The sequence below is a fragment of the Alternaria infectoria genome, assembly GCF_024043175.1.
Source record: "Alternaria infectoria strain BMP 0036 chromosome Unknown scaffold_13, whole genome shotgun sequence".
Classification (NCBI taxonomy): domain Eukaryota; kingdom Fungi; phylum Ascomycota; class Dothideomycetes; order Pleosporales; family Pleosporaceae; genus Alternaria; species Alternaria infectoria.
The window spans coordinates 3,877-145,822 of record NW_026250702.1 but is presented as its reverse complement, the minus strand read 5'-3'; the positions used below and the strand labels follow the sequence as shown (position 1 = coordinate 145,822).

General features: G+C 41.0%; 33 protein-coding genes across 33 annotated transcripts; 17 read left to right on the top strand and 16 right to left on the bottom strand.

Annotated features, from left to right (window-relative positions):
- Window positions 1-40,461: 40,461 nt before the first annotated feature.
- J4E92_007577 (uncharacterized protein) lies at window positions 40,462-41,084 on the bottom strand (the record flags this gene model as incomplete). The annotated part of the gene is made up of 3 exons (XM_051498940.1): window positions 40,462-40,872; window positions 40,924-40,961; window positions 41,018-41,084. The coding sequence occupies 3 exons, from the start codon at window positions 41,082-41,084 to the stop codon at window positions 40,462-40,464; spliced, it is 516 nt and encodes a 171-aa protein (XP_051350675.1).
- A 664-nt stretch (window positions 41,085-41,748) lies between these two features.
- Window positions 41,749-42,975, top strand: J4E92_007576 (uncharacterized protein; the record flags this gene model as incomplete). Its single annotated transcript, XM_051498939.1, has 3 exons — window positions 41,749-42,210; window positions 42,265-42,810; window positions 42,859-42,975. 3 exons carry the CDS (start codon window positions 41,749-41,751, stop codon window positions 42,973-42,975), a joined length of 1,125 nt encoding a protein of 374 aa, XP_051350674.1.
- Window positions 42,976-43,337: 362 nt separating this feature from the next.
- Window positions 43,338-44,325, bottom strand: J4E92_007575 (uncharacterized protein; the record flags this gene model as incomplete). The annotated part of the gene is made up of 3 exons (XM_051498938.1): window positions 43,338-43,633; window positions 43,691-44,041; window positions 44,115-44,325. 3 exons carry the CDS (start codon window positions 44,323-44,325, stop codon window positions 43,338-43,340), a joined length of 858 nt encoding a protein of 285 aa, XP_051350673.1.
- Window positions 44,326-45,165: 840 nt separating this feature from the next.
- Window positions 45,166-45,987, bottom strand: J4E92_007574 (uncharacterized protein; the record flags this gene model as incomplete). The annotated part of the gene is made up of 4 exons (XM_051498937.1): window positions 45,166-45,312; window positions 45,364-45,588; window positions 45,633-45,737; window positions 45,793-45,987. The coding sequence occupies 4 exons, from the start codon at window positions 45,985-45,987 to the stop codon at window positions 45,166-45,168; spliced, it is 672 nt and encodes a 223-aa protein (XP_051350672.1).
- A 1,107-nt stretch (window positions 45,988-47,094) lies between these two features.
- J4E92_007573 (uncharacterized protein) lies at window positions 47,095-48,939 on the top strand (the record flags this gene model as incomplete). Its single annotated transcript, XM_051498936.1, has 6 exons — window positions 47,095-47,250; window positions 47,302-47,480; window positions 47,527-47,957; window positions 48,013-48,032; window positions 48,083-48,418; window positions 48,469-48,939. 6 exons carry the CDS (start codon window positions 47,095-47,097, stop codon window positions 48,937-48,939), a joined length of 1,593 nt encoding a protein of 530 aa, XP_051350671.1.
- A 2,387-nt stretch (window positions 48,940-51,326) lies between these two features.
- J4E92_007572 (uncharacterized protein) lies at window positions 51,327-52,496 on the top strand (the record flags this gene model as incomplete). Its single annotated transcript, XM_051498935.1, has 1 exon — window positions 51,327-52,496. One exon carries the CDS (start codon window positions 51,327-51,329, stop codon window positions 52,494-52,496), a length of 1,170 nt encoding a protein of 389 aa, XP_051350670.1.
- Window positions 52,497-53,945: 1,449 nt separating this feature from the next.
- J4E92_007571 (uncharacterized protein) lies at window positions 53,946-56,116 on the top strand (the record flags this gene model as incomplete). The annotated part of the gene is made up of 7 exons (XM_051498934.1): window positions 53,946-54,096; window positions 54,149-54,283; window positions 54,336-54,469; window positions 54,527-54,781; window positions 54,838-55,130; window positions 55,177-55,867; window positions 55,919-56,116. 7 exons carry the CDS (start codon window positions 53,946-53,948, stop codon window positions 56,114-56,116), a joined length of 1,857 nt encoding a protein of 618 aa, XP_051350669.1.
- Window positions 56,117-56,769: 653 nt separating this feature from the next.
- Window positions 56,770-57,627, top strand: J4E92_007570 (uncharacterized protein; the record flags this gene model as incomplete). Its single annotated transcript, XM_051498933.1, has 1 exon — window positions 56,770-57,627. The coding sequence occupies one exon, from the start codon at window positions 56,770-56,772 to the stop codon at window positions 57,625-57,627; it is 858 nt and encodes a 285-aa protein (XP_051350668.1).
- Window positions 57,628-58,400: 773 nt separating this feature from the next.
- On the bottom strand, window positions 58,401-59,737 carry J4E92_007569 (uncharacterized protein; the record flags this gene model as incomplete). The annotated part of the gene is made up of 2 exons (XM_051498932.1): window positions 58,401-59,437; window positions 59,491-59,737. The coding sequence occupies 2 exons, from the start codon at window positions 59,735-59,737 to the stop codon at window positions 58,401-58,403; spliced, it is 1,284 nt and encodes a 427-aa protein (XP_051350667.1).
- Window positions 59,738-60,658: 921 nt separating this feature from the next.
- Window positions 60,659-64,512, bottom strand: J4E92_007568 (uncharacterized protein; the record flags this gene model as incomplete). The annotated part of the gene is made up of 5 exons (XM_051498931.1): window positions 60,659-61,090; window positions 61,141-61,427; window positions 61,473-62,582; window positions 62,694-64,029; window positions 64,201-64,512. 5 exons carry the CDS (start codon window positions 64,510-64,512, stop codon window positions 60,659-60,661), a joined length of 3,477 nt encoding a protein of 1,158 aa, XP_051350666.1.
- A 1,263-nt stretch (window positions 64,513-65,775) lies between these two features.
- On the top strand, window positions 65,776-66,427 carry J4E92_007567 (uncharacterized protein; the record flags this gene model as incomplete). The annotated part of the gene is made up of 3 exons (XM_051498930.1): window positions 65,776-66,035; window positions 66,104-66,231; window positions 66,282-66,427. 3 exons carry the CDS (start codon window positions 65,776-65,778, stop codon window positions 66,425-66,427), a joined length of 534 nt encoding a protein of 177 aa, XP_051350665.1.
- A 1,702-nt stretch (window positions 66,428-68,129) lies between these two features.
- On the top strand, window positions 68,130-68,702 carry J4E92_007566 (uncharacterized protein; the record flags this gene model as incomplete). Its single annotated transcript, XM_051498929.1, has 1 exon — window positions 68,130-68,702. One exon carries the CDS (start codon window positions 68,130-68,132, stop codon window positions 68,700-68,702), a length of 573 nt encoding a protein of 190 aa, XP_051350664.1.
- Window positions 68,703-70,810: 2,108 nt separating this feature from the next.
- On the top strand, window positions 70,811-71,311 carry J4E92_007565 (uncharacterized protein; the record flags this gene model as incomplete). The annotated part of the gene is made up of 2 exons (XM_051498928.1): window positions 70,811-70,931; window positions 70,986-71,311. The coding sequence occupies 2 exons, from the start codon at window positions 70,811-70,813 to the stop codon at window positions 71,309-71,311; spliced, it is 447 nt and encodes a 148-aa protein (XP_051350663.1).
- Window positions 71,312-74,755: 3,444 nt separating this feature from the next.
- On the bottom strand, window positions 74,756-77,268 carry J4E92_007564 (uncharacterized protein; the record flags this gene model as incomplete). The annotated part of the gene is made up of 3 exons (XM_051498927.1): window positions 74,756-74,827; window positions 74,883-75,074; window positions 75,124-77,268. 3 exons carry the CDS (start codon window positions 77,266-77,268, stop codon window positions 74,756-74,758), a joined length of 2,409 nt encoding a protein of 802 aa, XP_051350662.1.
- Window positions 77,269-79,085: 1,817 nt separating this feature from the next.
- Window positions 79,086-80,090, bottom strand: J4E92_007563 (uncharacterized protein; the record flags this gene model as incomplete). Its single annotated transcript, XM_051498926.1, has 1 exon — window positions 79,086-80,090. The coding sequence occupies one exon, from the start codon at window positions 80,088-80,090 to the stop codon at window positions 79,086-79,088; it is 1,005 nt and encodes a 334-aa protein (XP_051350661.1).
- A 1,106-nt stretch (window positions 80,091-81,196) lies between these two features.
- J4E92_007562 (uncharacterized protein) lies at window positions 81,197-81,985 on the top strand (the record flags this gene model as incomplete). Its single annotated transcript, XM_051498925.1, has 1 exon — window positions 81,197-81,985. One exon carries the CDS (start codon window positions 81,197-81,199, stop codon window positions 81,983-81,985), a length of 789 nt encoding a protein of 262 aa, XP_051350660.1.
- A 988-nt stretch (window positions 81,986-82,973) lies between these two features.
- J4E92_007561 (uncharacterized protein) lies at window positions 82,974-84,542 on the top strand (the record flags this gene model as incomplete). The annotated part of the gene is made up of 1 exon (XM_051498924.1): window positions 82,974-84,542. The coding sequence occupies one exon, from the start codon at window positions 82,974-82,976 to the stop codon at window positions 84,540-84,542; it is 1,569 nt and encodes a 522-aa protein (XP_051350659.1).
- Window positions 84,543-85,127: 585 nt separating this feature from the next.
- J4E92_007560 (uncharacterized protein) lies at window positions 85,128-86,567 on the top strand (the record flags this gene model as incomplete). The annotated part of the gene is made up of 1 exon (XM_051498923.1): window positions 85,128-86,567. One exon carries the CDS (start codon window positions 85,128-85,130, stop codon window positions 86,565-86,567), a length of 1,440 nt encoding a protein of 479 aa, XP_051350658.1.
- A 159-nt stretch (window positions 86,568-86,726) lies between these two features.
- Window positions 86,727-88,270, bottom strand: J4E92_007559 (uncharacterized protein; the record flags this gene model as incomplete). The annotated part of the gene is made up of 2 exons (XM_051498922.1): window positions 86,727-87,602; window positions 87,662-88,270. 2 exons carry the CDS (start codon window positions 88,268-88,270, stop codon window positions 86,727-86,729), a joined length of 1,485 nt encoding a protein of 494 aa, XP_051350657.1.
- Window positions 88,271-90,332: 2,062 nt separating this feature from the next.
- Window positions 90,333-91,268, bottom strand: J4E92_007558 (uncharacterized protein; the record flags this gene model as incomplete). The annotated part of the gene is made up of 1 exon (XM_051498921.1): window positions 90,333-91,268. The coding sequence occupies one exon, from the start codon at window positions 91,266-91,268 to the stop codon at window positions 90,333-90,335; it is 936 nt and encodes a 311-aa protein (XP_051350656.1).
- A 1,744-nt stretch (window positions 91,269-93,012) lies between these two features.
- Window positions 93,013-94,195, bottom strand: J4E92_007557 (uncharacterized protein; the record flags this gene model as incomplete). Its single annotated transcript, XM_051498920.1, has 3 exons — window positions 93,013-93,845; window positions 93,912-94,097; window positions 94,153-94,195. The coding sequence occupies 3 exons, from the start codon at window positions 94,193-94,195 to the stop codon at window positions 93,013-93,015; spliced, it is 1,062 nt and encodes a 353-aa protein (XP_051350655.1).
- A 608-nt stretch (window positions 94,196-94,803) lies between these two features.
- Window positions 94,804-96,141, bottom strand: J4E92_007556 (uncharacterized protein; the record flags this gene model as incomplete). Its single annotated transcript, XM_051498919.1, has 1 exon — window positions 94,804-96,141. One exon carries the CDS (start codon window positions 96,139-96,141, stop codon window positions 94,804-94,806), a length of 1,338 nt encoding a protein of 445 aa, XP_051350654.1.
- A 781-nt stretch (window positions 96,142-96,922) lies between these two features.
- J4E92_007555 (uncharacterized protein) lies at window positions 96,923-98,092 on the top strand (the record flags this gene model as incomplete). The annotated part of the gene is made up of 2 exons (XM_051498918.1): window positions 96,923-97,304; window positions 97,362-98,092. 2 exons carry the CDS (start codon window positions 96,923-96,925, stop codon window positions 98,090-98,092), a joined length of 1,113 nt encoding a protein of 370 aa, XP_051350653.1.
- A 633-nt stretch (window positions 98,093-98,725) lies between these two features.
- On the top strand, window positions 98,726-99,646 carry J4E92_007554 (uncharacterized protein; the record flags this gene model as incomplete). The annotated part of the gene is made up of 1 exon (XM_051498917.1): window positions 98,726-99,646. One exon carries the CDS (start codon window positions 98,726-98,728, stop codon window positions 99,644-99,646), a length of 921 nt encoding a protein of 306 aa, XP_051350652.1.
- Window positions 99,647-100,082: 436 nt separating this feature from the next.
- Window positions 100,083-100,890, bottom strand: J4E92_007553 (uncharacterized protein; the record flags this gene model as incomplete). The annotated part of the gene is made up of 2 exons (XM_051498916.1): window positions 100,083-100,838; window positions 100,882-100,890. The coding sequence occupies 2 exons, from the start codon at window positions 100,888-100,890 to the stop codon at window positions 100,083-100,085; spliced, it is 765 nt and encodes a 254-aa protein (XP_051350651.1).
- Window positions 100,891-101,150: 260 nt separating this feature from the next.
- On the bottom strand, window positions 101,151-104,434 carry J4E92_007552 (uncharacterized protein; the record flags this gene model as incomplete). Its single annotated transcript, XM_051498915.1, has 4 exons — window positions 101,151-102,209; window positions 102,862-103,619; window positions 103,751-104,332; window positions 104,386-104,434. The coding sequence occupies 4 exons, from the start codon at window positions 104,432-104,434 to the stop codon at window positions 101,151-101,153; spliced, it is 2,448 nt and encodes an 815-aa protein (XP_051350650.1).
- Window positions 104,435-105,468: 1,034 nt separating this feature from the next.
- Window positions 105,469-107,292, top strand: J4E92_007551 (uncharacterized protein; the record flags this gene model as incomplete). Its single annotated transcript, XM_051498914.1, has 1 exon — window positions 105,469-107,292. The coding sequence occupies one exon, from the start codon at window positions 105,469-105,471 to the stop codon at window positions 107,290-107,292; it is 1,824 nt and encodes a 607-aa protein (XP_051350649.1).
- Window positions 107,293-113,309: 6,017 nt separating this feature from the next.
- J4E92_007550 (uncharacterized protein) lies at window positions 113,310-113,694 on the bottom strand (the record flags this gene model as incomplete). The annotated part of the gene is made up of 2 exons (XM_051498913.1): window positions 113,310-113,515; window positions 113,568-113,694. 2 exons carry the CDS (start codon window positions 113,692-113,694, stop codon window positions 113,310-113,312), a joined length of 333 nt encoding a protein of 110 aa, XP_051350648.1.
- A 713-nt stretch (window positions 113,695-114,407) lies between these two features.
- On the bottom strand, window positions 114,408-115,871 carry J4E92_007549 (uncharacterized protein; the record flags this gene model as incomplete). The annotated part of the gene is made up of 1 exon (XM_051498912.1): window positions 114,408-115,871. The coding sequence occupies one exon, from the start codon at window positions 115,869-115,871 to the stop codon at window positions 114,408-114,410; it is 1,464 nt and encodes a 487-aa protein (XP_051350647.1).
- A 2,239-nt stretch (window positions 115,872-118,110) lies between these two features.
- J4E92_007548 (uncharacterized protein) lies at window positions 118,111-120,470 on the bottom strand (the record flags this gene model as incomplete). The annotated part of the gene is made up of 2 exons (XM_051498911.1): window positions 118,111-120,291; window positions 120,357-120,470. 2 exons carry the CDS (start codon window positions 120,468-120,470, stop codon window positions 118,111-118,113), a joined length of 2,295 nt encoding a protein of 764 aa, XP_051350646.1.
- Window positions 120,471-121,336: 866 nt separating this feature from the next.
- J4E92_007547 (uncharacterized protein) lies at window positions 121,337-121,767 on the top strand (the record flags this gene model as incomplete). Its single annotated transcript, XM_051498910.1, has 2 exons — window positions 121,337-121,346; window positions 121,430-121,767. The coding sequence occupies 2 exons, from the start codon at window positions 121,337-121,339 to the stop codon at window positions 121,765-121,767; spliced, it is 348 nt and encodes a 115-aa protein (XP_051350645.1).
- Window positions 121,768-124,029: 2,262 nt separating this feature from the next.
- J4E92_007546 (uncharacterized protein) lies at window positions 124,030-125,438 on the top strand (the record flags this gene model as incomplete). The annotated part of the gene is made up of 2 exons (XM_051498909.1): window positions 124,030-124,106; window positions 124,196-125,438. The coding sequence occupies 2 exons, from the start codon at window positions 124,030-124,032 to the stop codon at window positions 125,436-125,438; spliced, it is 1,320 nt and encodes a 439-aa protein (XP_051350644.1).
- A 42-nt stretch (window positions 125,439-125,480) lies between these two features.
- On the top strand, window positions 125,481-125,701 carry J4E92_007545 (uncharacterized protein; the record flags this gene model as incomplete). The annotated part of the gene is made up of 1 exon (XM_051498908.1): window positions 125,481-125,701. A coding segment is annotated over one exon (221 nt), but the record flags the coding sequence as incomplete, so codon positions are not given.
- Between the last annotated feature and the right edge of the window lie 16,245 nt (window positions 125,702-141,946).

Sequence of the window (141,946 nt, the reverse complement as noted above, 5' to 3'; positions counted from 1 at the left end):
ATTTATAAACTTAATAATCTATTAAGTTATATAATAGAGTACGTTATATAGCTCTAGTAGATTCTAAAGTTAACTAGAAGTAAAAGAGTATAGTAAGTAGTAGTAAAGCGCACTAATATACCTCTAAAAAAGACTATATAACTAGGCTTTTATACTTCTTTTTATAAAGATATTAAATAGAATCTTCTTTATATACCTAATAAGTTTATATATATTAGCTATAGCTTTTAAAATACTATTAGATATACTAAAAAAGAAAAACTTATTATTAAAGATAATAAAGAAGTTCTAGTTATTATAGTAGACTCTAATCTTAATAATAAAGTTAATAAAATACTTTAAGACTTAGCTTACCTCTACTAGTCTAAAACGCACTAACTATAGAAGATAGACTATATATAGAAAGATATTAAAGCCTAAGCTACTATAGAAGTCTATTTTAAAGTTACTACTATATATAAGTCTAAGAATAAGAAGGTTTAACTAGTTTATAACTCTACTATTATACTTTATACTATAAAAGAATACTTAGATTAGTAGTAATATATAAAAGTCTAATAGCTTTCTAATTCTAATTAAAGCTAGAGATAGTTCTAACGCTTTATTAAGAACTATATAGCTACTTTTCTAAAAGAGTAACGCGTTATATCTAAACGCCTAGATAAAATAAAGATAGCCTCTTAGCTATTACTACGTAAGAAAGCTATACTTATTAAGATTTTTCTTTATTATAAAGCTACTCTTAGCTTTAATTTTTCTAAATCTAGCTATATCTACTTAGACGTTATACTACTAGTTTAGATTAACACTATTTTCTATAAAGTATAGAAAGAAAAGAACTTTTTTATTCTAAGAAAACTTAGAGCTAAAGTTAGTAAAATAATCTAAGAGTGTCTAAGCTATAGTACTCTTAAGTATAGTAAGAGCTTATATAGTAATCTCTAGTTCTTAGTTAAAAAAAAAGATTAGAGGTACTATCTAATTAATAATACTTAAAAGATTAATAGAGTTACTATTTATAATACTAATCTTCTTCTAAACTTAGATAAGTTTTCTAAAGAGTTTATAGGCTATTAAGTTATATTTTTAATTAACTTCTTCTTAGATTATAACTAAGCAGAGCTTTATAAGTTATTAAGACTACTTATAGCCTTTTTTATATCTAGTTATAGTTTTATATAGTAATATACTCTACTAATAGATATAACTAACTCTATTACTAAGTTTATAAGAGTAGTAATAAAGATCTTATAAAACTTAATTCTATATATCTATATACTTTATATAGATAATATTATAGTAAAAAGGCTAAAGACTAATTATAATAGAGAACTTCTTAAACTAGAGATTTAATAATTTATTAGAGAGTATATTATTAATATTAATAAAGTGCTAAGAAACTTTAAGATAGTTAGTGCTACTATATCTAGGTTTAAAAGTAATTAGTACTATAATAGTATAGAAGTTATAGAGTACGTTATTAATAAGTATAAATACTATCTAGCGTAGAAGAAAGTTTAAAAGATTACTAAATAGCTTATCTATATCTTTACTAAGAATATTTATATATTCTTAGGTATTTATATATACTACTATATCTAGATTAAAAGCTTTATAAAAAGAGTATTATCTCTCTTTAACTTACTTTATAAGAATAGTATCTTCTTTTAGATAAAGAAGATAGCTATAGCTATAGATAATCTTAAGTACTACGTTACCTACACTCTAGCACTAATATTAATTAATTATTATAAGCTTTTATAATCTATTATTATTACTATTAATAGTAGTAAGAAAAGCTAGAGCGTAGTATTATAGTAGAAGAACTTAATAGATTATTAATACTCTATATAATATAAGTTAGGTATTTAGATAGTTACTAAAAGAAACTAGAACTCTAGTAAGTATAAGTGTAAAGCTATACTTCTTACTCTAAAGAAGTTTTACTCTTAGATCTATAGTATATATTTTATTATTAAGACTAATATATAAACGCTAGTAGACTAGCTTAACTATAGTACTACTAATCTACCTAAAGCTCTAATTATAAGATAGCTTATATTACTTAATATATAGAAGTTTAAAGTTTACTATATTAAGAGTAAAAAGAATATAGTTATAGATACTCTTTTCTAAAAACTAAAACTAAAGAGTTAGACTCTACTTTAGAAGTCTAAGAATAACGTAGAGAAGTTTATTAATTACTAGCTTAGAGTAATAGCTCTATCTTTAGACTTTATATATTATTAGAATCTATAGTATATTTATTATATAATAGGCACTAATATAAATATACTTAATAATCTATATACTAAGTACTTTTATAATATTATAATATAGCTTTTAACTTTATAAAACTCTAGAAACTTATTATACTTAGAGATACGTAAGCTATAATAGTAAAGTAGAAAGTTTAAAGTTATTAAGAATATATTATAAGTTTATTTAGCTTTTTATAAGCTATTAAGATGTATAGTTAATAACTCTAAAGACTAGGCTACTATTATTACTATAATATATAATAAGTTAGACTACTAAAGGTATAAAAGCACCTAGTATAAAGTATAGTACTAATACTTCTAGCTCTATATATTTAATAATATTTATACTTTTATACGTAGCTACTTATAATACTAATTCTACTTAGTATAGTAATTTAATAAGAAAGTCTACTTTATATAAAAACTTAATAGACTATAGAAGTAGATTATAGTAGATATTATTTATATATTTATAGGCCTAGCTAGAAAGAAGTATTTTATTATAGCTAGAGATTATATATTAAGTTATCTAGAGGCTTACGCTCTTATAGAGAACTTAGTAGTAAAAGTAGCTAAGCTTTTAGAAAAGAACGTTTTTATAAAATAAAGTATACTTATTAAGATTTCTATAGATAGAAGTTTTAAGAATAAAAGATTTATTAAAGATATATATAAGCTATATAGTATTAACTAGATTATTATAAGCGCTTTTTATCTATAGGTCTAAGACCTTATTAAGTATAGCTATAAAAAACTTACTAGTACGCTTTATAAGATAAAGAGTAACTAGATATTAAACTTATATCTAGCTTTATAGGCTAACTAAGTTATAATAAAGTACTTAACTAGAGAAATATCTATCTACTTAATAACTAGCTATAAATATATCTTACTAGTAGAACTTTATATTTCTATATAGTAAACGCTTTCTTAGATAAGTATTAGAAATACTTCTAATCTAATTACTCTTTAGGCTAAGTAGTTTAAATACTATAATAACTAGCTTAGAGAGATAGTTAATAGAATAGTATATCTTTAAGAAGATAGTAAGAAGTAGTTTAATAACTAGGTAAATCTTTATTTAGTTTTAATAGAGTCTAGAGATCTAATCTTACTTTATAATACTCTCTCTAATATTAATATATCTAGGTTTTAGAAACTCTAACTCTACTAAAAGAGCTTTTTCTACGTTACTAGAATTACTAATAAAAGTACCTACTTTATTAAAAAACTTAATAGTACTCTACTTAAGAGTATTTTTACTAGTAACTATCTAAAGAAGTTTATTTAATAAGAATTTATTAACGTAAAAGTACTACTTAACTTTAATAATAACTTAAAGCTATCTACTAAGAGTAATCTAAAAGTACTATATAACTATATAGCTAATATAAGTAGCCTCTAGAAGCGCTAGATAATTAAAGTATATATTCTATATATAAACACTAACTATAATAGATTTATATAGTATAATAAGATTATAGAAAAGATAAGTAATAAAAAGTTTAGCTAAGAGGTAGCTAAAGAATATAAAGAAAGAGAAGTAGTTAGTAAGATAGATAAGTATAAAGTAGTAGGTAGTAGTAATAGGTTTTATAAGTTTTTTTAGAGTTATTAGAATTTTATAAGAAAAAGTAAAAGAAAAAGAAAAAATAAAAAGCTTTTATAGATACTACTAGTAGACTTAATAAGCTTTTAGACCTAAAACTAAAAAATAATCTAAAAGCTTATAACTATAAGCTTTTCTAATTTTAAAATAAGTATAAAATAAAAGTATAGTAATAGTAACTATACTAAGTATACTACTTTTTCTTTTTCTTTCTATTCTTATTATTAGTAGATAGAAATACTTTACCTATATTACTATACTTTAATAAACTTAGAAAGTACTCTTTTTATAAAAGTAGAGGCTTATAAAAGAAAAAAGACTAGAAATCTTACTAAAAGGTAGTACTAGATTTTCTAAAGTAAGTAGATAGAGACTAAAGTAAGCTATAAGATAGACTACTATAGAAGAAGTTAATTAGTTAGAAAGAAGAATAAGTACTATAAGAAGAACTACTAAAAAGACTACTAGAGCTAGAAGTATTAAAGCTAATAGAGATATTAGATAGAGTAAAATTAAAGTCTAAAATATTACTAAAAGTAGTAAGATTATAGCTTAGAAGGCTTACTAAAGTACACTTTAATAACTTAGAGAGACTAGTAGAAGTAGAAGTAAAATTAGTAGATAAAGGCCTAGAAAAGAATCTAGTCTAATAGATAGTCTATCTAGAAAAACTACTAAAGCTAGAAAAAAAAGTAGTCTAAGACTAAGCTAGAAAGCTAAAAGAAGTACTTATAGAAGAATTAGAATTATAAGCTAAGAGAGCTTAACTAGTAGAAGTATACTTAATAGAATTATTATAAAATAGATCTATATATAACTTATTATAATTACTATTATTCTTTTCTTTTAGAGAAGAAAAGTAATTCTAAATTATATAGAGACTAATAGCTTAAGCTACTAGTTTATCTAAAACCTTACTATTAGCTAGTAGAATTAAAGAGCTAGATATAAAGACTATAAGCTTAGAAAACTAATCTATACTACTATTAGTCTTAATATCTTAGTAGAAGTTAATACTAGGTACGTAAGTAACGTTAAGCTCTAAATACTCTATACTAAAGAATTTATACTAGCTAATCTTCTAAAAAGACTAAAGCCTACTAACTATATAATTAAAGTCTAAAGCTAATTAATAAAGGCTTTACTTCTCTAGTGTTACTAAAGTAATACTAGAAGAATTATTAGCGTATTATTAAAGATAGTTTATTATCTAAGTACGCGTATTCTAAGCTATATAAAAGCTAGTCTACTAGCTAGTATAATAGTTTACTTTTATAGTAGAAGTTTTTAATAAAGCTATAGCTTTAGCTCTAGAAGTCTAGTAAACCTAGTTAGTAAGATTATTAACTTTATTAGTGTATATTCTTCTCTTAAAAGTAAAAGAAGTAGTTATACTTTTAGAGAGTAGAAAGTTAGTATAGTACTTAATTTAGCCTTTATAGAAGTTATTACTTTTAGTTAGTTTACTAGAAAAAAGATTATAACTAGTAGCCTAGAAATCTATAGAAGCTATAATAGAATAGACTAGTTTTAAAAAAAAAATAATAAGTTAGCTTAAGCTTTAATAAGTTATAGAAAGAACTTACTAAAAGAATATTTATACTTACTTCTAATCTAGTATAAGATATAGTAGCTATCTAAGAGTGTCTTTCTATTATAATCTAGAACTAAAGTATAGATTTAACCTCTCTTAAGATAGTAGTTATAAACGTAGTTAGTATTATTATAGTTATCTAAAGCTATATAATAATAGGTGTTATTAATAAAGTATAGAAGAAAGGTAGTAAGATAGTTTTTATAAAGCCTAATAGTACTACTAGTATTAATACTACGCTTTATAGCCTAATTATAGAAGTTTTATATTTTAGCTAGTATAGTAAGCTTCTAAAAGTTTATTATAAAGCTATTATTATCTAAAATATACTAGTAATCTACGTAGTAAAAGAAGTTAAATAAACGCTTACTAAAGTTTATACTACTAATACTAAAAGAAATATAAAAGCTATTACTAGCTGCGCTAGTATTACTATTTAGAACTTTTAGATAGGTTTTAGTAATTTTATAAATATAGATAGAGAATTAAAAAGTAGAATTAGTATGTAAATAGTTAGTAAAGGCGTTAGCTATATTATAAGTAAGATTACTATTAGTAGTTATTATAAGAAAGATAGAAACTAAAAGTATATTAGCTAGATAGTACTTAATAGATTATAGAAGCACTTACTAAGCTTTATTATTATTATAACTAGAAACTTTCTCTTTAGAGTAGAAAGAGCTATAAAACTAATATTACTACTATAACTACTACTAGAAAGCTTCTTACTACTACTACTACTACTACTACTACTCTTACGTAAAGTATTAATATTAAGACTAGATATTATAGTAGTTACCTTACTAGGTAAAGCTATAGTATAGAGATTAGAAAGACGTATTTAATAAATAAGTAGTAGAGTAGAATAAGAAAGAGTTAAAAAGAGATAAAAAGATAAAGTAGAAAAGAGTATTAGATAGATAGTTTATATACCTCTATAGAGAAGATAAAAACTAAAATATAAAAGTATATAGCTTACTTAAAAGGTTTTTATAAATATAATATAAGTAGTAAGAAAGATTCTTACCTTATTTTATTATACTACTTTTCTAGCTTTAATAAATATATAAGATACTATATTATTAGGTATTTTATAGGTAGTAAAATAGAACGTAAGAAAAGAGTAGTATTAAGTAAAGCTTTAACTATTATATTATTAGGCGTATAAAACTAAGTAGTAGTAAATATTATATATAAAAGCCTTCTTAGAAGTATTTAGAAAGATAAAGCTATAGAGATAAGAGTATAAAACGCGCTATCTATCTTAGACTATAAGAATAGAGCTACTAAGCTATTAAGACTACTAGTAGTATAAGCTATCTAATAGTTTAGAGACTTATTTAAATAATAGCTTAAATATAATAGTAGCTTTTCTAATAAAGACGCTAGCCTCTTTAGTATTATAGCTACTTACCTAGAGACTTATTTAAATAATAGCTTAAATATAATAGTAGCGTCTTTAATAAAAACGCTAGCTTTTCTAGTATTATAGCTACTTATATAGAAACTTATTTAAATAGTAGCTTAAATATAATAGTAGCTTCTTTATTAAAAAAGTAGCTTCTTTAGTATTATAGTAGCTAGCTAGTAGATTATATAAATAATAGCTTAGATTATTAAAAGCTTTTTATACGTAGCGCTTCTAGCCTTACTACTATATACTTATTATAGTATATCTTATAAATAATCTAGTACTTTCTAGACCTTAATAAGCTATTAGCTCTTCTTTTATTCTTATTTTTTTTAGTAACTTTTTCTTTACTATCTACGTAGCGTTAGAGCTTTTAATAAAAGAACTAAGATTTAGCTATATAGTTAAAGCTAAGAAGCTAGAAAGTAGAGGCTAGTAGAAAAGAATAATAAGAACGCTTAGAGTTATCTCTAGTTATTTACTATTAAGTTAGACTAAGCTAAGATATAAAGTACTATAAAAAGTTTTCTATAGACCTTAATAAGTTAGTAGAGTAACTAAGACTTCTCTTTTAGTTTTAAAGTAGCTTACTACGCTAGTAAGTTATTAAAGTAAGTAGAGAGTAATTATATATAATAAGGTTTTATATATATTAGCGTAGTTACTTAATAGAGCTAAGCTCTTAGGTAGAGAAGATATATAGTAGAGTAGATTATACTTATTATATATTACGTAGAGCTAGCGCTTAATAGCTTATTAAGGCTATATAGCGTATAAAAAAAAAAAAACCTAATCTAACTAGAACGTATTAAGTATAACCTTCTCTTATACTATTATTATATTACTAGAGTTTAATCTAGTTATAGAAATTACTATTAGAGTTATAAAATAAAATATATATTTAGTAAGTATTATTCTATAAGCTCTTAATAGTAATATTACTAAATTTAAAATAGATATAAGTATTCTTAGTATAATTATCTAGAATTATAAGTTCTTAGTAACTACTATATAAATCTACTAGCTAGAAGAGTTATATATAAAACTAAAGACATAAGCTCTTATATTACTTATTACGTAATAGTAGAAAGTATATATTTTAAAAGTTATCTATAATAGTCTAAGACTATATATTTAAAAAAATATTACTAAAGATACTACTTTTAGAAAAGACGCTAGATATATTAAAGCTACTAGTAAACGCTATAGTAATAATAGGTATACATATAAAATATAGATATAATAGTATTATAAAGTTATGTTATTAATAGTGTATACTATATCTACTTACTTAATATTTACTATCTTCTATTTACTAGTAGAATAGGCTAGTTCTTTACTAACTTTATAATTTAATATTATTTATATAACTAAGTCTAATACTCTTTATAATAATATTCTTTATTAATAAATACTAACTATTATAGTAGTAGACTTCTAGTAGACTCTAATCTAAGCTTTTTTTATATTATTATAGCTCTATAACTTTAGTATACTCTTAGTAGTATCTAACTAACTAGCTTATAAGTTCTACTTTATAGTTATATAGTAGAGCTTTATAAGCTTATTATTACTAGTACTATACTCTATAGTATTATTTCTAAAAAAGTATATATATCTAATTTATATACTAAGCGTAATAGTAATTACTATAGTATTAGAGCTTCTTTAGCTAGTATAAATTATACATAGTTATTATTATTATAACTAATTATAATATAACTTAATAGAGTAGAGTATAGAGACTAGATATAGATAGACTTTAAATATAGTATAGTATAATAGATATATTAAGTTAAAATTATATTACTAGTAAGATACTATATTATAGAAAAGAGAAAGCTATATAAGTAGTGTTTTAAAGTTTCTTACCTAATATAGAGCTAGACCTAATTAGATAGAGATTATAAGTTTAATCTATAATATAAGTCTACTTCTAAGTTTACTAGAAATACTCTCTATTACTATTACTCTCTATAAGTATATTATTACTATCTATATCTATAGTAAATATTAGAAAGAAGGTTTTATTAATACTTATAGCTATATATAGTAAGTATAAGATATTTAGAAAATATATCTATATTAAGATTTATTATAGTATATATATACTCTAGCTATAGTAGCTAGAGATTAGTCTTTTACTCTATAATAGTTATAAGCTCTTTAGCTACTTTAATTATCTAAGCTAAATTTCTTAGGTTACTTACTTAGGTAGATAACCTTAAGTAAGATAGTAAAAAGAAGAAAAATTTTAAGTCTAGGTATATATAGTACTTATAGAGATTTAAATCTACCTATTACTATTAGATTTTCTATTATAGTATAAAGCTTAGAAAAAGACTTAGTATTACTAAAGATAAATATATACTCTCTAGGTAGATTAGACTAGTACTACTAGCTAATCTAAAGAGTATATTATAGTATATATATACTCTAGCTATAGTAGCTAGAGATTAGTCTTTTACTCTATAATAAGATTACTATATAAAGTTACTAACTACGTTTTATTACTCTACTTTATATTAATACTCTATCTAAATAATATACTTAAATATATTTAATTATTTATTATCTCTAGCTCTAATACTATTTTTTTTAAAACTTCTACTATAATAAAGCTTATAGATTCTATACTAAATATACTTAAATAACTAGATATTAATACTCTAAAGCTATAAGCTATTAAGACTATTAAGATTCTATATATATATATATAGCTATACTTAATATTTAGATAGCTACTTTTAAAGCTACTAAATATAACTTTAAAGTTTAAAACGTTAATAGTAAAGCTATAGTAGTAGTAATAAAAGTAAAGAACTATATACTTATAATAAAAAAATAAATATATATTTAAAAAACTATATAGATTAGTATAAAAGTTAATACTATAATAGTAGTATACTACTTTAGATAGTAGTTAGAAGAAATAGTAAAGCTAATAGTTAAGATTATTTAGTCTATTATTATAAATAAAAATAAAGTAGTATTTATAAAGTATTTACTTAGTAATAAAAATATTATATAAGTAGCCTTAGTATAGTACTATCTTAACTAATACTAAGAATAAGAAACTATAGAAGCGTATAGTATATAGAAGTATTACTACTAGAATAGATATAACTATTAAATTTAGTAATATTAGAATAAGTAGTTAGTTATTAAATCTAGTACTAAAGTACTAGCTAAGACGTAATAAAATAAATACTAATATAGTTAGTCTTTTTATATTACTTAATAAAATTTAGTATTTTTAGTATAATACTATAATACTTTACTATATAGTAGTATTATAGTATTATAGTAAAAGACTACTAAAGTAGATTCTTAATTATTTTAATAAGAAAGCTAGTACTAGTATAATATATATAGAACTTTTTACCTACTATTAGCTTAAGTAAATAGTAAAATAGATATTTAGATCTACTACTTATAACTTAGTTCTCTATACTACTTTATCTAATATAGCTACTAATACTTTTAAGACTTATATATTTTATACTTTATTTTATCTACTATATAATATATTTTAAAAATATTAGTACTTAGCTCTAAGTTTTAAAAGTATACTATAGTAGTTATTTACTTATATTTACTATATTATTATTAATAAAAAGTTTATAATAAATATATTAATACTAGTATAGATATATAATTACTATTAAAAGATTTTTTCTAAGTATACTAAAAAGCCTTTTAGTAGTCTAAATATTACTCTTACTAGTAACTTCTTTTAATTACTACTTTCTTTTAGTATACTATTATTTAGTATATATTTACTATAAAATAGTAATATAAGCTAAGATTAGTGTTTATATTTACTTTTTAATAAAACTATTAAGCTAGTAAAAATAATAAAGTAAATTAAACTAAGTAAGTAGTTTTTTTATAATATACTATAGAGGTTATATTATAGAAAAGTATTCTAAAAAACTTAAAAGCTATTATTAAGTTATATTTAAAGTATAATAATATATAAAGTATAAACTCTTTTTAATAATATAGTATAGCTTATACTAATATATAAAAAGTTTTTAAAAAGAAACTAGAAGTTACTTTATAACTAGTATAAGTCTATTATTAACTATATTACTATATACTAAGAAGTAAATATATATAAAGAAAAGAATAATAATACTAGTAATCTTATAGTTACGCTACTACTATAATATAGTTAAAATAGAGTTTTAAAATTTAAAGTAACTCTAGAGTTAGTAACTAGATTTTTTAAGGTGCGAGGCTAGGCAGGCCTTTAGGCCTACGCTAGCCGCCTCTTGCAGAGCTATCTAAGTCGCACCTTATACTATGCGCAATTTCTTTACTTCTATCTAATTTTTTTACTCTAGTCTAGAGTATTAACGCAACGCGTTGCGTTGCTTAATAAGGCAGCTATCTAACAGAGCAGCTATCTTCTAATAGAGCAGCTATCTTCTAATAAGGTAGCTATCTTCTAATAGAGTAGCTATCTTCTAATAAGGCAGCTATTATCTAATAGAGTAGCTATCTAACAAGGCAGCTATTATCTAATAAGGCAGCTATTCTCTAATAGAGCAGCTATCTTCTAATAGAGTAGCTATCTTCTAATAAGGCAGCTATTATCTAATAGAGTAGCTATCTAATAAGGCAGCTATTATCTAATAAGGCAGCTATTCTCTAATAGAGTAGCTATCTTCTAATAGAGTAGCTATCTTCTAATAAGGCAGCTATTATCTAATAGAGCGGCTATCTAATAGAGCAGCTATTATCTACTAAGGCAGCTATTATCTACTAAGGCGGCTATTATCTACTAAGGCAGCTATTATCTACTAAGGCAGCTATTATCTACTAAGGCAGCTATTATCTACTAAGGTAGCTATTATCTACTAAGGCAGCTATTATCTACTAATACAGCTATTATCTACTAAGGCAGCTATTATCTACTAAGGCAGCCTATATATATACTAGAGCAGCCTTTTTTATTAGAACACACTAATTTCTATAATTGCAATTATCTTCTTCTAGGCAGCCTGTATATATACTAGAGCAGCCTTTTTTATTAGAATACACTAATTTCTATAATCGCGATTATCTTCTTCTAGGTAGCCTATGTATCTACTAGAGCAGCCTTTTTTATTAGAACACACTAATTTCTATAATTAAAATTATCTTCTTCTAGGTAGCCTATGTGTATACTAGAGTAGCTAAGCTAAGTCTAACTAGAAGCTTAGCTAGGTTTACGTTCTAATTTATTTAAATTCTATATAGTTAGAATACTACTTCTAATATAGAGAAAAGATATATAGTACTAGAATTAATAAGTGTAGTATTAGAAGTTATAGTAAGTAAAGTAAGCTATTTCTATTTAGAGTAATACTATAAGGTTTAGCTTCTCTAAGTAATTAAAACATTATACCTACCTCTAAGTAAGTGCTTAGCGTTTCTACGCTTTACTACTTACCTACTACTAACTACTACGCGCACTATATACTTGCAATCTAGCGCTTAATAATAGAGTACTCTAGTTAGATAAGAAGAAATAAGCTTTAGGTTATTAATGCTATTATTACTAATCTATAATAAACTCTAAGTTTATAATATAACGCTATCTCTACTATAGTATTTAAGGCTATAATAAGGTATAGAGTGTTGCTTACCTAGCTAGAGAAGACAGAAGCAATAAAAATTATAACTTTAGCTTAGCGTCTAGTAGCTATTAATAGTAGTACTTCTATAAACTTATTATCTCTCTCTCTTACTTAGCTGCGTAATACTAACACTATATATATTAGTATATCTTAGCGTCTAGTAGCTATTAATAGTAGTACTTCTATAGACTTATTATCTCTCTCTCTTACTTAGCTACATAATACTAACGCTATATATATTAGTATACTTTAGCGTCTAGTAGCTATTAATAGTAGTGCTTCTATAAACTTATTATCTCTCTCTCTTACTTAGCTGCGTAATATTAACGCTATATATATTAGTATACCTTAGCGTCTCTAGAGCCTACTAACGCTCTTACTATTAGGTAAATATAACTTACTATTATCTACTTTTCTATTAGTTAATCTATATTGTAATAAGCTTAAGTTCTCTACGTATACTACGTTCTTTATGTCTAATATACTTAGAAGTCTAGAAATATATCTTCTATATATACTCTTACTAATACTAGCTATAGGTATAGAAACTAGAGAATAGATAATTATAATAGCAACAGCGTTTAAATTGCTATCTTATATCTTTACCTTAGGCCTACTTAATAAGAATAGATTTAAAGTAGATAAAGACTACTAAGATTAGCTCTATATAATATGCAATAGTAGGTATAAAAGTAAGAATAGATATAGGTATACTAATAAGTAGTCTAGTAATTACACTATTAAGCACGCTAGCCTATTATTTAGTAGACGTTATAGTAAGCACACTAGTAAGTATATTATTAGTCTACCTACCTATATTATTAAATATAGTAGCTAAAGTCTAATACTAGCATTAGCTAATAATAAGAGTAATATTAGATTCTAGCTAGCGTCTTCTAATAGAGAAGAAAAGTCTATTAAGAGAGATGCTAGAACTTAAAAAGTTATTAACCTTATAGGTACTTTAATAGAGATAGAAACTAAAGAGCTTACAACTAGTAGAGACACTATTATTCTATCTACTTATATTATTAAATATAGTAGCTAAAGTCTAATACTAGTATTAGCTAATAATAAAAGTAATATTAGATTCTAGCTAGCGTTTTCTAATAGAGAAGAGAAATCTACTTAGAGAGATACTAGAACTTAAGAAGTTATTAACTTTATAGGTACTTTAATAGAGGCAGAGACTAAAAAGCTTACAAATTCTTAGGCTAAATATATAAAGGTATATATTAATAATATAAGCTTCTACGCAGCGCACTAGTCTACTACTAACCTAACTAATATATACTTAAGTAGTATATTAAGTATTATTCTTATATAGTACGCTACGTCTAACGCTAGGTTTCTATTACCTCTAATACTACTTCTCTATTTACAAGTTCTTCTTTATTAAGTAAGTATATAAGAGTTAAGCACTACTAGTAAGTAGGTAGATAGTAATATTATTAACTAGATTGTTACTAGCTTCTTTTATAATAATTAGACAGCATTAACTACAGCCTTTATTCTAACACATAATCTAATCTATACTACTATACTTACTAGATAGCGCAACGTGTTAGACAAAGCTCTATCTATAATAGTATAAGGTTACTAGATTTCTAGTATAACTAAGTTAACAAATTACATTATATAGGCCTAGAACCTAACTAGATTATACTAAGTACTAGTAGACGTAAAAGTAGTAGATAGTTAGAGCTAAGTGTATATATATAATACTACTAATATAGTTAAATACAATAGTCTAAAATTTTAAGGCAAAATCTACTAGTTTCTTAGAGCTATTAGCGCTACTAGTTCTAATAGATTACTACTATATACTATTAACTAGACACTTGTTAATATATATAAAGTACTAACTATAAGATAGGTTAACGCTAATTATAGTATCTTTACTACCTAGTTTATATAACTAGTACTTTATAGTATCTTACTACTAGCTACTATAATACGTAGTAAAGTAATAGTACTTAGAATATTATTACGCACTACGTTTATAGAAGAGATTTATATAGCGTTAGTAAATAGATAAGAGAATAATTCTATAAATTACTATATTATAATAAGATACTCTATAATTTAGAATAGTAAGAATATTAAGAATAATAAGAAGAGTAAGAATAAGATAGAGAGTAAAGATAAGGTAGAGAGTAAAGATAATAAGAAGAGTAATAATAACAAGAAGAGTAAAAATAATAAGAAAGGTAAAGATAATAATTAAAACACTCTAATTAGGTTAAAAGTAAGTATAGTATAGAATACTAGATTAGTATAAGTAATTCTTAAGAGTAAGCTAAATAGCTTATATATATAAGTATTAAAGAATAAGATAAGAAGATAGTGCAGAGCTATATACAACCTAAGTTAGCTAATTATATAAACTTCTATATATAATAAATATTTCTAGATTGTTAATAGTGTTCTAACTCTACTAAACTACTCTAAGTACTCTAACCTATCTATGTTTAACAACCCTACTCTCTATTTACTAAGTATATCTAAGAAACTTGCTCTCTTTAGTAGTAATATACACGTTACAAACAACTTAGACAACGTTAATAAACTCTATAATATTATACTAGTAGCTTACAGAAAGAGTAATAATTATAAAGAGTATAGTAGGTTTAGTAATACTATAATAGAGTAGTATAATAAAGCACAAGCCCTCTATTAATACTAGAAGCATTTATATAACTATCTACCTAAGCTATATACTATAAAGAACGTTAAAATAGTTCTCTATAAGAATATATACACACTAATCTAGATTTCTTATAACTTAGAATACGTAACCTCTACTCTTACTATATTTAGTTAACTTAGTAAGTGTTAAGAGTATTATTAGATATATATAGATGCTATTAATTATATCTAGAAACTTATAGATTAGGCTATATAAGTTCTAATTCTATTTATAGAGATAGATAGCGCAATATCTGCGAATAGCTCTTAGAATAAGCTACTTTAAGAGTTCTGCCTAGTAACCTTTTACCTAATAAGTATTAATACTACTAATTTTACTTTACTCTATCTATCTATATATATATTATAAGAGAGCTATAGCTAGGCCTATCTAAATGTTGTAGACCTAGCAGTAGAATAGAGCGCCTATTTCTCTAGTATTAACGTTACTCTCTAAGTTCTTTAGCACCTAAAGTAATATAAGTAGCTATATTAGGTAAATATTATATACAAATAGAAGATAGTTACTAAAGATATTACTACTTGCTAATAGGCGCGTATACTATTATATACTATACTATACATTAGACAAGAACTACTACTAGATAATATTATAGCCTATTTATATAATAAAAAGGTCTATAAAGTTTATAGTAGAAAGCTAAAGAAGTGTTAGAGCTAAGAAGAAGAACGTAGAACTCTTTGCTGTAACTATTATCTACTACTATAGCTAATATTATAAGTAGTCTAGCTTAATACTATACTAATAGATATACTATAAAATAAGACTCTAAAGAGAAAGCGCTTAATATTAATAGAATTACTACTCTAGAATAATAAAGACTCTACTAGGCTCTAGCTAAGAAAGAAACCTTTCTCTAAGTTATCTATAAACTCTAGCTATTATAATAAATAGTGCTAGTATAGACTATATCTATTTTATTCTACTACACTTTAATATAGAATTCTAGTCTATAAGAATTACGTAAGACACTTTTACGTCTATTCTAGTTATAAATTATCTACATTCTATACTAAATCTAATTTGTAAGTTAGTATACTATATAAGAATTACTCTAGTTATTCTATATAATTTCTAAAAGCTAGGTACCTTATTCTAATATATTCTAAGAAACCTATACGTTAATTTAAATAATAGTTTATCTATAGTAATTACGTTTTCTTTATATATCTATATAAACTTTATATCTATAACTAGTGCTTAAGAGACTAATATAAGAGTTATAACGTAGCGCACTTAAAGGTATATTAAGTAAAGAAGCGTATAGTATAAGAAGTAGAAGAGAAGGCTATTAATAGGCTATAATAGTAGTAACTATATAGTATTATTTTTAAATATAGCGTTTTCTCTATACTTCTAGAGAGCGTATCTATAATATTTTACGTTTACCTAGAATATTTTATATTTAGTATTATAGTAGGTATAGTTCTACTAATAATAGTATATATAAAAATTATACTATAGTTTCTTAAGTCTCTTTTCTATCTCGCACAGCTCTACACTAGTAGACTTACTATACCTAGCTATTACTCTATTACTATAATAGTAGTTATTAGCACTACACTAAGCGCTACGCACTAGCTTTTTACTAGCTCTAGAGCCTATTCTATATTTATAATAATTATAGACTTTCTCTTACCTATAGATCTTGCTACTCTATAATATACATTATAGAATATATATAGCTACTTCTATTTACCTACGTTAGTATAGCTATTTAGCATACATAAAGTCTTTATAAACTTAAGCTTAGTAGATACTCTATTAGTAATACTACGCTAGAGTCTAACTATTATATTAAGCATATATACACTAGACTTCTAAGAGCCTAAAATTAATATTAATTAGGTAGTTATCTCTTAGATAATAAGAAACTATACTACGCCTATAGCTACACGTACACTAGTAGACTACTAGAGCGCAGAGAACTAGTAAGATATTAAAGAATTTAAAAAGAAAGAAAAGAAGCTACGCCTCTTCTTCTAGAGTACGCGTAGTATAGCTAAGGCTACTTCTTTACTTAAGGTAATTAAAAGGCTAGTAACTATTATAGTTACTCTAATACTATATTAGCGCTATTAGCTATATAGCAAAAGCTAGATATATATTAATTACTACTAAAGGTATATTAAAACTATATTTATCTAAGCGTTATTATTAAGTAGATATTATCTTAGAGGTTTAGATATGCGTGCGCTAGGCACTACGTAGTTCTACTTATATAAATAAGCTCTTCTAATCTTACTACTAGTAAGTATAGTTAAGATAAAAGCAATCTTAGAAAGTTGCACGTTACTTATACTAAGTATCTAGGCCTATTTACGTAGTTTATATGTACTTCTTTCTAGTAAATAGTATATTATTTCTAACTTATTACTAGATTAGTACTCTAACTAGCTCTAACGCTACGCTCTTAACCTTAACTTGCTACTAGAGCCTATTCTATTACTAAAGCATCTAGACCTAATATATTTAGATATAGTAAATTATAGTACTCTACCTATATAAATTAGATATATATAGTCTCTAGTAATAATACGCCTATATAATATAAATATATAAGAGAGTAGAGTTAAGAACTTTATAGTAGTAGCACTAAACCTATAATAGTTTAAGCTATATAATTTAGAGTTTAGTAGATAGAGCTAGGTTTACCTATTTATCTTAAGTCTACTCTTATATCTATAGCTAAAGCGCTTTTTACTTAAGAATATTACTATTATAATAGAAGAAGAGAGGCTTTAGTTTACGCATAGAGATACTCTAGTACTACTAATAGTAGAGAGTTAATATATCTATATATACCTACTATATTATATAAGTATAATAGTTTCTTAAGTAACTCTATTAGCGCCTTTACGCATTTACGTAAAAGTAGATATAGTATAGCTTTAAGAAAAGTGTATATAGTTAGAGAAGATAGAAGATTAAGAGAGTTTCTAGAAAAGTAGATAATAAAAGTTATTAGAAGGTTTCTGCGTATATACTAAAGTCTAATTTTCTTTAATATAATACGTTATATCTCTCTATCTTCTTTTCTACTATATTCTAGTCTACAATAGTTGCGTTAGTATTACCTAGATAGGTTACTACTATATTATATAACATTACTTAGTATTTGCTAATATACTATAAGGCTTTACTAACTAACTTACTTTCTTCTACGTTAATTATTACACTACGCACTATACTAGAAAAGAGAATAGCTAATTACTTTAGGCCTTACTAGTGTAAGAGTATAGATTCTAAGTATTATAAAGCTAACGTTGCTATAGCTATATCTAATAAATAGTCTAATAGTTATAATAAGAATGCTACTAAAATAAAAAGTAACCTATTTCTAATCTAATTCTCTTTATTAGGTAATTAAATCTACATATATATAGGTATACTATTATTACTATACTAATATACTACGTAGTTACTCTTTTAGTTATTCTTCTATTAACGCTGCTATATTACGCAGATTTAATTCTCTCTCTATTTCTAGATCTATAATTTACTTATATAAGAATTCTATCTACTTATATATATCTATTTATAATAAAGTGCATTACGCGTATATATTCTACTATTATTTAGCTAACATACTCTAAGTTACGCTATTATCTAACTATAGCTTCTTTCTATATAACACTAAATTAAGTAACTATAGCTTCTTTCTTAATAATATTAAATTATTCTAGTATAAGTTCTTCTATAGTCTTCTCTTTCTTAATATATAGGCTAGTTATAGTAGAAGTAGCTATAACAACTTATCTCTAAGGCTATTAGAAGAAGTTAAGAATAAAAGTAACCTAGATACTACGTATATTCTAGACGCACCTAGTATATTATCTATCTCTACTACTACTATAGGCACCTTATTATTATAGAATCTAGATATATCTATACTCTGTAAGAGAGAATAGATAGAGAGTAATATAGTAAGTTTAAGTTCTAATAATAACAAAGATATATAGTAGATAGAATAATTACTAGTAGTAATTTACTAATATTATAGTACGCTCTTATGTTAATAACTATATTTCTTTTGTAAAGATCTAATAAAATAGGTATATATAGAGTTCGCAGGTTGTAAACTACTTATTAAAATAGGTTATTAGTAAAATAGGTTATTAGTAGTGCTATAGAGTTATTATAGTAAGCGTAGATTTATACTATAGAGTCTTAATTATAGTTATAGAAATAAAAAGTGTTATAAGTACATAGACTTTTAGAATAGAGGCACCTAGGTAATCTATATATCTACTACTATTGCGTAGATAGTAATATTAGCTAATAGTGCTGCTCTATTTTCTTTACTTCTTCTAACGCCTACGTTTAGCTAGACTAGAGAGTCTACTACTTTCTTCTCTATCTTTATTAATACTACCTACTCTATCTAGCCTAGCTCTACGTTTAAGTTTATCTAGTAGTTTCTACGTATCTAATACCTTAGATACTTTTAATAAGTTAGTAAATATAGTAAGAGTCTAGATAGTTAATATACCTAAGTACTATCTAATACTATAATCTTAATAATATATAATTCTTTCTATCTACCTTTTTTAAGTGTTGTATAAAGCCTTCTGTCTATATAGATATATATCTAATTATCTAGTGCACTCTTCTATCTAATTAATAAGTTCTATACATTTATTATCTACTCTACTTCTATCTAACCTAGTAATAATAGAAGCTTATATAACTGCGCTTAGAAGAGCGTAAAGATAATCTATATTAGGTTAATATTCTTGTAAGTTATCTTAGTTAGTTTATCTAGTAGAATATTAAGGTAGCTAAAATAGTATTTCTCTCTATTATTATTTAGTCTGTAATAGTATGTTATTAAGAGAACGCAGTGCTATATCTAATACAGACTACTAAACTTCTTAAATCTAATATTAGAATTTAGCCTCTACTTTTCTATATTATTAAGACTGCTAATACTACTATTATGTTTAACTATTAAATTTAGTATCTTTTTCTATAACTATATATACGTACATACAAACTTCTTTATTATATAATCTTTCTAAGCAAATAGCGCATCTAGAGCTCTATTAACAAGAAGCTTATAGCGCTAAATTAACTCTAGTAACTAATTACTATAATAATAAGAGAAATTGTAACTAGATATATCTATTATAGAAGAAGATCTATTATCTTGTAATAGTCTCTAGTAGTATAGATCTATAATAACTTAATTTTATAGAATATACTAATATCTAATCTTAATATTAAATCTATGTATAAACGTTACGTTTAAGTATATTAAGGCTATAGTTATACTATTAAGCGTGTTGTTATAGAAGTTAGTATCTAGAATAGAGAAACTAGCGCGTAAGATGTAGAAGGCTAGGTTATAATAGTCTAATATTTATAGGTTAATAAAGCTTACACTATAGATACTAAGATAATATATTATAATCTATTCTCTAAGAGTAAAGAAGGCTTACTACCTATATAAATAATATACTTGTCTTTATTAGATATATTTAGGTAATTAGAGAGATAATAATATTAGCTAATATACGCTCTAGTAATTTAGATATAGACGTTAATAGAGCTAATAATAAGATACAAGAGCTAGCGTGCTAATAGGCTCTAATAGAATCTAAATTTAATTAGATAGAAGCGTAGAGAAGGTAGAGGTTAATAGTGTAGATTAGAGTGCCTAGATAAGATAGAAAAAGAAGTAGCTATTATCTTATTAGTAGTAGAGAATTACGTTTTTTCTTTAAGTAGTGTAGTAATAGTTATTATAGTAAATAGATATTTTTATAGAATAATAGTAATAGATAAGTTAAAAGAGGCTCTAGCTTAGTAATATTAGATTAAGCAACAAAAAGTGTATAGGCTAGAAGTAAAGGTAATAATAGATATAGTTAAGGTAGATTATAATAATATTATCTATAGATACTTAGCAAACAGTAACACTATAACTATATTGCCTCTTCTACTTCTATAGCGCTACATACACACCTAAACACTACTTTACTAATACTATAGTAGTATTAATAATAGCAGCTCTAGGTAATATAGATCTATAACTTTAAGACTAGCGTAAGAATTTCTAGTAGAAATAGATAGATATGTAGAAAGCGCGTGTAAACTAATATATAATAGTTAACTAGTAACTCTATTTTATACACGTAGATAATATAGTATTTATTACCTAGTAGAAAGTATATAATATTATATAATAAGAGTATATGTTCTCTAACTACCTACTTTAGAGCTATACTATAGTAAGTAAGATACTAAAGAACTACTAGGTCTTAGAGAATATAAAGTTATAATAGGTAGGTAAGAATAATATAACTATTAGTTAGCTTATTTTAGAAACGCTACTTATATAGCTTCTAAAGAACTCTATAAAGCTAGCTGTAGTATTAGAGTACTTTATAATATTAGCTCTTATACAACCTAGATATAAGAAGCTTACTATCTATTTAGAATATACTAAAGCTAATAAGTAATATTTATAGATACTTATAAGTTATAACTAGATTACTATGCTAAAGAAGTAGAGAAAGTTCTAACTATGTATAGAGTACGTTCTGCGTAGAAAGTAGTATAGTCTAACTATTAAGAGTACGTTGTACTCTATACCTATAGACCTATCTATATTATATAATAGATTACTAATTAAACCTTATAGTCTAGGCTCTAGACTCTAAGCCTAAGTTATAGTATATAGAAGACAACGCACTTATCTAGAACGTAGATATTAATACTACTAGTATAGTAAATAATAGTAATTATGTTAGAGTAGACAATATTAGTGTAGAGATATTATTCTTCTAGGTATATTAGCACGCGTTATATAAGCTTCTATTCTACTATATAGTAGCTTTACTAACTTATATAGCGTATTAGTAGTAGCGTTATTAGCCTCTATTATACGCTATCTACTCTAGACTAGATTTAGATATTCTCTATCTATCTATAAAAGCAAATCTAATCTCTCTTAGATACTAATTAACTAAGAAGTATCTTCTACAGTGTTAATAATAAGATATTAGACGTAGATACTATATAAAAGAGTATATATAGTATATATATAGATAGTACTCTAGATAAATAGAAAAGATAATATATATTAATTAGCGAGAGTAAAGAGAGTAAAGAAGAGAGCTAATTTAGTAGTCTATAGACCTATCTCTAGACTACTCTACTAATCTATCTATAGACTAGCCTGTAGACTACGCTAGAACTAGAAACTCTAAGACTAGATATAGGCTAACTAGATAGTCTGTCTACCTTGCTAAGCGTAGTTTATTACTTTAGCTCTATAACTAATTTTAAAAACTATTCTAGTGTAAAGAAGATAAAGTAATACGTTCTCTAGAGTAGCGCTTTTATAGAATAGAACTCTAAAACCTAGATATTATATTATACGCAGACTTGCGTTATCTAGAAGAAGAATAGTATAAATTAGCTATATTACTATATCTTTATTACTTATATAATATACACATATAATAATAATAGAGTTACTATCTATACTATTTTCTTCTAGCTACGTTCTAAATATTTAATATAGCTACTATAGCTATATAAGTAATAAAGTAATACTCTTATAACCTTTACACTTCTTAGCTAATACTTCTAAAGTTAGGTATAGATAGATAGAGATAGATATAGTAACGCTTAAGAGGTGTTATTATATAATAGTAATAATATAGAAATATATAGCTATACGTACGTAGCTTAAGTAGTTCTATAGTAGTATTATACTTATTTCTTAGTTAGAAGATTCTAGTTCTTCTATAGTACTTTAGGTATTAGTATTCTAGCGTTAATACTACTAGAGGCAAAGTATATAGATTTATATATTTATATTAGCGAATAAATTAAGCGTTAAGGTAGTATTATTATTTATCTCTTCTAGCTACCTACTACCTCTCTCTCTTTAAGTAGATAGTAAATCTATTTTAAGTAAAGTACACTAGTACTATTTCTTACAGAGTAGAGCTACCTAGGTACTATCTACATACTTTTCTCTACTAGGCGCTTAAGCTTAGCGTAGATCTTATAGTATATAAGTCTAAAGTAGGCTGTGCTATCTTTATAAAATAATAGTAGAAAGTTAATCTTACGCTAGTCTAAGATATAGATACTATAGAACTATTTACCTAGCTTAAAGTATACATTATAAGTATTAGCTAAGTAGCTCTTACTTAATATAATAGTATAGAGAGAGATAACTAGTACTTTACTCTTAGTAACTCTAATAGATATTAGCTAGTTATTCTTAAACGTAAAGCGCGTAAACACTTACTATCTCTTTTCTTATCTAGTATCTATATTAATAACTATAGGCTAGATAGAGTAGATAATATAGTAGGCCTTAATAGTAGTAATAGATAGATTACTACTATAGTAACTAGCTTTATAAAAGAACAACGTGTCTATATAGATTATATACTTATTTATAGAGTACTTTTCTTCTTTTGTATCTTCTCTCTCTTAGTACTAGTTATTAATAGAAGTATATATTAGAGGTAGTATAAGAATATAGAAGTTTCTACTATACTCTAGATCTAGAATGTTCTTACTATTCTGTAGATAGTATTAGCGTACGTAGAGAAAAAGAATAGATATTACTTATAGAGAGCTAAAGTTCTATAATAGAAGTCTATTTAAAGACGCTAAGATTATAACTATATACTACTTATTAGGTTATAGCTATATTTACTATATTATCTTTAAAGAGATTGTCTTTAAAAAGATTAATAACGTAAACTTTATTCTTATTCTTATTTAATTAGCTAGATTAGGCATTCTCTAACTCTAGAAATCTACTATCTTTGTCTACGTTCTATACCTTATTAAAGTATATTATTCTTATATTCTTACGTACTTTAGCTAGTTCTTAATTAATATATACTTACTTATGTATAGCAACATCTAATAATAATATACTAATATACTTAATATTTAAGTATGTATAAGAAACTTAAATGCTATAGAATTCTACGTAAGTAGGTAAACTCTATACTTAATATAGAAGTTAACTTATTATATATAGCTAATAAGTTTAATAGCGTACAACTAATTAAAGCACTCTATAAGCGCCTTAGTACTTTTAACTTTAAGCTATAACTACTATAGTATAGTAGACTATAGCTTACTATAGATATACTTACTAATAAAAGTTTAGTTAAATGTATCTCTATAACTAGTAGTGCGCTTTCTAAATCTTTACTATATCTTAAAACTTTTTACGTTATATATAAAGATAGTTTTAGTGCTAAACTTATAATTAATAAGTACTTAGTTATAGATTTAGTTATATATCTCTCTTAGTAAGAGCGCAAGTTAGCTTAGCCTATATATCTTATACTATATAAGCTCTAGCTTTCTACCTATAGTGCGTAAAGATCTAGACTCTTTCTAGTGTAATGTATAAAAGAACTACTACTATTTAATAGGTATATTAAGGCTATAGTACCTATATAGCTCTAGTAATAGTAATATACAAAAGCTATAGTAGAGAAAACTATAGGCTTTACACGTAAATAAAACTATATATATTAATAGAGTATTATTTATAAAAAGTAATATAGAAGATAATAGTAGTAGTATAGAATAGTATTATTAGTGTTAGTCTATTTAAGTAGTAGTGTAAGACGCTTAGCCTTAAAAGGCTTATTTCTTCTTTATATATTCTTTTAATCTAGTAGCTTTCTCTAATATATTTTATTTTATTAATATATTTTAGCTATCTTTTATATCTTTTAAAAATTTATATTAAACTTATATTATTTTTAATATTTACTAGTTTTATAAAGTAGTTTATGTACTTAGATTAATATAAACTATAACTAGATAAAGAAGTATAATTATTCTATATAATTATTAGGTTTCGGCTCTAAAGAGCTTAGGCTAACTTAGCACTAGCTATAAATACCTTAGAATTGCTATTATAGCTTAGTAGTAATTTATTACTAGTCTTTTTAGAATAATATACCTAATTATAGTCTAATATTATATACCTAGTATTTAACTAACTCTATTATTTAATAATAATTATTTCTATTTTATCTTATATTCTAATCTATACTTTAATAAATCTATATAGTAAGATAATAACTTTTATATTATATTCTTTAGACTAAAGTATATATTAATAGTATTAGTTTATATATATATAACTTACTTAATATAAATTATATATATATCTATACTATTATAAACTATAGAGTAGAAATATACTAGCTTATATTATCTAGATAATACTTTAGTTAAATCTATACTATATATAAATAAAAAGATATATATATTTAAAATATAGATATTATACTTTTCTAAACGTTCTCTAGATATAAAGTAGAATTATACTAGCTTATTAAATCTAGAATTAAAGTTACTTATATTTATACTCTATCTAGATTATAATATAAGTATTTTAAAGCTAATATTTTTATATTTAGTATTAATTATCTATTATATATATTATATATACACTATTATTTAGAATTTAGAATTATATATTCTATAATACGTACTAAAGGTAAATCTAACTAAATTTATAATTCTTTAGAATAGAGAAGTTATCTTAGAATATAAATTAAAAGTATAAAATAGATATATATTACTATATAGAATTTAAAAATACTTTTAACTAGATATATAGTAGAGATATTTTTAGAAATAGATATTCTTAGAGTATTAATACTATATTTTATAATAATAATTATAGATATAGAATAGAGATATAATACTCTATAGATATTAAGAAAAGATCTACTCGAATTTATACTAAGCGTAAATTCGAGAATATATATTTTTAATCTATAGGTATTTTGTTTCGCGATAGTTTTACTTAGTATAAAGTAGAGATATTATACTCTATAGATATTAAGAAAAGATCTACTCGAATTTATACTAAGCGTAAATTCGAGAATATATATTTTCGATCTATAGGTATTTCGTTTTGTGATAGCTTTACTTAGTATAAAGTAGAGATATTATACTTTATATATATTAAGAAAAGCTTTACTTAAATTTATACTAAGCGTAAATTTAAGAATATATATTTTTAATCTATAGATATTTTGTTTTACTATACTTTTACTTAGTATAAAGTAGAGATATTATACTTTATATATATTAAAAGAAGCTTTACTCGAATTTATACTAAGCGTAAATTTAAGAATATATATTTTTAATCTATAGGTATTTTGTTTTACTATACTTTTACTTAGTATAAAGTAGAGATATTATACTTTATAAATATTATAAAATATATTAGTTAGATTTATACTAAGTATAAAGTTAAGAATATTTATATTTAATCTATTAGTATTTTACTTTATAATAGTTTTACTTAGTATAAGATAGAGATATTATAATCTATTAATATTAAGAAATATTTTACTTAAATCTATACTAAGTGTAAATTTAAGAATATATATTTCTATACTATAGAAACTTTTTCTTATAATAGTCTTACTTAGTATAAAGTAGAAATATACTACTATATAAATATAAAGTATATTTCTACTTAAATCTATTTCTAGTAAAAATCTTATAGTATATATATTTAAACTATCTAGATTTTATTTACTAATAATCTATTCTAGTAAAAAGTAAATATATATTACTATTAAACTATCTACTATATCTTTATATTTATCTTTATATCTAGTATAATCTAGAAAGTATATAGTTTATAAATATAGCTAATATATAAAACTATATTTCTATAATTTATAATATAGAAATATAATAGCTTATAGAGTTTACTACGTTTTTTACTTAGATATATTCTAATTATAATTTTAAAGATATATATACTTTTATAAGCTTTATACTATATAAAAAGTATAGTTTTTATACTATAAAGTAAAATCTATTAACTAATAGAGTTTAGTATTTCTTATATCTAATAGTATATAAAGTATTAATCTAACTATATATACTTCTAGAATATAAAGATTAGAGCCTGTGTGTATACTAGAGCAGCTAAGCTAAGTCTAACTAGTAGCTTAGTTAGGTTTACGTTCTAATTTATTTAGATTCTATATAGTTAGAATACTACTTCTAATATAAAGAAAAGGCATATAGTACTAGAATTAATAAGTGTAGTATTAGAGGTTATAGTAAGTAAAGCAAGCTATTTCTATTTAGAGTAATGCTATAAGGTTTAGCTTCTCTAAGTAATTAAGACGTTATACCTACCTCTAAGCAAGTGCTTAGCGTTTCTACGCTTTACTACCTACCTACTACTAACTACTACGCGCACTATATACTCGCAACCTAGCGCTTAATAATAAAGTACTCTAGTTAGATAAGAAGAAATAAGCTTTAGATTATTAATGCTATTATTACTAATCTACAATAAACTCTAAGTCTATAATATAACACTACTTCTACTATAGCATTTAAGGCTATAACAAAGTATAGAGTATTACTTACCTAGCTAGAAAAAGTAGAAGTAATAGAAATTATAACTTTAGCTTAGCGTCTAGTAGCTGTTAATAGTAGTGCTTCTATAGACTTATTATCTTTTCTTCTTACTTAGCTACGTAATACTAATACTATATATATTAGTATATCTTAGCGTCTAGTAGCTGTTAATAGTAGTGCTTCTATAGACTTATTATCTCTCTCTCTTACTTAGCTGCGCAATACTAACACTATATATATTAGTATACCTTAGCGTCTAGTAGCTATTAATAGTAGTGCTTTTATAGACTTATTATCTCTCTCTCTTACTTAGCTACGTAATATTAACGCTATATATGTTAGTATACCTTAGCGCCTCTAGAGCCTACTAACGCTCTTACTATTAGGTAAATATAACCTACTATTACCTACTTTTTTATTAGTTAATCTATATTATAATAAGCTTAAGTTCTCTATGTATACTACGTTCTTTATGTCTAATACACTTAGAGGTCTAGAAATATATCTTCTATATATACTCTTACTAATACTAGCTATAGGTATAGAAACTAGAGAATAGATAATTATAATAGCAACAGCGTTTAAATTACTACCTTACATCTTTATCTTAGGCCTACCTAATAAGAACAGATTTAAAGTAGGTAAAAACTACTAAGATTAGCTTTATGTAATATGCAATAGTAGGCATAAAAGTAAGAATAGATATAAATATACTAATAAGTAGTCTAGTAATTACACTATTAAGCACGCTAGCTTATTATTTAGTAGACGTTACAGTAAGTACACTAGTAAGTATATTATTAGTCTACCTACTTATATTATTAAATGTAGTAGCTAAAGTCTAATACTAGCATTAGCTAATAACAAGAGTAATATTAGATTCTAGCTAGCGTCTTCTAATAGAGAAGAGAAGTCTATTAAGAGAGATGCTAGAACTTAAGAAGTTATTAACCTTACAGGTACTTTAATAAAGGTAGAAACTAAAGAGCTTATAACTAGCAGAAATACTATTATTCTACCTACCTATATTATTAAATATAGTAGCTAAAGTCTAATACTAGTATTAGCTAATAATAAGAGTAATATTAAATTCTAGCTAGCGTCTTCTAATAGAGAAGAGAAATCTACCTAGAGAGATACTAGAACTTAAGAAGTTATTAACCTTATAGGTGCTTTAATAGAGGTAGAGACTAAAGAGCTTATAAATTCTTAGGCTAAATATATAAAGGTATATATTAACAATATAAGATATTACGTAGCGCACTAGTCTACTACTAACTTAACTAATACATACTTAAGTAGTATATTAAGTATTATTTTTATATAGTACGCTACGTCTAACGCTAGGTTTCTCTTACTACTAATACTACTTTTCTATTTATAAGTCCCCCTTTATTAGGTAAGTATATAAGAGTTAAGTACTACTAGTAAGTAGGTAGATAGTAATATTATTAACTAGATTATTACTAGCTTCTCTTATAACAATTAGATAGCGTTAACTATAGCCTTTATTCTAACGTATAATCTAATCTACGCTACTATACTTACTAGGTAGCGTAACACGTTAGACAAAGCTCTATCTATAATAGTATAAAGTTACTAGATTTCTAGCATAACTAAGTTAATAAATTATATTATATAGGCCTAGAACCTAACTAGATTATACTAGATACTAGTAGACGTAAAAGTAGTAGATAGTTAGAGCTAAGTATATATATATAACACTACTAATATAGTTAAATATAATAGTTTATAATTTTAATATAAAATTAAATAGTTTCTTAGAGCTATTAGCACTACTAGTTCTAATAGATTACTACTATATACTATTAACTAGGCACTTATTAATGTACATAAAGCGCTAACTATAAGACAGATTAACGCTAATTATAGTATCTTTACTACCTAGTTTACATAACTAGTACTTTATAGTACTTTACTACTAGCTACTATAATACGTAGTAAAGTAATAGTACTTAGAATATTATTACGCACTACGTTTATAGAAGAGATCTATATAGCGTTAGTAAATAGATAAAGAGATAATTCTATAAATTACTATATTATAATAAGATACTCTATAATTTAGAATAGTAAGAATATTAAGAATAAGGTAGAGAGTAAAGATAAGATAGAAGGTAAAGATAAGGTAGAGAGTAAAGATAATAAGAAGAGTAAAGATAATAAGAAGAGTAAAAATAATAAGAAGAGTAAGAATAATAAGAACTATAAAGATAATAATTAAAATACTCTAATTAGGTTAAAAGCAAGCGTAGTACTAAACACTAGATTAGTGTAAGTAATTCTTAAAAGTAAGCTAAATAGCTTACTTATATAAGTATTAGAGTATTAGATAAGAAGACGCTGTAAAGCTATATACAACCTAAGTTAGTAGATTATATAAACTTCTACGTATAATAAGTATTTCTAGATTATTAATAGTGTTCTAACTCTACTAAACTACTCTAAGTACTCTAACCTACTTATATTTAACAACTCTACTCTCTATTTGCTAAGTATACCTAAGAAGCTTACTCTCTTTAGTAGCAATATACACGTTATAGATAACTTAGATAATATTAATAAACTCTATAATATTATACTAGTAGCTTATAGAAGAAGTAAATATTATAGAGAGTATAGTAGGTTTAGTAATACTATAATAGAGTAGTATAAAAGAGCACAAGCCCTTTATTAATACTAGAAGTATTTATATAACTATTTACCTAAGCTATATACTATAAAGAATATTAAAATAGTTCTCTATAAGAATATACACACACTAATCTAGATTTCTTATAACTTAGAATACGTAACCTCTACTCTTACTATTTTTAGTTAACTTAGTAACTATTAAGAGTATTATTAGATATATATAGATACTATTAATTACGTCTAGAAACTTATAGGTTAGACTATATAAGTTCTAATTCTATTTGCAGAAATAGATAGCGTAATATCTATAAATAGCTCTTAGAATAAGCTGCTTTAAGAGTTCTGCCTAGTAACTTTCTACCTAATAAGTGTTAATACTACTAATTTTACTTTACTCTATCTATCTATATATACATTATAAGAGAACTATAGCTAGGCCTATCTAGACGTTGCAGACCTAGCAGCAGAATAGAGCACCTATCTCTCTAGTATTAATATTACTCTCTAAGTTCTTTAGCACCTAAAGCAATATAGATAGCTATATTAGGCAAATATTATATACAAATAGAAGATAGTTACTAAAGATATTACTACTTACTATTCGCGTAGGCTATTATATAATGTAGTATACGTTTAACAAGAAACACTACTAGATATTATTATAGCCTATTTATATAATAAAAAGGTCTATAAAGTTTATAGTAGAAAGCTAGAGAAGTATTAGAGCTAAGAAGAAGAACGTAGAACTCTTTACTGCGACTATTATCTACTACTATAGCTAACGTTGTAGGTAGTCTAGCTTAACACTATACTAATAGACGTACTACAAAATAAGACTCTAAAGAGAAAGTGCTTAATATTAATAGAATTACTACTCTAGAATAATAGAGACTCTACTAGGCTCTAGCTAAGAAAGAAACCTTCCTCTAAGTTATCTGTAAAGCCTACTAAGAAACCTTTATCTAAGTTGTCTACAAAGCCTGCTAAGAAACCTTTCTCTAAGTTATCTATAAACTCTAGCTATTATAATAAATAATACTAGTATAAACTATATCTATTCTATTCTACTACACTTTAATATAGAATTCTAGTTTATAAGAATTACGTAAAACACTTTTATGTCTATTCTAGTTATAAATTATCTATATTCTATACTAAATCTAATTTATAAGTTAGTATACTATATAAGAATTGCTCTAGTTATTCTATATAATTTTTAAAAGCTAAGTACTTTATTTCTATATATTCTAAGAAATCTATATATTAATTTAGATAATAGTTTACTTATAGTAATTACGTTCTCTTTATATATCTATGTAAATTTTATACTTATAACTAGACTTTAAAAAACTAATATAAGAGTTGTAACGTAGTATTAGGTAGAGTATATTAAGTAAAGAAGCGCGTAGAAAAAGAGGTAGAAGAGAAGGCTATTAATAGGCTATAATAGTAGTAACTATATAGTATTATTTTTAAATATAGCATTTTCTCTATACTTCTAGAGAGCGTATCTATAATATTTTACGTTTACCTAGAATATTTTATATTTAGTATTATAGTAGGTATAGTTCTACTAATAATAGTATATATAAAAATTACACTATAGTTTCTTAAGTCTCTTTTCTATCTTGCACAGCTCTATACTAGCAGACTTACTATATCTAGCTATTACTCTATTACTATAATAGTAGTTATTAGCACTACACTAAGCGCTGCGCACTAGCTTTTTACTAGCTCTAGAGCCTATTCTATATTTATAATAATTATAGACCTTCTCTTATCTATAGACTTTACTACTCTATAACGTATATTATAGAATATATATAGCTACTTCTATTTACCTATATTAGTATAGCTATTTAGTACACGTAAAGTCTTTATAAACTTAAGCTTAGTAGATGCTCTATTAGTAATACTGCGCTAGAGTCTAACTATTATATTAAGTATATATACACTAGACTTCTAAGAGCCTAGAATTAATATTAATTAGGTAGTTATCTCTTAGATAATAAGAAACTATGCTACGTCTACAGCTATATATATACTAGCAGACTACTAGAGCGCAGAGAACTAGTAAGATATTAGAGAATTTAAAAAAAAAGAAAAGAAGCTGCGCCTCTTCTTCTAGAGTACGCGTAGTATAGCTAAGGCTACTTCTTTACTTAAAGTAATTAAGAGGCTAGTAACTATTATAGTTACTCTAATACTACGTTAGCGCTATTAGCTATATAGTAAGAGCTAGATATATATTAATTACTACTAAAAGTATATTAAAACTATATTTATCTAAGTGTTATTATTAAGTAGACGTTATCTTAAAGATTTAGATATACATACGCTAGGCACTACGCAGTTCTACTTATATAAATAAGCTCTTCTAATCTTACTACTAGTAAGCATAGTTAGAATAAAAGTAATCTTAGAAAGTTATACGTTACTTATACTAAGTGTCTAGGCCTATTTGTATAGTTTGTGTACACTTCTTTCTAGTAAATAGTATATTATTTCTAACTTATTACTAGATTAGTACTCTAACTAGCTCTAACACTACACTCTTAACCTTAACTTGCTACTAGAGCCTATTCTATTACTAAAGTACCTAGACCTAATATATTTAGATATAGCAAATTATAGTACTCTACCTATATAGATTAAACGTATATAGTCTCTAGCAATAATACGCCTACGTAATATAAACATACAAGAGAGTAGAGTTAAGAATCTTATAGTAGTAGCACTAAACCTATAATAGTTTAAGCTATATAATTTAGAGTTTAGTAGATAGAGCTAGGTTTACCTATTTATCTTAAGTCTACTCTTACATCTATAGCTAAAGCGCTTTTTACTTAAGAATATTACTATTATAATAGAAGAAAAAAGGCTTTAGTTTACGTATAGAGATGCTCTAGTGCTACTAATAGTAGAGAGTTAACATATCTATATATACCTACTACATTATATAAGTGTAATAGTTTCTTAAGTAACTCTATTAGCGCCTTTACGCATTTATATAGAAGTAGATATAGTATAGCTTTAAGAAAAGTATATATAGTTAGAGAAGATAGAAGATTAAGAGAGTTTCTAGAGAAGTAGATAATAAAGGTTATTAGAAGGTTTCTACGTATATACTAAAGTCTAATTTTCTTTAACATAATATATTATATCTCTCTATCTTCTTTTCTACTATATTCTAGTCTATAATAGTTATATTAGTATTACCTAGGTAGGTTACTACTATATTATATAACGTTACTTAGCATTTACTAATATACTATAAGGCTCTACTAACTAACTTACTTTCTTCTACGTTAATTATTACACTACGTACTATGCTAAAAAAAAGAATAGCTAATTACCTTAGGCCTTACTAGTGTAAGAGTATAGATTCTAAGCGTTATAAAGCTAATATTGCTATAGCTATATCTAATAAATAGTCTAATAGTTATAATAAGAATGCTACTAAAATAAGAAGTAACCTATTTCTAATCTAATTCTCTTTATTAGGTAATTAAATCTATATATATATAGATATACTATTATTACTATACTAATATACTGTATAGTTACTCTTTTAGTTATTCTTCTATTAACGCTACTATATTGCGTAGATTTAATTCTCTCTCTATTTCTAAATCTATAATTTGCTTATATAAGAATTCTATCTACTTATATATACCTATTTATAACAAAGTGCATTACGCGTGTATATTCTACTATTATTTAGCTAATACACTCTAAGTTACGCTGTTATCTAACTATAGCTTCTTTCTATATAACACTAAATTAAGTAACTATAGCTTCTTCTCTAATAACGTTAAATTATTCTAGTACAGGTTCTTCTATAGTCTTTCTTTTCTTAATACGTAGACTAGTTATAGTAGAAGTAGCTATAATAACTTATCTCTAAGGCTATTAGAAAAAGTTAAGAATAAAAGTAACCTAGATACTACGTACGTTCTAAACGTACCTAGTACATTATCTATCTCTACTACTACTATAGGTACCTTATTATTATAGAATCTAGATATATCTATACTCTATAAGAGAGAATAGATAGAGAGTAATATAGTAGGTTTAAGTTCTAATAATAATAAAGATATATAGTAGGTAGAATAATTACTAGTAGTAATTTACTAATATTATAGTACGCTCTTATATTAACAACTATATTTCTTTTGTAAAGACCTAATAAAATAGGTATATATAGAGTTTACAGGTTATAAAACGCTTATTAGAATAGGTTATTAGTAGTACTATAGAGTTATTATAGTAAGCGTAGATTTATACTATAGAGTCTTAATTATAGTTATAGAAATAGAAAGTGTTATAAGTATATAGACTTTTAGAATAAAGGTAACCTATATATCTACTACTATTACGTAGATAGTAATATTAGCTAATAGTACTACTCTATTTTCTATTACTTCTTCTAATACCTGCGTTTAGCTAGACTAGAGAGTCTACTACTTTCTTCTCTATCTTTATTAATACTATCTACTCTACTTAGCCTAGCTCTATAAGAGTATAGTGTTAAACTAATAAGATTACTTCTTACTCTTACTCTTACTCTTACTAATACTAATAATATTCTTCTTCTTAGTATCTATATTCTTCTCTATAAAAGTAATAATCTATAAAATATTAGTTAAACTTATAAGATCTAATATATTAAGAGCTAGTTAAATATACTCTAAGCTATATTACTTAAGATCTACGTATTCTTAGATTATTTACTATAACCTAGAGCTATTAGTTATTTTAAATAGAGAGCGTTTTATTACTCTAGAATAGATTTATGTAAGTAAGTTACTATAAACTAACTAGTAAGATCTCTAAGTTCTACTCTTTAGTAATTAAGGCTATTAATTTTGTAAACAAAAGATAGATAAAGTCTTTTAGTATAAGGCTACGTTCTAATAGCGTATTTTTGTCTAATAGTTTAGCAACTATATTAGTAGTATCTAGGTACATATTATAACGCTTCTCTCTTTTATTATTATAGTATACTCTAATATTTAACTCTAATTACTTTACTAGCTATATCTTACTCTTCTCTTTTAATATACTCTATTTATACTCTATCTTTACTTTAATAGCGTTGTAAGAAAAAGAGTATTTACTAACCTAGAAGATATTCTTATTTCTAATAATATTCTTAGATTTTAATCTATAAATGTAATCTTCTATCTATTACTCTATAGTAGAGACCTAATAGTATAGTATCTTATTAGCCTACTAAGGCGTAACTACGTTAGCACCTTCTTTTTACAGAAGCGTATAGTTCTTTAGTTTCTCTACTATAGGTTAATACACAAACTCTATATTCTTAGTTAATATATTCTTCTCTTTATATAGATTAGTAGCTAGCACTATTATAATAATTAGTTATAAGAGAATATAGTAGTTACTATACGTAAAGTTAAATTCTACTACTATATTCTTAGGTAAGAACTTAGAGGCTATAATGTTGTCGCTAGAGCTAATGTAGAAAGCTTAATCTAGTTACGTAAATCTACTACGTAGTAGCTTAAGAATAGAGTTATTAAAGGCTTAGCGCTAGAATGTAAGGCTTATTTTATAGATGCGCTAGTTAGCGTTCTAGGTAAACTAAGAGTGTTAGTAAATTAGTTCTATAATTAAAAGAATTTATAGCATCTATATATCTAGAACTTTAATAAGTAGTTTACTTATAATAATATTAAGAGTAGGTACTCTAGTAATTCGCGTGTAGACGTTAATAGAGCTAATAACAAAACATAAGAGCGTGCTAACAGGCCTTAACAAAGTCTAAATATAATTAGATAAGAGCGTAGAGAAGAAAAAAGTTAATAGTGTAGATTAGAGTAAGGTAGAAAGAGAAGTAGCTATCTTATTAGTAGTAGAGAATTCTGTTTTTTCTTTAAGTAGTGTAGTAATAGTTGCTATAGCAAATAAATATTTATAAAAAGTATACTAATATAATAACGTAGAGGTTTGTTAGAAGAATAGTTAGCGTAATTATAGAAAATTAGGTAATAAGAAATATATAGGCTAAGATAGATAAAGGTAAAAATAAAATATAGTAATAAGATAACTAATATTATACTCTATAAACAGCGACACTATAACTATATTACCTTCTCTACCTCTGTAACGTCTGCGTACACACCTAAACACTACTCTACTAACACTATAGTAGTATTAATAATAGTAGCTCTAGGTAATATAGATCTATAACTTTAAGACTAGCGTAAGAATTTCTAGTAGAAATAGATAGATATGTAGAAAGCGCGCGTAAACTAATATATAATAGTTAACTAGTAACTCTATTTTATACGCGTAGATAACGCAGTATTTATTACCTAGTAGAAAGTATATAATATTATATAATAAGAGTATACATTCTCTAACTATCTACTTTAGAGCTATACTATAGTAAGTAAGATACTAAAGAACTACTAGGTCTTAGAGAATGCAAAGTTATAATAAGTAGGTAAGAATAATATAACTATTAGTTAGCTTATTTTAAAGACGCTACTTATATAGCTTCTAAGAGACTCTATAAAGCTAGCTATAGTATTAGAGCACTTTATAATGTTAGCTCTTACGTAATCTAAATATAAAAAGCTTACTATCTATTTAGAATATACTAAAGCTAATAAGTAATATTTATAGATGCTTATAAGTTATAACTAGGTTACTACGCTAAAGAAGTAGAAAAAGTTCTAACTATGTATAGAGTGCGTTCTGCGTAGAAAGTAGTGTAGTCTAACTATTAAGAGTATGTTATGCTCTGCACTTATAGACCTATCTATATTATATAATAGATTACTAATTAAACCTTATAGTCTAGACTCTAGACTCTAAGTCTAAGTTATAGCACGTAGAAGACAACGCACTTATCTAGAATATAGATATTAATACTACTAGTATAGTAAATAATAGTAATTACGTTAGAGTAGATAATATTAGTGTAGAGATATTATTCTTCTAGGTATATTAGTATGTATTATATAAGCTTCTATTCTACTATATAGTAGCTTTACTAACTTATACAGCATATTAGTAGCAGCGTTATTAGCCTCTATTATACACTATCTACTCTAGACTAGATTTAGATATTCTCTATCTATCTATAAAAGCAAACCTAATCTCTCTTAGATACTAATTAACTAAAAAGTATCTTCTATAGTATTAATAATAAGATATTAAGCGTAGATACTATATAGAAGAGTATATATAGTATATATATAGATAGTACTCTAGATAAATAGAAAAGGCAACGTATATTAATTAGCGAGAGTAAAAAGAGTAAAGAAAAGAGCTAATTTAGTAGTCTATAGATCTATCTCTAGACTACTTTACTAATCTATCTATAGACTAGCCTACAGGCTACGCTAGAACTAGAAACTCTAAGACTAGATATAGGCTAACTAGATAGTCTGTCTACTCTACTAAGCGTAGTTTATTACTTTAGCTCTATAACTAATTTTAAAAACTATTCTAGTATAAAGAAGACAAAGTAATATATTCTCTAGAGTAGCGCTTTTATAGAATAGAACTCTAAAACCTAGATATTATATTACACGCAGACTTGCGTTATCTAGAAGAAGAATAGTATAAATTAGCTATATTACTATATCTTTGTTACTTATATAATATATATATATAATAATAATAGAGTTACTATCTATACTATTTTCTTCTAGCTACGTTCTAAATGTTTAATATAGCTGCTATAGCTATATAAGTAATAAAGTAATACTCTTGTAACCTTTACACTTCTTAGCTAATACTTCTAGAGTTAGGTATAGATAGATAGAGATAGATGTAGTAACACTTAAGAGGTGTTATTACATAATAGCAATAATATAGAAATATATAGCTATATATACGTAGCTTAAGTAGTTCTATAGTAGTATTATACTTATTTTCTAGTTAGAAGATTCTAGTTCTTCTATAGTGCTTTAGGTATTAGTATTCTAGCGTTAATACTACTAGAGGCAAAGTGTATAGATTTACACATTTATATTAGCAAATAAATTAAGCGTTAAGGTAGCATTATTATTTATCTCTTCTAGCTACTTACTACCTCTCTCTCTTTAAGTAGATAGTAAATCTATTTTAAGTAGAGTACACTAGTACTATTTCTTATAGAGTAGAGCTATCTAGGCACTATCTACATACTTTTCTTTACTAGGCGCTTAAGCTTAGCGTAGATCTTATAGTATACAGGTCTAAGGTAAGCTGTACTATCTTTATAGAATAATAGTAGAAAGTTAACCTTACGCTAGTCTAAGATATAAATACTATAGAACTATTTGCCTAGCTTAAAGTATATATTATAGATATTAGCTAAGTAGCTCTTACTTAATATAATAGTGTAGAGAAAGATAACTAGCGCTTTGCTCTTAGTAATTCTAATAGATATTAGCTAGTTATTCTTAAACGTAAAGCGCGCAAATACTTACTATCTCTTCTCTTATCTAGTGTTTATATTAATAACTATAGACTAGATAGAGTAAGTAATATAGTAGGCCTTAATAGTAGTAATAAATAGATTACTACTATAGTAACTAGCTTTATAAAAGAATAACGTGTCTATATAGATTATATACTTATTCTTAGAGTACTTTTCTTCTTTTATATCTTTTCTTTCTTAGTACTAGTTATTAATAAAGGCGTATATTAGAGGTAGCGTAAGAATATAGAGGTTTCTACTATACTCTAGATCTAGAATATTCTTACTATTCTACAGGTAGTGTTAGCGTACGCAGAGAAAAAAAATAAATATTACCTATAGAGGGCTAAAGTTCTGTAATAGAAGTCTATTTAAAGACGCTAAAGTTATAACTATATACTACTTATTAGGTTATAGCTATATTTACTACGTTGTCTTTAAAGAGATTGTCTTTAAAGAGGTTATTAATATAAACTTTATTCTTATTCTTATTTAATTAGCTAGATTAGGTATTCTCTAACTCTAGAAACCTACTATCTTTATCTACGTTCTATACCTTATTAAAGTATATTATTCTTATATTCTTGCGCACTTTAGCTAGCTCTTAATTAATATATACTTACTTATGTATAGTAATATCTAATAATAATACACTAATATACTTAATATTTAGGTATATATAAAGAAACTTAAATACTATAGAATTCTACGTAAGTAGATAAACTCTCTATATAATATAGAAGTTAACCTATTATATATAGCTAATAAGTTTAATAGCGCACAACTAATTAAAGCACTCTATAAGCGCTTTAGTACTTTTAACTTTAAGCTATAACTACTATAGTATAGTAGGCTATAGCTTACTATAGATATACTTACTAATAAGAGTTTAGTTAAATGTATCTCTATAACTAGTAGTACGCTTTCTAAACCTTTACTATATTTTAAAACTCTTTGCGTTATATACAAAGATAGTTTTAGTGCTAAACTTATAATTAATAAGTATCTAGTTATAGATTTAGTTGCGTATCTTTCTTAGTAAGAGCGCAAGTTAGCTTAGCCTACATGTCTTACACTATATAAGCTCTAGCTTTCTACTTATAGTGCGCAAAGATCTAGACTCTTTCTAGTATAATATATAGAAGAATTACTACTATTTAATAAGTATATTAAGGCTATAGTACCTATATAGCTCTAGTAATAGTAATACGCAAGAGCTGTAGTAGAGAAAGCTATAGGCTTTACACGTAAATAAATCTATATACTATAATAGAGTATTATTTATAAGAAGTAATATAGAAGGTAATAGTAGTAGTGTAGAGTAGCGTTGTTAGCGTTAGCCTAGTTAAGTAGCGGCGTAAGGCGCTTAGTCTTTAAGTGCTTATACATTCTTTGTACTATCTTCTAATATAGTAGCTCTCTTTGATATTTTTCTTCTTTTTATTACGTTCTGTCTCTTTCTTATAACCTTTATGCTCTAGGCTGTTGTCTTTTGTTCTTTCGCTATGTTGTAGAGTTAGAATAGCTGTGCTTGCAGAGCTTTAGAATTTGAACAGGTATAAAGAAAAAAAGCAGGAAATCTTATTAGTTAATTAAAGCTTTAATTCTATTGGCTGCAGGTTAATAAACACAAGTACAGAGTGTCGGCGTTCTGCAGGCTGTGCGGCTAGTCAACCCGTCCCGTCCCGTCGGCTTGCTGCTACACAATTGCAGGAATAGCGCGCAGGTAGAAATATTTAGAAACAATGTATATTAACACGCGAAGGCTATAATGTAACTAGACCCTAGAATGTAGTAATACTTTTTCCTTATTACAGTGGACAACTGGAATAAAGGTGAGTATGAGACGTCGTGTAAGCGCTTGTCGAAGTGTATGTCAAGGCCTTGCATTAACAAGTCGCGCAACTTGCTCCTCCGTAAGCGGTAGAAAGGGCCGAAGGTGATGGCTGCAACCAGCGCTCCGGTATCGCCTCGCAGCCACTTCAACGTGTCCTGCTCTTTCGTGGGGACATTCGGGTCGACCTGGACGCTCTGGATGCGGTCCCACCAGCCATCTGGCATGAGGCTTTTCAGGACTGGCGCGCCCCAGTGAAGGCCCATGTTCCAGTCGCGCTCGCCATGCGTGGCAGCGTTCTTCTCGAATACGACGCACGGGATGTTCGCCTAGTTGTTCGAATGAGGCTACTCTTTGCATTACACAGACGATGTACATACTTTGCGGAGCCCCTGTGCGAGTGCAAGTCCAGCGGTTCCTGCGAGCTGGTCAGACCGTGTGGTGCAGCATGTATGCGGCGTCACCGTCGCTTACCAGAGCCAATAATAATGTAAGGGAGCTGCGCCGCATGCGCTTCGCCGTCGGCAGTTGGTTTTTCCATGTCAAGTCGCCTGAGATCATCGATGGACTTTGGTCATACTCTCAACCTGTTCTTCGTCTTCTACAACAAAGTTCGAGTATCCACTGTAGAGGTGCTCTTGGCCCACCCTCTCCAACCCGTCCCGCCTGCCAAAAGGGCCGATTAGACAGCGGCGATGAAGCGAATGACGCCGTTTGCGGCCCGCAAATGAGCCAGGCCATCAATCACGAGATGCATTCATCGACACCCTCCTTTTTGACGTTGTTGGCAGGCTCGCCAATGGCCTGACTGCCTCGGACACCCAGAGTCTTCGTACAACGTCGGTAGAGTGCCGCCAGCACGCGCTTACCCCGACGCCTCTAACAGCCATGCAGGCGATGCAGCACCGTTCCTTTTGCGCGTGCATTACACGCGCATCAACGAATGGCAGCGACCGGAGCAGACGACCGATCCGCTGGATCTACTCGGGGATGCTGCGCGAACGCGGCGCCATCGGTGCAATGCTCCACTTTGCCAGAGACCCCTCGCCCATTGACAGACGCCTCCAAACGAGAGTCAGCGGCCGGCCAGCGTCCAGCAACTTCCCAGTGCATCGGCTCCAACTCTCCAATATGTAACCCGTCGTTTCCGGGCGTCGCGTCGAGATCTCCCACTCCTCCCCGCCGCGCACTCTCACGACAGCACCATGGCGTCTTCATCTTCCCCGAAGCCTTTCGAGGGCATCGGCTTGCACCAGCAGGATAGCGCCGTGCATCTAGGAGACGACGCGCCTTCCTCTTCCTCGTACCCACAACAACACGCCCCCGTACACCACGCAGCGCCACAAGACTCGGAAGCTTCCCCCGTAGACGACGACGATGGCCTTGGCTTCTCGTCCGACTCAGCCTTCGACAGCGGCAGCCTCCTTGGCGACGAGACCGATTCGCTAGCCTCGTCCATCCTCCACCACCGCATGGAGAATGGACGCCAGTACCACGCATACCGCGACGGCGCATACTGGGGACCGAATGATGAGCTGGCGAAAGAGATACTGGATTTCGCGCACCACATGTACCTCCTGACGCTCGACCAGAAGCTGCATCTTGCGCCGCTGGTTAATCCACAGACGATATTAGATTGCGGCACAGGAACCGGCATATGGGCAATTGTATGCTGCCCAGACATTTCCTCTTCCGAAGTAGGCTAATGTAGATACGTATAGGATATGGCAGACCAATACCCCTCAGCAACAGTAACAGGAACCGACCTCTCCCCCATCCAACCCGAATGGGTCCCGCCAAACTGCCACTTCGAAATCGACGACGTCTCGCTCGAATGGACCTTCCCGCCCAACCACTTCGACTTCATCCACATCCGCGAGCTCTTCGGCTGCATCCCAGATTGGGACTTCTTCTTCCAGCAAGCCTACAAGCACACCAAACCAGGCGGCTGGATAGAAATAGTAGAGCACTCCGTGTGTCCTACATCCGATGATGGGTCAATGGGGCCAGACCACTTCTACCATACCTGGGGGAAAGTAGTCGTGGAGATGGGTGATCGGTTCGGCAAGACGTTTACGATTTGGGAGGAGAGTGCTGAGAGGATACGGCGAGCGGGGTTTGTGGATGTGACGGTTATGGAGTATAAGTGGCCGATGAATGGGTGGCCGACGGATAAGAAGCTGAAGAATATTGGGCGGTGGAATCAGCTGAGGTTGATGGATGGGGTCGAGGGGTTTATGCTGAGGTTGTTGACGCAGGTTGGCGGTGTGAGTATTGCTGAGATTGGTGTCGTGGATTAAGCTGACATGATGCAGTGGTCTGTTGCACGTGCTCAACTGCATCTAGCGCAGATGCGCAAGGAGTTGAAGAGCTATCGGACGCACGCGTACTTGCCTGGGACTGTCGTGTACGCTCGGAAACCCATCAAGTGAAAGATCGGCACGTTGCATCGACCTCACACATCGAGATGCGACTCCAGACTCGGGCTCAGCTCTTCTAACTACCCCAAGAAGGATTAGCTTGACTGCGATCACAACGACTAATACGGGTAGTTCTGGATCGAGCGCGCAGTTTTACCCATCACGCATGTGAAACAAGATAATGGCCAAGAAGGAAGCGTGTCATTAGATATCAGATCTACGAAGATCGTGATCCTTTTTGGGGGAGGAAGGAAGACCAGGAACCGCCTCCAGTTTCGGACGTGAACCCGAAAACCCGCAGTCTCATCCAGCTTCCAGCATCTCGGTCAGAATTACCATCATCGCTCACATCGACACTCGACGACCCCTCACTCCTAAGTGCGTGGGCAGTCGACGGACTTGCACTTGCCGCAATTGTCTTCCGTAGTACTCGCGCACAGACACAGAGCCTTGCATATCATATCGTCGGCGCCGCACTTCTTGCTACATTCGTACCCCGCATCGCGGCAAGCTTTGCAGTGTTCGCTGTTGACGTCGTCGTCGTCGCTTCCCTCCCGAGCGTTGGCAGCGGCAGCGACTTGCTCATAGTCGGCAGTCTCCGGGCCAGCAAGAGCAATGTCGTGGTCGGTGAACTCCCATTGATCGCAGTCTTGAGGAGCCTCGACGCAGCCTGTGGTAGGGTTAGTATAGATAGAAGCTCTCGCTGAGCTAGAGTGTTATCACGTACCTTTTTGACGACAGATCGACTTCGGGTTCGAGTGCAACATGCAGGCGCAGTAACCCTCGCAATGGGGACCATAGCCGCACGCCTTGAGGCAATACGGCAAGGCCTCGGAGCAGCCCTGTGTTGCGCAGGTGTTGTCGTCGCCGTTGACATCAGCAGTCTGAACAAAGTCCTCGGGGGCGTCTTGGTTGTAATTGATGGTTCCAGGGTTGACCTGAGCAGCAGTCTCGGACGAAGCCTCCTCAACAGTCGCGGACACAGCTTGGTCAACAGCCGCAGAAGTATCTTCGTCTCGACGAACTTTGCCACTGAGCTCGTACTTCTCGCAACCTTTAGGCCCTGGCTTCTTGCACGCTGTAATCTGTGTTAGCGAAATATCCAAACTCCCACTCCACGGCTGCCGCAGGGTATCAGCTGTTTCACCTACTCGGATCATTGTTGCACTTGATGTTCTTGCCTAGAAGCTTGTACACCTTGCACTCGCAATAGTGCGCGCAGTGAGGACCGTAGTTGCACGCGACAACGCAATCTTTCACGACATCCCTGAAGTTCCTCACGTCGCTCTTTTTATCGTTGTTCGCGCTTGCGAGAGCGGCGAGGCTGACGAGTACGAGGAAGATGGTGGTGAGGAAGCGCATGGTGGTGGGTTAACTGTTCGTGGGTCGAGTTGCGTTGGGGAAGGGAAGGGAGGTGTGAGGCAGGCGGAGGCGCGGTGGAAAGAGCTTTTTGACGGAGGAGGTGAGAGCGCGGTGGTGATACTACGTCACCGCTTGGACAAGCGTTTGCGCGTGGGGAAAGCGCTGCCTAGGTGGGTGGATCTTGTGGAACGGTCGTGCGTCGCGTGCGAGTGAAGGTGAATGGAAGGTGCGCCCTGCGCCCAATGGAGAGTGGGCCGGGGCGACACATGTTCTGTCGTAATCGAGAGAGAACAAGGCTCTGGAAGTGCTCGCAGCGGAACATCTAGTGCAATGCGGAAGCTGAAGATGGGTACGACATATTTATCTTCTTTACCGATCCTGTGTTATCTACTCTTCCCCATCTCACGTAACTCAATACTAGGCTCCCTTTTCACTACAACCTCCTTCTGCACCCAGATATCGGCATCTTTATCTCCTCTCGCAGAAGATGGGTTGCGACTTCGCTGACTAGAGATCTCTATATAACTTGACAAATGCCCTGTAACACCCGCGGATGTGTAACCTGACATCGTAGCAACACCCGCATGCTGTGCGCTCCACAGGCCTGAGTCGAGACTCATCATAAAAGGTTTCAGGAATGGGATGGTCGAAGTCATTATACTGGCCACTTGTACTATTTGCCCGCAGACTACGATGTGCCATATTGAGTGGAGAAGATCGTCGTGTTGGGGTAAGGTGCGGATGTATGCGATTTGGGCGGCTGAGGCAAAGACGACGCTGTGATCATTTTTGTTAGTGCAAGCGGAGTGGTAAGGCAGTCTTGACAAAGCGTAACACGACTTACACTATGCGTGACCAGAAGCCTGTGATGAGCGTGAAACGTTTTTCCGGCGTAATCTGCAGCGGTAGTACCATCAGTGTCGGTACACCGGCGAGCGCAAGATCAGTCACGATGTTCATGACAGCGTTGTAGGTGCGTACGGCGCGCTGAATGGTATTAGCTACTGATTCATACCAGGAGATGCAGATCAAACTTACGAGGTCCATACACGTCGGGTTCGTGATATTCCATCTTTGCGGAGACGGGCATTGGAAGGCGATGAGGAACACAGCGCTCAATCCCCATAGCACCGTCAAAACACCTGTAGCGCGCATCATCCTCCTGTGTGTGTCGACAGGCGTTACTGACGCCAGCGAGACGAGCAAAGAGCCTTTGGCGGCAACGATCGCAAGCACGCTCAGAATCTCGCTGCTGAACAAAGCCTAACGCTGTCAGCGTTGCATTCCAAAGCTTCCGTACTCTATACCTTCCAGGCCCCATCAATTTGATCCGGTTCGAGGCCAGACTGTAGATTTCCAATCGGCTGGCCCGCTGAACTGAGGAGAGTCGCTGCCTGTCCTGCTGCGAAAACCTGCAATGCTGTTTGTCAGTACACATAGTCATGCTGCTCTTCCTCAAGGACCTACCAAGGCCACTAGGAGCACAAAGTCGGCTTTGACGAAACGCTTGGACATGGCTTTCTTGGTCGCAAATTGCGCTACGACTGCTAGTATCGCGAAGGCAAGGAACAGCCATGCGAGAATCTGAATCAATGGTGCTGCATAGCCTTCGTGGAATGCAGGACGCTTGCCAGCATCCATAGCCTTGCGTCTGAAGAACATGATGGTTAACGTTTCGGAGTGTAGGGCTGAGATGTCGTGATGGTCGTTCCCGAGATTAAAGCATTAGGGATATAATCCAACGCGAAGAACTCAGCTTCTCCTGTTGCTATCTTTGCGCCGCCATCCAACACGCTGTAATCGCATGGTGCCCACGGACGTCTCAGGGCGAAAGAAATGATGTCGTCCTGCTCCCATCTCACCTTGAAGCTCTTTCATCGAGGATTCCTGAACCCGCTTGGCTGGTATCACACCCACGTAGGCATGTGAATATGCTCCTTTCGAGAGCTAGCATACGCAAGGGTATTCAGGAAGCTTACCTCTATAGTACTATCACCCCAAAAGGCTTGCGTATGCTTCGCAAGCATGTTATGATGTTCCAACGGTGTGATAGGTCGCTTAGAAGATCTGCGCCACATGCGTGCAGACATCCATATCAGACCACCAATCAGCCGGAGAGCAGACCATGTGCACATGTCGACAAGACGCAAAGAGGAAGGCAGCGGTAAATGAGCCTTGCGGGACATGCCGTGGGTGTTTGTGCGACCATGGCGGCTGCTTCAGACGTCAATGCTTAGCCAATGCTAAGCCTCGCTCGGGACGGTAGCGTCCGCGGCACCTAATCCAGCTTCCACCCGGATCCTGCAGGATGCGGATTCAACAGGGCTCCTTTCATTGAGGTAAGGGTTCGACTGTTGAGCTGGGAAGAGCTGGGGACTCAAAGCCAGTTCAAGCTGTGTAGAGCGCGTATGTAGTACTGAACTAAAAGTCTACTTCGTGTGTATGCGAAATCGCGAATCTGGCTCTCCTGTTCGAATGTGAACAAAGTTGCGCACAGAAGAGCAGCTTCGAACCATCGTCGGAACGCCGTTATCAAGACCCCCGCGCGGCATGCAGTGCGGCAGAGAATGCGGCACAGCATGTAACCTGCTGAATGTGTTTAGCGAGACAATCTGGATGAATCCTCGCGTAACCGACGTTTGAACGCGAAGACGTGCATCATAGCTAGTTTAAGTGCCTGCATTTACTTTTTGTTCGTCTCGCACCCGTTGCAGTGTTCGTTCCTATCTCTTCTGTTTGATTGCCTCTTTACATATCTCATCCGAAGCCATGGAACTTGGCAACCGAACGAAAGCTGAAGCTGTCACTTCGGCCATTGAGGACGCCGAGCATGATGGTTATACTCGAGATGACAGGGATCTCATGCGGCTGGGCAAGAAGCCTGTGCTGAAACGTAACTTTGGCTTCATGCAGATCTTGGGTTTTGTAAGTTTGAGTGTATGGGACGCGTGAAATACACTGACTTTGTCTCCGTAGTCATGTACTGTGCTGGTGACTTGGGAAGGTATTCTCCAAGTTTCGACTCCCAGTCTTCTCAATGGTGGTCCTGCAGGTGTCTTCTGGGGCTATATACTTATATGGATTGGTTCGTTATCCATCTATACGGTTCTGTCGGAGTTGTCGTCGATGGCGCCCACGGCGGGTGGGCAGTACCAGTAAGAAACCCGATCATGACAATTCTCGTAGCTGACATGCTCCTAGCTGGGTAGCAATGCTAGCCCCGCCGTCGTACAGGAGATTCCTGAGCTACATCACCGGATGGGTGACACTCATTGGCTGGCAGGCCACTACCGCTTCTTCTGCATACCTTGCCGGAACCATTCTGCAGAGCACAATTCTCATGTGCGACGAAAGCTACTCGCCAAAGCCGTACCAGGCGATGCTGCTCGGCTGGGCTGTGCTCGCCTTTGCGGTCATCATCAACACGGTCGGAAGCAAAACACTCGCACACTTCGAAGGATTGATCTTGATACTCCACATCCTGGGCTTCTTTGCAATCCTGATCCCGCTTGTGTATCTCGCTCCTCATAGCAATGCCTCAATCTTCACCACATTCGTCAACACCGGGGGCTGGTCGACGCAGGCGCTTTCGTTCATGGTCGGGCTTCCATCATCCGTGTTCGCCCTGGTTGGTGAGTGTTTGTCCTGATGTAGTGACGGGGCCAAGATCGATGCTAATTCAGATAGGTGTTGATTCATGTGTGCACGTAAGTTGCTCTTCCGCCGATCGGTTGCGGTCGTGCTAATCCAAATTTAGATGGCCGAAGAAGTCAAGAACGCGTCTAAAGTCGTTCCACGAGCTATCCAGATCAGCGTCTTGCTGAATGGCACACTTGGTCTTGCGATGTTGATCGCGTATCTGTTCTGTCTTGGGGACCTGGACGATGTTCTGGCGTCTTCAGCAACACTCGGATACCCCTACCTATACGTGTTCTTGAAAGGTACCGGCTCAGCTGCTGGGGCTGCGACGATGGCTATGATCATGTGGACCCTCGGCGTCTGCTGTCTGGTGGGCCTCATGGCTGCGACTTCACGACAGATGTGGTCTTTCGCGAGAGACAACGCTATGCCGTTTTCTGCTCAAGTCACCAAGGTGAGTAGCTCTCCCAGTTCACGCAGCCGTCTTGATGCTGACCCTCACAGCTCAATCCTCGAACGCTCATTCCCGTCAACACGATCCTCATCACTGCTGTCATCAGTGTGCTTCTGTCGTTCATCGCACTCGGCTCGTTTGTCGCCTTCAGTAACATCGTCAACCTCAGTATCGGCGGCCTCTACGCTTCATACTTCATCGTCTGCGCCCTGCTTCTGTGGCGACGTCTCAAGGGCATCAGTCCCTACAACGCGCGAGCTGCGATGGTAGGACCAGAGTCGCTGCAATGGGGCCCTTGGAAAGTTCCGGGTGCGTTTGGCGTCGCCAACAACATCTTCGCCTGCGTCTATCTGTTCGTACTGTGGTTCTTCTCGTTCTGGCCGGGCTCGGTCAAGGTTGATGCACAATCAATGAACTTCAGCTCAGTCACGTTTGGAGGGACCGTACTATTCGCCATCGTCTGGTATTTTGTAAGAGGCAAGAAAACATATGTCGGGCCTATCGTTGAGGTAGCCTTGTAGTACTTCGGCGGAACGGCGACTCTTGGTAAAGACAAAGCACAGTAGCTTGAGCTGGCTTTCGTTTTCCCTTTTAGCATGCGGAAGGCGCAACAGAGCCCGGAGTGCCGGTGCGACGAGAAAGAGAGGTGGTGCTATCGCGATAGATACATTGATATCGATAGAATAAAAGCGAACTAGCAAGCCTTGCGCAGGCAGACCCGTGCCTAGGTCGATAGCGATGTTTGTGATGCATGGCTCAACGGTTGTATGGGTTCCGCGTTGAGTCCAGCTCCGATCAGATTGATGCTGGGTGGTCTAGAAAGTGTGGTTCAGGATGGCTTCCAGCTACTTGGTGCGGGTGGTATGGAGGAAAAACGTGGCATCCGCACTGTATCGTGGATGCGGCCTGTCAGCGCTGAGAAGCTTGTCTACGGTATCTAAAGGTCTGTCAATATTTGTCGAAGTGTTGCATCTTGCCGCGTAGTAGATTCCTCTCGACAATTATGGCCCACACAGCCGGGCCGAGATGGCGTCGCGTGCTGCTGTTGCGAATCGGTACGCGTAGCCGCGTGACATGACCTGGTCAGACCACCGAGATGTGTGCAATTACGCGTGCACGAATCTTCCCGGATGCATCATGTGAGAAGTGTCAATAATCCATGTGGAATGCGATGGCTGGGCGACGTTCGCAATATTTGTGGCGTTGTTGGTATGGTGTCATTAGTTCTTACGCGAGAAGGGGAAGTCGGGGCCGCCGGGGGGCTAGCTACTTCTGCATCCGAGGTCATCCCACGATTCCATCAACACATCGACACACGCGGCCCCTGAGGATGAGTTGAGCTTCCGAACGACGTTTATAGGCACACAAAGAGCAGCGTCAATAGTTCTTTGACCTCATGGCTGCATCGGGCAGAGCGTTTCGCGTGGAAGCGCAGTAAGGAGCACCCTTGCGATGCACCGCTTTGTTTGCGTCGCCTCGGCGGCCCACGACAGCACTGCCTTTGCGTCTGATGATGGTTTGATGCAAACATGCTAATGAGGCTTGATCATGGTCGTGGTCGCACCTTCATATCTGGTCGCTCTCGTCCTATCGTTATCATCCATCGATCAAGAAATTTAACCTCACACAATGATACCCGCACTTCGAGGAAGAGACGATGGCTCATGCCCGGAGGGAGGCGTGTTCTACAAGTGCAACGACTTCCGTGGCTGCTGCACGATAGACCCATGCATGCCAGGTAGTACCTGTCCTGCCGACAAGGACCGGACTCCAGGGCGATGTAAGTACACCCAGTATGTTGAGCGTTTGTAAGAGCTGACCGTGAGTAGCCTCACATACATTATCGCCTTCACCAATTACATCGGTCTTGATGATATCCATCACCGCGACGACTTCTTCAATAGCTTCTCCAACGGCCTCTGGGTCGTCCCTTGATACTGGGTCTACATTCAGCCTAGAAGAGTCCTCGTTGGAGACTGTTACACTGAGCTCATCAGCCACAGCGACACCGTCTATCAACGCAACAGTATCAGCTGGTCACGCTCAGTCGTCGATCGTAGCGCCCGTGGTCGGCGCAGTGCTAGGCACAGTCATCTTGTGCGCATTGATCGCCTCTATACTGCTATACCTAAAAAAGAGACGGCGGGCGAAAGTATACAAAGCAGCCACATACCCTTCTCCTTTAGTCGGTGACGATATGACATCGCAGTTATCAAGTAAGCCCACGCGTTATGCCTCGATCTTCGGTACACAGTGCTGACTCCATCCAGGGAAAGCATCCACCCAATTCCAGCAGAAAATAGCAGCACTTTACAGAGCAGACTCGATCACGGAACCAGAAGATCCACCCCAGCTAGACAGTCGAGAGATAGGTCAGCATGAACTACATCGCAACGACTCGCTGGCACGTCTCTCTGAACTTCCCGCTGAGCCCATACCATGGCCAGGCCATGCTGCCCATGGCTAGTCCTTTCTTCGATCATGGTCATGTTACAACAGAAGTCGCTGGGACATATCAAATCAGCGAGATGTGATGAATACTGTAACTGTACGAGACGCAGGCGTCGAAATTAGACGGAAGAATGTTATGAGTCAATGTAGTAATACTGATCACAGCATCAGACGAGAAGGAGATTCAGATACCCCATAGCTCCGGTAGCTTAGAAACTTCGAGATTGCACCAGCGCAGCACATGGAGTTCCTGGTGTGATGTTTGCCAATTTTCGTTCTAGCCTGCGACTGCCGCAGCTGACCAATCACCGACGACTAGCCCCGCTGACGTCACAGCCGGGCAGCTACGATCTCACACCCTTCCGTCACTCGCGCATGCCTAAATCTGCGCCAACTTTACCCGTTCGCTTTTCAACGAGAGATTTGAATCAACTCGACTCAATATACTCTTATCATCATGTCCGAAGACGGCGCGCCGCCTGCAGATTCGGCAACACAAGCAGCGCCGCCTCCCTCGATACCCCGCTATTTTCGAAATGATGCGCCGTTGGCACGACGAGATCCTCACAAGCAACTGCTAGCGTCATTGGATCGATTGATTACCGACTATCCTCCGCATCATGTACCCCCAGGCGGTGGTCTATACTACGGACCGATTTCAGTAGCCTACCTCTTCTATGCCCTGCACAACATCTACCCGGATCTTAAGCTGGATGACTACCCCTTGAACACATGGTCTGCGGCTTACATCGAACAAGCTCAGGCTCATATCAAGGAGTTTCCGCCGCCATCTCCCAAGAAATGCGGTATCTCCAACGACATCATGTCTCTGCTTGCCCTTTACGCCGTGACTGCACAAGACCCAGACACTGTAAAGGAGCTCTGCGATCATGCTGCAGTCATGCTTGAGGATGAGACCTCCAACGAATGGCTATACGGTCGCGCTGGCTATCTGTACCTCCTCCGCTTGGTCCGCGGGGCGTTCGCTCACAACAAGGACGTGACCGAGCTCATCGAAGACACGGCCGATGAGGTCATCGAAAACATCATGCAAAGTCCGCGTCCCTGGAAGTGGCATGGGAAGGCATACGTGGGTGCCGTTCATGGCGCAATCGGTATCATTACACAGATCGTGCTCACCGACCCTTCCTGGGCATCTAAGCTGGAGGCCGAGCTAGGCGCCCTGCTCAGCTATCAATACGAGAGCGGCAACTTTCCTTCATCTCTCCCACCAGGTCGTGACAAGCTTGTTGAAGTCTGTCACGGCGCACCGGGTGTAGTCAACTCCATTCTCTCAATCCGAAAATATTTCCCAGAACTTCAAGACCGCATTGATCGTGTTGTCGCAAAAGCTAGAGAATGCATCTGGGAAAGAGGCCTGCTCACCAAGGAGCCATGTCTCTGTCATGGTATCACTGGAAACGCTCTCGCTCTGGATGGAAAGCAATTCGAACACTTCTTGACGTACACCACAGGCCATGAGATCAAGTCGATGGCCAAAGACGGAATGCTTGAGAAATCGGAAGATCCATCTTCCCTATGGTGTGGCGAGGCAGGTCGTGCCTGGGCCTGGGCGGTCGCGGATAAAGATCTGCCAAAGATGCTTCTCGGATATAACGACATCTAAGCACTCGAACGGAAACTTCCAGCATTTCGACTGGCAATTTGACGATACACACGATGTAATGAACGAGATGACCGCCTGGCGGTTTGCGCATGTGGCCCCATGCGGAATACTTGTATGAGGATACACAACGCAGTCAGCTACGGCTAGCGGCACGAATGACCTGTATTAGCGTCTCAATTAGGAACCATTTAAATCAGCAATCAACTATTTCCGGAGTCTTGCAACGTTCCACTATCATGTATGCGAATCAGTTTACCTTATTCCCCGCCGTCGGTCGCCGTAAGCATCCGCTAGGCGCGTCGGTGCTTTGTCGAGCCTCAAACGGCACGAAAGATTAACGGAAAAGCTAGGATTGTGGAGACTTTACTCGCGACATCTCCTTCGGTGGATTCATGTTGGGCAATCTCCGTAAGCCAGACACGTAGCCGCGCGGGGTACACAGCATGTTGCGCATTGCTCCACGCGCCGTGCAACATTGAATGCAGAGATCCGCGGGTGTTACCGAACGCCGACAAATGGCCCTACCATCTTCTCGTCTGTATATTGAGTCGTGAATTAGGCTGAAAAGCTTATGCGTCGTGCGAACCATATTTGGCGTTGACAGACAGCATGCATTCCGAAACCGCGGTCGAAACTATGTAAGATTGCTTGCGGTAATGTATCCGGCTGATGTTTCACACAACGGCTATTCGCGAAAACCTTGGAGCGATGTTATTCTGTGCTCCTACGACTTGATAACTACCGGTGCGGGAGAGACGAGGTCGTGATCAGAAAAGCACATTTCTGGCACGTCAACAAACCCCTTGACGATGCTTCTTTCGTCGATGCACCTTCGACTCAAACATCCCACGCTCTCTCTCTATCTCAATCGCTAGCTTTCGCCCTGTAATTAAAGTCACCAACTGTCATCGTCGCATCTCTCTTTTCCGCTTCTAGAGGAACGCCAGCAGGAGGGTAAATTCACAACGCATCCGCCACGCCTGCTCTCATACTGCGTTGCTGCATTAGCGGTATATCCTCCCACAACAGCGGGCAACTCACACTTCTCGTGCTGTATTTCTCGTGTTCATCGCGTCACAAGGTGAGTGCGTCACATTTCGCCCAGCAAATTCCTTGGTTCAGGGCACGTTTTCGCTACCACATCTCTTGTCATCACAACAACAACACAGGTCTGGAAGACCGACAACTCTGGTCCGCAATACGCTCTGCTGTCGTATCGCGTCCCTATGCAACATCCAGTTGCTTTCATTTTGGGCTCCTAAACCTAGTATTTCGACTGTGGATGACAGGCGCGATCGTCACTCACTCTCACCGCATATGACCTCAATGTGGCTAGTCTGTTTTACACGCAGGGACTGCAGGCTCTGATGTACAAATATATGTCTCTTTGCTCCCCTCTGACCGGCTCTCCGCAGATATACCTTTCATTTGCTGCCACAGTCGCTCACCATGCTCATCCCGTGGCTCGCTCGATACTTAATACCGTGGCTTTTGATATCATACGTCACGTGTAAGCCTGTATCGGAAAGAAAGAGCTCTCATACCGTCCGTCAGTCCGCAGTGGGCGTAGTTACCGGAGTGAAGTCGCGAGATGAAAACGGTAAGTACTCAGCTAGACCACATGTCTATGGATCGCCACTAACATTTCACAGGGAATGTGTACGTGCGCCGGGAAGTGAGGGAATTGAAGAACAACGCGCCAGACCAATGGACTCTGTACATCTTGGCGCTGCGACAACTCCATACAACTTCCCAGAACAATCCCACCTCGTTCTACGGTATTGCATGTGAGTACATCCGCTATCAGCATGGCTCAACACTTACTAACATACACCCCAGCGATACATGGAAGGCCTTACGATGTCTGGGGTGATGCACCAGGAAAGAAAAACAAGATTGGCAAGGCTGGCTACTGCCCACATGGCAATGAGTTGTTCCTGGGTTGGCATCGCCCATACCTGGCGCTATTCGAGGTGAGCGCCTTCACCTTCCTATAAAAGGATGACGACAATGATACTGACTCATTGTAGCAATCACTGTCAAGCCATGTCTACGATATCGCTAAAAAGGCACCCGCCGATCAGATCGAACGGTATCTCAAGGCAGCAAATGAATTCCGCATACCTTATTGGGACTGGGCCCAAGGTACCACCATTGGCCCTGTTCCCGACTTCTTTACAGCCCCCAATATAGCGGTGACGGATACGGACGGCAGTCTAACAGTGGTGTCAAATCCGCTGTATTCCTACAAGTTCAACCCCATACCCGCTGGCTTTGATCAAAAGGTAAGCGATCTCAATCTTGGAACATCGAGGTACAAAGTTTCTAATTTATCATGCAGTGGGCCTCTATGAGTTCGACGATACGATGGCCGAGTGACGCGACCGCCAATGCGACATCACGACAATCGATGTTTGTCAGTGCCTTCAATGCCCAGTCCACCAATCTGATATCTCAGGTTGGTGTTGCTTTCCGAGCGAGCACTTTCTCGCGATTCTCTAGTATACTAGAAGACCCGCATGGCTGGATACACGGCGTTATCGGCGGTGGCTACGATCCCACCACCTCTTCACCTGGTCATATGTGGCCGCTGGAGTATTCGTCATACGAACCCCTCTTCATGTTACATCATGCGTAAGTGCGCGTAATCACTAGGATCACATAAGCTAACAGCCGTCAGCAACGTCGACCGCCTACTCGCATTATACCAGGGAGCGCACCCCGATCTCTGGATGGAGAAGTCAAGCATAGGACCGCACGGCAACGTCTATCTTGACGACTACCAAGACGTTGACGCAAACACTGAACTCCTCCCATTCAGAAAGGATCCCGGCAAATTCATGACCTTCAACGACTGTCGCAACACCACTGTCCTAGGCTATGCCTACCCGGAAACACGGCGTTGGAAGTTCGCATCAGACCAAGCCTACCAGGCAGATGTCACAGCGAGCATTGCAAGGATGTACAGTGGACGCGCCCGCGCACAGAGCAAAGTTACAGTCATGAGTACCAAGCCAACGCCATTCGGAGAAACACTCGAGAACAGCAACGGCACCTACACCGATTGGACTATCGAGACACAAGCGATCGCTTCCAGGCTCCCACCGTCATTCATCGTGAAGTATTCACTAGGCGGCATGTTCAACTCCGATCCAGTCGTCGACGTAGGAAGCTGGATGATGTTGATGCCGGAGCGACTCGACGATGTGCACACCGAGAAAGATTCCTCGATACCGGAGAAGTTGATGAACGGTACAACAAGTATCACACCTTATCTCATCGAGCAGATTGAGAACAAGAGCTTGAAGAGCCTGGAGCCCAGCGACGTGGTGCCTTTCTTGACTGAGAAGTTGACCTGGAATGTTTACGATGTAAGTTCACCCAACCTCATGGCTGATATCAAAACTGACTTATGCTTCTAGCAAAATGGTGAACGTGTAAAGTTCCCAGACCAAAAGACTCTTTCAGTCAAGGTCTTCAGCACCAGCGCGCGCGTGCCAGACAACGACGAAGAGCCGATCGAATACGACGATGGAAGCACAGCTTATCCCGAGATCACGGCAGGCAAGTCTGGTGGTGACAAGATGAGTCGTCCGGGAATGATGCCTCCACGATTCTAGTGCCTTTGCGCCTTCAGCAAGTTCGTTTTCAGAGTCGTTAGCTTTCCTTGTGTCCTCTCCCGTAGGAGGTAATGTGCGGTAGCAAGACATATCGTGACCAACATTGAGCCTTCTTTGATAGAACGGAAGTAAAATTGACCCACTACGAAAATGCGTCTTCTGAAATTGCAAAAGTATCTTTTCCGGCTACATATAATAAGCTGAAGGCCTCTTCGGTGATGCGTCACCCCGGACATACGCCGATCTTAACCCCATCCGCTAGCCTCGTACCCCACACATGCCATCTGATTCGCTGAGCTGAGCTTCCAGACCTCAGCACGGCGCTTTTCCGAAGAGCTTGTCACTCCTTGTACATACTTAACCACCTCAAGCATTACTCAAGCATCATTAGCCGTTTCCCCAGCTGATGCAAATATTCTGCGCAGATGGCCTACCCACTCCTCCGTAGTTCGCGAACCCTTCAATCGGCCCGCCTAGCCGCACTACACCCGCGGATACATATCCGCAGTCTATCAACCATCGTCACAACATCGTATCCATTTAACCAACGGCACACACCCCACGACACTCAATCACAAAAAGCACTCCAACCACAGCCAAGGCTCTACAGCCATCACCAACAACACCAGCCCTTCAGCACCTCCACCCCCACCATGTCAACAGAACCCCTACCAAAAAAAGACTGGTCAGCAACCCAATACCTCAAATTCAACAACGAGCGCCTCCGCGCCGTCTACGACCTCGTCTCGCAAATCCAACCAAACATCACCAATAAGCCCAACCCGCGTATCTACGACCTCGGCTGCGGACCAGGGAACAGCACAAAAGTCCTCCTCGATGCATTTCCCTCTGCGCGCATCACGGGTATGGACAGCAGCCCCGACATGCTGAAAAAGGCAAACGCGGAGTTCGAAGGCAAAAACAGCGTGGATTTCGTGCGAGGGAATCTAGCGACGTTCAAAGCAGATGGAGACGTGGATGTGCTATTCAGCAACGCGGTATTCCACTGGCTCCGGTCTTCCGAACGCATACCCACGCTCGCGCGCCTCTTCTCCTCGCTGAAAAGCGGGAGCGTGCTGGCTATCCAGGTCCCGGATAACTACCACGAGCCCTCGCACCGGATGATGCGTGAGACGGCGTTGCAATCAGGGAAAGCGTGGTCGGACTCCTTCGCGGATACGCAGATTGGAGGTTTGAAGGATACGACAAGACCGGATTTGGATCCTATTGAGGAGCCGAGTGCGTTTTATAATGCGTTGGTGGGAGAGGCGAGTTTGGTTAATGTGTGGAGGACGAGATATATGCATGTGCTCAAGGATGCTGGCGCGATTGTGGAGTGGGTCAAGGGAACGGGGTTGCAGCCTTATCTGAATAGAATTGAAGGAGAAGAGGTAAAGAAGGCGTTTTTGGAGGAGTATGAGAGGGGACTGAAGGGCGAGTATCTAGAGTTGGCGGATGGGAAGGTGCTTTTGGGATACCCGAGGTTGTTCGTTGTTGCGGTCAAGAAATAGAGCTTTGTGAAGTGAGAGTTGCATTAGGGGAATTTAGATCCGATGTCAACTAACTACTATGCTATGCTGTATTTATATACATGCTTTCTGGAGAGTGCCATGCATGTGCGTTCAAACAGCTAGCTATCTATACAGGTAGTATACGACCTATCTTTGAGCAACATGTTAACTAAGATTCTCGGCCTGACATGTGTTGGGCTCGAGATGTATACGGAGCCGTTCAGGTAGTAGTGGAGTTGGGATAGTGACGCTTCGTGCATCGCCGACAAACCCGCACATCACATCCTCTATAATTACAGCCATGGACCCAGCTGTCCTGTTGCCTGCAGTTATCGCATGTGGTGTCGACGCCCTTGCTCCAATATAATCGCCTAAACTCGTGGTCATCGGCTCGAGGATGGTATTGCTGCAGATGCTGACCGAAGGGTTGAAACTGTACTGGAACATGCAGTTGAGGCTGAAAGATGGGAGCGTTCGGTACGGGGGCATACACAGCTGGTGCAAAGCCAAACGGTGGGACAGGAGGTACGACGTGAGCAGGGTTTGTAACGTAGAAGGGAGCATTGTTGGCGGCCACTGGTGCAGCAAAGAACGCTGGTACGGTTGGTGCCATATTCGCAGGATCGACGACGTTTGGGGCGGCAATGTTGGTGGGTACTGGTACATCAGCAATGCGGCGCGCATTCTTTCCGCAATTGCATGTACGCCATGGCGCCTGACACCGGTAGCAGAAGTGGTGTTGGCAGCGGCATCTAGAAAGTCAGTCAAACGTATCAGACGCGCATGGAAGTAGGTACGTACGTGATGTGAAGACAGCCACCCTTGAGCTCTACCATCTCGTTGCAATTGGGGCAAGTCTGCCATTGCTTCTCCTTAGCCACATCCATGAGTTTCTTCACATCTGTATCGTCTTGACAGAGACCTTCATGTTGCCCACGTTTGCAAGTCTCGCAGGTTGTCTGGATGCATGTTGGGCATGTCGCGACGTTTGCTACGATGTTGACAGGTCTGATCCATTTCGAGCAGAGAGCATTACTGCAATACGTTCGGTTTGGTGTCTCCAGTTCTTCTCTCTTGGCCACAAATCGAGCGAAGAGACCAGGCGGCAAGTAAGGGATGCAGGCAAAGACCGGTAAGATCTGATTACAGCATCGTGGTGGGAATTGCGAAGAATCCGTGATGCAAGTTTCGAAGAGGTGGATGAGACAGTCGCGGCAGTATGCATGAGCCTCAGCGTCACCAGTGTTTTTGCATTGGAGCTGGATTGTGTCTCGGATGGGGTGCATGTCCAAGCACGCAGAGCATTTGCGGGACATGATAGTGCCGGATCCCGCTGCAGGGAGACCATGATCTTCATTGCCGATTGTGCTGGACGAGGCGGCATTGGCGGTAGCATGGATTAGAGTAGTGCTGGCCTCTGATCCAAGCTTGGTTCGCTTGGTTCGCCCGTCATCTTCCTCTCTAAGTGTTGTCGGCTCAACGCAGGCGGTCCGTTTCTTGAGTGTAGACTCATGCGTGTATGGTGTGAATGAGTTCTTGTCTTCATCATCCGCATCTTCAACGCGCGAACGCTTGAAACTATTCAGTGACAAGGCTGGCCACCAGCTGTTTCCGACAGGAGGCTTGGTCTTGGTACGTGCCGTTTGCGTCCCAACGGAGCTGAAGCGGGGAGCTTCTTGAGCGAGCGTCCCGCCGTTCACGCCTTCGGACTGCTGATCTGCCGCGATTCTATGTGTTCCGTGATCGTTCGTTACCGCAGGGCGTTGAGGCACCGGCAGACCTGCAAAGCTGCAAGCCATCTCGTAGTTGCCTTCATAGTGTCAGCATTGACTCATGTGCCATAATCAAAACGCTTGTACTCACGATCAACCTGCTGCGCTTCACCCGAGTACCGCGTAAAGGCCTCTCGGACAGCGTTGTCTTCCCGAACGATGATGAGTGTAAAGACTGCATCGTGTAACTTGTTCCAGCCCTTCATGAGCTCATCGCGAAACGCGGCGAAAGCGGCCCCTTCGCGGTCGTCAGGGCTGGTTTTGGACAGGCTCTGAAGGGCGGCGTTCAGGTCCTCGCGATGGAGCCCAAGTATGACCTTGGTAGTGGCGGGATCCATCGTGCGCGCGACGCGTGATACAAGTACAAGCACAGGCTGATGCGGGCGAAGAGAGCTACCGTCTGAAGCCTCCCATAAGGCAGGTAGTGCTGCGAAGCGATGACCTTGGGCAGCACGCAGCGAATGCGGCGCCTGCGTGAGAAGATTGAGGGAAGGAAGAAAACACGCAGTAAAGTGATGTTTCGCTGCAGAGGACGTGAGGGAAGCTTCATGAAGGTGAGTGCTAGCGAGCGGCAAGTGCCAAGCACGGTGAAGATGAGGAGGAAAGCGCGTCCCTCGCACCGTAAACAACAAGAACAAAAGATGACGTAGAGAGTGGGAGAATGATCAGATACCTACACCAGCTTCTAAAGCCATCTACCAACAGTAGGCAACATAAGTCCTTGAAGACTACACCGCGCGACTTCGTACATTATCTCCACCTTCGGCTCGACTTCTACTGCAGCAGCCTATGCAGCTCCCATGCAGCTTCGGCCATGCAAGTCCACCCATCCCCCAAATCCGTAGTACTCTTCACACTCTCAAACACCACCTCTACAAAGCACTCCGCACTCGCACGCGCATAATCGCGCTCACCAGTAAACAATGCCAAGATCGTATATGGCACAAATGTGATTACCCAGAAAAACGCCCATTACCAATGCTGCCAGCAAAAAAATGTTGTTCCTTCCAGTAACGCATCGCGCAAAGCGCAGGATGCCCTACAATGCAATCAAACAGGTTTCGTCAAACTTATGCCAAGCCGATGCGTGAGAAGATGGACTGGGCCAGTCTAGATGTCATAACGTAGACTCTGGCCAGGGGTATAGAATAGAATTCGCCGCTCATTGAATGCTTTTCGCTCCAAGCCATGCATAGATGGTTGCATGCAATCAACGCCTTGTACTCCGGGTAGGGTTCCAAAAAGAGAGTGGTCGTGTCTCATCCAGCGCCCGCGGTGCCAATCTGTGTGTGTTTTTGGAAGCCGGGCGAGCGGTAGCTGTGCCGATGAGGCGATGCAGTGCGGTGGCCGTCGGAAGAAGCTTGGGAGTTCTGGGCGAATGCAGGGTTGGGTGTATTCCGGTCGTACCCTGGTGTGGGGCTGTGCTGATTGCTGCCCATAGGCTGAGCACCCCCGCCGGGGATCTGGCGAACGGACGCTTCGCCAGCTTGAGCCGAGGGGTTGTTGTCCGCCGTCGTAACTTGAGGCGAATTGCGCTGGTCTTTCCTGGAAGCTGTGCCGGTTTGGTCTCTGGGTGACGGCGTAGGAGCTGACAGAGGGTTCTTCCCCCGCTGCTCCCATTGGCGCATGATTTCCTTCGCGCTCATGTCGGACACTTCATCGCTGAGTAGTTCCATGATCTCGGGAGGTACCTGTTGACGTTAGTATGAAAGTGGATTGGTAGTATGGCGGAGCAACATACCTCCGAGAACTCATCGTTGTTTTCGATGAGATCAAACACGACCTTGACCGCGCCTTGATCCACGCTCTTGACTTCTTTGTCATTGCTCTCTCGCAGAATGTTGGGAGCCATTACGGTGGCGATATTCCAAGTGTCCATCTTGTTGCCTGTCTCTTCGTCCACAGTGTGGAACGATGAAACCCAGTTCAGGAAGCAGAATAGGACTTCCATTGTGTCGCGGTGGGCCTTGGGCAGCAGGCAAAGCACGAGATGCAAGACCTTCTTTCTTTGTGCCTCATCCTCAATGTCTGCTACTGTTAGTCAAGCACGACGGGTAAAATGAAGCGACTCACCATTAGCCACCATGAACAGCCTATATAGCTTCAATGTCAATACCGGCTCAGGCATCAACCTGAGGAAGCGCTTTAGGAGATTGGCGAGTATGACCGGGTTCTTGGTATTCAGGTCGACCTTCTGAACACCGTGAGCGTCAATCTCTTCCTCAAGTTCGCGTAGAGCTTTGAGGTTGCCGTTCTTCCTGAACACACCCTCGATGGACATGTCCATACTTCTCATCGCAGTGATACAATCCTGAAGCAGAGCTGGAACTTTGAGAGCGCCCGGTCCTACACCTTCCGTGCACTCATCACCATACTTTTCCACGAGGTACTCAAGCGATTGTCGGAAAGTTGCTTTGTCGGAAACTGGCTTCTCGACTCCTGTAACACCCTTCTTCGGCTTGCTTTTGTCGGCCTTGAACGCTTTGCCGAACCCGATCTTGCCCCAGAAGTTGTTTTTCTTCGACTCGATGAGATCGAGCAGATCGCCTTGGTTGTACTGGTTGTCGTCGAGCAAGAGGCCAAGCTGGAGTACTGCAAGGCCCTTCAGCTTGAAGTACTCAAGAGGCGAGAGCTCCGAAAAGTAGGTTCGCGAGCGACCTTCGGTCATCTGTTGTAGATCCTGGGCGCCAGAGAAGTCGCGACGATGGCCATTCTGCAGCTTCGGTTGATCTTCTCGTCCCAGTAGTGCGCTTCCACCAGCGCGGAATGCATTTGGACGTTGCTCTCGTTGCTGCTCCAACGCAGCCATGCGAGCAATGTCGTCTAAAGCGAGAGAGTTCACAGCGAGTGTTACAGCGTCGGCGTCGCCTCCTAGCTCGCGTTCCTGGACGATTTGCATTCCTCCTCGCATTTGTCCTTCTCCTTCGAGACCCTCTGGACCGTCAATTATTCGTGATGCGCGCGCACGTTTCATCGTGTTGGATAGGTGCTTGTCAAGTCGAGTCGATCGTAGGCGCTTGATGTCGGACATGGATTGCTCGTAGGCGGCGTTATTGCTGTTTTGACTGTCTGTTGCTGATGTCCCTCCATACGACTTTGATCGTGTGTCCGGTCGCAAATGCGGCGGGTCATCCCCAAGGCGATGTCCCTGTGTGGAATCATAGCCTGCCAGGTTGGGATCATCTACAAGTCATTAGTGGGACGAATGTAATCTCGGAAGCGGCTCCAGAAATCTGAGTCGGAGTGTCAAGATGAGTGGTGACGAGGTGATCTGTTACGGAGAGTTATTCTTACCTGAAGTGTGTGGCAATGCGCCACTGGATCGCAGGGTCGCCATGAGACGCGCATGCGCCACGTTTAGTAGGTGCACGTATTGACGCAGCTTGGTGACCTGCTCGAAACCGTTCTCAGCGTCTGGCTGCGCTGCTGCACATGCCGGACAGAAGATGCTTCGCTTCGATTTACTCCAATAAGCGCTCTGAGGGCTATGGCGCAAGTCGGCATTGCAACCCCGGCAGACCATGCAGCTGTAATTGTACGACATGTTGTTCAGGTGTAAACACTTGTCTTCGACCTGGGCATCGCATATTGGACATGCGTCGGCCCATCTTGGGACGAGCCGCGCGGACTCAGCCGCCTGGTCTCTTTGGGCCTCGTCCTCCAACCGCGCATCGAGTGAGTTTACTTGGGTAAGGAAGTTGGTCAACCCGGTGGAGCTCCGGGTCTCGCGCTCTAATTTTAGAGAACCCTGCAGACATATGCGGATGAGGAGCTTCAGGTAGTGGGCTAGGCCAGTAACCAGGGACAGCAATTCTTGGGTCACGCCCAGTCGTCGCACGCCAGTACCCTGGGACTGGGTAAGAAGCGCGAAGAAGGCTACCACTTTCTTACAAAGTAGCTTTGATTCGCGCGAATAGGTCAATCCCTTGGGTGTCCTGACGATCAATTGCGCATCGAGCGCGTCGGCGGCCGCGAAAAGCAGTTCGACGTGCACAATGAACTTTTTGGCTGCCATGACACCGTCGACGTAAGCACCGTTACTGACGTGCAGGAGCATGTCGGAGATGCAGGTCGCGGACTTTTCCTCGAAAGCCGAAAGAGTCTTCCAGATCCAGTTGACCTTGGCTTCGATCTCTTCCTCCTGTTGGCGGACGCTCTCGCGCACCTCATCTGTCGCGTCGCCATCGGCATCCTGCAGACGCTCGATGACAGGCTGGCCTGTGGAATGAAGCCTGACATTCCAGTACTTGTGGATCATGTAGCATTCCGGATGCCAGTGCTGGTTTTGTCCATTTCGGAAGATCTCGACGAACTGCTTCAGAATCGATGTCTGACAGCCGTTACACCGCTGGGCGAATTTAGTGGAGTAGTGGTAGTGACAGTAGACGCTGCCCTCGTGCTCGTAGTAGCTGTCCGAGGCGCCGAAAACGGTCGGACACACGGAACAGGTAAAGTGCTCAATGTGGTATTTCCGGTCTAGCGCTGTGATGTAGGAGCCGCGCAAGGCTTGCCCGCACTCGAAGCAGAGCAGATCGAGACGTCGGAAATAATCGGTTTCGCAGAGGGGGTACTGGCCGGGTGGCTTGTCGGGTACGGGGAAAAACTTGGAGGCAACGATTTTACCGCAGTCCTAGAAGGCAGGTCAGCACTGTGATCAGACATGCTATGTAGAGAATTATGGCGCTCGAGACAATTGGAGCAGTCCATCCAGAACAGCGATGCGCGCGATCCTGTCGCTGAAGAGCGACGGACGTGCGAACGCCCAACTCCTCCAATCCAGAAAACAACATGGGTGTCTTACGTGACAAGTAAAGCATTCCAAATGGTAGGTGTCGCCCAAGGCTCGCACGAATTGTCCAGTCAGTCCTTCCCCACACTTTCCACATATCTTCCCGCTTCGCTTGGGTTTGGCGACGGGCTGGTTCTGGTCCCCTGGATCGGTCGACGATCGCGGGGGGTAGTTGGTGCGGTCGTAGGGCGCAAGACTGGTTGACGAGGATGCGGCCTCGTCGGTGGCGCGTCTGGAGAGGCCATTGTTGCGCGGGTCGTAGTTGTACTGTGACTGGGCGCCCTGGTGATCCATCGGAGGCGGTCCCTCCGCCGGTGTTCCCATGTCCAGTTACGCCAGCTTCGACAATCCTCCACTTCGATGCAGGGTCCGGAACGGGTGCGTGGCGTAGCCGAGGTGGGAGGGGCGCGCGACAGGGAGGCGAGAGGTGGCAGGGACGGGTTTGTCAGAGTACGTTTGTCGGATGAGCTGCGGCGTTGGTAGGAGGTGCCGCGGACGAGGGGTGTCGAGTCGCGGTGGATCTACCCGGGGAGGTGGCCAAGGGTAGAAGGGCGGCGATGCGTTGGCGAGCGCGCTCTGTCTAGCAATGCGCGGCGTCTGGCAGGGCGGGCTGGACTGGGTGTAAGGGATGCTATGTACAATGGGCGCAAAAGCAACTCGGACGGCATGCGGTCGCCGCGGAGGAGCAGGCGTGTGGTGAATTAGGCCCGGCGTGCTATGGGGGGCATAGGACGAGGACCCTGAGCGGTGGATGAAACGCGGTCAGGGCGGGCAAGGCAAGTAGCAAGAGGGAGCAGCACCGGACATGCAACTCGCAAAAGCGCAATCAGAGGTCGCTTGGCGGAAAATTCGCAGGAGGCGGCTTGGGGTGTGAGGCTGGTGGTTGTTCCTGTGTCACTGCGGCTGTGGTCAATGTTCGAGGAGTGGACTGCATGGTGCAGACGGCGCTAGCCGCTTTGGTGCACGCTGATTGCGATGTACAGGCAGATGGCCGGCAGCAGCATCGGCGCCTTGGGACCCCTTGAGCTTATTTTAGCCCTCTAAGAGAGCCGGCATTAGTATGCCATTATGCACTTGTTCTGCGCTGCCGGTGCGCATGCGGCTAGCTGGTGGGTTGTGAAGACGTTACACAAGATATTATACGTCCAGCGCACACACGAGATATTTCCCTCAGCATCCTCGGTACATGGCAGGCTATTCCTGGAGCATAACGCACTGCAGGCCGTCTGCAGGCCGACGAAAGTCAGCGCGCCGGGCGGGGAAGGCTGTTCGTTTCAAGGTTCATGGGTGTCGCTAGCGCTTTCGGAGAGTCTTGGCATTTGAGATCTCGACAGTCGCGACTTCCATGAGGTGAGGCTGCTGTTCGCGTTTGGAAGGCACGTCCGTCGTCACTGCCATTTTACAAGTCTCACTCGCTCTCACCCGCTCTGACTCTAGCTCCGCCGCTTTTACTAGCAGGACCGAGCTCGCGCGCCGCCCGAAGAACCTGCGCATATCCAACAAAGACCATCACAACTCACTGACCGCGTCTATACCTTTGCCTACCGTCGTTTACCAGCCTACCACATACCCTTACACCCCTTCGCCATGGAAGGAGAGGGAGAACACGCGCCGCCCCAGAGGCAGGAGCCACCCGTCTTCAAGGCCCCAAGGCTAGTTTCGCGCCCGAAGCCCCCGGTGCAGCAAGAGGAGGAGATGGGCTCTGAGATCAAGCTGGGCGACTTTGAAGACGTCCACGCCCTCTCCGTCTCCGAAGCGCGCGCCGTCGTCACAGCTGTCCACGAGGCCCGGAAGAAGAAGGACCCCGAGAACAACCCTCTGCGCGATAGGATATACAACGACAGCATGTGAGTCGCCTCGAGAAGACACGACACAAGGGGAGCGTCAAGGAAAGAGCCAGGACTGACTGTAGCAGAACCATCACACAGTTCCTCGACTACCTAGACAACTTCGCTCGCTACAAGGAGGAAGACAGTCTGCACTCGATCGCTGCCCTCTTCGATGCGCACCCTGAGATCTCCGTCGTCGAGAAGGCACTGCTTGGTAATACACGAATCGGAAGGGAATGGACGTGGTGCTGACAAGGTTGCTAGGAACGCTTACCCCGGACACCGCAGAAGAGGCCACCACCCTCATTCCCTCGCTGAACATGGACGAGGACGAGCTCCAGTTGATCCTGGACGAGCTGAACAAAATGCGTGAGTTGGAAAAGTTGAACAAGATGGTCACGGGCCCATAAAGCTGACTTCTCGGACAGAGGATCGGCTTCGATAGTACACTCCTGGATTTCTGTACCGTTGCATGCACCTTTTGGATGACGCCATGAGAGAACTGGATAACATGTCGAAAGCGGCCCGTCAACACATCGGGATTGTTCCATGTTCGCCCCCAGGCGGTTCTTGAACCGTTTCAGTTAATTTCACCACGTATGACAATCCCATTGGTCTGGAGAGTATCGGTACTTCCAAGGTTGACTCGAGATTGCATCCCCCATGCTTCGACAGCGACAGCACAAGGTTGGTAATAAGGGCAAGTATGGGGGGACGTGACTTGGCATTTTGAGCCTCACCGGGGACGAAGAGCAATCGTTTGCGACACTTATCCCGGCATTGTTTTGCTGCTTGGGGCTTCTCATCAATACATTCAACTTTCATTCGATCCAGAATGACAAGATGCGCCACTCTTTCACTTTGTACATTGTGACGTCGAAACATCATCCTTCCACGCCCCAAGTCGACCTGCTAACAACGATACCAAGCGGGAGTACAGGTATCACGGCCTGGTACGTCTTTCCAACCACTATCAAACATTGTGTATCACCCCTCATCGGCGTTGAGTTACACCATACTGCGAAGTTGCACTGTGAACAGCCTGCAACATTAACATTTGCTTCTTTTGTCTAGTCTTTCATACCGTCCACAACATTTGATTCGGATTTCAAGCACCCACAACGACAACTCCAAAACTTCTCAACTTCACTATGAGAACAGCCCACTTCTCTACAGCCGCCTGTAAATGCAGCACCCTGCGCGCGTCCAGGCGCAGACTGGAAAGACTTCATGCATTGAGTCTAGCCTACCCCCGCCACCAAATTGTCCCATCCCTTACAGCCGACTGGACAGTAGGCAGCGTTACTACAAACTGTTATACACGTGGATGTCCTTACGCAGCTTCTGACCCTGTCATAAAGTATAGCCTGGCAGTGAGCGTCCTTGCAATCGGCATTATCGCCGCCATTGAACCGGCAACCGGCGTCGGTATAGCTGCGGTTCTTGCGGTCATCATCCTCATCGTGGGATAAGACTGTTCTCTCTGCGGCTGCAAGGCTGGAGTTGTACGTGCTGGTGTTGTAGACAACGTCGAGAGGACACAATGAGTATGTAAACTCAATGTATTATGATGATATCCTAGGTGTACATTGCTCTTTAACTTTGACTACTATCGTAAGCGTTGACTCTTTGCAGTTCCATGTAGCCTCATCAACCTAGATCTCCTTGGCTACCATGGTTGAGCATGGAGACGACCATTCCGACGAACAGCCCTGACAAACCACCGTTATCGACTTGCCAACCAACTAATTTACAGACCTAAAGTATCCCGCGAAGACTTGAAGCTCGAGCGCGAAGCCCGGAAGATCAACCTAGATCTTCGCGTTCATTCCCCATCTCATGACTTTCACTCCTTGTGAAGTGGAAACCACTGTGACCTCGAAGTACGCGGTCGTTCATGCACAGCGCAAACTCACTGCTGCATGCAAGCAACAAGCAGGAACCAGCACCTCGATACTTGCCACTAACGCTCCCTTCCATCTATATAACGACTCGGTCTCTGAGCCTCACCAAGTGTTCACCCCATTTGCTCTCCTCAACCACTAAACCACCAAACGACTTTCATCCATCAACCATCATACCACCCAAACCTCAATCCATATTCCACCCACAATGCCAGGCTTCACATCCTTCTACATAAAAGGCCGCATGGCCAACGCCACCGCACCCCAAACCGACTTCGCCTACGACTCCGACCCCGATTTCGAAACTCTAGCATCAAAGAAACACCATCTCCAGCTACAGAAACGACTTGCCCGCCAAGTAAAAAGCATCTACGGCACCGTCATGACACGCTCTGACGCCAACCAAACTTTGACGCTGCTAAAAACCGTGAAGTCGCATATCGACGCACAAGTGGAGGTATTCCACGACTTGGGGTTGATGTCGCTGATCGAGCGGGGAAAGGCTATCGAGTTGTTTGTAAAGAAGAGCCAGGGTGTTTATCAAGATGGGTCGCGCGCAGTGCAGAAGTTTAGGTCGGCGCAGGGGCCTGTTGGGGATGTTGCGGAGGGGCTTGGGCTGTTGGGCAAATACAAGGGGGCTAAGAACGGGGAGTTGGAGATGTGGGATGTGGAGTGCATTGTGGTGATTTATCAGAGGAGGATTTTGAAGCCGTTGAAGGAGGTGGTTAAGGAGGTTGAGAAGGTGGTCGGGAGGGAGGACGGGTGGACGGACCCGCAGTAGTTGAGCAGCTCCCAGGCTGATTCAAACGCGTTTTGTATCTTTGGATGGTAGTATAGGTGAAGCGTTGGTGTAAATTGGAAGCGGCGTCTCTGGTAGTTTTGGCTAAAACTGCAATTCTCGCTGTGCTGGAACCAACTGTGCTTTTGAAGCAAGCTGTCTCACATAAATGGAACATCTGATCCATGTATCATCAGCGAACTACTATGTATTGCGCAAACCTTTTGCCTGCTTGCTGGGACAAACCGAAGACCGCGGACTCAACCAATGATGACGCGGGTGTGGGGCACACGGCGAATCCGGTTAGCGGCATGGGGAGAACCGCTGCGCCAGCATCTGCGCAGCTGTCGTGCAACCTTCAACATCACATCACATCACATCGTGCCGCTCGCTACGCCTTCATCGACTGACGTCTACGCCGTATCTCGGTTCCCGGAAGCTGCATCGGCCTGGACCATCCTTCCCGGTCGCAGAGCCGCGCCGTACCGACTTACCCATCCCACGATGTCCTATTGGTACGGCGCCACAACGTCCTCATCTGGAAGACTGCTCGGGTCTTTCCAATGCCGTCTCCGATTGACTGATCGGCTTGGTGAAGGGTCTACCATACAGATCTCTCTGACGCGATTGTGACGAGCCTGTCGCTCAGTGCTGCTGATGTCAGAAGCCACCATACTGTTGGTGGAGTCGACTTCAGCAATCACGGTTCCATTACAAGAGCAAGGGATGCGCCACTTATCTCGTCGATACGTTGACTTTTACGCCTGGAATCTTAAGAGGCGTAACTTGGTGTAGTGAATAGGTCCAGGTCAGGACGATGCGAACTCCCAGCCTGTGGGATTGCTCCACTGCCCTGCACAGTAGCGGTTTTCATCTCGCTATACGACGGATGCGATTGTGATTGTGAAACGATTTGCAGCAAGCGACGTTGTTGATGTGCTGGAGCGGCGTAGAAGCGCGAATGCCACCGCAGTGTTGGTCTCAGCCCCGGTGTCGGTTAAGAAACATATTGCTGTGTACACACGTGTTTGTCTACAGGTTCTAAGCCAGCTTGCGATAATTATATCCTAGGAGCCTACAGAATAAAGCGCTAGAGGACGCACCACCTGCTTTTCAGAGTTACTTAGACTTGATCATGTCGTTCCTATTTCGAGGCTTTTCTAACATGTTTTTAGAGCTGCTGCTCTTTTTCCCAGTCAATGCCCAACCTGCTTCGACTACGATTCCAGCGAAGTCGCTTCCAACGGTGCGCCTGGAGCTGCCCGGTGGATGCGCAACGTATAGTGAGTCAACAGGATTGAGCGCTATGGCTCTTACCCGGATAAGCAACTCAGTTGGTGAAGGTACCGGCTGCAGTATATCGCGAACATACGCCGTTTGAGCTTCGGCTGCGAGCCCGAGGGCTTTCATACTTGTTGGCGCTAGCTCGTTTGAGTATGGGTAGGCTATACGAAATCGAGGCAGGTTGGGAGACTGAATTTCCTCGCGTGTCTTTGGGCTAATGCCTCCTGCGACGGCCTCGATCAAGGCCTTTTTGTAAGAAGAGAGAAGTGTGCATGTAATGCTGAAGGGCGCATATTACTAATGCCGTGCAGGATAAGCGATGTTCAACTGGGAGCAACCCATCATAGGCAACGCGATGTGATAGTACCCTCAAGTCGAACGCCGGTCATGGTTCCGAGTTTAGAGACGACGTTGACGCCGCGAGTTTGACGCACAAGACCTATGGCCACCTGAACGTCTCCACGCTGCAGCATGTCGCAGCACCGACACCAGTATGTGGGAATTGAAGATTAGTAGGCTCGGCCCGTTGGCGGCACGAAACATCCGATGCACCTCCACTCTACATGAAGAAGTAATGTGGCTTTGCGCACCCACAACCCCTGTCTAGTCCGTTTCAAGACCATCCAGACCGCAAATCCCATAAGACTGCGTAATTGGGTGGTACGTGTTTGTGGATCACCTACTCCTTCTCATGTAAATGGAAAAACACATTACCGTGATGGAAGGGGTTGGTGTTGTATAAGATACTCGGCCGCTGTAGCCAAGCAAACCCGCTTCAACTCCATACTCACAACACCACACGCTCGTTACCCAGCATCCACATCAAAATGATGTTTACCAAATCCTCCATCGCAGCAGCCTTCATGCTAGCCACAGGCGTCACCGCAACCCTCGACCCCGCAACCTCCAACACAAACGGCAGCTACCCGTCAGCCCCATCCTGCTCCCGTAAGCTCTCACGCCTCCGCACCCTTAACTTCCCATAAACTAACCCCCTCATAGCCATCAAAACAAGCAAAGCCATCCAAGCCGCAGAATGCAGCCACAACACCCGCACGTCCGGCCAGACCTTTGCCGTCTTCACCCAAGACCACCAGTACGACGGTAACCACGGGTGGCCGTACGGCACGTGTGAAGCGTACAACTGCGCGCCGGGGCAGAAGATGGGTAAGAAAGCGGGGACTTGGACGTTCTTCTGGGCGAAGGCGGGGGTTGAGGGAGAGGAGGAGGGAGATGGCGCGGGGTGCATTAAGAGTCCGAAGGATGGGAGTTGTGGGTGTGAGAACTCGGATGGTACGTTCGTTTACAAGGGGACGAACTGCAAGTAGGGTGTTGGCGAGTATCAGGCAGGGAGACCTTCTATCTTCGTTTCGTTATATGTATTGAGCTCAGCCTTCACAAGAAATTCTCTCTTGACTTCAATATGGACTGCGGGCCCGGAAAGACTCTTGGGTGGAAATTCTTCAGCTACGGACTGCTATGAGCCAGCGCTCATGCTCTGATGAACACATCCAAATCGAGTGTGTGGCTTTTGGTATTCTTCGTCCGCATGGAACAGCTGCATCGGCATTTCCATGAATTGAGAACGCCATAAATCGAGCCTGTAAAGGCTGACCAGACACATGGGTATGCAGTGGTAAATTTCGGAGTCTTTTCGCTGCTTTCATATCTTCTCAACAGTACTTTGGTGAATCTTCACGTTTGTGATTTGATGAGACAAGTTCATACGACTTGTCAGAACATTATTCTGGAGTTGCAAAGATCCCGACAAACATACGGACTTTTTTCGCTGGCTTAGGATTGCAGATGCGAAATTTTGGTAGAGTAAGAAGGATGAACTGCGGTGCCTGCAAGACTTTTGTACGTGCGCGCAAAGGTAGAACTGATCGCGCAGCCCTCATACGTATCCGGCTTCAAGTGCAAATAATCGAGTATCGATAACTACGACACACCAAGCTCATGAGACGTCTAGGTTTGCTTCTTGAGTACCTGGCTTTTAGTAGAGCGCAATGACAACGAGGAAACAATCTTCTGGAACATGGCATGGACACAAATGCTTTTGACGACCGAAGTGAGCCAGGATTTCGGGCATATCTTGTCCTTTTGGTGAAATCAAAGTGTCGGCATCCCCTTTTGGATTTGGGCTGCCTCGACGTTATGCAATTCTGCTAGCGTTTTTTGGCACGCAGGGAAAGGACATGCCGAAGCCGATGATGAATTTTGAGCGAAGCGAGCGAACAACATGAGAATTACCACCTTCATTTTTGATATCGAACAATGTGGAAGAGGTTGAACAACGGAAGTCTGGGAGCATAGAGAAGAAGTTTACGTAGTGGTCTTTGGGCGCAGGCTTAGATCATCTTATCCTTCTCCGAGTCTCGGTACCCAGACATTACTAAGTGAAGGTAAAGTTTTGTGACTTATTTACGCTCGGCGTCAAGATAGGTCATGCGCAGAGTGACATCAACTTTGAAGTAAATACTCTCCGACGCGGGAAGATTCCACATGACAGGTGCAGAGACCATTTTCTGGTAAGATCGGGTGGTCTTCTTGCCAACATCACAACAACCGTCCTTTGGTTTGATCGAACTCGAACAACCATGACCTTTTTGGACTTCGTATTTTCGTGCCGTCCGCGAAGACACGACAGCGCAGCCGAAACATCCAAGCCCGAACTGTGCTTTTTTGGTGCCAGAGGAGATAGCAGACATGTCTTGTTCGACTTTCAACTTTGATGAATTGAGAATAGTTTTGGAGGGTAGTGGAAAGTAAAGATCCTGCTGTGCAGAAGGTGGCTTTAAAAGGCGGAAGCATCAGGTGGTCTGGGTGCTTCAGCGCCGGCTGAACACCATATATCGATGGTCGTTGCTATTTTGGAAGCAGCACATTTGCATAGGGTCTCCGAGTTTTGGAATTTCGTTTAAGATAGTCGCAGTCGCATAGAGCAGACGTTCCGATGTCTCTTTGCCGTCTGCTGGCCAAGTCATCACAGGCTCCAGATTCTTTTTTGAGGTTTGTAGAAAAGATGGAGAAGAAGGCGGGACATGGGAGGATTGGCAGGCCGTTTTGAGAAGGGCGGGCCGAGCGGCGGACATGGGGGTTTTCCAAGACCTTTTGATGGTGAGGATGTAGGAAGTAGTGTTGGAAGAATAAAAGAGTGAGGATTTGGAGCGGTTTATATAGACACTTCGGAGAAGGTGTACACGTGCAAAGGTGCGCCGGGCAAATTGTTCAAAAAGGTATCGATGTGAAGACGTGGTGTTCGTGACCAAATAAGAAAAGAACTAGCGGCAATATGTCATGTATCGATAACAAGTAGCCCAATCCAAGTGCTATCATGTTCATATAAGTTCCGGTCCGTCACCACTCATGTTCTTAACCCGTCGCTATATCTTCCCCTCAGATCGTATGCGAGCATCCATCATCATGCCTCAGGTATCTTCCCCCTCATCCCGGGCGGCAACAGCGCATCCGCCTTCCTCGCAGCATCCACCTCCTCAGCGGTCGGTTCCTGCGGTACGTCGACGATAACGCTGGGATCTTTCGAGCGGGAGGCCAGCATCGCGGCGCGTTTCTGTATTATGTCAGCCAAGTGCTCTAACCCTCCCACATATCATTCACCAGCCACGATCACGTAGCTACGCCTCATGCCCAAGAAACCCCAAGCTGAGTGGACTAATATAGACATACCTCCCTAACCCCCCTCCCCGCCCCCATCCCGTCACCCAAAAACTCCGCATCAATCCCCTCCGCATCATCCGGCGACCGCATCGAGCCTCTCACGCCCCCCAACCCATCTCCCATACCACCTACCTCTCCCGTTGTACTCATACGCCTCCTCAGCTCCTCAGGCGTTATCGCGCCGCCGTCCAACTCGACCGGCGCATCGTTTATCGCAGGTGTATTCGTGTCGATCAACGGAGTTTGGCTAGACACTGCTGGACTAGTCTTGTGCGGGAAGGTAGAGGTGCGGGAGACGGGGGAGATGGGGTCGCTTGGTGGTGGTGGGGAGATGGTTGAAGTTGAGGTGGGAGGGGGAGGGGAGATGGTGGGCGGGTTTGACATTGTGAGGACGGTGGAGGGAGTTGCGATGGCGGTATCTGATGCACAGAGACTGCTTCGTAGGAATGCTGCAGTAGTGGTCGTATGCGCAGTTCTCAGCCTCGTCGCGTCGCTTTCACGGCTGTATGTCGAAAGGTAAGGTGCGTGACGAGCAGACGTGCGCAGACCTACGTAGGCGGCACAGCTGCCTCGTGTGCAACCCAAGCCTCAGGTAGCCCGCCTTTCGCAGCCTCACGGCCAAACAAAAGCCCGCGAGCGCGTAAGCAAGTCGTGACCGCGATGACGTTTGACGCCCACGCGCCGGCAATTCAGGGTCCAGCGGTTCAAGTGGGGCAGCGACGCGGGTCGACGTCTTGGTATGGACCTTGATCGTCGCGTGCTATATCGGGATACGAGTTGGGTGGAAAACGACACGACAACACTAAGGGTCAAGTTGGCGAAGAAGGCATGGAAACACTGGGTATGTGGGGATTTGAAACGAGCGCAAAGGCTGAGCTGAGTTCATTCATGTTTTCCATCGCAGCGCGGGGCACATGGCTTGCTGCGCCTCCTTCCTCCCGCCCTTTTGTACATCCAATAGCTAACGGGTATCTAGTAACACCACCAAGCTTCGGCCTCCGAAAGTACAAGTCATGCAAATACAAACGGCGCTCAAGTTACATAATCATAGGTTCATTACCCGCTCGCAAACAACGTAAGAGCGCGAAGTACTAGTTAGACTGCTTCGGCATCAGGAACCCCATGGTGTACGCTTCACCAGAGTTCGTCTTTGTGGAATCAGCCTTGTTGCTGTCAGCTATCAATAAAATGCAATGAATCATGATCATCAGTACTTACGCCCATGTAGACATCCTGCCCGAACATGTTTGCTCGGTTGCCTTGGATAGGTTGCTGGCTCGGTGTCTGTCCTGTGGCTGGCATCCCGTTTTGCTCTGTTTGCATAGGCATGCTACCAAGATCCATGGGGAAGAAGTTGTTGGTCGCTTCCATACCAGGATTGGGACCTTGGATGTACGAGTCCCATGCGTCCTAGTCATGTTAGCCGAGTGATAATCGCGGGATTGTGATGACGACGAACCCAGTTGATATTGTCTGTCGGCGGGAGATCTAGATTTTGGAACAGATTCGCTCCGAACAGGTTTGAGAACGGACTTGGTGCATTCTCTGGGCCTGTTGGTCCGCTTGTCGGCTGGTTGTATTGTGGTGTCAAGCCCGTCGACGGCTGAGGCATAGGGTCGTTTAGTAGATTGGCCATACCGGCAGGGTATCGCTGATCGAACATGTTGGCATTGGGCGTCATGCCGCCTGTGCTGAGTAGGCCCAGTGTCATCGCTGCCGAATGTTCAGGTGCTACATTGGCGTCTTCCATTGGCGCCATTGTCGGGTATGCGGATGTAGCTGCTTGGAAGCCATTGGGCGTCTGTTTGGCTACCCGGTTCTTCTTGAGTTGATCCAGCATGACACTGAGCGTGGTGTGCGCTTTGTACGCTTCCATGGAGTGATCTTTCAGACCATCCCAGATGCCCACCGCTATCTCTATAGCTTCGAGCATCTCCTCGCAACGATCTGAACTCCACACGAGTGTGTCTCCAGACGGCGGAGATCGAGATGGCGCTTCCCTGGCAGTGTGGTAGAGATCAGAAGAGATGATCATCGCTGCAAGAAGGAAGTCGACAGTGGTCAGCGATGAGATGAACCATTTGACGTTGCGCAACCGACCGCCGGCCTGGCATTCCCGGTGCAAGGTCGCTTGGTGCTTGAGAAGCATCATCGAGGCTTCGATAACCGCTTTCCTGGAGTAGGCAAAACGTGATTGTACTCTCGCATAAGACAGATACTTTCGATGCAGTACGCATATGATCTTGAGGAAGAGGAGATCCAATGTGAAGCGTTGCATGATCAAGGTAGAAGGGTCGCGCGCCGCTTCATCCATCCCTCGCATCTTGAGATGCGGCGAGATGTTGTCGTGTAGCTCTCGAGCTTCCGCGTCTAGCTTCATGACCTCTTCGTACGAAGAACATGTCAGAGTATCGGTGCACTCGACCGCTTCTCCGAGCTTATAGATCAATCTTGTCCGATTGATGAGGAAGAGTGTAGGTGTAGCTTCGGTTTCCGGTCTCGAAGGAGGCAGTATCTTCATGTCTTTGTGCAGTTCATCGTCGTATATATTCCGCGGTATCTCAGTGTTGGTATCCCGCGGTCGGACGATGGGCGGCAACCCAGCCTGTGCGGAGAAGAGCAGATCAAACGAGCGGACCGCAGCCCAGACACGTCTTCGCATCTCCGCCTGGAAAACGGGTATGCCGGCATATGGCGCCGCGTCCCGATGCAAACCCATGCGCATCGCTAGCCGCACAATGATACCCGTGCTTATCAAGATGCCAACTTCTGCATCTCTACTACGAGCATACTCTGCATGAACGTGCAAGATCAAGGTCTCCATCATTCCTGTGATGGGCTGCGTAATATCTGACATGATCAAACATTGCGCCGTCAAGTCTCCATATTCTCTTGACATCTCCCAAGACTTGTTGTGGTATTCCGGAGGCTCATCGCCAGCTCGTGTGTACGACTGTAACGCGATACACATCATCGCAAACACAGTACCAAGCCAGATAATAGGCGTCTCTTCTGGTTGTGCCCAGTGCCTGTCGTATTCCTCCTGAAACGAGGGCCCGTGTATGATGTGAATGCCGGGATCGTATGTGTTGAAGAAGCGCGAGACGAGGAGATCGGCTGTGGGCTTTGGAGGAAAGCGCGATAGGACCTCGGTTTTGGAGCTTGGTTTTTGTCCGCCCATCAGGAAAGATGTACCCGGCGGTCGATCTTCGACGTGAGTTGCCTTGAATCGCTTGAGCTGATCCTCGTACTGTTTCTTGTGCTCGGCGAAGTAGTTCTTGACTTCCGACAATTCGCCCAAGATTGCGTACCAGTGTGCTTCCGATGCGAATATGGTGTGGTTGTTGTGCACCTTCATTACTCCAATAGACTTTGTAACGGTCTCCATCTCGCTTTCATCGTTCACGTCCTCCTCGGGTATCGACTCGGGAGCGCCGGTGCTCATGCTCGTGATCATTTGGCTTGGATCGAATTGCTGGTCCGGGCCAGCATTGGCCATGCTGTTCGCGATAGCTGCTTGAGCAGCGGCAGGCCCTGCGCTCTGCGCGCCATTGGTCATCAGCGAGAGAACCAGCCCCTCGAGACGGTCAATGCGATTCTGCATATCATCGGGCGTCGTGGCGGAACCGGTGCTGGCTGAGCTCTTCTTGCGGTTGCCTGGAGCAGCGTACGTACATGATGCCGTATCTCCGCGTTTGGTGCAATTGTCGCAGGGATGACCTCGATTGCATTTCAGCCTACGATGGTCAGCATGTGGCGATGATTGCTTCGTTGTCGAGATGTGTGCCTACTTTCGATGCCTGCATGCTCCACATGATAAGGGAACTCGATTCCGTTTACGTACAACTCTGAACTGCGGATCTGGCGGCGACTGTCCTGCGCTCGACGAAGTCGTTGAAGGCGGAGTGGGCGGCATGGTCGCGATCGCGTCGTCCGCAGGTGTGATATGGGACGACGGAGAATGCGGACTTAAGCGCTAAAGTCCGTTCGAGATATATGATGGAATCTCACGCCTTGGTGGTCGCCTAAGCTGCAGGACTAGGGTGTTGACTGGTCCAGACTCGTGTCGTGCAGAGGTTGGTGGTCGCTAGTATGCGCTTTGCAGAGGAGAGTGTAGCGAAAGGTCGTAAGGTGTGCGATTCTGCGATTGCGGCCCGGTGCGGTCTTAAATCTTCCGGAGCTGAGCTATCTCCATGCGCCAAGTGCTATGACTCTGAGGCGTGGACTTGAAATGGCGATACTGCCCTGGTGTTGACTTGTATGCGACTTGCTTCCGCCCTTCCCTCCAGTGAATGTCGTCCAATACGGCACACTTTTCGCTCTTCTTCTCCCGATACTGCCTCTTGTATTGCGCAGACGTACGCTTCAATCGATGCGTAGGGAATCCGTCGTTGGGTGCTTCGTCTAGATTCGGCTTACGCAGCGCTTCTTATGAGGGGAAGGTGCAGCTCATGCAATGGGCAGTCGACCTCGCGGTGAGAGGAATGTGGTCTAGCGGTATATCGAAGGCTTGTTGACACCTGCTAGCCTCTGTCAGCAGCTGCACATTCACAGAGCCATGCGCCGATTCGTACTTACTCTCAAACAGGCTTGCACGCACTGCCAGCTTTCCGTCTAACGCGCCCGACCCACGATAGCAACCTTTGATGGCGCAGACTCCTCAATTAGATCTTTGGTGATATGCGCTAGCTTTGGCGACTCGGATAACCCAAGATGAGGAGATCGGAAGAGGTTGTTGTGGTGTTGCAGTCAAAGGCTGGTACGGCCATGGGCAGAATTAGGCGGCCTTTAACTCCGACCACCCTCATCCGTCGCCGCCAAGATGTCCTGCGACATGCGACTCTTCATCATGTCGCCATCACGCATGTCCATATGACTGACTGTACAGACTCGGTCAGCTCCTTCGGTGGCGAGCTCATCTTCACCACTACCACTATCCTACTTCCGTATGGCCCCTCATCGCACACAGCTCTTTCCACATGTCAAGATTGCCCGTGGTCGCGCTTGCCCCAGGCGGGGTCGAACTAGCCCACGCTCAAGCCACCTGCTCGCTGGCGGCAACTCAGGCCCGCTACTTCGCACAGCGACAAGCTTTTGACAAGTCTGGGGCCTGCTCACAGTTTTCTGTATCACACATCACTGTGCATATGGTAATTTGATGCGAAAAACGTTCCCAACGAAACTTTGTTTGAAGAGAAACAGAACTATCTGACGAAATACAGAATCTAGGTCCGAACGCAAATATCGATTTCGTCGCAATCACCTTATACGGAAAAAACCGAACTGGTCTGCAGGCAACATTAAGCTAAAACCTTGCAAAGTAGGTGAGCTAACGTTAAAGTAGGCTCTAGGCTGTTCAGCCTTTTCCTAGGTTGGCGTGCAATTATCAATATCATCAAATTCGCCATATCGTCTGATCCATCAGGCTCCGTTATTTGGCCCCGCGCTATTGCCATCGCCGTTCGCAGACGCTTGAGGCTCCGCAGTCGCCGTCCAAGGCACCATCTTCTCGGCCTTCGCATCCCATTTATGCACACCTCCCGTGCCAACATTGTACTGGTAGTAATTCTCAGTACCGCCCTTGATCATCGCCTTCCTGAAAGTGATATTGATCCTTCCCTTGCCTGCCTCAGGGCCAGCGCGCTTTGGAATACTATGTAGCCAGTTCGCCTGCGTCTTGCCACGCATCAAGACCATATCTCCCGAGCCGAGAGGCAGCTTGATGCCCGTTGGCTCCTTCACCACAACGCCTGCCTTGGGTGGAATAGGCTTGTGCTTCATCAAGAAGTCGCGCTTTGCACCGAGACTGAACGATGCGATTGCTGGATTAGGACCGAGGAACCTCTCATCGTCGGAGTGGTACGATATGCTGTCCTTGCCATCGGCGTAGTAATTGACGAGGCAAAAGTTGAAGGTCTCGCCAGTGGTGCCCTCTGTCACTTTCTTCAGTTCCTCCAGACACTGTGGGATAGGACGAGGTGCGCACTTGTAGCGGCTCTTCTCAACCGGCTTTCCAGTCTTTGCATCTACGATGCTTCCATCAGCTGCGAAGCGCGATGTGTCATCAACACCGAATACGGTCGTAAACCGCGGCGTGTTGATCTGTGTTTGGGCTCCCCCGCGGGTGATGTTGTACTGCACGCGGTAGAAGGGAAGTTCCCGTCGAAGGAACTCGAAAAGCCCTGGCGCAATACCGGAAGGTACGTATGGCTGATAGTATACAAGATCTAGATCCAGCTGGTCGTTTATGAGCTTGCCCTCCTTAGCAGGTGCGAATCCTAACTGCTCCGTGAACGGGGCAGGCAGATGTGGGATGGCGAAGGGATAAGACGCATGACTTGACTTGTGAAGACTTGCTTCATATCTGGGCTTCTTGGGCTCAGGGCGCTTGAAGAACGAGTCAATGGCACCTCGCTTCAGCGACATGGTTCTTGAAGCTGTGTTGGTCCACACCTGTCCAAGCCTTCCACCAACTATCACGGGCTGGAGGACCTTCACTGTCACTATCTGGAAGCAGTACAGATCAGTTTGCCGAGGCGCTCAGCGTGAATTGCGTGATGCGCGCGGAGCCTGTGAATTTGTTGCGCTCCAGGGCTCTCTCCGAAACTTGAGAGTGAGGAATGGACCGACGCGACTGTTGTACGCGACGATTGTGAACTTCACGGGCTCTTGCCGAAACTTGAGAGCGAGGAACAGAGCGACGGGGTCTACCGGGAGCAGAATTGAAGGATGCAGAACGTGTAGTGACCATTGTCGCGGCGCGTCTCTGCGATGATACTGTTCTAAACGTCGATGACGTATGTGATTGGTTTGCACAGACGTCGATGTGATTGGCTGACGGCTGGTAGCGGGCCTTAACACCTGGGCAGGTGCGCGATCCTGTCAACCTCGGAAAGACCGCCCCACATCATCCCTTTTCGTCGAATCTTTGAAATTCCAGCACTCGTCTCGATTTTGCACACCAGCGCGCAGACATCGGTCGTGTCCCGCGATTTATATGCGATGTATTCCTATGCTCATTTCTGAGGGCGCGCGCGATGTGACACGAAATTAAGCCCACACGCGTTGACGCTCGGGGGTAGCGAACATTATGACGACGCGACCCGCCAGCAGATCTCGCGACCCTCAACCAGAGTAGAACAGCCGTGCAACGGTATCGCACAATGGAGTAATTGCTAGCTCATCACAAGAGCTATGTGTACGTTCTCAAGATTCCCGGGCGATGCGAGGACGACTCCACGGGCCGGCCACCGACGCATTCCAAAGAGCCGGTGAACGCGACTCTCAGTCATCACAACAACAATTCAGTCGATGTCAACCCTATCACAGATCACTGAATAGCATCTTCGATGCGGTACCACACAGCTGAAGTCGATGCCTTAAAGCCTGAGTACTTGTGCCCCACCGGGGTTAGCGCATTGTGCCTGAATGGTATCGCAGGGTAGTAATCATCTCAGCAACGCTTCCCCCAAGTACCACTTCTGCCTGATACATAACAGTCCTTACTAGCCAAAGCTTTTGAGAGAACAGCAATGGCTTCGAAGGATGCCAGTCTAGCGGTGTTGATAGACGGTGACAACGTCTCACCCAGGGTCATTGTCGGCTTGATGGCTGAGATAGCCAACTACGGCACGGCCAGCGTAAAGCGAATCTATGGCGACTGGACTTCTCCGTCGCTCAAAGGATGGAAAGAGTGCTTACTCAATCATTCAATAACACCCATCCAGCAATTTGCGTACACCACGGGCAAGAACGCAACTGATGGCGCCATGATTATCGACGCAATGGACCTGCTATACACTGGCCGCTTCTCCAGCTTTTGTATCGTCTCGAGCGATAGCGACTTCACCCGGCTCGCATCCCGCATCCGGGAGCAGGGCGTCACCGTTTTCGGGTTTGGCGAACGCAAGACAAACAACGCGTTCATTGCCGCTTGCGATAAGTTTACCTACTTCGATGTACTTAACCTGCCGCCCGAGGAAACCACCCTTACAGACCGCCCATTCGGCTTCGTCGATTCCCACCCTGTCGTCAACACAACTCCCAGGCTGGGCAAAAGGCCTCTTGATCAGTCAGCAGTCGAGGGCTTGTCCAGGGCCGTGAATAGTTGCAGGAGCGACATTGACAATTGGGTTCATCTAGCCGACGTCGGCGTCTACCTCAGCAAGATCTCGCCCGACCTCAACGCACGCAACTACGGTTACGAACGCCTGCGTGATTTCGTGGAGGCGTCTGGGATCGTGGACGTCAAGAAGAGAGATATGGGTGATCACCCTCCCGTTGTTCTGGTCCGTCTTAGAGAGCATCGGGATCGAGCCTAGTCAGTAGCGGAAGAGGCCTCTACGGGGCCAAATGCAAGTTGTGTCACTCGTACAGGTGTCATGATGAGATGTTCAGCAAGTGGGGAGATTCCTTAGCTCCGCGATCATTTCATAACGAACAGATCATTTCACATCAGAAGTCATACTGGGGAGAGTGCGAAGTGTAAGGTATCATGGTATACCTTGGATGTACCCGACACTTCAACGTTGCCTCCGATATACTCCGAACCGTGAACTATCCATCCATACGTCTACTCCATCTTAATGGCAGGTACCTCTTTCCATCGTTTACTTCTTTTCCTTCTTTCTTGTTCTACCTGGGTTCATGAATTCTTCAAATTGTTTATCTTTTTCGTTCACCTTCACGTTTTCCTTTGCCTCCCGTTCCGCCTTAGCTTCACGCGCCCATTTGCCCTTACATGATTGACAGCCAGGCTGATTCTTCATGTGAGACTGGTTGACGCAGCCTTGACGACACGGCATTTGGTGCTTCTTGCAGTAGATGCCCCCTAGGTCCCCGTGATACTTTGTGTTGCAGCCACTAGGGCTCCATTCGCCTACCCAGCCGTTTTCGCCAGGACAGTGATGTATAGTTTTCTTAGTGTGCTTCGTACATCTGGGTTGATCCGATTCGCCAAAATTTCCCATGGTGATAGTGTTACAGTGGTCACTCTAGTGTAGTCTTTGGTTGTTTGTGGATTGTATTACTGTCGGGTTGCTTACAAGTGTTGCGCTGCACGTATGGAGCATTATATACGCAGACTCCAAGAAACCCACTGCGACAATACGGGACTTGACTCGGAGAAAGTGAATCACATTGAGCATTCACACCGCTCCTGCAGTGATGGTTCAGAAGGAAACGACCTTGTGCACCGACAAGGCTTGGCGTCCAGCAAACAAAGAGCTACGGCACAACAATGCGCCCTGACACCTTTTAAAGATCCTTCCGCCTACACTGCAACGTTCCTCCGTATTCAGAAGTCGCATCATGTCGACTTGCTCCCCCAACCCGGCGGCTCCGCCGACACGCATTTCGGATGCGCCAGACTCTGTCAACGCCCCCGCCGAGGACACTTGCATGCAAGACCAAGACAAACCAAAAGACATTGATGATGAACAGCATCACGATGTAGCAGACGATGCAGTCTCAGAAACAAACACGATGATTTATGGCCAGGAGCCATTCGAGACGATCCAACACAAAGTCGCCGCACTAGCCGCGAAGATATTCGGGCGAGACCCGCGAGACATCACAGTCTACGAGATGAAGGGCGGGTCTTACAACCGAGTCATCGGCGTCTCAATCGCGCAAAAGCCCAAAAGGTTCACCTTGGCCTGGTTTCTGTTTCCCTGCTTGCGCGCGCGCAAGAAGAAGGCGGCTACGAAGTCAGAGTCGTACGTCGTGCGCGTCCCGAGAATGGAATACAACAATGACGAATCCATGGCCCAAGCCATGGAAAGGGAGGTGTCAATCCTGAAGGCAGCGGGCTCTCGGCTGCCTCTGCCCATTCCCAAGGTTGCGAGCTATGATCTTACCACTGCAAATATTTTCGAACGTCCATACATGATCCAAACCCATCTCCCTGGTCGCACTCTCGCGACGAACCTTTGGAACAATCTCAATATGGAGCAGAAGAAGCACCTCGCCAAGGAGATCATCGCTCTCGCTCCCACCATCGCCTCAGTAGAAGGATCAATTGGCGACATATCTTCTCAGAACCTGAACAAACCTCCGACTTCTCCGATCTTAACCCAGACGTTTTATATAACAAGTCGTGAGGGGTTTAAGCCTGAGCCGGCTTTGAACGATGACCCTTTCGACTACATGCTTGGGCGATGCAAGCAGTGGAGCGAATACCACAACTCCGAGGACGCTCCTTTCGACGACATCTGGATAAGCTTCGCGAGGATCACGAAGGCTCTAGAGGCTCGTGGCTTTCTCGAAGGGCCATGTGTACTCGTTCATGGTGATCTCAAATGTTACAACATCCTAGCCGAAGTACGTAGTGACACCGAGGCTGTCGTCACAGGCGTTATCGACTGGGATACGGCCATTATCGCGCCAGAGTTCATGGCCTATAGAGCACCATTTTCCCTTTGGACCCCTGAAGACATGCCTAGCGCTAAGGAAGATGACGAAAGCGTGGCCAACGTGGAGCCCGTTACTGAGGAGGACAAGATCTTGAAGCAAGTTTTCCTTGACAATGCGTCGGAGAAGTACAAGTTCTTTGCCTTTGCACCAGAGGCAATGCTTGCTAGACGTATGTTCTATATCATGCAGAAGGGGGCGAACAGTCCTTGGTACAATGATGAGGCAATAAGCGTTGTCAAGGCGTGGGATAAGCTCCACCCTGAGGATAATGTTCGGTTCCGTTATGATTGGCAATCCGACTCTGAGGCTGAGTCTGACTCTGATGATGAGCCTACAAAGGATGATGAACCTGCAAAGGACGATAAGACTACGGAGAACGACGAGAGTACAAAGGACGATGAGCCTGGCAAAGACATTGAGCCTACAACGGATACAGAAGAAGACGAGCTCATTGTCACGGAGTAGCAGTTACATGTTTTCGGTATGTGAAGGAAATGCCAATACTCAATCGCTTAGTCCGATCCTCGTATTGAAACCTTTGCCTTCTCTCTAGCTTGACATGTGAGATGATCAGTGTTTTGAGATAAGTATCTTCGTTGGTTCGTTAAGCTCTCTAGAATACGCACATCTACTTTTAGTTATCTATGCGATTACGGTACCATCAAGACCTATTTCTTGAGGATTCAGAGCTGCAAAATTCTACGTTAAGTCCTCGAAGTGATGATTGGCTTGAACCTATGAGTGATTGTAATACTAAACTGAAGCTATTAACGGCATGTGTCGTAGGACACCTTAGCGTGAATTGTGCTGGCTATCCTTCCAGAAGCTGTATCGCTTACACAGCGCAAAGTCTTTTCACTCTCATCAAACTGTTGGAAAGACGTTGTACACCTACAGCGACCGTCGTATCCGAGCGATCGCTGTGACTCAGTTCACAGTGCACACATTAGTTCAATATCGACAAAACCATCCGCACAATCTTCCTTTATGGGCTCATCAATAGCAGGAGTAAGAACGGTGAAGTTCATATAACCATCAAAGCTGCACTTGATGGCGCATCTCAGTATGCCCCTTCAAGGACTGAACAAAGTCGACATCGCCTGCATTGAAGCGGCTAGAGAATACCTCCCAGATCGCGTCCCGAGCAACGATGAACTGACAACTTCTGGATATGAGAGCGAGAACCCCTTACGGCGCTTGTTCGATGACGAAAACATCTTCACTGAGGGTGGCGTAGGCTTTCGGGAAGGGAGAGAAACAGTCTTGAGACTGAAGTTTCGAATTCTGCAACTCATTGCCGATCTGTTCCCTGAGAGCGAGATCGAAGAGTCTTCACTCCGAGTGCTTGGTATGGGCTCTTTCAATATCGTCGTAGCTGTCACATTACAACACGGGGCGGAGCGACGTGACTCCGGGGTCGACTTTAGCGCTAGAGTGTCAAGATTCCTTGGCATACCTCCACGAGTCCGTAAGTTTGCTTTGAGAATCCCAAGGGACAAGAAGGGAGACATGGATGGTCCTCCTGTGAGCGACGTTGCTGGCGACATTGTTACTCAACGCGTTATCAGCTCCTGCCTAGGGCTACCCATACCCAAGATTGAGAAGTACGATCTTGGTCCGACAAATGCCTTGGGACGGCCATATACCCTGCAGACCTTACTACCTGGCAAGAACTTACATGCATTGTGGCTAGAGCTAAATTCGCAACAGAAAGCGTCGGCCATCCAGCAGATTACGCAAACAGTGGAAAAGATTTCAGCCGTCACGACGCCCGCGGCTGGGTTCATCTCGCTGAGTAACTTGACCTCAGGAAGCTCAGCTATAGCATTAGATCAATTCCCCGTTCCCACGGACAAAGAAGCGAAGTTACGACCACACTTCACTCAGCCCAGCCAGAGTCCAGCGCCATCTCAAACACCTTTTGGGTATCTGATTGATCATTGCCAGCGCTGGCAGAAGTACGAAGAAGAGATTGGACGTGCGAGTCGAAACAAGAACATGTGGCAAATCATGATCGCCGTTGCGAAAGCTCTAGATCGGCGCGGATGGCTGGGGCAGCGCTTTCATCTTACGCATGGCGACTTGTTTCCCCGCAATATACTCGCTAAGATCACAGGGCCAGAGACTGTGGAGATCACAGGTATCGTAGACTGGGATATGGCTTGCTTCGCACCCAAATTTGTGGCCCTTCGACCCCCGTTCTGGGCGTGGGCAGGTCACTCGATGGATGAGAGAGACGAAGATTTGGCAACGTACGAGCCGCCTGAAGGAAAGTTCAAGACGTTGAAGCAGGCTTTTAGGAGCGCAGCGTCAGAAGATTTCATCATATTCGGTCTTTCGCGCGAGAGTGCCATCGCGAGAAAGCTGTTTAGGGTGGTCAACAGTGGATTGCTGGGCGACCGTCGGTATCTGGCGCTTCAGCTGGCAGAAGAGTGGAATGCCTTGTATCCAGAGGATAAGATTGGTGATCTTGAAGCAGAGTGGAATTGAGGAACGTTCACTTTATCGTGCATATAATTCCCCTCATAGAGCAAATAACCGTATAATTCTCTTACTTCCTACCTACACGCGTGCAACATTCGATGCAAAGGCTAATGGATGATGTCGAAGAACTTCGCAACTACCAGAAGTTATTGAAGTTGAGATTCCTCATCTCAGGGTGATGTAGCAGTGATGACCCTTGGGAGCAATCAAGAAGTTGTTGTCCATCTCCATCATCTCATCGTTCATGGAGTCGGATATTCTGGCGCCGCGACAATGTCGGAAGAAGAGGGCAGCTCCTAAGCGGAGCTCCATGTACGCCAGATGTATGCCGATACACACCCTCGAGCCAGCTCCAAAGGGCATGTATGACGCCTTCTGATGTGCTGACATCATGCTCTTGTCCAAAAAGCGAAGACCGTCAAACTCGTGGGGATTGGGAAAGGCGCAGGGATCGCGATGGTTTGTGTAAGCCTGAGTGCTGACCACAGTATCCGCGGGGATGTGATGGCCGCCTATGACAGTGCCCTGTTTCGGTACAACCCGAGGTAACGCACCAGGAGCAGCGCCATAAAGCCTCAAAGTCTCTGCGATGACGCTGTTCAGTAGAGGTGCAGTCTCGAGCTCTTCCTTCGTAAGCTCCTCGCTGAGTTCTGCAATCTCGTTCTCGAGTCGAGACTGCAGATCAGGCTGCTTGAGAACCGCCCAGACGAGATACGTGAGCGTCACCGCGGTAGTGTCCGATCCCGCCACAATGAAGCCGGCCGCTTCCTCCCTTATGTGTTTATTCGAAAGCGCAGCAGTCTTATTGTCTTCCCCGGCAGCCAACATTTGATTGAAGAGATTTTTGGTATTGCCACCCTCACTGCGCATCTTCTGTATCGCCCGCTCGCCGTGTTCGTTCAGGACATCATCGATCGAGTAGAGAAACTTTATCCGTTCGATGGGGAGGTAACTGAGAAGTTTCCAGATGGTAGTTCCAATTTCAGACCGAATGATACCGCAAATAAGCGCAGCCTGAATAGCATCGATGTATGATGTTTGCTACCTCTGTTATTAGAAATTGCATACATAGCAAGACTGAAGAAGGCTGAGTTGCATACCTTACCCATCTCAAGCATTTCGGAGCTCTCTCCAAAGCTGAGGTGAGCGATTACATCATTCGCCATGAGCGTCCACCATTTGAGGACATCGGCACCTTGCGATGAACCCATTGCGTCGTGTCGAATTCTCTGGACAGCTAGATTTGCTTTCGTCCTGATCTCCACGTCCCAGTTGCTGCTCAAGCTGGTGTTGCTGAAGGGTCGGGCAAACAGCCTTCTTCTTGCGGCATGTGCATGTGGATCGCGCATCGGGAATATACCGGGTGTATCAGTTGGGAGGAGAGACGAGTAGAAGTCCGACTTCAGGTACCCAGCACCGATCTTGTGTATCTGACTGACACCGGCTATATCCGATACGGCTGTCTCGTTTGGCGAGATTCGCACGACGCCGCCATAGCGCTGATGAAGATTGTCCACGTAGAAAATTCGTTTGCCTGAAACTGTCTGGTAACGAAGGACGAGGTTGGTGTATTTAGTGTACCATGGCCCGGGCAGCTTCGACAATGGACCTGTGAGCCCTGTCCACACAATCTTCGCATTGTTAGCTTGAAGAAAAGGAGCTTGGTATGAGTCTTGTACCTTGATGATGTAGGCCAGTACCACCAACATAGCGGCTAAGACGCCCCGCTGAAGTGGCATGTTGATGGACTTCGAGTGATATTGCAGTTCGCGCTGGTATAGATCTTGGTCGAGTGGAGGACTGGTTTTGTGATCCCACTTGCAATATGTTCCCTCGAATCTCTAGCTGCGTGGGCCCTTTACATATTGCCAGCACTTGCGGAATGTGGAGGCTAAAGCCGTGAACGGCCCTTCATTTTTCGCGGTGGTTGCTAGATTCAATGGTGACGCGCATCCTGGAGGGTACTTCGTGGGCCGCCTTGGAAGTAGCACAACTGGCAGACGCTCGCATCCGCACCATGAGAGACTTGATGCATTCGCTCAAAGCTGCCGGTCAAAAGCATGGATGATAGCGACCGAGCAGTGGGTCTGAACGCATTTGGGGACACACCATCAGACGCGACCAGTCAGGAGGCTTGGGGGGCATACGAGTACAAAAACACGCAATTGGTCAGTCGAAGCCGATTGATGAGGGGGTATTGCATAGGAGTGGGCGGAGCGGTGTATTTGATTCTCCGCCTCCACCTACGAATGGGTCGGATGTGTTGTTGCCCCGAATGAGGCCTTGTGCACCCTAGAACGAGCCTCGTTTCGAGTCGGCCGAACTGCGCTGGGTAACGGTGTTACTCTAGAGATTGATCACGGGGCCTACGGACGCCACGGCCGCCGCCGTAGCTCGCAAGTCGCTCGTACATTCCAGGATTAGCTCCCAGACTAGACTTTATGTAGATTAGCGTGCGGGCCGCGAGCGGGGAAGGTGATGACGTAAGGAGGCTCAACAATTGTCGCCAAAATCTATTCTCGCCATCTCCAGCTTGCACATAACTACTCAATATCGCTAGCGAACTAATGGAACAGGCTGACTTCCCGAAGAATATATCGCGAGGGTTCGCCAGCTTGCCATTAGAGCTGTTCCTCAACGTTCTCGATCAACTTGTGGGTACCCACAACGGCCAGCATCCTGTAGCGTATGCACCGTCAAACATCGTCACCAAGACGTTGCGCGCACTCACTCTGGTGTCGCGCAACACTTATCTTATAGCAACACAGTATCTTTACTCGCATTGTCTGTATCTGGACAGTTGCACGACCTATGCGCGATTTCGCAGAACACTCGGACTAAACCTGGGGCATCACCCACAAGCTCTCAACTATGGAGAAGCCGGGCGAAACGAAGAACTTTTCGCGGAAGCCCAGGCACTCCGCCATATAACATCCATATTCATCTCACCAACCGAGGTGCGCAGGCTGATCGAAGGGAACTACACGCCTTTGGTTCGACTACCACAAATAATTGACCTCTTTTCCCTGACAGGGAATTCACTCAAGAGACTGGCTCTAGATCTCTCTCCGATTTATGCACCACCAAGTGAGGTTGAGCAAATCAGGCCGCATATCACCGAGAACAGGGTCTTTTCACACATGCTGCACCTTGAAGAGCTCATTGTCAGCTACGATGTGGTCAACTACTTTCGACACCCACCACCCAATCTCAAACGGCTTGCCATCACTACCCAAGAGATGTCGGATCTAGAAATAGCATTCTGTCTCAAGACCCCATCCTTGCAAACGCTTGTGATGATGCGACCCGTCAATCTAGCAGCGAAAACCATCGACTCAATATTCAGATCATACGACGGGAAAAGCCTGGACGTTGTTCTGGTCGATGTGAACTCGAACCATCGGACACCAAACAAGACCCGGAACTGGACACATCAAGATACAGTACGTATCTGGGAAGCTGACGTACCGGTCAGCTTTTACGGCGATGAGGACGACATCATTTTATGCGATGCCTGGATATGGAATCACGGAGTAGGTGGTACCCTATGGAGTCAAGATAAGAGGCGGATGGCATCATGGGAAGAGGTTGAGAAGCGGCTGGCCGGCCCAGTACACACGATTGTTGAAATGTAGCTTCGGGGTTGTTGCACACATCAGGACATCACGGCTTCAGCAGCATCAAGGTGGCATCAACATCGGTTTCGCATTCGTTGTGCGAGGCACCTCTCGGATCGTTTATACACATGCTCAATCTCCTCGCAATCAGAAGTTACAGATGTCGTTCCGGTGCATGAATCTGGTTTCCCCAGGTTACACCCTCTTGTACCAGCAAGCTCCCTGGAAACTTATCTTTCAGTGTACCTCGCCCGACTATATCGTCTGCTTCTCTTTCCAACTCTTCTATATCCCATGTAGCATGCACATAGCTGCCCTTCAGCTTATCTGCTCTTCCTCCGCCTAGCCAGACCGAGAACATGCCCGCTAGCTCCGAGTTATCAAACGCAAAGGGCTTGAACATATCGCTTGTCCTCTCCGTCCTCACAACCCCAGGATCTAGCGAGAAAGCCTTCATATCTGGATATTCGACGTTGAGGAACTCGATGAGCCGGCGGTCGGTTTGTTTCGCAATGCCATAGGAAGAGAGACCGGGTGTCACAACGGTCCCCGCGCCGGATGTGATGGAGATGAATGTTCCGGTCGGTGCCGGGCCAAATGTGCGGATGTATTGGTGGGCGGGAAGATGTGTGCTGCGGAAGTTCGTCGTCATATCGGCCCACCACTCGTCATTGTCGTCGGTCTCACCTATCCTGCTGAGATGTGCCGTACCGACGTTTGCGACGACTACGTTGAGTTGGCCAAACCCCTCTCTTATCGCATCAAACAGTCTGGCGACTTCGGCCGATTTTGTGGTGTCGCAAGCCATAGCCAGGACCTGTGTTGTGGGGTTGAGTCGCTTCAGTCTGACGATGACGGGCTCGAGATCGTCTGCATCGCGACTACTGATGGCGATGCCGGCAGCTCCTGCCTTGGCCCACGAGGAAGCGATTGCCCGACCGATTTCTTCCGAAGCTTCGGTAACAAGGACGTATTTGCCAGCGCCTGTATATTGTACTTCTTCAAGAGCGGGATATGGTCGGCGATAGTATGTGCTTGTGAATTGGCACATCTTTGTGAGCATATCTGGGTCAACATGTTGGGCAACCATGGCGACGGTGGACAAAAGTGTAGTATGTTTCGGCGGATGTGGTGGACGACTTCTTGAATATCACCATCACATACCCCAGAGACGGCTTCTCGCGCGACTAGCATGCTATCAGCATCCGCCCGACGCGATACCACTTCAGAGCTATTCTACTCTCCTTATGGTGTTGAAGCCACAGCGACCAGTCACTAGCACCTCGGTATCATCCTTCGCGTGCTTAACCCGCGGCTAAGTATACTCAAAAGATAATGTCGATGATGATAGTATGCAATCTAAAGCTCTTTCACATTTCTAGTATCTCTTTCGCTGCAGCATTACACATGTTCTGCTTTAACTCTTGTGTTTTATATGCAGCTATTATTACCTATACAATTATATATTCTATAATATATTTTATTTACTCTAGCTAGCTATCTATAACTCTTTAAACTTTAAAGTTAGTAAGCTTTATACTATAGCCTACTAGTATAGTATTAAATTATTTTTTTTATAGCTTATTTATAAAGTTAATAGTTATACTAAGAAATTTCTATTTTACTAGTAATAGCGTAAAGCTAAGTATCTAAAGTTATTAAAGAAAGCTATCTATAGTAGCCTTCTTAGTAGCTAAAAAAGTCTTTTTAGTAATTATTAATTTTAAAATAGATATTAGCTATATTTTTAATACTAATACTATAATATACTATAAAGTTAGCTAAGAATAAAGTAATACTTTTTTATATTTTACGTAAATATATTAAAAAGAGAAATAATAATAAGAAAAAAAAAACTTTTTACTAGTAATATAAACTTACTTATAGTAGTTTTTATAAAGTAGAAGCTTTTATAAAAGATATCTTTAAGTACTATAAAGCTATAGTAAGTAATTTAAATATTTAAGTTTAAAAAAGTAGTAGTAATAATAAAGTTTACTATAATTATATATACGTTATATAAGTAATAAAGATATAGTAGTAGTAACTATTTTATATATTACTTTCTTTTAACTTAGAGTATAATATATACTTTAGTTCTTTTATTTTATCTTATAGTACTATAGTAGTAATATAAATAAGTAACTTATAACTTCTAAATTCTATATAAACTTATCTAATTAGATTCTCTTAAAAAAAGAGAAGTATTATTAATATAAGAGCTTGTCCTGCTTTAATAAAGGTGTAAGGCTATACGACCAAGCCAGTCACAAACTACCCACTACCTACTACGGCATGAACAGGCAGGTCCAGGGCTACCTAGCAGATGACGTGCCGAAGCTAGACACCAGTCTTTGCGCATCTGGAGAAGCACATATCTAAGTATAGAGCGCTTCTAGGGAGAAAGTGTACAAGACCTTCTCGCTACTATCCGCGGCGGCCTATAAATAGGCCGCTAACATGCAAGCTGGAGGGTCCACAGCACGGCTAAGAAACCGATAACAGGGTAATTGGAGGCAGATCTCTCACAGCTGTTGTCCAGACTTCGCCTGGTGTTGTTGCGAGCCAATGCGAAGCTATCAGAGACATTGGCGTTCTCGCATGTAAGCGTTTGGGGGCCAAAAGTGCGGCCAGATTTTACCGAACCCTTGTCGTCGGACGGTTAGGTTCTGCCGGCAACTTCTTAACACGGAATGCAGCGCGAACACCGGGCCAACACATGGAACTTCACGTCAAGTGCGATACCGAGATATCAAGCATCATTTCACAGGACATTACGCGGTGGTAGAGTAGACAGCCCATCTAGAACTCATTCCCTGGAAATCGCGACAGCTCTACGCAACGACCACCTCCTGCCTAACAACCGCATCCTCCCCTTTCCTCGTCTCCTCCTGACCCCTCTTCCACTCCTCCGCCCTCCCATAACTCTCCCTATACCCCCCCAAAATCGCCTCTTCAACCGTAATCTCCTTCCACCTCACCCCCTCCCCCTCCCCCCTACAATTCGGCAAACAACCCACCACATACTCCGGATTCCCGCTAAAAAACACCGGAATACTATATCTCTCCTGCCCACTCACATTGATAACACGATGCAGATTACTCACATACCGGTCGTTAGTCCACCGCATCATCAGGTTACCTAGGTTGATGACGAAAGCGCCGGGCGTGGGTGTTACGTCGAGCCATTCTTTCGTGGCGTGGTCGTAGACTTGCAGCCCGGAGACGGTGTCTTGGAGGAGGATGGTTATGCAGCCGAAGTCTGTGTGCGCGCCTATTCCGCGGGTGAGGTGGCTGGGGCTGGACGGGGGTTGGGGCGGGTAGTGCAGGAGGCGCATTGTTGCTACTGCGCCTGTGGCGAAGGCGTTGAAGTAGGTTTCTTCCAAATCGAGTGTCAAGGCGAGGACTTTTAAGATGTCTTTTGCGAGGGAGACGACGGCGGCGTAGTATTCCAAGGATGTGGCTTTGAAGTCTTGGACTTTTGGTAGGGAGGTAGAGGACGGCCATATGTTGGGCCCGGAGTTGAGCTTCTTGTTGAGGAAGTAGGGGTGCGTTTTTGGGATTTCGTCGCCGATGTAGAAGCCTTCTTTTAGTTCGGGGGAGGTGCCGGCTTCGAGGATTTGCGATTCGAGGAGCTCGTAGCCCCGGTTCCAGGTGTTGGTTGTGTCTGGGTGGAAATGAGGATGAGCTTATGTGCCAAGAAGCTGTTACTGAATGGTGTTACTGAACGTACCTTTGTTGACTTTGTTCTTCTCTTCCAGTGGTAGATCGAAGAACTTCTTGTTCCAGTCCATCATCCTGTCTTGCAGCTCGATTGGCACGTTGTGACCCGTGATCTGGAAGAAGCCATTGTGCAGGCAGCAGTTTCGCACTTCGTCTACGAGCTGTTTCTTGGATGCTGGGTTGTTTTGGTAGAACTCTTGGCCTCGTCAGTAAGGTTGCGACTGCTAAGGCTGTTTAGCGAGTCAACGTACTTGAGAAGTCTAGGATGGGAGGCGCTTGACCGACGTTTGGCATGATGAGCTCTCTCGGTCAAGTTCAGTGGGATATCAACGTAAAGAGTGTTGTTGAAGTGATCAAGTGGTTGTAATGTGGTGATACCCAGGTACTTTGTCGTGTTGGTGGTGGTGTCTGGAAAATTGCAGCGCGCTATCGAGACTTGTCGCCTTCAATTATACCACGTTTGTTTACTCTCGATTTCGCAATCATCATTTCCCAGCATCACTTACCCCTCATGAACGCTGCGCTATCGATAACGGCGTCATGTTGTCGAAGATGGGGCAAGTGGGATTGCGAAGGCTTTCACCCCACTCTTGCTGTGAGCTTATGATTGGCCATGCGACGCATCATCTGCGGGATACGTCACGCATAACAAGGTGCATTCTGCACACATCAGGATATAGTATTGAGTACAGGCTTCCAGAACCCATGTCTTCTCTACCATCGAATTAACAGTAGTGCGGTTCTTACTCACCCCGGTCTCAAGCCTCATCATCTTCATCCAGCAAATCATCGAGCTCTGAGTCTTGGTGGGCTAGCGTTAGTATGTTCCCGTCTCTGTTCCCAAAGCTCATACTTGCCTCGGCACCATCGCTCTCATCATTCGCGTATGCGGTGGCAAGCCTCTAATCGTAATGCAGCTTCTGCCATTCATCGACAATAGACCTGGCTTCCTCTTTGTCTCCATCATGGCGAATGCCGTCTCGGAGCAGAGCAAACATTCTCCTCGCGATCATATACTCCGGTTCGTAGGCATATCGCTTCCACTCGACACTCACCGCTTCTTCCCACAAGCTCTTCAATCGCCGGTGATCAGCATTCGTTGGCTCATCTGCAGCTATCATCTCGTTGTACTCGTGACCACCCGATACCCATAGCCAGAACGGCGCACGATAAGCGACGAACTTGGGGCAAAAGTATGCGAACTGAGCATCCCAGTCCAGCAGTCCGGTGAGCAAAAGCGATGAGTCCTCTTCAATCTCTACGAGCATGTTTCGCGGATAGAGGTCGAGATGGCAGAAGTAGAATCGGTCGCTATCCGGAATAAAGCCCATGTTGTGAAGGGATGTGGTGATGATATCGAAACAATCCCATATAACCTCATCGCCGTCCTCCTGATCCTGCTCCAGTCTTTGCCATCGACTACTCTGGTGTAGCAAGAATTGACGGGTAGTCATAGCCTCAGCGGGGCGGTCCACGGGTCCTGTAACTGCTGATACCGGGCCCTTGGTAGTTCTGAAGGCACAAATTTCCGGGATGACTTCGCCGCGAGAAAGTAGTAGGACTCTTAGTCGGGCAATGATACCTGCCTTGGGTCCCTGAATCTTATGCAATCTCTTCATGACACGAACAACAATGTGCATCGTGCTTATCTTCTGTTTGATCGAAAATCCGAGCCATATCTTATTGAGATTTTGGCCGGGAAGACGGTTCTGAATGATATAGGTCCGCGACAAAGGATTACGCGTATGTTCATCGAGCTGTATAACGTGAGGCACGATGTTGCCGAATTTTGCGAATTTTATACGCGCGAACTTCAGAGTAGCCAAGTCATAGCTCATATCCAAGTCGTCGCTGGAAGGCTCCCTTCGTGCGCTCCTCAGTATGTAGTGTTTTGGCGCGTAAGCCTTGATGTGAGCTTCATTAATGGGTAGCAACGAACGTATCCATGGAACAGTGAAAGCGCGAGGAGGTAAAAGCGTAACACTGATCGCGGTGATGCGATTGTAAGTCCCACCGCGCAGGCGCTCGACTTGGAAGCTTGATCTTGGGAATTGAGCGGCGCAAAGCTCTATAACTCTTGTACTGAAGAATTCGAACGGCTCTTGATCATGTTCCACAGTAGATGTCTGGGATACGCTGGAGGGCTCTTCATCTTCAAAGTCGACATCACGCTCTTCGTGCTGAGATGTATCGATGAGGTATCGGCGTATGTCTGACGCTTTGAACCTGGAATTTGGCATGGAAGCTGTAGTGGTTTGTGCCTTATGGAACGGTGTGGGGATGTGTGTGAGCAACTATGAGTAGCGAATCACCTTTTCCAGCCTAAAATGTTGACGTTTGTGCGACATTGCGACATTTCTAAGTAAATATTTGCATGTGTTTGCAGGGTACGAGCGTTTGCACGTACCAGAAGATCCATAAGAAGCGGGCCGAAGAGCCCAGACGCGAGATACGAGAGAGAAAACGGAAGAGCTGCATCATGTAGAAAAACATGCAACTGGCAAAATCCAGAGATCCGGAAGCCTGATGCAAGAGAGAAGATTCTTGAATTGGCCGCCGCTGCCGAGTTACCGGAATGCCCTGACATGTAAGGGTGCCGGATGTCGGCTTTGAGAGGACATCGTGGATATGTCTGTACATAGTCCAAGTACATTGAGCATGATGAGTAGGAAAATGGTAGAGAGGGACAGCAATGCGACGCGATGAGAGTAGACTCAAAGGAATGCTGGGTGCTGAGATGCGAGAGATGACGGAATGTCTTCCGTCATCGACTCTTGTCTGATTGGCCAACGGAAGCTCCACCTTCCGTCGGCCGCCCCACTATCGCATTAGTGTTGCTTGGTCATGCTCGACATAAGCAGCGCATTCTCCGCCAAGCCTCAGGTTAAGACGCGCCGGATTGTTAAACCTTTACCAACCAAGCAAGCTCACGATGGCACCCACACCAGACCGCCCCGAAGCCTCCCTCGAACATTCTCGTCACCCTAGTCGCGTTTTGCATAAAGCGCCCCCGCCCGACCCATGAAGACGCTTTCCTCCCTCCTCATCGCCATCATCGCAATTGCACTTGCAGTATACAACAACGAGTACATGCTCTCGAGACTTACACACTCACTGAGACACGTCACATCCCTCGCAAAGACTACCAAGCCCTTCTACAACGCCACGGAAGATATGTCGACCATGTTCCGCGGACTGCCCGTCATCCCCGACGAGAAGTTCACCACCGATGCGCCCCGCAAGATCGCAAAGTCCTTCCTTGCTGTCGAGCAATCTGAAGGCGCGGGAGCGAAAGTGAGGAGGAGTGTTGGCACCCCCAAACTGCGCAACTTCTCTCCCTTCCTCATGCTCGACCACTTTGCCATTCCACCCGGCGCAGGCTTCCCTGACCACCCACACCGAGGTACGTAGATGAGCGCAGACGAGATACTCATGATCCACAGACTGACTTCTCATTCAGGCCAAGAAACCATCACATACCTCCTCTCCGGCGCCGTCGACCACGAAGACTTCGCCGGAAACAAAGGCACCATCGAGCAAGGCGACCTGCAATTCATGACAGCCGGTCGCGGCATCGTCCACGCCGAGATGCCGCGCCAGAACGAGGACGGCGCGCCCAACGTCGGAATGCAACTCTGGGTCGACCTGCCCAAAGAACTAAAGTCATGCGAGCCCCGCTACCGCGACCTACGAGCGAAGGAGATCCCCGAGACAACCGCGGACGACGGCAAGGTGCACGTTAAGGTCATCTCTGGACAAGCATACGGCACCGAGAGTCTGAAGGAACTGGCGTACACACCCGTCTGGCTGCTCGACTTCACAGTCCAGCCCGGCGGCAAAGTCAAGCAGCCCCTACCGAAGGGCTGGAACGCCTTCGCATACCTCCTCAACGGCACCACTATCTTCTCTTCCGACGGCGTATCGCGGCCCATCGAACAATACCACAACGTTGTTTTCGAGAGCAACGGCGACAGCATTGAAGCTTCCGTGGAGGAGGGTGCTGAGAAGCCATCACGGTTCATTCTTGTCGCTGGTCTGCCGCTTGACCAGCCCATCGTACAGTACGGGCCTTTTGTGGTCACGTCAAGAGACGAGGTCATGCAGGCTATGATGGACTACCAGAGCCATTCGAATGGGTTTGAGAGGGCGAATAACTGGGAGAGTGAGATTGGAAAGAGTATGGTGCATTGAGTTGCTTAATGCTGGTAACGGTTTCCTTTTCGACTTCTTCTTCTGTATATACCAAATCACGATACCTTCATTCCTATTCTCACAGCGTTTTCCACTACCCTATCTGCCGTCTCATTCCCTTTTTCTACGAACATCCATTCTACTATCAGTTGCCCAGGCACAACATCACGCTCAGCAAACGTTGTCTCATGATACGTCTCGTGCGTTCTACGATTGTCTTGCTAGTTGTCTCACAGACCTACAAATATCCCACCAAATGCACGATTCATCTGTTGCCTCTACAAGATCTAACAGATCTCAACCACCATCAATCTTTACCCAGGGCCGTCAGATTACGATTCAATGGCAAATTCATCCACCACTCAAGCTTCAACAAGCTCAACGCTATGTTCGATGTGTCCGCAGCCCGGCACGATAGTTTGCCCTGAGTGCGACTGTAGCCGATACTGTTCGGAAGCTTGTCAAGAGGATGACGGGCCAACTCACAAGCTTCTGTGCGAATCGTATGAGGACTTCCACCAGAGCTTGGCTCCCTCTTTAGAACACTTTCGCGCAATATTCTTCTCAGAGGATGGACCGGGGCCTGTCTTTGTATGGCTACGCATCGAAGACTGCAATCAGCCTGATCAGGCGATGATCATCCACTGCAACAGCGTGCCATTTCCACCACGGTCCCAGGTCCACGGATCGCCACAGTCAACAGGCGATAACGACGAAAACCGGGTTCTCCAGCGTCCCCACGAACCAATCAGCCAAGTCGGATTTCTCGCTGCCGACACAAACGGTGAGACAAGATTCGCAGGGAGACCGACTGGTAGCGTTGGAAGCATTGATCCAGAGTTAGTGGGTGGCTACAAAGGACCATTGCTATTCTGCGGTCTGCGATACCACCTCGACATGATATCCTTCCGGCACATAGTCGAAGATCTGCGCTCGTGTTGGTACGATGCCATGATCGATGCCGAGAGGCGGATACAAGGCCCCATCAAGGGCGTTCGTATAAATTGCCTCGGCGACACTATTATCAGTAAGCGACCAAAATACGAACCGATCAATACACTCCACAATACCTTCTTCGACACTGATCGTATCTTTAAGATCCCTGTAGGTGAGAAGATCGGTATCCCGTTAGAGGTACACCTAATCGAGCCTGCTGTACCGTGGAGGAATCGTCGTCTTTATGGCGACACGATTATCCCATACTCACTCAGTTTCGACGCGCGGATACTTAACCCGGCGCAGTGGCGGATGATTACAGGCTCGATTATGATCATTCGCAAAGACCTCAAGCCGCTTCATTGCGCCCATATAGAGGCACTATGCGAGTACTGTCTCCGGGAAAGCTTCAGTTCCGCACAACTATCCGATCTGCCCGGAGGACCTCATAGCCCTCATCAAGACTTGACTCCATTTATCGACATCGTTCAGCAAGCAAGTTCTCAGCAGTTGCTGTCTCGTGCGTCGAAACAGGGCTTTTCAGACTTCTACCTCGACTTCATGCACAACGGTGGACACGCGAAGTATGGATTTATTACTTCTCCTTACATAGTCTAGGGATGTAGGTTAGATAGCTAGATTGTGTAGGTATTGAATGTGTTAGTCAGGCTCATACTTGGTGAAACATGTCTGACTATAAAATCTACGAATCTGCAAGCTATCTTTTCCACACGTGCGCGTTCATCGACCTTTCTCTAAATAGACTCAAAGACTGACACACCCATTCGAGCTATCCTCCACAAAGATGCCACCGTAGATTTGTCCTTCACCGCGGAGTGGAATGTGCTCTTGATACCCATCATACACCACAGTCTCAGTCTCCGTAGGCTTCTTCGCAATGCCAATCTGCAACTGCCCACCACCCGCATTGCTATTAGGCGTAGCCTCCGTAACCGCCTTCAACGGCCTATCACCCGCAGAGTAATAAACCTTGATCGTACTAATCACCTCGTCAGCATGCACCTCCCTTCACATCCCAGAACACTCAAAGTACTTACTCCCCAACATAATCCAACTGCACCCCAAAATTCTGCCACTCCCCCCTCACTATCCTCGTCTGAAACACAAACTCATTCTTCGCATTCTGCACCTTCCACATCTCCCTCTCCTTTTTCGTATCTACACCCGTCCCGCCATCACCCACCAACACAACACCACCCACAAACATGAATTGGTTACCGCTATAATCACCCTTCTCATGCCACACATTCATATACTCATGGCTCAGATTAAGCGGCCTGTGTTCATCCTGCCGGATACTCCAATGGAACGTCACAACCCCGTTATCCGATGCATCAGCCCCAGCATCATTCTGGTCCTCTTTGAAAAGGAGACCGGCGCGGCGGAACCCCGTTTGCAGGTTTTCGCCTGCGCGGAAGAGGGAGCCGGAGTCGATTGTTACTTCGAGTGGTTTGTGCTGGAGCGGGTTGTCGAAGCGGGATGGAGGCGTGATTTTGACGGAGGGGAAGAGGAGGATGGATGACCAGGTGCGGTTTTCGCCTTTTACGTAGTCGGGGTTGTAGGGGGTGGAGCCGGTGGCTGTGTCGAAGGATTGGAGGGTTAGGTTCTTGGTGATGCGGCCGTCGAAGAGTATGGGGCATTTGATGTTGGTTTTCGGGGTGTGAGTGTGGGGGTGGAGAGGAGGAAGAGGTGGTGCGGGTACGGGTGCATGTGAAGGTGGAGGCGGAGGTGCAGGTGGGTGTAATGGGGTTGCGAGGGCGACGCCCAGGAAGGGGAGGAGGTGGAGAAGCTGCATTTTGGACTGAGATTCTCAAGACACTGCCAATGCTCACGATGCACATCAGTATATTTTATATGCATCATGGCAGATGCGTGCTAGTGAGCCCTACGCATATTGGCTAATTAAGTAGAGCGGCAGAACACTATGGGCGAAGTTCTAGTACAGCCACATTTACCGGAACACCATTCGCACCAGGCCGACGGACCTGGACGCCGGATTCTTTCGCATCCTGCAACGACAAACATCTTACTTCTCAGATGCACTAGTTCTGCTTCTAGACGCGATCTGGAAGCTTCATGACACTATGAATGCATTCGCGCACTAGACCGCATACGGTGAAGAGACATCCCCATACTTCCATCGCCCTTCCTCTTCCATCCAATTCATCCAAAACCGCTCGAAATCCGCTCTAGAAGCCTTTTCAAGTAACACGTTATTGTGCATCTCGAAAGCCTCGTCGAACTTGGAGGCTAGGTTCCACGGCTCCTTGCTATCCAGTATTTCCCGAACTTGCTCACTACCGATGGAGTATAGATATGCCATCAGAGCTGCGATGTGAGCGACAAACAATGGCTTCTTGTCTTTCCTCGCGACATACACACTGCCCAGGCTGGCTGACCACTCAGAAGGGTTGAGTTGTGCGAAGCCGAAGTTCCAAGCATGGTTCAAGCCTTTGTAGCCACCGCTACGGTTTCTCCAGGCCAGTGCTGGTGGTATAGTGCGAGCAAAAAGATCGATACCGAGTTTGGACGCGATCCACATGAGGAGGTTCTCGTCTTTTTCGTAGAAGCTGTCGGTGACTTTGTAAGCCTCGAGTGATGGGCGATCACTGACCAGCCGATCACCGATGCAGTTGATGCGGACACCAGGGATGTAGCCCTTTGTTTTGTGTCCAATTTGGCGGCGTGATTTATCGTACTCCATGTGCATCATGTCGACGATATGCCGGAAACTGGTCATGTCGAGATGTGCGCGGTGGCCGATGAAGAGTATGTTGCCTTTGCAGCATTGCAGTAGCTCGGGCGCAATATTCTTCATGCTCTGGTTTGAGAAGCCAGTCAGACATAGTTGATCCGGTAAAGCGGGGCAGGCTTCAAGGCAGCCAAGCATGTGGATAGTATCGTGCGAGCGTTTCAAAACGCAGTTGTAGGATGAGTTCCCGCAGCTGACAAGTCCCTTTCTCTGATCATCTGGCATTAGATAGTATTGAAGAGCAAAGCCCTCATCGCCGGGCTGAGACGTCATCCTCACCCATACCCATTCGGGCGCGGCCTTTCTGGCGTTGAAGAAGATGGCCTTGAACAGTCCAGGTTCAGGAGGGATGTGTGTCTTGTATTCTAGATACGCCTTGCAGAGCAGCCTATGAACGGACTTGTCGTCCTGCAGACACTCTGCCGAGCAATAGTAGCTGCATTTGCATGTCGTGCACATGCATGTAGCTTTACGGTGGCACATGCAGCAGAGGCGAGCAGGTAGTCTTGAGACTTTATTCATGACGACGTTGTTAGTCAGGTATCAATATGGTGTAAGATTAAAATAAGAAAGAAGGATGAAAGGCTAGGAATGCTAGAACAAACGTATGCATCTGATCTGAGAACGAAAGGGAAATAGCGCGAAAGTGCGCCTAGCACCCACCAAGTGCTTTGACAATGGAAACCTTCCCATGGAAGTAGCTCGGTTTTTGCGAGACAAAACAATCAATCTGCAGAGGTGAAAGTATTGAAGCCGCGCCAGGTAGTGCAGACAGCCCTGTGAATATGATCATAGCCGGTAGAGATTAGTCATCTTTCTCTTCACTTTTCCGGGTTGGGGTTGTTGCTCATTGACGCCCCAGAATTTGAGGAATGTAATCGGTTTCCAGGTCCACTGCGCTTCGTCGTTCAAAGCATTGTCCAGGATCCACGTAATGACGGCGGTGAATGCGACAACCCCGATAGCGCTGACCCAATAGACCCAGAATTCACTTCGGTTCTGAGAACGCGCATGAGAAGTTAGTAATTGTTCACCAACAATATGTTCATGGTGATCTTACCGGTGCATAGTTGTCTTGCATACTGAACAAACTGCTCGTATATGCCAAGGGAATGAACAGCAGGGCGAGAAGGTTGAGTCGTTTCACGCGCTTGGCCTCCTCCAAGTTCTGGCGATTACCCGCGATCGATGCCAGTCCAGTCATGGCTTGGATCAGATTATCGGCCCTTTCTTTAAGGATCTTGAGACGGAAGTAGACGTATTGGAAGTCTTTCTCGCAGTCTTTCCACGTGTGCGCATGCAACCTGACGGACTTGTTGATCTGCCCATCTAGCGAATAGTCGAGACTGAGTAATGCATCTTCAAGATCGTCGCGATAGTTGCCGCACCGACGTGAAATAGTCTGCAAGCTCTTCCATTGACCCTGCTCTTCAACCCATGCGGTAGTAAGACGAAGCTCCAATGAAGGCAGCATTGCTTTGATGTAATCGACAAGCTGGAGGTAGTGCGCAGCGACTATCTTCTTGAGGAAGATTGCTGATGTATTGGGCGTAGCCCACTCGTCTTCGGAGAACAGATCAGAGTGTTGCTGGTAGTAGTGAAGGAGGTCGCGCAGCATTGACGTATGCGGATGTTGCGTCTTGCTATGTATTTGATGATGAGGGACGGGCGGAATGAAGTCAACATAGCCTTCCTGAAAGGGTGTGTTCTGAAGTTCGTCGCGTACATTGGCGATTGGACGAAGTGTGTTGTCGTCGGGATCGACTTCTTTGGGCGGAGGGCTTAGATGAAGCAGCTGGGGATCACACAATATGACCACTACATATATCAGCTAACGTCATTCAGACCTTCCCTTACTACTTTCATCTCCGGGACCAGTATCGGACTTCTAAGGCGGCAATGTGGTCTCAGAGAACGATCCTAGAATCGAGAGTGTGAAATTCACGTACCATCCCAGCCGCCGTTCTCGGTCTTGCGAGACCACCAGCCGACTTTGCGCCGTAGTATCCCGATCGTACTATTCTCCTTCTGACGGGATGCTGTCATGCCCACATGCCGTCGCGTTCGCTCGCAGAAGAAATAGCGGTTCTCGAGCGCCTTGTTGAACTGTCGCAACTCGCAATACTGGAGCTGGAAAGCTTGCCGTGGGTCGAGTAAGCTAGGTTGGGGCAACGCATCGCTCACTGGTGTAAAGTCGTTACTCCAGACACATGTCCTCTCTTGCCGCTGGAAGAACGAAGGATCCATGAAAAAGTGACCGCCGACGGCTGCGACAAAATCAGGTGCCAGACCCTCCATGATATAAATGCGCCGACGGTTGTGGTTGTGCCCCGCGGATTCAAAGTGCTTAACAAGCTCTTTCTCGCCTCTGAATTCAGTGGTTGTGAAACCAGATGCCCCAGTAGGAGGAGCGTCTAAAAGCGCGACGAGCGCGTTGCCATATTTCAGTGGCTCATCCTTGTTGTTTGGATCGGCCTTCTTCAGGCCAGGATTGGACCCGCTCAAGGCCTCGATATAGTCGCGATATTTGCCTGCTCGAGATTAACGACACCTGCAAATGGCACTTGGACAAAACATCATCTACCATTAGCACAGAGCCACGATCCAATCGGTGGCTCTTCGCTTTTCAGCATGTTTGGGCTTGGGGTGACCGTCCTCGAAGTTGCAGCAACGGATGTTTTGGTAGCTTTTGGAGCCCCGGCGATAGTCGCCATCTCGACTGCGTTGACGCCGTTGTTGGCCATTAATGCAGATGCGCGTAGCGTGCCCGACATCAGGGCCCTGGAAATATATTGGCTCTTGAGCAGCTGGCGAGAAACGCGTAGATGCTAAGGGTTCGGAACGCGTCGTCGTGAATAAGACGGGATGAAGGAAGCGAGCCTTCGATTTTCCGAAGGGGCCGCGGCTCTGCATCGAGGCGGAGCTTTGTCTGCATCAATTGGGGGCCAGAATTGCGCCACGTCATCCGTGCATTCACAAAGTTCCGCTTGTGGACGCATGCTCAAGTCTTGTGTCTGTATCGCAGGCACATTGAGGCTGTGAAACGCGGCCGGTGAGTAATGGGAGGCGGGGAAACCCTGAGGCAGCCTGGGTAGTTCGCGTCGCTCGCCGCTGCGCATCTCCAGGCGTCATCGAAGTCTCTTCTTGATACGCATTGCTAAAGTCATGACAATATTTCTGCAGCGACGCTGTGGCTTGTCGCAGTTAATTACGCAGTCGAGGCAGCACCTAGGACTAGACTAGTGTGAAATTGGAGAGGCTGAGGCAGGTCACGTGAGAGATTAGCGCGTCAATCTTGCGCGCTGTTCCCCGAACGCGTTCACTGCGAGTTGCCACGGCGAGAAGTCTACACATTTTGTCACATTATCATCCCCACTCCATCACCGCAGCTTGAGAGCACCGTAGGCATAGACCTACGTATGCATCGATGATTTGCACAGTCACGAGTCGGAGCGCAGGCTTCACCTTATCTTACCCCGCATGCATGCATGTGGCACGACCTGGAGCATGATGTCGACTCTGGCACGTTTGAGGCGACCGCCGTGATCCCACATGTCTCCCACTACTCTCTTGCCGCTTATACTTGGAGAGTCTTTCCGCCTTGCATCACGCAAAAAAATCGTAGTCGTGCCTGACCATCTGGGCACAGTACGACGAGTGCGCAAACATGAGGCTCCTCAACACGTATACCCTGACGCTCACGACGTTCATTGGTGAAACACCTGAGTACGTTATCCTCTCACACCGGTGGGAAGACGAGGAAATTCTCTTCGAGGATGTGATGAAGGTCCCTATCAGCGACACCAGCAACCCAGCCCGAGCCAAACGTGGGTTTCCTAAACTGCAGGGGACCTGCGCACTCGCGCTTAGGGACGGATTCGATTGGATTTGGATAGACAATTGCTGCATCGACAAATCCAGCTCTGCGGAGCTTCAAGAGGCGATCAACTCAATGTTTCGGTGGTATCAAGAGGCTCAGTTTTGTTACGCTTATCTGAGTGACGTTTCCAACGGACAGGCTGGATTGGATGTAGCATTCAAAGAGAGCTTGTGGTTTACCCGCGGTTGGACCTTACAGGAACTACTGGCACCGTGTAGCGTCGAATTCTACGCAGCCGACTGGACGTTCATCGGCTCCAAGGCATCGCGAGCCGAAGAAATCGCAACTATCACTGGGATCGCCCTTGCTGCTCTTCAGAATGTCTGGGCAGTTCAGAAAGACAGATATCTCGCTGCAGAGAAAATGTCATGGGCTGCGCATCGACGGGTCACTAAGTCCGAAGATATGGCTTATTGTCTGCTCGGTCTCTTCGATGTGAACATGCCATTACTTTACGGCGAAGGGGGACGTCGGGCATTTCGCAGGTTACAGCAAGTAGTCTTTGAGAGCGAACCTGACTATACGCTGTTCCTCTTCGCTACTCACGATAAAACTGATGCGGAAGGCCCTGGTGTGCCAGAGCATGCACCATTGCTCGCGTACTCAGCCAGGCAGTTCTGTAGGAGAACTCCATGTAAGGAGTGTGCGAAACAGCCAACGTGCCTTCCTGATTACATCGAATATTCTCGGATGGGCAGCGTCGTTGACGCACAGTGGAACGCACTCAACGACCCCTCCCTGAAGTTGGTCAAAAGCGGTGTGCAGTTGAAGGTGCCTCAGACTGGATACAAACCGGGCCTCCAGTATCTTCCATTGACCACCAACCGCTATTCAAGGAAGCCAAGTGGAAAAAAGGACGGATTGGTCGCACTTTTGCCTTTGACCCTGACAGGATACAAATTCCACCTCTTTGGGATCGTTCTCGAGCTGCTTCCGACATCCAATTACGCTCGCCTCAACACAGCCCCTATTATGGTAGATATGAGGAGCCTCAATAGTGATGCCTTTGATCCCAAAGCTCTCATAGTATCCGACGTTTTCCTCTCTCCAGTCGAGCACATGGGTCCCGACCGGGCGCTTGCCTGTTTCGAGTTCCACAGTTCTTCATTCATGGTATCATCTTGGGATAGCAATTACGTTCATGTCCCGAACGAGTGGAAACCTGAAAGCATCTTTACAATGGCCAGCACCGCGTCCCACGGCTTTGGTTTGATGATAAGGACGTCCAGTAGCTCTTCAAGAGTCTCTCCCGTAATTATACTGGGCGATTCCATAAAGAATATTCGACTGCTAGGCGTGGAAGTGCAAGGCGATGATGGCTCAACGTCGCGATTGGAATCAGAAGGGAGCAGCCTTGCAGATCGCATAATCATCCCCCTGGAATCAGCACAGGCTTGTATCAAGGTTACTCTTCGCCGTTTATGCACCACATTAACTGGCCACATCCTTGACCAAGTCGATGTGCGCTTGCGAATAGATGTGGAATACGTTGCAGACGATATGCACGGTATCGAACCCGGAAAGATGAACAAGGAGAGGATTGACGCCCAGACTGAAGATATCGATGCGGATGAGTTATCTGTGAATACCACGGCCGCCGACTTAGTCTAGCATACTATACTCTTCTTTGTCGAGATAAATTGCAGGAGTCCTGTTCCAGCAGCCTTGGACCTTTTATCAGGGCGAGTTTTGTGTCGGCAACCTTGAGTTCAGACCTTGGGTGACAGCGACTGTGATTGATCTTACTCGGGTACCAGAAGGTGGCGATGCGCCGACAGCGTTCGCAGTTGCTACGTTTATCCTGACTGTGGGAACGTGTGGATCAAGAAATTCGTTGATCTCGATTCTTACTGACTATTGGGTAGCTTAGCTGCCACTATTAGCGATCGTGAGTAAGATCTGAGGGTTCCATGATCACAATCGCTCGCATGGGCGACCAGAGCGCGATGAGGCCCTGTTCCCACAGATTCACAATATAGTCCCTTCTCAATGGACCGAACACTTGTCTAGCTTCTGTGCACATCTCTCATCTTGGACGTCGCGATATATGACCTTCACAGATATGTAGCAGGAATCGCTGCGCCTACCAAAACCATGTGCTGCGCGTGTGCGTCGGTCGCGGAAGGCGCGTTCGAAGTTCATGACTAACTGCGCACAGCACTGAACCATTCTCCTGCACCTCCTAAGGAGTGTGCCGTTGAGATTTTAAGCGAATTCTGGCAAATTGCACGCAGTTACTGCAGCAGGAGACGTGCCGCATCGGTGGCCGTGGTGGTCGCGATGGCCCCGTTGAGCATACGTCATCAGCTTTGCCCGCTTTTGCCCGTCATCTCTCAGAGTCCACTGCCTGGACCAAAGACATAGCTGAACACCCAAGAGCCTACATTGACTTTATGTTACTCACTTTGCATCACTTTACTGTGATGTAGTCTGCAGACCTGTTTAGCTTTTGTCTTGCATGAAGTGTGCGTCGTAGTAGGTTGGCGTTGCTTATCGCAATCAGCGCGGCTGACTTCGCCCCACCTTCCTGTCCGAACCAACTCACACCCACGACAACCCAATACATCAGAACCGGGCGCGACCTAGGTCCTGCGCCATATCCCGTGTACCTTCAGGCGGGTCGTTGCGCTGGTCTTCATGTCGTTCAGGCTCGGCCCACTCTTCAGACGCGATCGCTATCAAACATCCACCTTGTGTTGCTCACGTTGCAACCAGCTCGGTCATGAGCTCGGTCGCATATGATCTCTCTAAATAACGGTTATGGCTGGAAGCAACTTCTGTGCTAAGTGCCTCGCGATCGTTTCAGCGGGGCCACATGAACAGCGCGGATGGGGTTACGATAGTCATGCTGACAAGGAAGAGTTCCACAGAGGAGTATCAGAAGGCTGTTACATCTGTAGTTGGATGTGGAGAGCGCATGAAAAGAGGAAGTCAAAGGAGCACTATGCAACCGGGCCACTTCGCTCTACAACGTACACCTGGTCGACCACTGAACCGGTCGAGAGAGGGGAGTTAAGGCTCTCTATCATCGGCGACGCAAATCACAGGGCGTGCTACAGTTCGCGCGAATTTTCACTCTTCAGCTCAGCTATTGCCGGTATCGAACTCGTGTTCTTTACGAATATCTATCATCGAAAGCTAATCAACGACAGATCGCTATTCAGGAATCCTCAATACGAAGCTGAAATCATCAATTAGGTCAGAGGAAACGTTCTCCTTAGTCAGAGGATGGATCAACCAATGCTGTTCGCAACATGTCGAATGCCAATCGTTAGCAGCTCCTGCCGAGTTGCCGACACGACTTATATGTGTGCAGTCAACTGGTAGCTCCAAGCTAAGGGCAAAGATATGTCGCGGCGCTTCACTGCCCCGGTGCACGCCATACCTCACCCTTTCTCATTGCTGGGGCGGAGAAGAGTTTTTAACAACTACGCATGCGAACCTCTGCGCGTACGAGTGCTCGCTTCCGATCGATAGCTTGTCTAGGACCTTCCAGGACGCCTTTCTCGCTACTGTGAAGCTGAATTTCCAATACATTTGGATCGACTCCCTCTGCATTGTGCAGGATGACCCCGACGACTGGAAAAGGGAATCGCTTTCAATGCATAAAATATACAAGCATGCTGCCTGCAACATTTCCGCTTCTGGCTTTGCTAATGGCAAAGAAGGCTTCATACTGAGTAATCGTCGTATCAATCCGTCCCCAGTGGCTGTCACTCTCGGTCGCGCGGCTAATCAGAGCTCGTCTGAAAAATCTCATTATTTATCATGTGCATTCCCATGGGAGGTAATGAGAGAGGGTCCTGTGTTCAATCGTGCGTGGACGCTGCAAGAGCAACTACTTGTAAGTAGCCTCACGAACCACGGAAGGAAGTTTCTCAATGTCGTCGACAGGCAAAACGAACGGTGCACTTTGATGATAGCCAAGTGCACTGGGAATGCAAATCGATGGTCGCAAATGAGGTTTGGCCCTGTGGTTGGCGGAATACTCACTTCGAAAGTCGCTTTCGAGAACAACCCGTTACTAGCTGGAACTTCGACCTTAATAACATGTCAAAAGATAAAGTGAGTTCGAATCACCTTACCGAAGTATGAATAGCACCCCAAAGAAACTAAATGGTGGCAGAAGTCCATCTACAACAACTGGTTTGAGATTGTCTCAGTGTATTCCGATCGACGCCTTACGTTTGCTACGGACCGGATTCCTGCTTTAGCCGGTATCGCCGCAGAATTTGAGAAGCATCTTGAAGACAATAGCATGTACGGACTCTGGGCAAGCGACATGCATCGTGGCATACTGTTTCAACAGCCATATGACTTCCTTTACAGTCCACAAGACGCTCGATATTTGCCGGCATGGCATGACACACCAAGTTGGTCCTGGGCAGCTCTGGATAAACCCGTAGTCTGGAATGCTTGGGGACTTTTGGGTCACAGACTCACTCACCTCACTAACATCGACATCATCCCATGTCTAGGGAGTTCACGACTGCGGCTTCGCGAGACATTCATAATTTGCCTAAGCGCGTATGGGTCCTTTCCATCGCCAGGCGACGAAAACAGTCTGGCTACGCTTTTCGTGGGGCTGAACAAGAGCGGCTTCGAGTTCGATTTCTACCTAGACCATTGGTTCGCCATGACATTTAGAGAGTACCCAAGCAGGATCGCGTCGACAACCGCTCGGGACGAACGCCTTACCACTCCTACCAGAGATGACCAATCTCTTCTGCAAAGCACCGTTATCGTGCCGATAACGTGTTGCGTTTGGTATTGGGCTAAGCACAATGACAACGTCGCTAATGTGTGGTGTCTCCTCCTGTGTGCGCCACCCGGAGCCGAAGAGGGAGTATATAGAAGAGCGGGCGTTGTCGCGGCCACTAAGTACTTTGGGGGCCACGAAGACATAAACACCGATATGGTCAAAGCCCAGTTCGACGCGTATCGGAGGCCAGTTGCCCGCCATTTCTTTCAAGAGGAAGATGATCAGGGTAATCACACGGTTACGGTCATGTAGAGAACAAGCACCCCACACCAACCTATGAAGGTCCAAACACCCGAGAGCATACATTGTCGTTAGGTCTTTCACTTTGTATGTGTTCAACTCGATGTAGGCTGCAGGCCTGTTCAGGAGTCCATCGTATATGGCGCCATGTTGGACAACTTGGCATCGCTAAGTCGCCTACGTCACGTCGCATCAAGCACTGCTAGCTCACGCGCGGGGTATATATTTATCTGCTCAAACATTGCTCTTGCTTAAGATTGCCTCCTAAGAGACAGCTATAATTGTTAAGTTTACACTAGACTATTAAAGCATATAGAGTACTTCTAAACAAGTAAATTTACAAGAAAATAAGCTCTCTACCTACTTATAGTAATAATTAGCTAAAAGTAAAAGTTTCTAGTACTAAGCTTAGAAATAAGCTATAAATAAAAAATTTCTTAAATTATTAGAAGGTATCTCTATAATAGTACTATAAAACTCTATAAGCTCTTTTAAGTATAAAGAAATAACTAAAGTTATAAAGTATAGTTATAGTAGTAAATAGTAAAGGCTTTAGGCGCATAAAATCTAGCTCTAATTTTTTTTTTCTTTTTTTCTTATACTATATTATCTAAAATACTAAGTAAGTACTACTATTAGTTATTACTATTACTATTACTCTTACTAACTTAAAAGCTTTAAAAATATCTTTTATATTTAACTACTATACTTTAGTAGCTCTACTTACTTTTATAAAGCTTAAAAACTTTATACTTATAATACTATAATAAACTAGTATTAATACCTTTATACTATAAATTATTAAGATAATCTAGACTCTACGTAGCTTCTTTAAGCTTAAGCCTAATATTTAAATAGCTACTTTAATACTTATAAGTCTTAGCTATAAGTAAAAAGTTTAAAATATTAATAGTAAAGCTATAAGAGTACTAATAAAATAAAAAGTCTATCTAGTTATAAAAGTAAAATAGTAGATTCTTCTAAATACTATAAAAGTTAATAAACTTAACTCTATAATAGTAATATACTACTTAGAACGCTAGATATAAGGCGTAGAAGAGCTAATATTAAAAATTAACTTTAATATTATTATAAATAAGAATAAAACAGCGTTTATAAAGTTATTATTAAATACTAAAAATATTATATAAGTTAGCTTAGTATTAAGGTACCTTAGCGTCTAAGAATGCCTTACAGCGTATAGCGTATAGAAGAATTACTAGAATAAGTATAAATATTAAATTTAATAAAATTAGAATAAGTTTAATTAATAAATCTAGTACTAAAGTACTAGCTAAAACGCGACCGAGAGACAGCTATGCAAAACAATGTCGACCAAATCTGATAAGCCTTGCAACTTTGCACGTGAACCGGGTGCAGCAAATGCGAAGAATCGACGAGTTACCGCTAGAGCGCGGCTTGTTATGCACGGCGCACTATGTAGTATGCATCAAGCTAAGTGCGCCAAAATCAATTTATCATTCTTGCGACTTCTATCGTCTGTGAAAGTATCTTTTCGTCTAGGTCGTCAACGTTGCGGAAAACTGGAAGAGAGGCATCTTTCGAGCATACCAAAGCTACCAAGCACAACGAACACATCAACATCTTCATCATGCCGTAGAACCAACCCTATCACCATGCACCTTCATCAGATGATCAACCATCTTATCCTTGCGTGCGAAAGCCCGACCTCCTTCCATCTTGCTCCTATGGCATCCATCGATCGGACACCAAAAACGCGCCACGTCGTGCTTGGAGGCGTGGTGTCTGCGCAATTCGGGACCGCGACCGAAGGTTGCGCCGTTGCACGGAGCGATGTTGCAGACGTGTTTGCGAGACCGTCGCATGCCCTTCACGGGAGGAGTGACGTTTTTGTGGTGCTGAGTTCTGGCTGTCGCGGCAGCGGGAGGGAGGCGTGGCGCGTGAGTGTCGATGACGAAGTAGCGGGGCTGGTCGAGACCAAATTGGCAGGGTTCGGAGTGGATTGGATTGGAGTAGATTGAATCGAAGGCGCCAAAGGTGATGCCTTCATTGGCAGCAACGAAGTTTGGCCTGTGAGTAAGTTAGTCTCTGCAAAGTCGTCTTTGCGATGAAAGGCCACGGCATGAGTAGACAGCATTGCAAAGCCTTTACTATGCACTCTGGCTATATTACAGTTGTACGAGGATGTTTCAAAGGTCGTGTATAATAATCTTTAAAGGGGCTTGAGCGGCATAGACCCGAGAAGGCATCGTTTAGTAGTGATTGGAAGTCGGAGGTTGCAGTCGCAACCCTAGCCTGAAAGCCTGCAGCTGAGTTCATCCGGCTTGGGCGGTTATCATTCAACCGACTTGTGCGGTCGAACGCAGATGTTAACAGAATTAGATTGTCTAGGTAAGATAAGAGGCTACTTGTATCTGTGCGATAAACATGCTAGCTACTTAATCCCGCCTAAATCTACTATCATGTCGTTTGTGCGCTATTCACTACTGTTGTCTAGGCGAAGTCAGCATGTGTGCAACAAAATCATATCACGATGGGGATAACGTTACCTGCTTTGGAAAGTATTATAATACCGCGCATATCTCGCGGCAAAAAGGTGTCGAGGCTCACACTGTACATATAAACTCGTCGCAAGATCGAACACTTACGCGAAGAAGGTATCGCAGGGCGTGGATGCAGGAGGCGGACCCTGATTGCCTGGTGTAGCGAAGAACCAAGGTGTAATACCGTTGATGAGATGTTCGTGCATCATCGCGTCGGGGCCATGCGGTGGTTGCGCAACGGGCATAAGCGCGGCCAATGGATTGTCGAAGAGCTCGCGCGGGATACCACTTGATGATGAACCAGGGCCTAAATATCCGGGCGTCAGACTATAATGCGTATGACACGATGTTGGACTTACCAGAGGGCAGAACGTAGTACGCGTCTCGAGACTCAAATGCAGCGAGATCATCCTGCGGAACGAAGGCATGGTCGACGTCGTCAATAAAGAGAGAGGACAAACCCAGATCGTCGATGTAGTCGAACATGATCAAGATGATGTGAAGCGCTCGGTTCAGGCAAGATATATTTGAGCAAATGAGAGTAGCAGGTCTTGAGAAGTGATGCCGATAAGTGAAGTTTTGCAGTTGGAGTGACGCACGCCGAAGTTTTGTATGTTCGATGCGGCTGACGTGTGGCGACATTGCCCAGCTGTGCCCTACAGTACCCTGCCGTAGAAGGGTAAGAATAGCCACAAAGCCACGCATCAGCAAGTGTAACACTCGCAATGTGATTATTCAGAGTTCTCACCGCAAGACTCATCGCAACGACTCATCGCGCATCCATTGCATAGTTATTCTTAGCTGCCGTGGTTGAGTATAGAGATGATTGCGAAATTCCGACGAACGGCCGTAGTCAGCCACTGTTGTCAACTTACTAACCCGCGAGAGCCCAGCACCTGTGATTATCTACGTGGAATATAGCGTTGTAAAAACAAATGGATGGAGTTAGAACAACGTCGTGGCGCGATGCTCGGGACGGTCCGTCGAGAGCCGCTGCAGCATGTAGAAAAACCACATTTGGTGCTGCATGTCAGCGCGAGCTCCAACCAATTACCGCCGTTCAAAGCATTTCGAGCTGCCGAGTAGCGTGCAATACAACAACAACAGAAAGCAGCAGCAAGTTAGATCGTGTAACTTGTGTTTCTCCCTAGCTTTCGCAGGAAATTTGAACACATCGAAGTCGTTATTCTCTGACCTATCTAAGGCGGCATTGGCACATCGAAGAGGCCTACATCTGCACATAGTTCCCGCAGCGGCGTGGCCGATCTCTCGCCATACAACTTCGCAATTACATCCAAGGTGTCCAGCTTCAACAGCGCCCGATCAGTCTCCAGGGCAACATCGCTTTGACTGCTGGAACAGTGCGGCTTGATGGGCCTTCTTGAACAGTTCAGAATCGGTGTATCACTCCTTGCGTTGCATTCCTCGTAGACAGACCCCGGATACGGGTCGTGGGCATACAGCTCAGCCCCGTTTGCATTGTTGTCGACGAAGACACGCGGACAGAGGTAAGTCTCCAGTAGTACCGGCGACTTTGAGCACGTAGATTCCCGTATTTGCTTGAGAAGCTTTTGGGCTCGAGAATACACTCCGCTTTCGGCGCTGTCTTCAACGCTGATCAACAAGTCCGTTTGTGTTGACTCCTCACTCAAGGCGTGCCGTACCACCTGGTACACATAAAACATCTGACCCAGTGATCTAAAATCCTTTGGCTTTTCCGCGTCGGGTACAAACTGCATGAACCTTGACCAGGCTGGCTCGTGCACACCGAGATCGTCGATAGCTAATTGGATTGATGGAAGCGTACGCCTCATGAGCGACTTGCGGATGGTCGAGAGTATTCGCTCGCCACCCGGGGTGACGCTGATGGCGCATGATCTGAGAGACGGGTCTCGGCGGAGCAGCTCGACGTGGAGGTAACCACGGAAGATATGCGAGATCTGCTGATGGTGCTCGTCTATAGCACCGAGCCAACGCAGAGCTTCAGTGAATTCACAACGATCAGACCGCAATAGATCGTCGATGGTCTGGTAGTAATGGAAACTAGGAATGTCCAAGCAGATCTGAGGCGGCTGGCCGACTTTGTCGCCGTCATTATGGTCAGTCCGCTGCGCCGCGGATCTGGAGGCAATGGCAAGATCTGCAATGGCCGGAGCACTACGGGCAATGTACTCCAGCTCGTAGAGTGTAGCTCCGTTGCATTGCCCACTTTCGAGGTTGATAATCGGCACGTCTGTAGTAGTCGTGTTCATGGCCTTGCCCGAGAACAAACAGATTCCCGATAGAATAGTGACACTGCGCGAGCCAGAAGTTGAAAGACTTTGAAGCGCAGCCTTCGGTGATGGTCCAGCGAATTGCAGCCATTGCGTAGATGACACAATGCTCGTCGGTGTTATCGAAATCGGGAAGTCGAATCTGGTCTCGACGAAGAAGGCGATCTTGTTTGTGGCCCATTCGTGATGGGCCTGAGGATAACCCCCGACGATACCATTGGGCGAAACGGTAATCTTGATTCTATTGTTGCCTATGGAGCCGACGAGTTGTTCAAATCTCTCGGCCGTTTCATACCCTCTTCTTACTGCTCTCCTATACCGGAGATGCCCCTGGACGCCCTCGACCTGAGTAGGGAAGTATCCGCAGATCTTCGTCGGAAAGCATCGCATATTGGCTCCAGCTTCGTAGAAACGGATCGTACATGCGCCGTCGCTTGATGTTTCCAGGTTGGCAATCGGAAAAGTCATCGTTTCTGTGTGCTGGCGAGGTCCACGAAGCGTGCTTGGACTACAGAGTTGGCGACTCTAGCTCTGTTCAACTCACGAATATAAATATCCTCGATTTTCTCCAGCATCGAATCCATTGATCCTTCAGGAATGACCGTCCTCGAAGCTGGGTCCCATCAATCCCCAGCACAGTCTAGTTTGCAAGGCCTCCACCTCCTTCCCTCCACCCCCCGAGGCGGTCAAACATGTGCTCGCTTTGGAAGGCTGAGAGGTCGTGCAAGATACCTTGCGCGAAGGATTGCATCCTACAATCGAGTCCTTGGCCGCCGTGGCAGAGCGCGCTTTCATGCAAGGTAGTAATTGCCATGCGAGACTCACTGACCGCCGCATCAGCTTGCTTCGCTCCCCAACGCGGTACGATAAGCATCTTTCTTTTCGTGGAAGCAGAGCGCGATTGTTTGACGCGCATTGGGCGAATAGTGTGCGGCATCATATCACTGCGCTCCCTGATGCGATGCGGTGAGTACAGTCCCCTGAAATCGATCTTGCGGAAGCAAGATTCCGCGGGAGCAGCCAGTGGCGCGGGCGGGCAAGTACCGATTTCAACTTAAGGGATGACTGAATTGAGAACCGAAGCGCGAACGATTGACACGAGTTGAGCGGATAGCCAGCGGCGCGGGCGGGTAGGTACCGACCTCAGCTTTGGGGATGACCACGCCTCCATGCGAATTAAGAACAGCCGTACGAAACTCATAGACCGCCGCATCATCTCACTGTTCGAGACTTCCAGCGGCGCGGGCGGGTAAGTGCCGATGTCAGCTTTGGGAACGACTGCATCGAGAAGCAGATCGCGATTGGATGACGAGATCGCGATTGGTTGACGCGAATTACCGCGATAGCAAGTTACCTGAGCAGTGTTAGTGTGAGGGATGTGAAGGATGCGCGTAAGAGCGGAAGTCGAGCTGACGTAATCTCACCCTTGCTTAACAGCCGAAGAAGGTCACCCCTTGCTTACTGGCGAGGAAGGATCACAACGCCCGACGACGAAGGATGATAATGATCGGCGAGGAGCAATGACAATAACCGGAGAGGAAGAGGCCCGGTGCCAAAAAAGTCGATAAGAGGAAAATTACTGTAGGCGATATCGCGATCGATGCCAAACCTGAAGGCATGGCTGTCCATCGTTCATCGCTGAGCTGATAAATCCTTGTTTCGTCTGTTCACGCGTCTCCAACGATCCGCTCCGCATAATGTGAGAAATTTCCTCTGCAATCCTATCGGGTGACATGTGGTATTGATCGGCTTCGCCTAGTGGAACGGGGATAGCAGCGATGATTCGGAAGAGCGAATATGTCTCGTCAACAACAAATTGCACTTATCACGCTGAAAAATGCTAGCCGGCAGTCAGCGGCATTAAGAGTAGTCTGGACATTTTAGGACTCTAGTTGTGAGTCCAAGTTTGCGTATAGTCGAGGCCTGCATCCGAGTCCCTGTAAACATAGTTCTGGCTGTAAGAGGCGTGCGCCATTGTTGGAACCATCGTCAAGGGAACCAAAATATGGTTTGCATGCACAGGTCCGAGGGGAGCTCCGGTAACCTTCCGCATTCAATACGTGTTTCCTGAATACGATTCGGCCTGCCACGCGCTCGATAGCAGGCACGGCAACAACCTCGCCTGACTGCGGATCTAGAGAGAAAAAGCAGGCCACACACTGAATATCGGGGTGAGATACGTATCAAGAGGTTACGTGTTCCCGTATGCGGTAATGATACTTCAAGCGTCAGCAATCGTAATGAGAATCTTCCCTTCATATTGCGAAAGCCAAAAAAGCACGTAAGCAGCCCAAGCCGTCTAGCACATCAGTCAAAAACACAGATTGGGAAAACTCAACTCCAGTAGCCAGCCTACCACGTCGCCATGGCAATATAATTGGGTATCAATCTTCAGCTCGTATCTCATCTATCCAGTATCCAAACAAGAAGAAAAGTCCTTCCTCGCTTCATGCGCTTCGTCAAACGTAACGACATCCAAAACGGTCCAAGGGAGGAAGAAAAGAAACCCCAAACGCCAGTGATGCAATCTATCGGAATCCAAAAACTAAAGGAGATAGATGGTAAGAGATGTTCCATATGTAAAGAGCCTTCTTATACACACGCGCTGTTGTAATGTCCATGTCCAGGTCTATGAAGCCTCAGCCAAGGCCTCACCAAGCGCATCCGCATCATAGTCTTGCACCACGACCTTGGCCGGCGCATCGGGGACTTCGTCAAAGAAGCCCCATATGGGTCCATTCTGGTTCACGCCGCTCGGCCTTAGCTTGGGCTTGTCCTTCTTCTTCGAGCCGTCCGCATTCGTCGTCGTGGTGCCTTCGCTCGACTGCGTGTCCTGCGTGGACTGCGTTTCCTGGCTAAGGATCGAAGGCGCACGGGTAGCTGTTGGCGATGTGACAGGAGCAGGCGATGAGCCCCATTTGCCAAAGACCCAGCCTCCAACCTTCTTTGTGAGACCGGGGCCGCTTGAGGGCTGGGGACCGTCGCTCTTCCGAGGTCCGCGCTTCTGGTTCGCGATGCTGGAGTAGAGGAAGTCGCGGTTGGCCATACTGCTCTGCGATGTCTTATTCGACAGTGTGCCGTGCGCGGTAGCGGTCCAGGGTGTGAGTTCGGGGCCGACGGAGCCAGAACTGCCAGGCGTTGCGAATCGCGCTGCATTAGAGTATAGGAGTTGCGAGGGTCGAGACTGCAGTGTGTGGATATCCATGCCGGATACTGAGATGAGGGATTCGTGGGAGGCGTGGCGGCGTAATCCGGGGCGCATGGCGGTCATGGGCGAGACGAGGTCGTCGGGCTCGAATTCGCCGTTGGACGTCATCAGCGATGGTTCGGCCGTCGATAGCGAGGAGTCTTCGCTTTCCTCCGGGATAGCAGCCTGAGGCTCCGGCTGGAGGTAGGGCGAGAGCGTGAAGCTGGCATCCGAGAACGAGTTGGCGGGGCTGACAGCGGAGATGACCGCCGTCGCAGGACTGCTCTTAGCAGTAAGGGCGATGGGCGTGCTTGAGCTGCGCATTGTGGACAGGCTCGGTGGCATGAGGCCGCGAGACTTGCGTCGCAGATGCTTGTTTCCGCCCTTCGCGACCTCAAGAGTGCCAGACGACCTTCGCAGCATCGGCGGCAACGCATCCGGATCGGAGCTGTAGTCGTTCGATTTGACGGGCCCGAACATGGGAGACTGGAAGTCGATAGAATCGGGAGGACTGGTGGGCCGGGAAGAGTCATAGGCCTCGCTGAAGACGCGGTCGTACATGGACCCACGGTGTGAGTCCGAGACGGGTGAACCCGCGAAAGACCCCGGCGTGAGGGTTGAGGCCTGAGACCATCTGTGCGAGTTAGGCACAGTGACCGCGGTGTGTTCCAGTATTGTAGCCGTGGACGAGCGATCGAGGGTTGCAGGCGGGTCGAAGTGCGTCGGGGTGAGTGAGAAGCGCTTCTTCTTGGGTCGTCGCTGCGCCGGTGGCTTGGGCACGTTTCTGGTAACCTTCGGACCGTGGTAGTGGTGATGTATGTGCAGTTCCTGCTGTAGCGAGGCTTCTTGTTCCATTTCCAGTTCCTTCTGCAGCGACGGACTCGTGACGTCCTCATCGGGCCGGGGTGATGTCGAGACAGGCTGGTGAACCTTGAGCTGGTCTCGCAGGCGTTCGACTTCCTCGTTGGAGTTGCCCAGTAGCTCGCGCAGTTCCAGTATGCCGTGTTGCAGGTTTGCGTTATCGAGTAGAATGTCCTTAACAAAGTGGGAGACGACGTTGGGCCCGCCCTTGTCAGTCCCGGCTTTGGCCTTGAGCCTGCCCGCAGCGGTGTGGAGTTCGCCCTCGACGACCATCCTCCGCTCCATGCGGGCCACGACCTCCATGTGTCGCTGACGCTCGGCGCGAGACTCCTTCTCGATGCGGTCGATCTGGTCCTGGAGATCTCCTATAGTCCGCTCGGCCACCTTCCACCGCTGTATGGCTGTGCGCTCGTCGACGATCTTGGCGTCCAGGCTGCTCTGGATCTGCGACTGCTCTCGTTCGAGGTCAATCAGCTGGCGCTCGAGCAGCTGCGTGCGTGCAGCCAGGGAGCTGAGGCGGTCAATCTCGTCTTCCGTGGAGCGCAGGGTGTCCTCCAGCGCCCGTATGTGGGCATCCGACTCGGCGACGGCGTTGTTGAGCTGCTCAAGCTGGTCGAGGAGGTCGCGGTTCGCCTTGATGGTCTGCGCATTCTTGGCCTCGAGCTCGATCTTGTCCTTCTCGAGCCCTTCGATGGTGTTGATCATCTCCTTGCGCTCGCGCTCCGAGTCGGCGACGTAGGCCTCATGGCGGACGAGCAGGGCCTGCAGGGCAAAGGTTAGCGGCATGCGCGGTAGTAAGAGCCTACATGCGGAAGTGAGCGACGTACCTGGCCCAGCTGTGCAGCCTTGGAGACATCCCTCTCTAGTCCTTCTAAGAGTCTTCCGTTGTGGGCGAGGAAAGCGCAGTCGTGGCTCCCACAACAGCAGCGAGGCCCTGGCATGGCACCAAGGCCGGCCGAGTCCATGTGTACGACCCCTCCGTGCGCGTAAACAAGTCGTGAACAGCCGGCGGGAGCAGCGTGGTGAGTTAAAAATGCGTCGCAGAGTGGTGGATGGTGTCGTTCATGCTCGAGTTAGTGCTGAGCAGGTAGGAGCTACATAGGAGGGAGGGAGCGGTGGCAGGAAAAGCAAGCGTCGAGGGAGTGAAGCGTCGTGGTGGTCACTAGTCGGGCGCGTCGAGGGCTGATTTGTTGTTCCTGACTATGCCGGCAGGCGGACCACGCTCCACTCACCAGGTGTCCCTGCCAGCTCACACTCCCCGCCCACAAGCCTGCCACCGCCTTTTCCACCACCCCATTCCCTGTTTCGCCCACACATACACCTCACTCGGATCCGCACACGCATGTGATATTATACTTTGCGCGCATCCTTCACTCTTTCCCCAGGCATTGTCAACGCATTTCGCTCACCAGGCCGTCGACGTCAACGGCGCTCGGACGCACCGTTTTCGATACCCCTGCGCAAATTCTAAGATTGCACATGCGAACGCCAATATCTCGCAATCTTAAGCCCAAAACAATCACGATGGCCTTGGCGGTTGCCTCCGTGATGTCTTCGCGCTGACTTTGACGCACTCAGGTGTGAGTAGGCGAAGATGAGGAGGCGAGAAAGGTGTGTATATAGGTTGCATACTAGTAAGTCTGAGGTAGGTCGCGAATCTTCATATCGAGTCAACTCCTTCATCTTAGCAACCCCGCGTCACGTGAAATACTCCAGCTTGTCCCCTAGGATCCAATGGCTCAACGAATAATTTCAAAGACTACGACGATGCGCATCGCTCCTTCGATACCGACTTCTTCTCATCTGCATGATTCACCGTCAGTCGCAGTCACCGACACCCGCCGCCTCCACGTCTCCGCAATTTCACCCAAAGATCACATCCCTTCAACACCTCGACCAGGTCCACGCAACGATGAGCCCTCGCTTCCATCCTTCAACCTCTTCAAGCTGGTCCGCGATGCCAAGCCGGCAGTGCGCTACACCGTCTACGCTGGTCTCGGTCTGATGGCCACGGTCGAGACGACCTTCTGGTTCCACGTACTGCGAGCCAAGTTCTTCCCGCGGACGTCAGCAGAGGAACAAGAGAAGGCTGATGCACTTCTTGAGCGCTTTAACGAGGCAAAGAGAAACTATCGTCACGTCTGGATGGCGAATTACAACCGGTATTATGGTGCGCATATGTGGGGACTAGGGTATGGTGGACTTGATGGCCTGGAAGACGTTGGCAGTGGTTGTTGACAGCTGCGCGTAGCTCAGTCGCGTCGATGGTGTTCCACGGTGTTCCACCACAGTCGACGTGCATGATAGGGCGCAACCCAGAAGCGCCCCATTATGCCCTACAACCCGCAGATGACCGTAGAATGGCCTATAAGTACTCGCCCCTCAATGCATTCCTGCTTCCTGCTTCCTCCAACTTCAACTTCCCCCTGAATACAGCCATTTACTCGTCAGACTCCGACCGCCATCACCATGGATGAGCTATCTTTCTTTCTCGACAGCGAGGATCCGCGCTGGGCTGGTACCGCGCGGTTCAATGACGACGTGTTCGATGCGACTTTCGGTATTTATCTTCCATTTACGCGCAGTGCGACCGCCACTTAGGCTTCATAGATGCAGCTTTCGGGTTTGCTCAACCTCTTGTGCGCACGCAGAGTCCCTCCGGAATGGGAGCACAGGATGAGCAGAATTTGGCCTTTTCGCACGCTGCTTATGGCTGCAATCATTCGTCGGATCCCAGTGGAGTGAACTCCTTCATCGCAGGTGAAGGCGTTGGACAGTAAGTCTCGTGATCGGAGTTGGACTTCAAGTATCGCCGAAGGACCAGAGATCTAGCAAGGTATGCCACCCTCCGGCATCCTAGCTCTCCTCATTCACTAATGATCCTCTTAGGTAACTCGCTATTGGCGCATTGTCAACAAGTGATTAACACGGATAGGACTGAGCTCCCCTCGCGAACCTCGGTAATCGCAACGAACCTCCACGACCGCAAGCGAAAGCGAACGTCCGTCCGAACTCTGCTTGGAGATAGGACAGTCTCATGAGACACTGTATGCATACAGAGACAGTTTGTTAAACTGTATGGACAAGGGGGCAGTTTTGTCAAACTGCACGGATGAGGGATGCTAGTAGCATGACTGAAGTAAGACTTCCAAGTCTCCTCCCCTCGCATGGGGGCCCCACCTCGCTCTCCTCAGGCACCTCCGCCTCTGGCAGATACCGCTTGCACAGGCTGCTTCGTCTGCAATGCGCATCATTGTTGCAGCGGCCCACATGTCGCTTGTTCTCTGAATAAGGAATGCCGACGAGCAGTCGCGTCGCATGCCTACTGGACTGGGCTACAAGGCTTGACCTGTTAGTACGATCAATTCGCTAACTTTTGCCAGCTACAGTCCTCCCAAACTCAATGCCCAGCTTGAAGATTCTTTACCGCAGCACACATCCGTCCAAGCTCAACACGAACACGTCGAATCAGCCGGATATTTTGCTTCGACAGTTCAATCTCTCGATGTTGCCGTCCCGCCTCCCACCACCGATCGTGTCGCCATCGGCATCATTTTCAGCAATGGCGAGCCACGCGGTGACCAGTACCAATGCAACGCGCGCGTTTGCACAGGCCTCAGTTTTGGTCGCCTCGCTGACCTTAAGCGACACTATGCCAGTGTGCATGGCGGAGCCGCAAAGAAGGGCCGTCGCTTTTGGTGTCCCGTTGACGGATGTAAGAAGGGTCCCAATCGTGTACTCCGACACACCTCCCTGCTTCTTACACCTGCACGCCTCGGTTACAAGATACACGGGGCTAACGAGCATGCCAATATAGGTGACAGAAGCATGCAATGCGTTGGGAAACCATTTCCCAGGAATGACAAGATGCTTGATCACTTGCGCCGCAAGCATGCGGATTGTACAAGGTCTTGAAATCAACAATAGAGGTTGCGGACGCCCTATTCATAGATAGATGAATATTCACGCTCAAATCGAACCGACGTTTTCGCAATCGAGCGATCGATACAAATGTTGAACTCACCTAGCGCGGGAGCGGTGCCGAAGTGTTTCCTGACGCTCTTCCGTGACGAACGAGAGGAAGTATGAAGGCTGTTGCGCGCCTCTTAGTTATCGTATGCGCATGCGACCTGCTACAATCTATCCGGACATCACGCATCGATGCAATATGCATGCTATTGCACGGTCCTGTGGCTGTTGCCCTTCGACGGTAGCGCACCGTATGACACAGCTGGGCAACGCTCCTTATGCCACACTGATTAGCAAGGGCTTGTGATGCTCAGCGCGAGCCACATACGTCATCGCGACTTCATTGCTTATGCGCATCCTTCACTCTACCACTGCTCAGTCAAATGGCTATCGCGTCGACCAATCGCGGTCGACGTCTCGTTATCTCCGAATGCGGGGAAGTACCAAATGCTCATGCTCTCACCGGCTCTCGCTGGAGGGCAAAGACTTTCAACACGAACCTCTCTCTCGACTGCTAGAACGTTGACAACGATGAAGCCCATTACCGGCAAGATACCAGGCTACGCGCTCGCATCAACATTCGTGGCCCTCGGTGGTATACTGAATGGGTATGTTATGAATGCACTCCATCTCACGTCACAAACATCGCGCGACTCGCCCAGTGTAGACCCGAACCAACTCACCAACATGCCACCAGATTCGACACAGGCTCCGTCGGCGCCGTCACTGAGATGCCATTCTTCACCCACACATTCGGTCACCTCACGCCTACCATGCGCGGCTTCACCGTCTCTCTAATCATGCTCTGCGGCGCTATCCCAGCAACAGTCGCCGGATATCTCGCCGACCGCTTCGGTCGCCTCCGCATCATCATCGTCGGCGCAATTCTGTTTACTATCGGCTGCGTGCTCGAATGCGCTGCCTCCCATCTCAGTCTCTTCCTCGTCGGCCGCGCAATAGTGGGAATCGGTCAGGGTTTCGCGCTCACCAATATCGGAGTGTATATCTGTGAGATTGCGCCCAGTCGGAATCGTGGTAAGTTTGTGTCGCTTCCGCAATTCGGCGCTGCGCTGGGGGTTTGCGTTGGGTATTTCTCGTGCTATGGAAGTATACACATCAATGGCAATATGTCATGGCGGCTGCCGTACATACTGCAAGCCGCGCTGTCCATGGTTTGGGCTGCGGGGTCCTTCTTTCTGCCTGAGAGTCCGCGGTGGCTTATTCTGCATGGGCAAAGACTTCGAGCGATGCAAGAGCTCAAGAAGCTGGACTTCGAGGCAGTGGAGGCGGAGAAGGACGTCTTGCGCCCCACGGATAATGCCAGCCCGGAAGAGCAAGTCGGCATACTGCAGGGCCTGCGCTTGATCTTCAAGCGCGAATACCGATCACAGACGTGGCTCGCAGTGTTCATCCTGTCGTTCGTTCAGTTGAGCGGCATCGACGGCGTCCTTTACGTATGTTCCCCCCATCCGAAGGCCCGCACCTGCTTTAACAAGCTGACACCTCTTCGCAGTACGCCCCGACCATCTTCGCTCAAGCCGGAATCCCCACGCAAACAGCCTCTTTCCTCTCGTCTGGTGTCTCCGCCATCCTCATGCTCGCCTTCAGCATTCCCGCCACACTCTTCGCCGACAAATGGGGTCGTCGCACGTCCGCCATCTGCGGCGGCGTCATCCTCTCGGGGACTATGCTTCCAATTCGGATCTCTGTACGCCGCGAACGTCGTGCATTCAGATGGCGCAGCGCGCTGGGTTGTGATCGTGTCGGTCTTCGTCTTCGCCATCGGATACGTCTCGACATGGGCCATCGTAGGCAAGATTTACGCATCTGAGATTCAGCCCACAAAGACGCGTGCGACCACGAATTCAATGGCCACGGGTGGTAGCTTTGTAAGTCGCGTCTTTACCTCTTCCTCCACGGTTCATCACGGCCCCGACTGACTTTCTTGTCGCGCGTTCTTTGCTGACCTCTTCCACAAACAGCTTGCGAATTGGCTCGTTGCTTTCGCGACACCGATCTTCCTCGCGAGGTCGGCGTACGGCGCGTACTTCCTCTTCGGCGCGATTGCGCTTTTAACGCTTCTTGTGCTCGCGACGTGTATGCGCAAGACGCGGGGCTTGTCGCTTAAAAACATTCAGGTCTCGTTCGCGCAAGCTTCGTCGCGGTCGTTCAGAATTCCTCTAGGTTTAGTGCGAAGACGCGGGTTCGAGACGTAAGCTTTGCGAGAGAATACAGAGGTTTGTTGTCTAGTCTACCGCGCAGTATTAGAGGTATAAGACACTTCTAAAACCTACTATTAGCCTAACCTAACTATATTAGAATTCTAACTTCTATACCTAAAGACTGCAAAAACTAGTGTATAGGTATTAGAGAGTATAAAGATATATTACTACAAGAACGCAAGGTAGTTAGCATAAGTAAGAAAGTATATAAACGTTAGTTTAGTAGAAAAGAGTTCTATTATAGAGAGATTTTATTATCTAAAGTATTATATAAGAGTCTAATACTAAAAAGTATAAGTAAAAGATAAGATAGTAGATAATAAAATAATTCTAAAAAGCTTTTATTAAAAGATATTTTTTCTTTAAGTAATTCTTAAGTTATTAAAGATCTAATTTATATAAGAATACCTTATATACTAGTATAAACTTTCTTTTTCTAGTAGTATAGTTCTATTATACTATCTAGAACGTGTTAATTACTTATAGTATAAAAAAAAGATAAAGAAAAAATATAGAAAAGAAAGTAAAAAGAAAAATAAATAATTAAGTAGAAATATTAGTAATACACTACTATAGTATAAGTAGTAGATAGATTTTAGGTAAAATAAAAAGCTTACCTAAAATCTAAGTACTAGTAATATTACTAGTACGTTTAGTCTACTTTATATTTTATCTACTATAATATAGTTTAGATAAGCTAGTAGTAGAAGCTAATAAAGCTAGTATTAGTATCTTAAACTAAAAAGAAAGTAGTAGAACTAGTAGTAGTAATATTATTAAAGAGCGTAAGGTACTAGAAAGTAATAATAAACTAGACACTAGACTACTAGTATAAGCCTAAGAAGTCTTAAATAGAAAGAAAAAAGTAAGTATAGTATTAAGGTTAGTAGTGTTATAGAAGTAGTAATAAATATCTAGTTCTATATTAATCTTATTAATAAGACGTCTAATAGTATCTTTTATACTATAATTATAATTCTAAATATACTACTATCTCTTATAAGAAAAAGATATACTTTTATTAGTAAAGAAGAAAATGTCTAAATATTTACTATTAGTACTTTTAGTAAAGGTAGCCTTTTTAAACTTTTTAACTACTAGCTATAGTACTTTAATCTCTCTAATAATGTACTTATACTCTTTCTAGATATACTCTAGAATACTATTCTTATTCTTACTAAGAAGGTTATAGATCTTCTTATATATAAGAGAGTTATTCTAGAAGACTTACGTAAGAATAGTCTTCTAGATCTAGAAAAAGAAGTTAATATATATATTTACTAGAAATATCTACTTAATACTACTATACTTATTATAATATCTAGATAGTATTATAGAAGAGGCTATAAGATTATAATAAGCCTTTAAGATCTTATTATATATTTCTATAGCTAAAATCTCTATAACACTCTAGTGTACTATAATATACTATAAAAGAATTATTTAATAAATCTTAGTTACTAGTTCTATAGAGCTATAGAGCGTTATAGAGTAGATAATATAAATGTTTTCTTCTCTATAAATAGACTTCTTCTACTTTACGCCTAGCGCTATTACTTATACTTTTTATATCTAATTAATATTATTATACTATTCTTTAATAAGGCTAGTAGAATTCTTCTTAGTAGTCTTATACTATTATAAGTATAGCTTTATATATTAATAGAAGCTCTCTAAAACCTCTATATAGTTCTAAGAGTTTTTATTATTAATTAAGACTAATTCTTAGATTATATCTATATCTTAATCTTAAGCGTAGGTAAATAATAGATTAAGATTAATATAGTAGAAGAACGTCTTATTACTTAGTATAGTGTACTTAGTATAGTAAAGGTAGAAAACTATAGTATATTCTTTATAAAGTACTAAGTAAAGTATCTAGTAATAAAGATTAGTATAGATAGCTTATTAAATAAGAGAATAGTATATAATATAAAGCTAGCTAAGGTTCTTATTACTATTAATACGTTAGAGGTAGTAATAGTATATCTTAAAAGATTTTTTAATAATCTTCTTAAGTTTTTTATTATTAAAGAATAGCTACTTAAAGTTCTTTATAGTAATATTACTCTTCTACTTAAAGTCTTCTACTAGCTTACTCTAATCTATCTTTTTACTAACTACTTTTTAGAAAGAAATTAGGTATAGATTATAAACTATCTAAGAATAAAAGTAATAGCTAAGAAGGTTAGAGTTTTATTTACTAAGCTTATACTACTTAATAAAGAGAATAGATATAATTAGATAGGTTTAGAGCTTATACTACTTATCTTAGAAAAGATATAGAAGAAAAAGAATATTATTTATAGCTTTTGTATTTATAGCTTACTTAAAGAGATCTATATAGGTAGCTATTACTTATATATAAGTCTAATAGATATAAGTACTATTAATTAATAAGCTATTAGAGTAGTAACTAATATAGACTTCTTAATACTATACTTAGATAACTTTAATATGTTTATAGTTATTAAGCTTAGTATACTTAGAGTAGCTATTAAGAATTAGTTAAAGAAAATTAAAAGTTCTATTTAGATATTTATAGCTCTTAGCTATAGTTAAAGCTTTAAGCTTATTAGAATTTTAGTCTTTATCTTCTAAATTATCTTTATTAAGTATAGTATCTATCTTTTTAGATAAAGATTAGTAAGCTAGAGTAGATTTTAGAGCGCTAGCGCTAGGTAGTAGTAGTAGTAGTAGAAGGCTTATTTATATACTATAAAGCTTTAATTTCTATAACTTAGCTACTACTACTCTCTTCTTAACTACTTTAAGACTAGCCTAGCGCTCTTAGTATACTTACTTCTCTAGGTTTATAGAAGAAGTAACTAATCTAGCTCTACCTAGTTATCTTACTCTAATCTTTTTTAGCTCTACTTTAATATAATTACTACTTTTATTAATTACTTTTAACTTATATAAAGATAATCTAAGTTCTATTATAATAGAGATAGCTAATTAATAGGTAGAGTAAAGCTTTATCTAGTATCTAGCTATAGTGTTAGTAATTATTACGTTATTACTACTATAAAAAGTATACGTAATCTAGTAGTTCTTATTAGAATATCTATTAGCTATATATAGAAAGATATATTACTAAAACTTATATTAACTATTATAAGTACTATCTTTCTTATACTTATAAGTAAAAGAAACTATAATATTTCTAGTAGTAAGGCTAAGTATACTTAGCGTTATACTACACTTCTTATAGTTCTTTTTTAATACTTTAATAGAATACTTTAAAAGAGATAGTATCTTAGAAAGTAAGTTCTTCTTAGTAAACTAAATAGTTATCTTAATAGAATCTCTTAAGATAGCTTAGTCTTATATAATAATATTAGTCTTAGTACTTTTATATAGAGTATAGATATAAATAGCTACTACTTAGACTAAAAAAAGAGCTATATTACTAATATCTAGACGTCTAAGATAGAACTATATATTAGATATAGCCTAGTAGTTATATAAAACCTTACTTAAAAAGTAAGAGACGTAGCTTATAAGACTAGGCTCTAATATGTTAACACTTTTAGTAGTAGTAGTTAGCTCTATAATATACTTATTTTTAGTATTCTTAGCTTAGCTTAAGACTTAATACTAGCTATTAAATACTTTAATACTACTATACTTATCTATAAGCTTTAGTAGCGCCTTAACTATATTAGATACTTTAAGTATAAAGTTAGTAATCTAGTTAAATAGAAAGATTACGTTAGTTATAAATATATTAAGAATAACCTTCTATTACTTAGAAGACTACTATTTAAGACTAGTAATAAAATCTATTATTTTACTATTAATATTTAGATTCTAGAGATTCTAGTTCTAGACTAAGATAAGAACTTAGTTCTTAGCTTTAGTGTATAGAGCCTAGATAATTATAAGAGTATTTTTCTTTAGTTATAAACTAAAAGAAGTAGTAGAGAAAGAGCTAGTATTACTTCTAGAGGCTTAACTATAGATATCTAGAGTAGTAAAATTCTTAGTAATATACTAGTGCATAAAGTATTCTTATATAAATTAGATCTTTAATAATCTAAGAATTATCTAAAGAGAGAACGTCTTTTAATAAGAGCTTTTTAGAATTATCTTATTATTAAATATCTTATCTTTTACTTATACTTTTTAGTATTAGACTCTTATATAATACTTTAGATAATAGAATCTCTCTATAATAGAACTTTTTTCTACTAAAACTATTACCTATATACTTTCTTATCTATACTAATTACTTTATATTCTTATAGTAATATATTTTTATACTTTCTAATACCTAAACAAATAGTAAAGCCTATAGAGATATATTCTACTACGTAGTATAAGAAGTAGTTAGTATATATTAATATAACGTATATAGTAATAATAACTATAATAAATATAATAAGTATAGACTTAGCTCTTTTCTTTAGATTAGCTAGAACTATAATAGTAGTTATATTTAGGCTAACTACGTTCTTACTACTAAGTAATATTAGATAAGATAATTACGTAGATAAGGTAACTACTTAGAAACACTAGAAAATATTAATTTAACTAATATCTAGAATAGTAGTATTAGAAGTATAATAAAATACTAAGCTAGCTAGATTAAGATAATACTATAATAGTATATTTAGAACGCACACTAGTATAAAACTATAGTTTAATAGAACTAATAATCTAATAGAGTATTATAGTAAGTAAAACGCTAAGCTATACTAACTATAAAGGTATTTAGAAAGTATTCTCTACTATTAGATAGAGGGTATTAAACACTGTTAAGTATTTAGAACTTATCTTTTAATTATATAATCTCTAGAGTATAATATCTATTTAGTATTTAAGCTATTAAGTAAAGAAGTATTAGCTTCTTTATAAGTTATTTAGAACTATAATAACTACTAAAAAAATAGAAGAAGTGTAAGGCGTTAAAGAATCTAGTAATTCTTTCTTCTAAGTATTTATCTACTACTTCTTTAACTACTTTAATACTAAAGATACTAACCTCTAGAACTATCTCTAAAGTAGAGAGTATATTATTATTTATAATAGTAACTAATAGTATAGTCTCTATAGTTTACTCTAGATATACTACTTTAGTTTTTACTAGTAATAATGTTACTAAGTTTCTTAAAGACTATAACTAATAAGCTAATAATAAAGGCCTCTCTAATAAGATAAAAGTTTCTGTTCTTTTAGATTATATTAGTAATAAAAATTACTCTATTACTTATATTATTAAGCTCTTTACTAGCTATAAGAAAAAGAACTAAGCTAAGCTTAAAGTAAATATAAAGAAATACTAGATAGATAAGAACACTACTATTAAGATAGATAAGCGCTTATACTTATAAGCTTTTATCTATAAATATATTAATAATCTACTTAGTCTTACTAAGTATTATACTTACTTCTACGTAATAGTAGAAGCTTATATTGCTAATAAGTAAGTTCTATAAGAGAAACTTAGCTTTCTCTTCTACTATAGACTTCTAAAGTATAATAAGTAGATAGTTACTTTTATAATACCTAATACTTCTAAAAGTAATAATTAGGCTAAGTACTATATAGATAAGATCTATATCTTCTTTAAGAAACACTATAGAAAGAATAACACTATTAATAATATATATACCTAGAAACGTAGTAGTATAGATACTAAGATAAAATATATTATACTTACTAATAAGCGCGCTACCTTTAACCTAGAGAAGGTAAAAGATATTATTACTAATCTTAAGAAGTAATAAAAGAAGTAAGAATCTTTACTTTCTTTTAATATAGATTCTAAGGTAGAATAACTTATAACTTTACTAAATAAACTAAGGCTTAATATAGATATAGTTTATTTCTTTATAGCCTACTTATTAGTTACTTTAATCTTTAAGAACTTTTATAATACTCTATACTTTATAAGTTATATAACTAAGAAAGAGCCTTCTATTAAGAGAAATAATAGTTCTTTTATTACTAAAGTACCTAGAAATATAGCTTTTAAGAGAGAAACTATTTAGTATAAAAAGGCTAAGTATACTAACACTTACTATATATATAATAAGAAAAGTTATAAGATTACTAATTATAAACTCTATAATAACCTCTATAACCTAGATTAGATTAGTTACTATTAGAATAGTAAGCGTAAGTAAGAAATATACTATTTTAGTCTACTCTATAATTACCTTAACTAAATCTCTAGTGCCTTTTTATTAACCTATAAGCTTAAATAGCTTAGGTCTAAGATTAAGAAGTATTTTAATATTACTAATAATATAATAGAATAGCCTACGTTTAGTGTTCTTTCTAAAAAGTTTAAAGAAGACTCTTACTCTAAGTATATTCTTAAGTAATTAAACTTAGCTAATATAATTACTTACTTAGACTATTACGTTAGTTATAAGAATGCTTAATAGTAGTTTATCTAGTTTTAGAAAGGTATTAAGTACTTTAAGAAAGCTTAGCTACTTAATAATATTAATTCTAATAGTATTATTATTAGTAGTAAGAACACTACGTTCTTCTATAGCGCTAAAGGTAATACTATTAGATACTTAAATAAAAGTATTCTTAATAACTCTAATTAAGTTTGTAATAGCTATATTAAGAAAAGAGGTAGACTCTCTAAGTAATTATAGAGTTCTTAGCTATTATCTAAGAAAGACACTATTAGATAGATTTCTAACTTATAGATATTAAACACTACTATAATACTAGAGAATAGTTAGTTAGAATAACTATTTCTTTTATAAGTACCTAACGCGCTATTTATAGTTATACATCTATCTACTAATATTTATATTAATAATAGTATATTAGCTAACTCTAGATATTTATTATAAAGCTATAAGAAGAAGATAGTTAAGTTCTTAGACGCTCTTTCTAACTTAGAACTTAAGAAGCTTATTAAAGAATAGCCTAATTATATTATAATAGTACTTCTAAGTTAGAAAGTATAAGAAGTAATAGTTTCTAATTTAATTAGTTAGAATAATATTACTAATTAATTACGTAATCTTTTAAAGAAGAATAGTATTAGTATAAATAGTATTAGAATAGTAAATAGCTTTAAAGCTAGCTACGCTATAGATTTTAGATAAACTCTATTTTTATCTAAAATCTATACGCTCTTCTACACGTCTACACTTTACTATTATAACTTCTATAAATACCTATTATAACCTCTACTAACTATATAGTTATATTAATATAATACTAATATCTTCTATAATACTATTAATATATACTACTTAAATACATAAACTTAATATAAAGTTACTAGTTATAGTAACTTATAGAGTAATACTCTTAACTATATATCTACTAAGATAGTATATAGAGTATAGAGACGCGCTAGACGCGTATTTATCTAAATAGATCTACTAGAGGTCTAGGTTTATATTTATAGTAATTTTATTAAATATCTTATTAATATAAGCGCGTAGATAAATATTCTTTATCTTAGCGTAGTACGCGTGTTAAAGATACTATATAAATACTAGATATAGAAGCTTAGTAACTTACTATAAGATATTACTTCTACTAATAGAAGCTATAAACTATTTATTAGTACTACATTTAACGTCTCTATACGCATTAGTACTATAGTTATTTATACTATCTTTTATATTATTATAAATCTTATACACTTAGCTATACTTAGAGAACTATAGTACGTAGCGTTATATATTAGAATATAATATAATATATTTAGTAGAGTGTAATATTATATTTAGTCTAAGAATAGAACTAAGTTAGTTTTCTTTATTACCTTAGACTCTAAGTTTATATACTTATTCTCTACTATAGATTATAAGTAAGAGAATAAGAATAATAATACTATAGAATACGTATAAGTTAGCACTATAACTAACTCTACTTTAGAGCTATCTTATAATTCTTCTATAGTTTAGTACCTATACTAAGAAGCGTAGTATAATCTAATATATAGTTTTAGATAATATAATATACTATTTCTAGTAAGTATTTAATAAATATAAAGAAGATAGATACGCTCTCTTTTTAATAATAGTGTAGAGATATCTTAGATAGATAAGAATACTAAGCTAATTATTTAGTATAAATAGAAGCTTACTAAGTATACTATTATATATAAGATTAACTATAAAAAGATACTTAATTACGCGCGTAAGGCTTATTAGTAACTAAAGGTTACTACCTTATATAAGACTATAGATAAGAAAGTTTAACTTATTAATATTTCTTAAGTAGATAAGCTAATAGAGTTTAGATAGAAAGACTAGAAAGAATAAGCTATTTAGTGTTAATAGCTTTGCCTATCTATTTATAAACTAGACCTAAGACTATATAATAATATATTTAAACTATAATACATAGTATTTCTATAAGAAACTTACTTTATATCTAAGAGACTAGCTAACTTTTATATTAGATTATAAGTTATATAAGAAGAAAGAGGTCTTTTTATCTAGATACTCTATAATAGAGAAGTAGCTTTATTATAGAAATTTACTAAATCTAGTAGAATATACTCTAATATATACCTACTATATAAGATCTATATAGTTAAATATAAAGCTTAGTAAGTGTAAGGCTTTACTATTTCTAAGAAGCTTAAGTAGGTTATAGTTAATATAGCTAATACTTATCTTAATAGAAGTACTTAGAAACGCTATAATAGTTAGTATTATAACTTATAGTACTTAGTTTCTAAAAAAGATAGAGAAGCTTAATAGATTTCTAATATATAAAAGATTAATACTATTAGTATATATAATATAAACCTACTACTAATAGTAGATAAGTTCTCTAAATATTTTACTAGATGTCTTATTAACTCTCTTATAGATCTCTATTCTAGTTATAACTAAATTACTCTTTATACTATAAGCTAGAATATAATAGTCTTTTAGATACTAGTTAGTTTTCTTTATTTATATACTATAGTTATAGAAGTAACTAACTTAGTTATAGTATTCTAACGCGTTATAATAAAGATTCTTAAGAACTATTAGCTAAATACTATAGTATTTATTAATAATATTACTTATAGAGGTTCTAAGATAGACTATAGTAGTAAGATAGCTATATCTAGTGTTTATTACTACGTCTATAAATATATTCTCTAACTTAACTATATTTTTATAGATGTTAAGCGCGTAGAAGAAATAGTCTTTAGTAAGAAGTACTACTTTTTTATAGAGTGTCTAGAGATTATTAGTTATAAAATTAGCTCTAAAGAACGCTATTCTAATAGTAAGAAGGTTTAGAAGCTTTTAGATTAGCTATCTTACTATAATATATATAATGTTTACTTATTTCTTAGACTATATATTTACTACTATATCTAGGTAAAAGAATTTACTACTATTACTAAGTCTTTCTTCTATCTTCTTTATAAGAATATAAAGTATAAGTAGAGTTTAGATTAAGATTAAGTAATATATATACTTAAGTATACTATATACTTAGCACTAGCGCTAGTAAGCCTTAACTACTTAGATATATTAAAGTATAAGATTTTTCTTATAACTAACACTAGTTAGAATAGAAAGAAAGCTTATCTTAAATAGCTATAGGCTAATAGTAAACGCTACTCTATTTAATTTAAAAGTATACTCTAACTTTATTAGAATTAATAATAATAGACTATTATTATATAAAATGTAGTATATACGTAGAAATCTTACGGTGTAATATTACTAGTATATAGTGTAATATTAGTAGGCGTAGAGGTAATATTAGCTATAGTAAGTTTAATATTAGTAGGCCTAGAAGTAATATTAGATAACTAATATTGCCTATTTTAATCTAAATTTATAATTTAAATTATTTTGTCTATAACGTAACTATGTAGATAAGACTATTCTCTAAATTATAAGTATTTTAGAAACCTTATAATTCTAGAAGTACTCTTTCTTACTACGTTGCTTATAGATATTAACCTAAGTTAAGTTCTATTAAATATTAAGCTGTATATAAGTATAGTTTTAGAATTGTATATATTCTAAAAACCTTATAATTCTAGAAGTATCTCTTCTTAATATATTACTTATAGATGTTAACCTAAGTTATAATCTATTAAATATTAAGTAGTAAGTAAGTATAGTCTTAGAATTATATATATCTAAAAACTTTATAATTCTAGAAGCGCTCTTATTATAACTAACCTATAGCTATTTTATTTACTCTCTAGTAATTTTAAGAACTATAACCTTATAATTTCTAAATATAGCTTTCTAAGCTAACTTACTTACTACGCTACTTTCTCTTATACTACTATCTATAATTTTTAATATACTATTAAGTAGCGCTAATAGATTAGTACCTTAGAAATAATATAGCTTCTTAAGAAAAGTATATTCTATTAGTAGATTCTAGTTATATACACACTTAACTACTAACTACTTAATTTTTATTACTAACTTAACTACTAGTTTATTATATTTAAACACTATTTCTATCTACTATGCAACGCGCGCTTACGTAATCTTTCTCTTAACCTAGTTATTTAAATTTATACTATATAGTAGTAATATAAAGATACTAATTATTCTAAATTACTTCTTAAGAATATTCTAGCGCTTACTCTAATTTAGGTACTCTCTAAACTTAACCTAAAGCTTTCTATTCTCCTCTTTTATAGCTATTCTCTCTAATTTCTCTTTATATATAAAAGTAAATAATATCTTCTTTATAATACTACTATATCTTTACTTTCTTTAATCTATTCTTATACTCTACTTTTTTATTTTCTTATATATCTACTTATATTTTTTATAAAAAGTATCTATCTTCTAACATTACTATATTTAACTTACTATTATATTAGTGTAAGTTTATTAGATCTTAAAGTACCTCTTTCTTAACTTATTAGTGCCTAGTTCTACTTATATTTCTAGAGGTACTATATTAAGAGTCTATACTAACTACTAAGTAAGCTACATATCTAGTATATAAGAAGTAAAACTAAAACTCTTATCTTTAACTAGTTCTAGCTTATTAAAGAGCTATAAACTCTTTACTCTCTATTACTTCTATAAAATAAAGATAGTAGCTTAATTCTTAAACACTTCTATTATCTCTATAGCTCTTACTATTTTAATTATATAAGTAATTATATTTAAGCCTACGTTTAGTATTTATTAAGCCTATTAATAATAATATTACTCTTTAACTAATATTACCTCTAGATTTTAAATAGTTTTCTAATTCTAGGTACTTATAATTGTTTGTATAAGTTAAAGGTTAAGATAATTAACTATATCTTTATTAACTTATTTAGTTATCTTTTTCTACTTACGCTTTAATTCTAGCTATATATTAGACGTATGTTTATTATTTGCGTCTTAACTATATTACTTATTATAGGTATCTTTATTCTATACGCTTCTAGGTAGATAGTTATAATTATAATTAAGAACTTTAAGAAGTTTAGATTTAGAAATGTTTTAATATATCTAACATAGAGCGTTTATTAGATTTTATAATATAAACGCTATATATAGAACTAAGTTATCTAGAAGATAAATAAACGTAGCTAGTTTTATACTAGAAAGGCTATTCTAGATAGCTTATCTAATTATCTATAGATCTAGCGCGTTATCTATAACAGCGTTAGAAATAATATAAAATATAGAATAAGCTACTATATCTACTAGTAGTAGTTATATTATTATGCGTAGTATTAAGTAAACGTAGAAGAGTATTTCTACGTAGTTAAACTAGAAAGATAGATCTACTAACTCTATGTCTATACCTTATTTAGTTAGCGTATAGCTATAGCTCTATTTTAGGTACACTACTTAGCCTAGTTTCTACTACGTCTACGCAAACTACAGCGTAGTTCTTATTTTAATCTAAAATTTATATTTAAATTATCTCTTCTACTTTTACTAATATACTACCTAATATATTAATTCTAAAATAACTTATCTATAACTATAAGTATAGAGCTCTAATTTACTCTATCTATAGTATTATTATTCTTTCTTAAACTATTCTATTCTATTTTAAAGACTAATATTAAACTAATATTACTACGCCTAAACACTATCTTATTCTTAGCGCTGTTATAGCTATATAAGAAGACCTTAATTTAAAGACTAAGTATAGTAATTTTAATATTCTATTAATAGCTATTTCTATTATATATAGTCTTACTATCTATATAAAATTCTATTAATGTAATTAATATAGTGCTATTATAGAAGACGCTAACGCTAGTAGTAATATATAGTTATATCTACAAAACTAACACGCTTTATTTAGATCTAATTTACTATAATATATTAGTAGCGCTAACTAGTATTTCTCTTATATTAGAGAGATTACTAGCTAACACTTCTTTATAGGCGTTCTAGCTACCTACTAAAACTTTAGTCTTATAAAACACTTTAAAGTATACAAATCTAATATATCTAACTATAGTAATATAGAAGTAGATATTGTAACTTTCTCTTCTAACACTTCTATTAACTAAAGTAGTAGTCTACCTTAATCTAAATCTCTACCTAAAATTACTAATACTATATTACACTATACATAGATTACTATACTACTATAAACTATATCTTCTCTTTATAAGTAGCTATAGATAGCTAAGTAATAGACTATAAGTAAGCGTAATAAATTTCTTATATAGGTTCTAATCTAACCTAATATATCTATAAATCTATAGGTTACGTATACGTTATTTCTTACTATACTAGAGAGTATATTATAGAAGCGTGTAGTATTATATACTGCGCCTCTAGTAGAAAAATTAGACTATAAAATATACTTACTCTATAACGTAGTAAAGACTATAGCCTAAACCTAGCAGAATATTATAGCTTAGAGTAGCTAGTATACTTATATCTACGTAGTAAAAGAATATTCTTAAGATATTCTACTATATCTACTTACGTCTTACTAGAACTTTAACCTTTACTATACTACTATAATATAAAAGATATTTCTTTTCTTCTATTACGTATTTAAGTAACGTTACTCTACGCTATTAACATTATATCTAAGAGAAGACTAGTACACTATATAGAAAGCTATTTATAACTATTTCTATAACCTTAATAAATTAGAAGAGTATAAATTTAACTTTAGGTATATCTATACTATATTAGAGAAGCTAGAGAGATATTACTATATATTCTAGATATTTTTTATTATATAAATGTTATATACTACTAATATAAAGCTATTTATACTTATTTCTTTAGCCTTTATTACTATATTACCTAAAAGTAATAGATTCTAAGAGGCGTATCTATTTATAACTAACCTCTTAGTAATTAAGAAGTTTACCTATATAGCTATACTCTAATACTTTTAGAATATATTATCTAATATACACTAAGTAAGTAGTAATAAACTCTACTACCTAATATCTTTATAAGAAGTAGAGATACTTATCTATAAAATTAATCTTAGAGGCTTAAGTATAGAAGAATCTAATAACTACGCTGTAGTAAAGTTACTATAGGTATAGATTTCTAACTACTTATCTACTAAAAAGTTAATACTAATAAATTAGGTTATCTATATAGCGTAGAATCTTAGCTAGTATTACTATAGAGAGAATCTAGACGCGTTTATTTACTAGAATAGTAATACTATAAGCATGCGTAACGTTTAGATATTACTTACTAAGTACTAAAGTATAGTCTAGAATAAGTATAAAGAAGCTTTATAGTACTTCTATAAACTTATAGGTATTACTTCTAGAGTAGAGCTTTTAACTATACTATAGAATTAATTATATAATAAACCTAGTAATAAAAGTATTAGCTTTAGCGTATTCTTATCTACTAATTCTATACTTACTTATAGTTAAGACTTTATTATAAACTATATTATTAACGCGTAAAAGCGTAGTTAGTAATCTATTCTTTTATAACTCTTAAATACTTTAGAAATTCTAGTATAGTGTAATACACTATAAGACTTTTTAAAGAACCTTCTTTTTCTTAGCTATTACACTAGAGAAGGCGCTACTTATAGACTAGAGGCTACTAGCCTCTACTTTAAGAACTTAATAGAAGGTAGATTATATAATATCTTTCTTTATAATAGTCTAGTAATACTAGTTCTAAGATACTATAAGAGCTATAATTAAGATAAGTTAATTAAGGCTATCTACTAATTTCTTCTACGTAAGATAGGTAGTCTTCTTATATAGTATATTTAGCTTATATAGCTATTCTATAGTATAATCTTATATTAAGCTACTTCTTATATTATTAACTTATATTACCTATAAGCTATAAGCTAACTTTTATAGCCTAATAAGAATAGATAGTAGAGGCGTAATAGAGTATATCTTGCTAGAATTATTTATTACGCGACCTAGCGCTAGATAGGTGTAGATATTAATATTAGTATACTATAATATCTTATTATTACCTTTAAGCGTAGACTTAATAGTAAAGCTAGAATACTAATAGAGTTATTAAAGAAAGAAGTAGAAGAGCTGTATAAAGTAGTAGATATAGAGACTTAAGAAATCTAGTCTAGACACTTATCTAAAATAGTGTATAGTATCTACGCACTTAATTTATAAAATATATTTATCTAGTAGTTTTACTAATCTACTACGTATTATAAAATATTAGTAAAGTAGTATAAAGCGCTTAGTTTTATAAGTTATAAACTTAATATTAAGAAGAGCTATAGCGTAATATACCTAATAACTAAGACTCTTATATTAAGGTGTAACGTAAACTATAAAGCTCTAATTAGAGAAAACTTAGAGCTAAAGGCTAAGTACTATAGCTATTAATAGAAGGCACTAAAAGCTATTCTAGAGAGTACTACTATTATTCTATATATTACTAGTATAGAGGCTAGTAAGAGCTTACTCTTTTAGTTACTAACCTGCTTTTCTAGCTATAAGAAGGTTATTATTATTATACCTCTAGTAGCTCTACGTATAGATATTACTATATAATATATAGTAATAGATATTAAAACTATAGTATAGAAGTAGAGCTAGTATAATAAAAATGTATATATTATTCTTACTACCTCTAAGAATATTACTAACTCTACCTTTTAAGTATTTATCTACTAACTTTAAAGCTAGCGCTACCTAGAGTAAATTATAGTAGATAAGTTCTACTTTATATTACTACCTAATAGCGAATACTATCTATATTTACTATCTTTTTACTTACTAATATAATATATAACGCTCTTAACCTTTCTATTAGCTACTATCTTTATAGTATATTAATAAGAAGTACTATAACTAGCTAGAGTTCTAGATAATACTTATATATACTAGAAATCTATAGTGCGTATAAATATAGCGTATAAGGTTTAAGAAGTAGAAGTGTAAGATAATAGCTATAAGAAGAATCTAATCTACTATATCTAATACGTATAAAGAATAGAACTTAAGGTTTTTATATTTATTAACTATATAACTATAGTAGAGAGCTTATCTAGATAGATAGATTATTATAGATACTATAGCTAGATAAGCGTAGAAGACTAGGCGTATAACTAAAGTGCTTTTATATTAAATATATTTAGAGTAATAATTACTATAAGTGCTTTTATAATAGGTATTTATATTTCTAATATCTATATAGTCTTATAGATTAGTAAGCTAAGTAACTTTATTATATTTCTATAGGTAAGTAGAAGAGAAGAATAAGATAGATTACCTTATATTACCTATATTCTCTTCTCTAATAGTATACTAAACTAGCACTTTAATAAAGCGAAATAGGCTAAATAAAACTAAGTAAATAAGTTTCTATAGCTACTCTATTATAATATAAAGTATTATTAATAGGTTATTAATATATTTATAGATAAAGATAAAAAGCGCTTATATTATAGAGAAGAAAAGGCTTTATATAATAAATGCGTTATTCTATTCTCTATAGAGTCTAAGACTATCTTAGTTATCTTTAACTAATACTAGAGTAGGCTAACTATAAGAGAAGATAGTACCTCTAAAGCCTACGTACTATTAACTACAAAGAGTAGTAAGTTATTCTAAGTTCTACCTCTAGTGTTTTAGATACTATAGCTAATAACTATTATCTAAAGTAGTTATAAACGCTACGTATAGAATATAATACTTATATCTTCTATAGCGTTATTATTCTCTTTAAAGTAAGTATAAGGTTTCTATAAGTAATATAATAGTAATATAATAAGTAATAGACTAATAAGATATAGTAAACTATAACATTTTCTCTTTACTTCTACTAAGCTTCTCTATTAATATTACTTTTAAAGTAGTGTATAATAAATAA